The 144,179-nt window shown below is 42.1% G+C and overlaps 1 long non-coding RNA gene across 1 annotated transcript; it reads left to right on the top strand.

Moving 5' to 3' along the window:
• Positions 1-36,320: 36,320 nt before the first annotated feature.
• Positions 36,321-133,898, top strand: LOC141984228 (uncharacterized). The gene is made up of 3 exons (XR_012638696.1): positions 36,321-36,396; positions 132,669-132,735; positions 133,508-133,898. It is a non-coding gene; the product is annotated as an uncharacterized LOC141984228 (long non-coding RNA).
• The last annotated feature ends 10,281 nt before the right edge of the window (positions 133,899-144,179 follow it).

The raw sequence follows: 144,179 nt of genomic DNA, 5'->3' as shown, positions 1-144,179 counted from the left end.
ATGTCCAGATTAGATTTTATCTAAAATTTGTGCAAGAGATGTTTTTGAGGGCAAAAAATAAGAGGCAAAGGTAAGTTAAATCATAGCACACCCATTCCATTTCACCTTTCACATGTGCTAGTTTACTGGAGGCTTTCCTTACAGCAGACTTCACTCAGTCTGAAGGAACTTTGACGTGATGGTTTCATATCTTGAGAATATATGGCAGTACTTATGTGCTCCAATAGTCTAGTGGAGTGATGTATTATTAACTACTCGAGAGAGAGGTAGGAAGGGAGGGAGTAGGTTGGCGTTGTTCCTGCTGAAATACGAGGAGGTAGTTGGCTGCTTATTGTACAACAGTATTTACCATACAGAATGATCTAAAAGTTTATCCAGCCTCAGAAATAGACCCCTGCTATCATCAGATGCTGCACCTTTGTTTACACCTCTGTTTCTTTGCTGACGTCACAGGCCAAAAAGTCTTTGGGCTTAACTCCATTGAAATTGATGGCCCTAAAATTTTTCCCTGAGGTTTTAGATAAGGTGAAGAGATCATGTAGTGGCCTCAGCATGTGCCCCAAAAGCAAGAGACATTTTAAAGTATTGTTTGTTTTCCTATTATCTTAGATCAAATTTAAACTGTAGAGAGGGGATCAAAGAAAAAAGATATGGGGGTTGACAGAGTGCCACCTTTTATTGCTCCAGGGGAAACCCTGTCTGAATCTAAAGTTGCACCTGAATAAAAGCATACAGTGCAGTTCTAGCTGTCCTGAAGAATCTGTAGTGTACCTGGAATCGCCGGCATCTCTTATGAGAATATCATTCAGGAATCCATTTAGTATCCACAGTCAAAGAATAATACTTGACTGTAGGTAACTTGAACCAAAACCAGAGAAGATTCAATTCAACAGCTTCCTTTAATTCTGAGTGTTTCCCTATAGAAAGCACAGACACTACAACCCCGGTTGAAATAATCTCTCTCTGTGTGAAAGGAGCACATGATATGGCAATTGAAATGTAAAGTTTCAGAGCAGCACTGGAAGAGAATTAGTAATCAAGAAGTAATTTTGAAATATGAAAGTAGAGTGGAAAAAGGGTGGCTCTGTGACCTGCAGAAATTATCATGGTGTGTTGCTTCTAAATAATGCTAATGTTAGGTTTTCTGGTGTTTTAAACAATATATGTACTTGCGGGGTTCCCCCCCCCGGGGTTCTTTTCTTTCTTTTTTTTTTTTAATCCTGAAATTTTATATGGACCCTCAGACACTCTGCTGCGGCAGCTTGTCATGCCAGGTCTGGTGGTGTCTTTGGTGATATTGATACTCATCCATGATAGGTTACATAACTACTTCAAGCATAACCCTGGCATGGAGCTATGTGTAAGCCCAGTTACCTCAGGAGTAGCCCTGGGAAGCACTGTGACTCATACACACAACTGAGTCAAAATTTCTTTCATTTCCTTCCTGCTCCATGATGGTAGTAATTTACCTATGACCTAGACCAGCAATAAACTTCTGCTCCCTCCCCCCTGGCAACCTCTGCACTGTCTTGCTTGCTCTGATCAGCAGGTGGAGGGGATGGGTGGCAGTGTGCACACAGAGCCAAGGTTCTGGTGCCTACCCCTTCTCATCCACCTGCTCTGGGGAAAAGAGCAAGGAGATATGAAGCTAGCTTATTCCTGTGTGCCAAAGCCCAAGGTTCAGGTAGTCTTTATGGGGTAAAAAGGGAGTTCTTATACTTTGCCTGTCTGCACAGTAGAGAGAGAATCAAGTCACAATATACACTGATAGGAACTGGACTGAGGAAAATCAAAGACTACATGATTTTTCTTAAATGTATAGTTGTAGTAGAGACTACACAAGCTCTTTCCCTGAAGGGTGTAGTTTTTTGCATTGTTTTTTTCTTTTCTTTTCTTTTCTCTCATTTCATGGTCAGAACCTCAGAGCTACGAACAGCTCAAGAATGGAGATTGTCTGTAACTCTGAAATGCTCGTAACACTGAACGAAACATTTTGGTGGTTCTTTCAAAAGTTTAAAACTGAACATTGACTTACTACAGCTTTGAAACTTTACAATGCAGAAGAAAAATGCTGCTTTTAACCATCTTAATTTAAATGAAACAACAAGCACAGAAACCGTTTCCTTACCTTGGCAAATCTTCTTTTTAAACTTTCCCTTTAATTTTTTAGTAGCTTACATTTAACACAGCAGAACTGTATTTGCCTTTTTTTTTTTTTTTTTTTGCTGCTGCCTAATTGTGTACTTTTGGTTCCAAATGAGGTTGACCATTCAGTTTGTAATTCCGGTGTTCATAACTCTGAGGTTCCACTGTATTGCCGTTTTTTGTGATAACAAATCATCTAAGATTCTACTTTCATGCAACAGTTTTGAAGAAATGTTTTGAAATTTCCTCTTGATTTCAAGCCTGCTTGGGTTTTTTTTTGTTTTGTTTTTTTGTCCCTAGCTACATGCAATATAAAAGGTTTCAGAGTAACAGCCGTGTTAGTCTGTAGAGTAACAGCCGTGTTACTAGGTCTTCTGCAGTTTCCACGATATGCTATGCATCCGATGAAGTGAGCTGTAGCTCACGAAAGCTCATGCTCAAATAAACTGGTTAGTCTCTAAGGTGCCACAAGTACTCCTTTACTTTTATATTGCATAAAGAAAAAAGAAATTAGAACATTGTATGAAAATGCTTTGGCCTTCATTTTTTAAAAGTGATTAGTGCTTTTGGGTGTCTCAGTTCTTGGTTGCCTGACTTGACACTTTAGACCGGGGGATCTGATTCTCAGAAGTGCTGAACAGCCGCTCTTCAAAGCATTTCAAGTCGGGTATCCAAAATCAATAGTCACTTTTGAAAATATAGGCCTCGATCTTTTGTATTGGTAAAATACCAATTTATGCTAACATAACTGAAAAAGGAATGGTCTCTGCAAAGAGGAAACCTGCATTATCGTGTACGTTCAGCCATCAGTAAGAAACAAAATGACTTGACAACAGCAGAAACAAATGGTCCGTGGTTAATTTGATCACTTCCTGTGTTATAAACAAAACAATTATCAAATGATAGAAGTGTTATTCAAATGTGGTGAGGACAGCCCCTAAGCAAAACCAGCAGATACATCTACTGGTAATCCATCTTATTTTGTCAGTCAAATAGTCCAATCTTGCAATTGTTCTGGTCACACCATGAAAATGAATGTCTTCAAAGGCATTTTCACTTGAGCAATGATTGCAGGATTAAATGAGCAGAAATTCAGCTGAAATATACCTTGCAAAACTTCTTAGAACCCTACTTATTCTTTATTAAAAAACAAAAATGAGTTGTAAAACAGATTACATGGCTAACACACATAGATAGCAGATGTTGTCTCTGCTTCGGGCTAAGTAAAGCATAATCATTTCTAAACGTATAAGTACTGGTTATTTAAAAAAAATCTTAGTTTTCAGAAGCTAAATACCTGTTGCTTTATCAGAAGAACAGTTTTCTCTCTGTTAAACAGATAGGACTAAAACAGAATATCAAATCCAAATGTCTTGCTCTCTTGGAGTTTGATATAGTTTGAATCCAAATATACACCTACAAACTTGAAGCTGAGGAAGAAACAAAAAAGTGTGGACATTATTTTATACAGGTGAATGAAGTCCATCAGAAAAAGAACTACACCGAGTCTCTGTCTCTAAAGGGTTTATAGTTTGGACTGGTTCTAGAAGTTGGCAAAGTTTTTGAAATGTTAACTTTTTTTTTCTTCTTTGTTTTTCACTCTTCCCCACTGCTTCTACTACCTTTTATGAACCTTCATGGTTCACCTAGCACTAATTATTTGTAAGAGAATATTTTTTAGATATTTGGATACACAGCCATTCTTTATTACATAGGCACTGATAATAGATTTGTACATTGTCAGAATTTTACTCTTAGATTGGTTGTGGGTATATTAGTTCAAGCTTTTACTATTTGCAGTCCAAAACAATTCCTCTGTACTACTCATGAAATAATCAGGTCAGTAGTTAGTGATATTTTTTCCCAGAAGGCCGAGCTTTGCAACAATATAGTTGCTATGGGAATGTGGCACTTATCCACTTCACTGAATTATTTTATTTATGAGAAGCTTTCAGTAGTAGGCTGGAGGCGTCTTATTCTGATTATCATTTTAAAAACAACATTTTTACAATCCTATTATGCTTTGGAGCTATGAGCATAAAGCTCTACTGGAGATCAGTCATCTTATCTCTAGTTCAAAGGTAAACTTTTCAGGGGAACTCTTATTGACATACACTCCAGAACTTTGGCCTTTATTTCTTTAAAGTTCTTTCCTGGGTATTTGAGTGTTCCTCCACATTAGAACATCCTAGGAAAATCCTGAGATACCGATAATAGTTTTCAGAGTAGCAGCCGTGTTAGTCTGTATTCGCAAAAAGAAAAGGAGTACTTGTGGCACCTTAGAGACTAACCAATATATTTGAGCATAAGCTTTCGTGAGCTACAGCTCACTTCATCGGATGCATTCAGTGGAAAATACAGTGGGGAGATTTATATACATAGAGAACATGAAACAATGGGTGTTACCATACACACTGTAACCAATAATGCTCTCTGCTTTAGAAATTTGGAAAAGCTACAAGTAGCACTCTCTGAGTGATAAGTACTCCTTTCCAGTGTGTAGGCAAGGATGGGAAGAATTGTTTTATATACAAAGACAAAAATTAATTAGAAGCCTCCTGATGCTCTGTCAGTTTGGTGCTGGTATCAGAATGACAGCAGGAGAAACTGATATCATCTCCTTAACCACAGGATAGGGATAGGCAGCAGTAGCATAAGCTTCTTTGCACCAATATTTGACAATCTTGAACTAAAAAGGCAAACTGCAGGGTACTTTAGTCTCTGTGCCTAGTCTTTTGGCACTTTTGTTGTGACTGCTAGCAAGGTGCCATTTGTTTTTATTGGAGCAGAATTTTTAATACTGCTGAATGGTGCTAACCTGACAGCCTGAAATCTTCTGTTTATCCACAGGTCAGATACAGCATGGACAGCTGTAAGTATAAGTCTTCTGACACTGTTCCACACATCTGTTTGCACCCTGGCTAAGAGGATAACTTTGTCTCCATGCTTGTTCTGTCCTTGGGCTCTAAGTGTGCAAGTTTATGCAAAATGTCATGGCACTATTGTCATAGCAACCCCATTCAGCAGAAACTAGACTCTGACCACTAATGTCACATAATACTGATCACTGTCAAACTTGGGGAATTTGACCTGGTAACCTAGAAATGAAAAGTAATGAAAATTATTCAAGTGCTGAGACACTGGTTCCTCTTTAACCAAAAATTTGTTTATTTCATTCTAAAATAGAAGACTGTAATGGATATACTGGCCCTTTTAAAGTAGAAGGGGCCAGAAGACCCCATTCCAGGGAGTTGGAATGAACAAAAGCCCAGGAAATGGCCTGGTAATCAAAGAGAGGAATTAGGAGTTGGATGGGGGGAATTAGAGGTTGAATGGGGAGAAAACCCAAGAACACTGTTCCTTTTTAAGGGCCTGGGTTAAGGGGCCCTGTAGTGAAGAATAAGGCAGGGCTCCCCTCTCTTCCAGCCAATCTGGAGGAGCTCTCTGGAGGAAGGCAGTATATAGTCTGCCTTGTCTCACAGAACAGAGGAGACACTGGCAAGAGAAGAAAGCCAGGGAGAGACAGCTAGGAGAGGCAACTCTGTGAAGAGCAGGCTGTGGCAGGGGAAGAGGTCTGTGTGGATGGCAGAAGAGCCAGAGATAAGCCCCGTGAACCTTTAGATTACAGTGATGGACTTTGTTGGTAGATCTGTTTGAAGACATTAAATTTAAATTAAATTATCCCCCTGGTGGTGGATGGTAGGACTGAAAAGGAGAGTCTGTAGGGGGAGAACAGAGGAAGGCTGCTGCAAAGGCCATAAGGGACTGTTCAAGAAGTGGCAGTTCTGTTACAAAGGCCTACGGTATAATATATGAGACTATAGTACCTAAATTTTAAGTGGTAGTAGTAGGAAGTACTCACAAAAATAGGTCAGCACTTTAACTCCTCAGTAAGCAGTTGCTCAAGTCTTCATTGCAAGGAGTATGTAAAATTGACACTTATACTGCAAGCTCTTTAGAACAGGGATCTTTCCACACGTCTGTAAAATACCTAGCACATTTTTATATACTATGGGCTGGTTTCTGCCACCTTTATTCATGATTGGTAGTATCTTGTTCTGAGAAATCCCATTAAAACAGAATAGTGAAATATCCCATATACACTTGAATACTAAATTCATTTAATAAACTAAATTAATTAATTTGATCTCATAGTGATACTTAGCATTTTAAAGCACTTGGTAGGAGAAATGGGTTGAGGCAGCAGGAATTAAGGGGATACCATAAATGTTGTTCCACCTACATTCTTTGCATCATAATCCACACTGATGTTTTAGGAGTATCCCTGTATCTGCTCCAGAACTTCATGAGTCATAGTTTAAAAAAAACAAAACAAAAAAATCCTCTCCCTCCCCCTCCACTGACGTGAGGAACTACGTAATTTCTGAGCCTTGTAAGTATTTGGGATTGTTCTGTAAAATGGCTCATTCCCATGTGGTACATATTTCTACTCCTTTTTTTGAATGAGTTCCCCTCCACCCCCCTTAACATTTACAGGAACAGGAAACGATGCTGATGTTACTAATCTGGGTTTGGATATTTTTTTCCCCCCAGACAGAACTCCCAACCACGAGAATAAGTACGTCATTTAGCAATTTGATTGCCTTTCCATTTGTGGGGAATTTGAAACCCCAGGAAAAGCTTTACCTTTATGCAAGAGAAGTAACTTCCAGCAGCCTTATAAGGACATGAGTTCTTTCTCTTGAGCAACAAGATTTTTCTGGCATGGAATGTTATTTCTATCTAATGTTAAAATGCTGCACATTCTAATCAAATGACTATTCATTTTTTCACAGTAATTGAGTGACTAGAGTGTCTAGACTGTTCTGATCTAAAAACTTGTAGAAAACGATATAGTTTAACAAAATAGGAATAAAATCAATCTGTAGTTCATCACTACCTCTCTAAAACTCCTAAATGTAACATATCAAGCTGGGCAATTTGTAGGCTGAACTTTAAATGCACTAGATTTTAAAGGTCTCTTTCTAAATCATGCTAGACTTTTAATTATTGAAGTCACAATCATATTGTGTAAACATATTACCTGAGCCATTTGTAATAAATAAAAATACCTTCTCCGCTTAAGATTTGTGCATATTCATTTTGAGTCTTGCTTAAAAACTACCCCTGTGATTCTAACTTAATCACGGTTCATGATTTTTTTAGTCACTTTTTTCCTCCCCCTTCATAATAGTTCATACTGGAATAAGGTATCTTAATTTTTAATCAAACATGTTTGGGATCTGACCATTTCTCTTTTGAAGCAAGTACATCAATGCAAACAAGTAGGGATTGAACGTTCTACAAATATTTCAATTGCCATTTCAGCCTATAATAAAACATCTGTTTAGCAGCATCAGAATAACGGCATTACACTTTTGGGAGGCTTTCATATACTCTCTTCCTTTCCTTCCCCCATCCTCTCTTAATTACTTTTTTGCTCTAAACTCAAGGATTAAAAATTCCACTGAATCATGCCATGCAGGGCAGTGACTCTCTAATCCTGATTCACTGAAGTCCATTTAAAAATTTGTGACTAAGGGCCATATCATACTGTCCACTGCAAGGAACAAAGGATAATGAACTAGCACAAATTCTGGCTATAAGCATGGACCTGGGGGAGTAGCAAAACCGGTGAGGCATTCTTCACTCAAGACAGTAGAAGCCCCTTCAAAAAACCTCACCCTGTAGGTGGGATGCTGTGTGATTTCAGAGAAAGTGCCAAGCAGGTGAGGACAGACAACTGCTGTAAGGGCAGCAGTTTCCAGTGTCGCCAGCCCTCATGCCTTTTATTTGCAAGTCTTCTGATATTTGGTGTCGTGTTTTTCCTTAAAGTCCCAGCTGCTGGAATTATGTTTTGATCTGAGATGCTCTACTTTCACTGAAAACAAATAAAGTTTTTAGCTTTCACGGCTACAGCAAAAGATCTGAAACGTGACCCATAAACACTCCAACACCAGAAGGCAAATAAAAAAAACAAACACCCCAAATTCATTATTTAAAAAAAAAATCCTGTGATATTTGAATATTTGGGGGTGGCCCTACTGGATCATCTATTCTGAAACCAAGAAATTAACCCCTAAATAATCCTTGGAGCAGGAAGTAATGGGCTTCTGGAGCCCGAAGAGCAACGACAGTACATTTCTTCTGAGTGAGGCATGCTATGGCAGGGAACAATATGAAGGGACTGTATGTATGTGTGTGTATATATATGTCTCGACCTATGTAGATTTAATCATGGGTTATGGGACAACTGCATGCAGTTTTTTCAGAAGAAGCCCCATAGCCACTCTATCCAGCTGGAAACTCCTTCTCTAAGAAAAAGAATGCATTGGTAAATTTGTGCTCTTCTGCTCATATTAATAGGGCTTTTAATGGAGTATGAGCTCCTTCAAGCAACAGTGGTGTGTTCATCTGGTGGTGGCCTACTTCAGCTATTTGTCCTAAAAGGGAGCCAAAACCACAAGGCAGTCTCCAGGATAGGTGCACAAAGTTTAACTTATTTAATGAAGAGGGATTTTTCTCCTCCCAGGACATGAGTCAACTCAGTAACCAAACATTTCTTTGGCTTTCAAGTGATGATTTTTAACCAAGTGATCTGATGTAAACAGAACCAGTCTCAAGCCTTTCTAAAATCAGTTCTCCATGGCTAATCCTCATCTCATACCTCTCTTGAAGGAGCCTTGGGGATTCTCACTCTCACAGGATTCGGTACCTAGTCCTACCCGTCACATCAAGGCCTAACAGAATCTCTTCCTCCCCAAATGAATGCAGGGAACAGTTCTGCTTGGTCCCAGACCTCTCACTAACTTTGCATTCTGTTCCCATTCTGGTCCATTAATAAAGCCTAAGAAAATTAGACCCCTCTCTCTTCAACTGCAGTCTCTAAGGAAAAATCGGACCCAGACTGAAATTAGAATTAGGCACCTACAAGATACTGGTGGAGTAAGTTTAGTGAACTGAGTTCACTTTGTCTATATGCTATACAATAAACGGTGCTGGATTAGCCATTGGCTGCATTTCTAAAATCATGACTGGTGTGGAGAAAGTGAATAAGGAAGTGTTATTTACTCCTTCTCATAACACAAGTACTAGGGGTCACCAAATGAAATTAATAGGCAGCAGGGTTAAAACAAACAAAAGGAAGTATTTCTTTACATGACGCATGGTCAACCTGTGGAACTCTTTGCCAGAGGATGTTGTGAAGGCCAAGATCAAGCTGAGCACTTGAAATCATTGCAGGCCTTGAAGGCTAAGGAGCAGGCCATTAGTGAGGACATTTAAAGATATAAATTGAGTGGAAGCAGTCTTGGCGCCTCAAGCATTTTTGTCTCCCTGTTCATCTGGAATCTGGTTACAACTAAGTATTATATAGTAGAGTGGCCTGATTATAAAACATTGTCTTTTTATTTAAGCAGAATTTTTTTATAATCGGTCTTTTGATTCCACTATTGGTGGAGGACAGTACTGTCTACCTGAGCTAATTGCTGCTGTTAGTGTCTGGATGGATGCTAAAATATGTTTGATACCAGCAAACTGCCAACTATAATTTCTTGAGGTTTTCATTGCAATAGTTCCTCTTATCCTGTTATCTCAGGGCTCTATTGGACCTGCGATAACATGAGGGGACTCATAAAAAAAAAATAAAGGGAACTGAACTGGGAATTCACAGTAAAAGCTCGAGCTGTTGCTTTTCCTTTCTAAAAACCTAGGGTTGAGATTTTATGGCTCGTATACAGCTTAATCTTGCATGGGTGGAGAATGCAGAGAAACTCCCCTGCCCCATTGTACAGCCAAACAGAAGGCAGCCATGAACAGGGGTGCTTGTATTCCTGGAGGACAAGAAGGGGCCACACCCCAAACCTGGATGTGGTGCAGGCCAGGGCCCAGCCACTTCTGAATCCACTACTATCTGAAAGCCAGCAATGGGAAGGTTAAGGTGCACCTACACTCCTCCACACACCCCTACAGATGTAGTAGTTGCCACTCCTGTAGGCATTCTGCCTGCCTTAGCACTGAGCAGAATGCCTCAGACAAGTGCTGCTCAGGCAATGCACCAGCATCCCCAACATGGCTTTGCCTGAAAAAGCCACAATCTAGCCTTATCTGTCTTCGCCCTGATCAACCTGAAGACTTCTTATCAGTTTGAGCAGTTCATCAACATACCCCCGCTGTTGCGCAAGAAGAAAAATATCAGAATAAAGCTAGGTATAAGTTCTCATTAATGCAAAAAAAAAAAAAAAAACTGCTGGAGTCTCTGCAAGCTTGTCTGAGATGTACAGTCCTATTTTGATAGTGAGCTGCTCTGTAGTCCGTAGGATTCAGGATGGATGATTATACTGAATAACTGTGAATGCCTTAATCAGCCAGAGACGGCATCAGGCACATAGAAAGAAAACACAAGCATCCCATGAGTTCTAAGGAAACTTGTCAACTACAAGCCAGGAGGTGCTGGAGGGACTCCCTTCCCGCCCTCTATGCTGAGCTACATAAGGGACTGTTTTCAGAGTAACAGCCGTGTTAGTCTGTATTCGTAAAAAGAAAAAAGAAAAGGAGTACTTGTGGCACCTTAGAGACTAACCAGTTTATTTGAGCATGAGCTTTCGTGAGCTACAGCTCACTTCATCGGATGCATAGCATATCGTGGAAACTGCAGAAGACATTATATACACACAGAGACCATGAAACAAAACTTCCTCCCACCCCACTGTCCTGCTGCTAACAGCTTATCTAAAGTGATCATCAAGGAAGGCCATTTCCAGCACAAATCCAGGTATTCTCACCCTTCCCCCCCCCCACACACAGACACACATACAAACTCACTCTCCTGCTGGTAATAGCCCATCCCTCTTTGAAACCTCTCTTTATAATGCGCATGATAATCAAGGTGGGTCATTTCCAGCACTAATCCAGGTTTTCTCACCACCCCCCCCACACACACACCCCTCCAAAAACCACACACACAAACTCACTCTCCTGCTGGCAATAGCTCATCTTACAATGTGCACAGCAATAATCCAAGTTTAACCAGAACGTCTTGGGGGGGGGGGGTTTGTAGGAAAAAAACAAGGGGAGATAGGCTACCTTGCATAATGACTTAGCCACTCCCAGTCTCTATTCAAGCCCAAATTAATAGTATCCAATTTGCAAATGAATTCCAATTCAGCAGTTTCTCGCTGGAGTCTGGATTTGAAGTTTTTTTGCTTTAAGATAGCGACCCTCATGTCTGTGATTGCGTGACCAGAGAGATTGAAGTGTTCTCCGACTGGTTTATGAATGTTATAATTCTTAACATCTGATTTGTGTCCATTTATTCTTTTACGTAGAGACTGTCCAGTTTGACCAATGTACATGGCAGAGGGGCATTGCTGGCACATGATGGCATATATCACATTGGTGGATGTGCAGGTGAACGAGCCTCTGATAGTGTGGCTGATGTTGTTAGGCCCTGTGATGGTGTTCCCTGAATAGATATGTGGGCACAGTTGGCAACGGGCTTTGTTGCAAGGATAGGTTCCTGGGTTAGTGGTTCTGTTGTGTGGTATGTGGTTGTTGGTGAGTATTCGCTTCAGGTTGGGGGGCTGTCTGTAGGCAAGGACTGGCCTTTCTCCCAAGATTTGTGAGAGTGTTGGGTCATCCTTCAGGATAGGTTGTAGATCCTTAATAATGCGTTGGAGGGGTTTTAGTTGGGGGCTGAAGGTGACGGCTAGTGGCGTTCTGTTATTTTCTTTGTTAGGCCTGTCCTGTAGTAGGTGACTTCTGGGAACTCTTCTGGCTCTATCAATCTGTTTCTTCACTTCCGCAGGTGGGTATTGTAGTTGTAAGAATGCTTGATAGAGATCTTGTAGGTGTTTGTCTCTGTCTGAGGGGTTGGAGCAAATGCGGTTGTATCGCAGAGCTTGGCTGTAGGCGATGGATCGTGTGGTGTGGTCAGGGTGAAAGCTGGAGGCATGTAGGTAGGAATAGCGGTCAGTAGGTTTCCGGTATAGGGTGGTGTTGATGTGACCATCGTTTATTAGCACTGTAGTGTCCAGGAAGTGGATCTCATGTGTGGACTGGACCAGGCTGAGGTTGATGGTGGGATGGAAATTGTTGAAATCATGGTGGAATTCCTCAAGGGCTTCTTTTCCATGGGTCCAGATGATGAAGATGTCATCAATATAGCGCAAGTAAAGTAGGGGCGTTAGGGGACGAGAGCTGAGGAAGCGTTGTTCTAAATCAGCCATAAAAATGTTGGCATACTGTGGGGCCATGCGGGTACCCATAGCAGTGCCGCTGATCTGAAGGTATACATTGTCCCCAAATGTAAAATAGTTATGGGTAAGGACAAAGTCACAAAGTTCAGCCACCAGGTTAGCCGTGACATTATCGGGGATAGTGTTCTTGATGGCTTGTAGTCCATCTTTGTGTGGAATGTTGGTGTAGAGGGCTTCTACATCCATAGTGGCCAGGATGGTGTTATCAGGAAGATCACCAATGGATTGTAGTTTCCTCAGGAAGTCAGTGGTGTCTCGAAGGTAGCTGGGAGTGCTGGTAGTGTAGGGCCTGAGGAGTGAGTCTACATAGCCGGACAATCCTGCTGTCAGGGTGCCAATGCCTGAGATGATGGGGCGTCCAGGATTTCCAGGTTTATGGATCTTGGGTAGTAGATAGAATATCCCAGGTCGGGGTTCCAGGGGTGTGTCTGTGCGGATTTGATCTTGTGCTTTTTCAGGAAGTTTCTTGAGCAAATGCTGTAGATGCTTTTGGTAACTCTCAGTGGGATCAGAGGGTAATGGCTTGTAGAAAGTGGTGTTGGAGAGCTGCCAAGCAGCCTCTTGTTCATATTCCGACCTATTCATGATGACAACAGCACCTCCTTTGTCAGCCTTTTTGATTATGATGTCAGAGTTGTTTCTGAGGCTGTGGATGGCATTGTGTTCTGCACAGCTGAGGTTATGGGGCAAGTGATGCTGCTTTTCCACAATTTCAGCCCGTGCACGTCGGCGGAAGCACTCTATGTAGAAGTCCAGTCTGCTGTTTCAACCTTCAGGAGGAGTCCACCTAGAATCCTTCTTTTTGTAATGTTGGTAGGCAGGCCTCTGTGGATCATTATGTTGTTCAGAGGTATTTTGGAAATATTCCTTGAGTCGGAGACGTCGAAAATAGGATTCTAGGTCACCACAGAACTGTATCATGTTCAAGGGGGTGGAGGGGCAGAAGGAGAGACCCCGAGATAGGACAGCTGCTTCTGCTGGGCTGAGAGTATAGTTGGATAGGTTAACAATATTGCTGGGTGGGTTGAGGGGACCATTGCTGTGGCCCCTTGTAGCCTGTAGTAGTTTAGAAAGTTTAGTGTCCTTTTTCTTTTGTAGAGAAGTAAAGTGTGCGTTGTAAATGGCTTGTCTAGTTTTAGTAAAATCCAGCCACGAGGAAGTTTGTGTGGAAGGTTGGTTTTTTATGAGAGTATCCATTTTTGAGAGTTCATTCTTAATCTTTCCCTGTTTGCTGTAGAGGATGTTGATCAGGTGATTCCGCAGTTTCTTTGAGAGCGTGTGGCACAAGCTGTCAGCATAGTCTGTGTGGTATGTAGATTGTAATGGATTTTTTACCTTCAGTCCTTTTGGTACGATGTCCATCTGTTTGCACTTGGAAAGGAAGATGATGTCTGTCTGTATCTGTACAAGTTTTTTCATGCAGTTGATAGATTTCCACTCCATGCGGCTAAATGCAGTGCCTTGCATAATGACAGGTTTCAGAGTAACAGCCGTGTTAGTCTGTATTCGTAAAAAGAAAAAAGAAAAGGAGTACTTGTGGCACCTTAGAGACTAACCAGTTTATTTGAGCATGAGCTTTCGTGAGCTACAGCTCACTTCATCGGATGCATAGCATATCGTGGAAACTGCAGAAGACATTATATACACACAGAGACCATGAAACAAAACTTCCTCCCACCCCACTGTCCTGCTGCTAACAGCTTATCTAAAGTGATCATCAAGGAAGGCCATTTCCAGCACAAATCCAGGTATTCTCACCCTTCCCCCCCCCCCACACAGACACACATACAAACTCACTCTCCTGCTGGTAATAGCCCATCCCTCTTTGAAACCTCTCTTTATAATGCGCATGATAATCAAGGTGGGTCATTTCCAGCACTAATCCAGGTTTTCTCACCACCACCCCCACACACACACCCCTCCAAAAACCACACACACAAACTCACTCTCCTGCTGGCAATAGCTCATCTTAAGGCTATGCATGGTCCTTACGAAGAGAATTCTCCCCCCAGCCATCTCCAGGGTCTGCACAGTGCCATACAGGGGTGATAGAGGAGGGGAGAATCCCTTCAAATAATATGCCTTGCAAATTGCATTGAACTAAAAAAAAAAAAAGGCACAAATGTACTTCTACCCTTCCTCCTTACACCTCCCATCAAGGTTAAAGAGACGGTGTCAAGATAAAAATCACGGGGCAGATCCTCAACTTTTCTGGGCAGTAATATCCTTTTTTCCCTATTGGCTCATACATCTCAAGTGTGCCTCGGTAATAGGGATGTCCTTCAGTTTGGACCAAATTATACCTCTGTACTGTGGAGTCTCTTTTATTACAGTAATTTATTGAGATCAGAATGAAATGCTGATTCATGAAACTTGGGTAATGGAAGAGTTTCCTGTCTTGGTATTTTTCAGCAGGGTTTTTAATCACACATTTTAAAAATGAGGGTCATGCATTTTTGGCCCTTGGCAGGTTGAGAGATGTACTGAACCGTGGTATGTGGAGAGCGTACTGGAACATTAACATTATGTAGATTACACTAGTTTGAAATTCTGATTTTATATCTTATGCAGTATTCAATTCTATATCTCCATGCTGCTGCAGCCTATAACTAGCCGCCTAAAAAGTAACCTATGCCACAGGTATTGTGTTCATACCCTTAACTTCTGTCATTACTGTCAGTATCAGGGTAACTGCACTGGTATTCTCCCTCTGTCGGCTCTTGAGGGCACCCACTTAAGGTTTCTGGTTCCCAGCCATCACTTCTCTTGGGTGGAGACCTGTGTCTCCTTCCCTCTCCCAACCAGGATTTTAAGGCTGCACAGGTCCTTGCCTTACACTGTGATATCCCCAGCAAGCCAGTTTCCCTAAAGACCAGTGTCTGTGCTTTGCTTTCTCTCCAAGAGCTATGAACAGTGTATTGCCAGCAGTTATAAGTTACGACATAGCTCTTTTTAAGCAAGCACATTTATTCTTCAGATAAAAACATTACAAAGAAAACATTAAAAAACAATAAACAGAATTAAACACAAACTAAACATACTAGGAGTCACCTGTCAATCATGGGGGGCCTGAGTAAGCTAAAGTCTTGCCAACCCTTCTGCAAGGCTCTCCTTGGACAGAAGGTCCTGTCCAGTTGCTGGAGCAGAAAGAAGGCCATGTGTCAATTTAAACACGGCCTTTGTATGCCAAAAGCCCTTTCTTTGTCTACTGGTCTCTAGAAGACCCAGTTTGAACCAGTATATGCAAGCCTCCCCAAGGGGTGATATCTCTCTGGAGGTGTTTACAACCTAAGTGATGAACCTTAATCACACACACACACTCACACTCACTCACTCTTTTTGGATCCCTGGAGAAGTTGTGGGTATCTTACCCATTGGAGTCGCACATAATCCCTGGTGCAGTGTATATTAACTGAATACAATATGGTCCCCAAAGATAATGCGTGGGATTGCAAGATCTGTCACAATTACATTTCTGGGTAATAGTCTTCAAAATAAAGAGATGAAATTATTGTCTAAAGAGACAGGAAACAAGACTGCATATATACAGCTGTTACACCACTCCCTCTGAAGCCAATGGCAGAACATCCATTGACTTGAAGGGGAATAGGATTGGGTTTATACAGAGTGAAAAAACAAAACAGAATATGGTTGGTTAGGCCTAGATCATTAGGTACCTAAATACCTTTGAGGATCTGAACCCTTAAATCTAAGGAAATAAGAAGGAAAAAAGGCATGTTTTAGCTTCTGAAGAGATGAAAGTACATTGAACATGAGCCAAATTCTGCTTTCAGTTGAACCTGGAAAAATCTAGGTAGCTGCAGTAGTCTAAGGATTTAGGGCCAAATTTTTAAAAGTATTTAGGCACCAAGGGATGCTGATAGGCACCTAGGCTGGAATCCACAAAGGGGCTTATGTATTGCAACACTTTCAGGCTCCTAGAAAAATCACAGGAACAACAGTACAATCCACAAAGCCTGAGTTAGACACCTAAACTCCCTATACAATGAATGGGGAAAGGTATGTGCTTTAAAATGCAATCCATAAAGCCAGCATGTTAGGCCCCCCGCCTCTGGAGTGCTCTGACCACTGAGTTATAGGATGCTCCCTCAGGCTCTCCTATCTAGGTTGTTCCACGGTGGATAAATAATGAAAGAGTGATTGCCCTGTAATGTGACTTGCTTAAATTCGCCCTTCTCATGATGAAATCCAAACTGTTTTAGTCTCTTAACAAAACTGTTCACCTCCTGGCTAATTACATTAAAATCAAAAGCTGTGAAACAAAATGTTACTGTATTCATTCTCCTGATAGCCATTTAGTCTCTAAAGAAAATGAAACCACAGATGCCTTTGCTCATTACTATACAAAACCTTTGTCAGTTAGAATCCCCTCTAGACCCTCTTGTCTTCCTCCAAATTCTTTGACACTTTCTTCCAAAAAACAAATGGACAAAAATCTTATTTCATTATAGTATTTTCCTATCACAGAAGGCGATATAATACAGGCAATTAAGTCACTAAAATCCAAAAAGCATGAAGTCCATATGGCTTCATTGCTGAATTTTACAAACAATAAGTAAGATTTTTGTTTACAAAATGCTTAGAATAACTTCCAGATTAGAATGCTGTTGTTCAAAAGCCAAACTAACCTAAAAAAAAGTTTTGCTGAAGATGGGTTCACTTTAATTCCCAAAGCTGATCACACTCCCCTCTCTTTTAGTTTGATTTCTTTGATGAATTTTTATCCCAAAAGCCTAAGGCCAGAATCTAAACTTGTGTAAATTGTCATAGCTCAATGGAAGTGAATGGAGCTGTTACAAGTGATACAAAAGCTGAGCATCTGGCCCCTTGGCTCCAGAATCAAAAAGGTCATCCCTCATTTCACAGTATCCACATACGCATTAGATTGGCATGGCACAGACAACACAAGAAAACCGGTCATTTAGGACTAAGTTGTTGCTTATGTACTATTGGGCTTATCTGAGGGTGTGTGGAGAGACCAAACTGCAGCAGAAGTGCCCAGGAGTTATTCTGGCTAACATCTGAAAGAAATTCCTCCTGGTGGCTCCCCAGCAGAAGAAATGGAAATAGTAGCTACATCAGTCTTAAAGAGGTGCAGTATTGTTCCTCCTCTAACTCTGGCCAGCTACATTGGCTGGTGCATAATGATTAGAGGACAGAGCAAATGCCATTCTTATCCTCCTCTTTTCATCTTCCTTTTAGGCCCCTTTTTTAGAGTTACTAGACAGGAGCAGTGTCTCCACTGCTCAATGGGTTCTGGCCAAGACAAGCACAAGAGATGGGAAAGCTCTTTGTATGGTCCCAACCACTCTGTTTTTGCAAGGGGCTGGCCCTTATATTTAAACATAAGTGATTAACCTTAATCACGCCCCCTCCGCCCACACGCGCACACACACTCTTTTTTGATCCCTGGAGAAGTTGTGATTATCCTTCCCATTTGGAGTTGCATATAATCCCTGGCTCAGTGTACATAAACTTAATACAAAGATAATGCATGGATTGCAAGATCTGTCACAATTACATTTCTGGGTAATAGTCTTCAAAATAAAGAGATGAAATTATTGTCTAAAGAGACAGGAAACAAGACTGCATATGTACAGCTGTTACACCACTCCCTCTGAAACCAATGGCAGAACATCCTTTGACTTGAAGGGGAATAGGATTGGGCGCATACAGAGCCACTTATTGTGCCATAAAAGCACACCCTCCCTTGGGCCTCTTCATCAATGTCAAAGTACATTTGATTGGGTGGAATGAGACCTCTTATTCTATAGGTGGATACAACTAACCTCTCTTGAATACATATATGCATTGTAAATGGTGCACTGGTTTTTTTTGCTTGTTTGTTTGTTTTCCCCCTTTCAGAAGCTTTAAAAAGCCATTCATATTACAGATAATCCAAAACCAGAACTGCAGATGGAAATAAAAGGTGATAGTGAAGTTCACACAAATGTAAGTTATTTTCATGGGTGTAAATCCAAGTTATGATTCACTGGCATAGAATATGCAAAATAATTTTGGAGGTGCTGATCACCCTTGGGTCTCATACCCATTTGACATACCTCTGGTACGCATCTACTCAAGTTACAGCCTCCCTTTTTCTAACATTTAGATGACGAAGTGGAGTCAAGTACCTTGAGTGACATTCACCTCAGAGCAGAGGTACGTATTTCAGCCCCACCATAAACATTAAAAAGGGGCTGTGTATGGGGTGAGTGTCATCATTTTTGCACAACTAATGAAGTCCAAATTAGTGCAATTTAGGTTATTTTTCTGCTTTCCCTTATTTTTGGGCTGGTTGATGCATCTATTAAATTTACCCCATTGATAAATGTTTCTTTTTTAACACTAACACTCCCACTTCCATTAACCACCTCTTTGATCTGACAGAAACATTACCTCATGACTAAGTTAACTAGGACAAATGTGAAATACTTTTCCTATTAACTTTCCATAACTGCCCTTTATTATGTACTTAATTTCCCTTTAAACAGATCTCTGTGGTATTAAATATCTGGATGCTCAGAATCTTTCAAATCTCAAAGCAACTCTTCAAAAGAAAAAAAAAGCAGATTCAATTAATGCTAAGGTCAAATAAAGTATTTCTCATTGATCCCTCCTTAATCTGGTCTGGTTAGAAAGAGAGAAGAATCCATGATGATAAATACTGTCCCTCTGGTGGTCTTTAAAATATGAGCAAAATTCAGGCCCCATGTTAATTTTCCTCACAATTGACATACAACTATTGCAGCAAAAGTAGGGCTATTGTGAACCAGTATCCTGGCTTTTAATGACACCTCTGTTCAGATTATTCCTAACAGATATTGGGAGCCAGATAAAGGAGCATACTTGCCAAAATGCCCTGACTGACTCCCTGATATTTAATACTAGCCTGGATTAGCTCATCTGACTGGCAGTACGCACCTACGGAGTTTGTTTCTGAAGGTTTTAGGGAAGTCAACAACTGCTTCTCTTCCTGCCTAGCCATTTTCTGTCAGAATGAGGACTGAATTTTTCAGCATGATAACAATACTTTTTCCTCCCAATTTCTATAAACATATATTGTATTTGTTCAGACAAGCTACAAGCAGCATGAAATGTGGGTATCTTCCAATTATAGGGGAACTTCGCTAGTTCATACAAGAGATTAAGAGACCTGTTGGATATTACTGAATTTTACAAATTAACAAGGAAAGAATTGCAGTAAAATGCAAGAATGTCAAACAATATATGCTTTATTCATCTATTTTAACACTTGTCATTTTAACTTTAATACTTTTAGATTGCTTCCTAACATAATAGGAAATGTATTTTATAAACATAGTTAAGAGATGGCTCTGAACCAAAAGCCTGCATTTGAGCCCTCCGAAACTTTGGGAATGTTTGAAATCCAAACCCAGATGTGGATTCAAATTTTGCTCATGGGAGAATCAAAAACTTGGATCTGACCTTTGGGCTTGAACCCATCTCTAACAATAATGAAGCATTATTAAGATGAGAGCTGGCTATAGCGCTCTGCGATTAAAACTTTGCTAGGAAGCAGGGAGGGGAAGCCAATGTGTGTGTGTGTGAGAATCATCAAGCGAGTGGAATAATCAAGTTATTAAATCTGTTGCATTTATAGAAGAGTGAAGTCTCCTAACATTTCTCACTATCATCTATCATTTAGCCTCATTAAGGAGTTAAGCAGTTTGATTATAATGTGATAGAACTAGTTTCTTTGGGCTTGTTATGCAAAGAAAATTGACTTCACCCTCTTTTCCTTCCCATCCCTCCATAATCTTCCCTTCTCATGTGTACTCACATAGAGACCCAAATCCTCAACTGGTGTCAGTCAATTGGATTCTACTGAAGTCTGTGGAGCTATGCTGATTTACACCAGTTGGTGCTCTGGCTTGGAATATTATTAAGACCTTTATGAAATCAGAGGCTGTTACTGTGTGCTCCCCTCCTCCCCCCTTTTTGTTGTTAAATGCACTTCTGAGACTTGACAAAGATCCCTTTGTTTGGAATGTTTGGCGAAAGCAAGGTGTGAGTATGTTCCCTCAGGCCCCAGAAACCGCAGCTGATAAACCCTCCTAGTGATTAAACAGCACCCACACATTTGCACACACACCACTAGTTGCCTTCCCCAAGGGTCTTTATTATTATTTCTTGCCTTATGCCTCAGGTACAATACAGTCTAGTACCAGATAAAAGGGGCCCTGTTCTCTGGCTCAGCCTTTTATACTGCTTGCTTTCCCCTCCACACTATCCAGGGGGTAAGCTAATTAACTCATTAGCTCATCAAACTCCCTGCAGGTACAAGTGATCCACTCTAACCTTCCAAACCCAAACGGACTACCTAATTCCCTCTGATTCTAATTAACCCAATGCTCTGCATGTTCTAAGTGGCCAGGGTGCTGGTTCCCAAAAGGGCCTCTATAGCTGCTAACAGTACACTAGCACACAAGCTATCCATTTTAATTGCTATCTGGATCACTTGTTGCAGCTATTCCACTGTGGATAAATAATGAAAGGGTGATTAGAGCAAAGGTACTGGACTAGAGATTTCCAACACCTCCCAGGGGATGTCCTAACCACCAGACTACAGCATCTCAGTCTTGTCACTTCACTATTTAGTTATCCACAGAGAAACAGCTTCAACAGGAGACACTGAGGGAACCCTATGTCAAATTAGTCGGCAGCTCAGTGCTCCTGAGATGGATGAGATGCTTGTTCAAGTGTTTTATCTCCCTCAGGCAGAGGGAGGAAACTGGGCCGGGGTCTCCCACGTCCCAGGTAAGTGCTCTCGCCATTAGGCTAAAAATTATAAAATGGGCACCACCATCTAATCCTCTGGCTGGATTTTTAATGGGACAGAATTCAGTAGGCAGTCTGTAAGCACATCTGCCACACATGACTTAGGCAGCTAAAAACCTGTCTTCTTCCAGTTCGTGTATAGCTCTTGAGTAAGACAGGAGATAGGCACCTGGATGCATAGAGGAAGGCAGCAATGCACATGCCCAGAAACAGAAACCTACGCAACTTTTACCCTGAAAACCTAGACACCGAGTGAGTTAGGCACCCACAGAGTTCAGCAGGATTTCTGTGGCTCACAGTGGAACCAAAACTGGGACCTGAGGCATATAACCTCAAGACTTAGGCACCTAAGACTGGGGTTTAGGTGCTTAAATAGCTGTATGGATCTGGGCTCTAGAACTTAAAGATTAACTTTCTCAGATTCTGATTCTTTTGATAAGTCAAAAGATTGCCTGATTTACAAAAAGGGCACATTTCTGAATTTAGAAAAATTCACAAAGACTTTTAACTCTGATGCCTTCATGACATCTTATCTTCTTGAAGGTTGAATTATCATCTGATTATTTATGGCTAGGGGTTCTAGTTTTGATAAAAAGATAAAACACATTGATCATACATTTTCATGATTTTTTTTTTAATTTAAAATAAGCCCCAGGGGAGAAAACAGAAATGATCAAGTTTCCTTTAAAGGAAATGTCAGTTGCATTTATTGTATGCAGGGTTCTAGAAAATTACAGCCTCTATCACTTTTTGTTCATGCTCTCCACAGTTCATTCCTTAGTGGCACATAGCGGTAGGATTGTGTGAGGTTTATTTTCATAGGCTGCTGTACACAATGTGGGAACACAGGTTGCAAACAATTAATGTGACTGTTTAAAAGAGCATTTATAAATCATACGTGTTTGTTAGTGCTAATGAAATAACTGATTTCTGCCAAAAATTATGCAGTCAAATTCAAATAAACAGATATAAGCTGAATATTTTTTGGAAGATACAAGGCAATGAAGTAGGTAAAAATAAACATTAATAATAGAAACCAAAACCCAGACCCCTACTAGGTCAGTGAGAGCTGTGGGAGTTCAAGCACTGTTTAAAAAGTTTGAAAATTTGGCCCGAGAGTATGCTATATTTTATGTTTGTACAACACTAATAAAACTGGTTGTCAGCAAATACAAACTTTAAGCTGTATATATTTTTATCTGCAGCCTTCCTTTCCACGTGTAACTCGCATTGGCTTCAAAAGGAGTAACAGATCTGGCCCCGTCTGAGTGAAAATATACTGGTTGGGGAAAACATATTGTTTTAAACATTGTATTGTTGTAAAAAATGTGCATAAGTTTCTTTGTTTAAAGTATGGAATAATAGTCTGAGTCCTCTGTGTATTCATTTTCAGCAGTGTAGGAATTAATATGCAAAATGTTAAACCACTTTTTTAAAAAAATTCCATTACTTCTAGAGTACTCAACTCAACAGAGTGCCCTCGCACAAACAGTATGTGATAAATTTCCAAAGTGGTGCTTAGGAATTACTGCACATACACATGCCAGCAAGCTCTGAGGTGGCACCAAGCGTTCTGTCTGTCATGTATCTGGCTGCCTTGTTCTTGTTCGCATGCTCAGAGTCTAACTCAGGGGTGGGCAAACTTTTTGGCCCAAGGGCCACATCAGGGTTGCAAAACTGTATGGAGGGCCGGGTAGGGAAGGCTGTGCCTCCCCAAACACCCTAGGCCCTCAGAACTCCTGACCCATCCAACCCCCCCCGCTCCTTGTCCCCTGACTGCCCCCTCCTGGGACCCCACCCCTGAGCCAACCCCCCTGCTCCCTGTCCCCTGACTGCCCCGCCCCCTATCCACCTTCCCGCCCCCGACAGGCCCCCCAGGACTCCCACGCTGGATGTGGCCCGCGGGCTATAGTTTGTCCACCTCCGGTCTAACTGATCACCATATGTGGGGTTGGGAAGAACTTTCCCCCCAGGTCAGATGACCTTGGGGTTTTTTCACCTTCCTCTGAAGTGTGTGGGTGTGATTTCCATGCCAGGAGTATCTGGTTATATCTCATTTAATTAATTCCCTGCCATTGCAGGGGCTTTGAGCATTAGTGCGCCTCAGTTTCTCTTATTCTCTGCCTGTGACACATAATAGTCTAGTCTAGTCTCTTGTGGGCTGTAATACTCTGGTCTAATTTTGGTTATTGAGTTTAGTGCTGGGAGGTGTTGGTGGCATGTGATATAGAGGAGGTCAGACTAGATGATCTGATGGTCCCTGCTGGCCTTAACCTCTGACACTAAATGCTTGCATGTTACAATGGGATTTGCTCACGCATTTTTCTGAGAATCATTTTGAAAACATACTCCAGTAAGCTGGTATTTGTGTGACTTTAGGACACATGCCATGTATCCTGCCACCTCACAGAGAACAGTCAATTTTTGTTAAATGTTTATCCTGCAGCAGGCTGGAGGAAGCAGTGGTCATTGGGAGAAAGGATGCAGTTTAAGAGAGAATTTTTTGTTTATAAAAATGAGCCAGAAGAAAATGGGCCTCAGTAACAAGTAAGAAAACAATTCAACCCATTTGTGAATGAAATTGTAATCCTAGACTGGCTTGTGTATGCACATTTGTTTCAGTGGCTCAGTGTTACCGCTGTAGCAACAATGTGAAGTGATGGACGTGCATAAAGTTACCATGTGCATCAGAGTGTGGTGAGGGGTTAATTTCTGGCTCTGCCACTGACCTGCTGAGTAATGCTGAGCAAGTCATTTTCTCTGCATATGCCTCAATTTTCATCTCTGTAAAATGGCAATAATTATTATCCTTAGAACACGAGATGAAAAATTTGCTCTACCAGTATTATTACATTAAATATCTGCCATGACCCATTTTTCTAACATTAACTTCCATACCGTGTAGCCATCTCAGTGACAATATGATACTGTCACAGGGTAGATGATCTCTGTGGACAGACTGGGCTCAGCTCCCCTGGGCTGGAGCAGGAGAACTAATCCAGCTAAGCAGAGAGGGTTGGGTTTACCTGGGCCTATAAAGGGCTGCTAGTAGGCAGGTGGGAAGGAAGGACTGAGACAGGCTAAGGCCATATTTAGGTCAGTAGAGGCCATACTGGAGTAGAGCTAATTCCTGTGGTGGGTCCCTGGAGCAAGGGGGTAAGGGGCTTAGAGAAGCACCCCATAGGTGTGGCTCCAACAGTGGAGCCGAGCTGGAGGAGATAAGGAAGCTGCCAGGAGCTGGAGAGCCAGAGATACTGGGGAGGGGTGGCTTTGAAGCTTGGGGGGCCAGATATTGTTTTAAGATTGCCTTCTGTTTGTTGGTTGACCTTTGTTATAAAAGAATAAACCTCCTGGACTGGGACTGGAACTTGGCATGGCAGGGCATGCTTGGAGACTGGGTGCAGTGGTGCCTCTCCCTCAGATGACACACACCAAACACTTTTATGCTCATGTGTACTTACAAAAAATAAATGGCTTGAAAATATTTCAATAATAATGGGAATTGTTTTATAATAATACCTCTATAATAGAAATGGATCTATATCATAAGCATAAGGAATAAGTAGATCTATATAAACATACATTCATCTTCTACTATAAACGTATTTCGCCTGGGCCAAATTCTAATAGCTACTGAATTCAATGGAAATTACAGATCATCAGCACTCACTACAATAACCCCAATGTACAAATAATAATGCTCTGCCCTTACACTATATCGCTGCATTCATCCCAGAATCTTAGAGATTTACAGTTATTCACTCTAATAACAGCACGCTGAGTGCTAGTGCCAGGAACAGAACCCAAAGTCTTGACTCCTAGTCGTAGGCTCTAACCATTAGACCCAAGATTCCCTTTTCTTAATAAGTTTTGAACATAGAATGATGAAGAAAAGAAAATTAAAATAAGAGTTTAAAGTAGAGTAGCTCTACAAATAATAAGAAGCAATGAATGATGAAAATTCTTGCTTAGTCTTACATATTTTATTTCTTTTCCTGTACAGAATTTTTACAAGTAGGAAGCAGAATCAGTTTTACTGTGGGCATAATTCTATGAGTCACAGTCCTAGCAAATGCACAAGCCTTCTTCACTTGGAGCTGTTGGCTGTGCAGCTGGTAGCTGTTGACACAAAGATATTTTCCCCAGAAGAGGAAGCAGCTGATTTACCTGTCTCCAGGAATTATCAACTTATCAGGTGGGATTTTTTTTAAACAGTCATTTGGTGATTCTCTTTTCTTATCTAATTCCCATGTAGGTTTTAAAACTGGAAAATTACCTGTCTCTAGAGCTAGCAGCTAATCGGAAGGGATTTTTTTTAACATTCATCTGGTAATTCTCTTCCTTCAGCAAATTCCCACATGAGCTTTAAAGTTCGAAAATTCTCTAGAATGTTATATAGATGGATGGGCTCAGTGCAGAAAAAACAATGGCACGTTTAAATACCTACCAGTACGTGGGGAAAAAAAAGACTTTTTTTACTTCTATTTTATGAGTGATTGTTTTAGAAGGTCAACACATAAATCTGTGCTACCTTTTTACTACTGTTCCTGAGGCCTTTGGGAAGGTGGTGACTGGCAGCAACGATAAATGTTAAAGACGTCCATTCTTCTCTTCAGTCTCATGCATAGTGCGGGGATATTAGACTCCTTAGGAAATATTCATGAAATGACAACATAGTCTGCAATGTGCTGCATCTCTATTTTATTCCATTGGCATAGTAGATAGAGCTCCTTAAATGTGTCCTTCACCTCAAACAACCTCATGAGAGATGGGTATGAATTGGAACATAGGAACCAAATCACTCTGAACTTTGAGGGATCCCAAATCAGGATGATAAGTTAGTAGATTTGCTCTGTCTCTAATCATTAGTTCTTTATTTTACAAATTGTTTGGCTTTTTTACAAAAGGACCGTTTAAATAAAATACAACACATGTCTGCAGATCGGTAATGGTGAAACTTTGTGGAGATCTTGGGTGAGGTTTGCAAAAGCAATCAGCATTTGTTTAGTGCTACTCCCATAGAAGTCAATGGTAAAACTCCTGTTGACTTCAACAGGCTGAGAACTCTTGAAAATGCCATTATGTACTTACTCTAATTTTACATGGCTACATACAGACAGACACTGGGGGAACAGTGTAAGCTGGGGTAAAATCCCTTAAAATCAATGAAGTCTGTATTTACTTGCTAGGGCTATATTTGGCCCACTGTCCCTTCACTAGATCACACACATGCAGAATTTACAAATGGAGAAGAAGTCCTGTTACTATAGGTCATCCAATCCTGGAATAGAATTTAGAGCCTTAAGCCATGTCCACATTACAAACTGTGGTCAATGTATGTTACGTTGGCATGTAGCCACCAAAATTTATATATTGCTTGAGCATGTGCTTGCGTCAATGCTGCATGTACTTACCAGAAGTGCTTGTGTTGAAGTAAAGTGCAGTGCACCATGGGTAGATATCTGTGTGCCATGTGCCACTATCAGGCACAATGCCTCTTGGGAAACTTTCACTATGTGCTCTGGGATAGAAATGACTCACTCAGGGATCTTTGGGAGTTAGGGTCAAGTATGGAACTTTCTCCATTCCATAATGCCATCCATATCCCATAATTTTTTTGCCTTTTAAAAAAAAATCCCACAAACCCATATAGCCCTTTTTGGTGTTTATCTCTAACAAATACATGGGAGCCCACAGAGCTCTGCACTATTCTCATGAATGTGGAAAATACATCTCCTGTATTTGCAGACCCAAAGGAAGTACCGCAACAATGGGGCACATGATGATTTCTTCAAGGACAGTTTCCTGGGGGGGCGTAGCAAAAAACATATTCAGGGTGGTTGGTGGTGGCTGTGGAACAACTGCAGATGATGGAGTGCTACTTCTGGTGCAAGTGCTTGAGGAACCAACTAGGGACCATTCTCCTCTTGACCTGCTGCTCACAAACAGGGAAGAATTGGTAGGGGAAGTAGAAGTGGGTGGCAACCTGGGCAGCGGGGACCATGAGATGGTTGAGTTCAGGATCATGACAAAAGGAAGAAAGGAGAGCAGCAGAATAAGGACCCTGGACTTCAGAAAAGCAGACTTTGACTCCCTCAGGGAACTGATGGGCAGGATCTCCTGGGAGGCTAATATGAGGGGGAAAGGAGTCCAGGAGAGCTGGCTGTATTTTAAAGAAGCCTTATTGAGGGCACAGGAACATACCATCCCAAGGTGCAGAAAGAACAGCAAATATGGCAGGCGACCAGCTTGGCTTAACAGAGAAATCTTTGGTGAGCTTAAACACAAAAAGGAAGCTCACAAGAAGTGGAAACTTTGACAGATGCCTAGGGAGGAGTATAAAAATATTGCTCTAGCATGCAGGGTGTAATCAGGAAGGCCAAAGCACAACTGGAATTTCAGCTAGCAAGGGATGTGAAGGGTAACAAGAAGGGTTTCTACAGGTATATTAGCAACAAGAAGAAGGTCAGGGAAAGTGTGTGACCCTTACTGAATGGGGGAGGCAATCAAGTGACAGATGATGTGGAAAAAGCTGAAGTACTCAATCCTTTTTTTGCCTCAGTCTTCACAGACAAGGTCAGCTCCCAGACTGCTGCACTGGGCAACACAGTATGGGGAGGAGGTGAGCAGCCCTAAGTGGTGAAATAATGGGTTAAGCACTATTTAGAAAAGCTGGACATGCACAAGTCCATGGGTCCGGATCTAATGCATCTGATGGTGCTGAGGGAATTGGCGGATATGATTGCAGAGCCATTGGCCATTATCTTTGAAAACTCATGACGATAGGGGGAGATCCTGGACAATTGGAAAAAGGCAAATATAGTGCCTATTTTTAAAAAAGGGAAGAAGGAGAATCTGGGGAACTACAGACCAGTCAGCCTCACCTCACTCCCTGGAAAAATCATGGAGCAGGTCTGGGCTTATTTAGTCTTCAGAAGAGAAGAGCGAGGGGGATTTGATAGCAGCCTTCAACCACCTGAAGGGGGTTCCAAAAAGGACGTAGCTAGGCTGTTCTCAGTGGTGGCAGATGACAGAACAAGAAGCAATGGTCTCCAGTTACAGAGGGGGAGGTCTAGGTTGGATATTAGGAAAAACTATTTCACTAGGAGGGTGGTAAAGCACTGGAATGGGTTACCAAGGGAGGTAGTGGAATCTCCATCCTTAGAGGTTTTTAAAGCCCGGCTTGACAAAGCCCTGGCTGGGATGATTTAGTTGGGGTTAGTCCTGCTTTGAGCAGGGGGTTGGACTAGATGACCTCCTGAGGTCTCTTCCAACCCTAATCTTCTATGATTCTGGGCCTGGGCATGAGCACTGAATGGTTGGATCATATCATAATACAGGTTTGGGGCAATGAGCAGTGGCTGCAGAACTCGAATGCGAAAGGCCACATTCCTGAGTCTTTGTGCTGAGCTTGCCCCAGCCTTTCAGCACAGGCACACCAGGATGAGAGCTATATTGACAGTGGAGAAGTGAGTGGCAATCACACTCTGGAATCTTGCAATGCCAGATTGCTAACAATCAGTGGGAAATTATTTTGCATTTGAAAATCCACAGTGGGGACCATTGTCATGCAAATGTGCAGGCCATTAGTCATCTCCTGCTTGCGGGACTGTGACTCTCAGGGATGTGCAGGACATAGTGGGTGGCTATGCAGCAATGGAGTTCCTAAACTGAATGGATCATTACAATCCTAAACTGTGGCGACAGATGGCACGCATATCCCTATTTTGGCAGTAGTGCACCTTTCCACGGAGTATATCAGCAGAGAGGGCTACTTTTCTAAGGCTGTGCAAGCATTGCTGGATCACTGGGGAAGGTGCCTGACACTCGCCTTTTTAAGAACACAGTACTGTTCATAAAGCTGCAAGCAAGAACATTATTTCCCAGACAACACATTACCATTGGTGATACTGAAATGCCAATAGTGATTCTGGGGGATTCAACCTGCCCCTGTCTCCCCGGCTCAGGATGCCATACACTGGCTATCCTGACAGTACCAAGGAAAGGTTCAGCTACCAGCTCAACAACTGCAGAATGTGCCTTTGGTGGATTGAAGGGGCACTGGCTTTTTTTAATCACTAGATTGGATCTCAGTGAGAAAAATATCTCAATGGTTATAGCTGCCTGTTGTGTCCTGCATAATATCTGTGAGGCAAATAGGGAAAAGCTGCCACCAGGGTGGAGGTGGGGCAGCAGTCTGCTGACACTTAACAGCCAGACAAATGGATCATTACAAGAGCCCAGTACTGAGCTATGTGGTTGAGGGAGGATTTGAAAGAGCAGCTTAATGTTCAGCCACAGTAGGGCTCTGTGCTGGACAGTTCTTCGAGCCTGGAGCTTTGAGTGCTGGTAAGAACTGTGTACTGCTGGCTGTATATTTTTAAATCTGCAAAGTACTCCACTTAGGAAGGAACAATCAATTGGACACACACAAAATGAGAAATGACTGCCTAGGAAGGAGTACTGTGGAGAGGGATCTGGGGCCTATAGTGGCTCACAAGCTAAATATGAGTCAGCAGTGTAACACTTGCAAGAAAGCAAACAGCCATTCTGGGATGTATCAGCAGGAGTGTTGTAAGCAAGACACGAGAAGCAATTCTTCCACTCTACTCCATGCCAATAAGGCCTCAGCTAGAGTGTTGTGTCCAGTTCATATTTCAGAAAATATGTTGACACATTGGAGAAAGTCCAGAGAAGAGCAACAAAAATGATTAAAGATTTAGAAAACATGACCTATCAGGAAAGACTGAAAAACTTGGTTTTAGTTTGGAGAAGAGAAGACTGAGGGGGGACATGATAACAGTTTTCAAGTTCATAAAAGGTTGTTACCAGGAGGGTGAAAAAATGTTCTCTTTAACCTCTGAGGATAGGACAAGAAGCAGTGGGCTTAAATTGCAGTAAGAGAAGTTTAGGTTGGACATGAGGGAGGTTGTGGGATGTGTCATTGGAGATTTTTAAGAAGGGGTTAGACAAACACCTGTCAGGAATGGTCTAGCTGCTATTACTTAGTTGTGCCTTGAGTGCAGGGGACTGAACTAGATGCCTATTGAGATCCCTTCCAGTCCTACACTTCTATGATTCTATGACTGTGTTTTCCATAAACTCTGAATTATGTGCTGCTTGGTGTGCATTTGCAAGTACTATGTTCTCTGACTACCACTATGCATTCTGCAATATTTCTGGGGAACTAATAAAGACAATTTCATTATCCAAAAATAGAACTTTGAGTGGGAGGAAAAAAGCACATGGACGATGTTGTATAAATTTATAACAGAACTTAATGGGGTGAAAAATTAAAATTAGAAAGAAAGTAAGCATTTATGTCCATTTGAGTACACAGATATAATTGTTGTGGCTTCATATACTCTGACCTGTGAGAACCATGGTTGATGTATGTGAAGCTGAGGATTTCCTTGCTGTCGTCCAGAGTGGAGTGATAGGGATACTGATGCCACATGGTATGGTATGTTAGAGGGGTGCAGGAAGAGATGACCATGGAGTTCTCCAAGGACTACGACAAGTGGAGGTCAACCAAGGTCTGTAGCATTTGGATCTTCTGCCTGAGAAGATCCATTATGTCCTGGAGTATTTCTCTCTCCTTGTGTTGCTGGGACTCCTGGGTCTTTTTCTTGTCCTCGGTCTTTCTCCATGCTGATGGTCATATTGGCCCTCCGGTGGTCTGATTGTTCAGGTCTGAGGCAGCATGGCTTGCAGGATCTCACAGACATGTCTTCCCTCGTCCTCTTCTTTCTCCTCCTCCTCAGGGTCATGCCTTCTGTGGGTGTGGTGGTGGCACCCCGCAAGGCTAGCATGCCAAAAGCTGCTGATAAAAACAGACAGATGTACCATTGGACTTACAGTCACAAAGGAAAGGGAAAGATAGGTTTCAAAACTCCCTTTCCTTATTTCCATAAACACTTTAAATAAGAAACGCTTATTGACACTTCAGCTTTGGAGAGCTATGGCACAGCACTGCTCTCCAGCCCTGGTCATCAGAGAAGAAGCAAGGGGGACATGTAGGGTCATGTGCTCTCCCCACCCCCAGATTTGCTGTGCTTGGCTTGTACAAAGCATGCTCACATGGACTGAACATGCCCAGTAACACTGCTAAAGCTGACTGCCCCCACTATCGCTGGCACAGGTCATATTTGCTGGTCATGATGAGTATGGTCCACTAGAGATGAGAGGGGGAAGAATTTTCTTTTGAACAAAGCTATAAAATTAGGGTCTATATTCCATGGATATGAGCATTGGGGAATGGCACTGAATATTAGCATTAATTTCCGCAGGTGGTGATGATTTATCTGATAGCTCACTTCTGAGGGTCACAAAAGGCACAAAACCCACTGCTCCTACTGACATTCCAGTACTACCTGGGCCCATATGTCGCTATTCTGTTTACTGCCATGGTGCCAGCCAAACTCATCACAGAATGGCATGGGAAAAGTGTCTTGCCGTGGAGGAAGAAATAAGGCAGTCATCCCTTGAAACCTTCAGGAGAAGATTGCAGAGTATGAAAGTTTCATCAAGATTCACAGATTAAAAGGGACATCCCGCTCATGTTCCTGTACATGATATGGATTGTCTACAGAGCTGGCTTATACACACCAGATGTGTTGATCATAAGATCCTTTAATGCTCTGCCTGGTATGGCCGAGGTCCATTACACACAGTGAACAGTATAATATAGTTTAGCATTCCATTACATCTCCCCCGTAAATTCCACATTCCTGCTATTTACAATATTACACTATCACGCTGTCTTTCAAATTTAGTACGTATCAATCTGTTACGTGTCTCTGAATCATACTGGTTTTCTAATTACATGACCCAACATGTAACAGCTTGGTCATCTGCCTGTCCGTTAGTTGCAATGACTGGTGTCATAAATATAAAGGGAAGGGTAAACACCTTTAAATCCCTCCTGGCCAGAGGAAAACCCCTTTCACCTGGAAAGTGTTAAGAAGCTAGGATAACCTCGCTGGCACCTGACCAAAATGACCAATGAGGAGACAAGATACTTTCAAAGCTGGGGAGAGGTGGAGAGAAACAAAGGTTCTCTCTGTCTGTGTCTTGCTTTTGCCGGGACCAGAGCAGGAATGCAGGTCAGAACTCCTGTAAAGGGCTAATAAGCAATGTAGTTAGATATGCGTTAGATTCTGTTTTGTTTAAATGGCTGATAAAATAAGTTGTGCTGAATGGAATGTAGATTCCTGTTTTTGTGTCTTTTTGTAACTTAAGGTTTTGCCTAGAGGGATTCTCTATGTTTTGAATCTGATTACCCTGTAAGGTATTTACCAACCTGATTTTACAGAGGTGATTCTTTTACTTTTTCTTCAATTAAAATTCTTCTTTTAAGAACCTGATTGCTTTTTCATTGTTCTTAAGATCCAAGGGTTTGGGTCTGTGTTCACCTATGCAAATTGGTGAGGATTTTTATCAAGCCTTCCCCAGGAAAGGGAGTGTAGGGTTTGGGAGGATTTTTTTTGGGGGGGGAAAGACGTTTCCAAGCGGGCTCTTTCCCTGTTATATATTTGTTAGATGCTTGGTGGTGGCAGCAATAAAGTCCAAGGGCAAAAGGTAAAATAGTTTGTACCTTGGGAAGTTTTAACCTAAGCTGGTAAAAATAAGCTTAGAGGGTTTTTCATGCAGGTCCCCACATCTGTACCCTAGAGTTCAGAGTGGGGAAGGAACCTTGACAACTGGTGGGGTCAGTTGGAATCTTTGAGTCACTGTCATCACCTTATTTTACATCTGTCAACTGTAGAGTTTGCTCTGTTGATTGTTCTTCCTGAAGAATGAACTGTAGATGTCGACAGTTTCTGTTGAGCTCTCCACTGTCAGTCTCAGCACCCAAATCATGTGAGATTGAATTCTTTTTCTTCATAACAGCTGGAGTTGTCCGTCCTTCTCCATCCAATTTGACATGAACGTGGTCACCAGTTCTAGACTTGGCAGTTCTCTAACTGAGTGTCTGTTGTAAAAGTGTTCATAAGCTCTTTTAGCCTTTTTATCCTATTTGGCTACTCTCTTCATGTCTGGCCACCATGGAAATAGGTTCTTTTCCAAAGATGGACAGTAGTTCTGAGTTGTCTTCCCATGAGAAGTTGTGCTGGACTGTATCCAGTAGCGCCATTGGTGTTGATCTGTAACACAGAAGAGCAGGAGTAGGATTTCGTGGTTGTCTGTACAGCTCTCTCAGCCTCTTCATTTGCTTGTGAGTAATGTGGAATGACTTAAATTTTGCTGCAGTGAATTGTGGTCTGTTGTCTGTCCCTAGTTCTTCTGGAATACCGAAGTGAACAAAAGTGCACTTCAGTTTCTTGAGAAATTTTTGAAAGCATAACCTCCCAAAGGGTGTGATAAACATAGTCTGTTTAGCACTTCCTTTGACTAAAGGCGTTTTCCAGAATCTGCTTGAGGCATCCAGGCTTTCATGTGGAACTGCAGCTGATCTCTGTTGGATGCAGGCACATGCATACACTGTGCAAACTCATAGATATCCATGTTTTTACAGTGAGTCCATAGCTGTGCCTGCAGATTTACTTCTTCCCATAGGCCCAATATTTTGTCTGCTCCGGACAGGAGCACCTCTAGTGCGTGGAGCTGGCGTGTTCAGTTAAGCACAACAAGGGTGAGCTGCTAGGTGTGCTTTCCAAGATGGGTAATCAAGAAAAGGCATTTCAAAAACATGTGTGGGGTTTTAAAGGGTGGGATGGCTTCCAGTCTCTGTGACCCCTGGGCAGTGATGTTTAAAATTGTGACCAGAGTGGACACTGTCTCAGGGAATGGGGATAAATGGCTCTAGTTCTGTCCCATCTCTAATTTAATGCAACTTTCCTCTAAAGGGTCAATACTTTGGAGATGAAAAAAAGAGATGAATCATGGCTACATCCCTTCTGCCTGCCTGAAAGTTTGAAATGGAAACAAAAGAAAGCTGATGAACAAGGAAGATATACACCACCAAGCTGTATTTGTGTGACCATGGACTTCCAGTACATATAGAAGATCTATTGCCTCTGTTTGATCAGTGGGTTTCTTTTCCCCCTTTCATGAATAGAGGTCTTTTTTGGTTTGGTTTTTTAAAATATCATGAAAGATATAATACAGAAATCAGAGTTAAATATTTAATAATACTTTGTATTGTTCCACGTAAGGATCTCAAAGCACTGTACAAACATGAGTTGTCTGATCCTGAACCCATCAGAGTCAATGGGAATTTTCCCAGGGGTGCAAAATCAGGCCCTCAGTCTCTCAAACTGTCTTGAGAACTAAAGTAGCATTACACCTGTTTTTACTCATGTGTCAACTGAGGCAAAGAGAAGGTAAAGGATTGGGATCCAACTCCCATTAAAGTCAATCTTTGTACTGAATTTACGGATAGTTGCATCAGGCTATAAATGACTTGTCTGTGGCAACGATGTGGGCAGGTTACACAGGCAGAAATAGTATCTCTGTGCTCTAACCACTCAAAAAACAAACGAAAACATTAAAAGCATCCTTTGTTTTAACTGAATCCTTGTCTGCAGCTGGATTATTAAATGATTCCATGCCCTTGGTTTTATATATCAATAACACACCATTTAAAATCTGAGGAGATGGAAGAGAAATAATTATTTTTATGTCTCATTTATATACTCTGTTGTTACAAATGTAAGATTTAGGGGCAAAATCTGCTCTTTGTTACTCAGGTGTAAACCAGGAGTTACTCCATTGAGATTGATGGATTTCATTCTGGATTTGTACCATGGTATCAGAGCAAAATTTGTCTCAATGTAGAAAATAAAATCCAATAATTTTATCTAAATGGATACGATGCAATGCTCAGCATCTTATTAGCAGTTTAATGATGTGCCGAAGGTTTGGAATAAAGGCTAAACTGTTATTAGTGACTCCCATTTGGCTGTAATGTGGTAGCATTAAAATTATTTTGGTCCCCATGCCTTTTTATCTGCATATATTTTATAAAGGACATTATTTAGTGAGAAGGATAATGTAGTGTTTGCTTTTGACAGTCAAAGTGCGCCACGTTTTTGATTCCAGCTCTCAGTTCCAATGAACTGCTGGAGGCAATACACATATAAGATGGAAAATATCTCCTTCAAAAAGATTCAGAAATTATTTTGATACATCTGCGCTTCCTCACTTGCCTTGACAGTTTTATTTCATCCTAGTGCCACTGGCTACTGTTGTCTTTGATTCTGTCTCTCTATGCTTAATTCATTGTACTGCAGCAAAATATTTAAAAACAAATCCATAACTGTGTAACATTTTCCTAAGGAAGAAGACAAATCAAGAAGCAAAGGTGGTGTGTTTAGTGGCAGCTGCAACTCGGTGGCTATAGGGCTTTGGTTTTGGGTTCCTGGTGGGTCCAGTCCGTGTGATAATTCAGATTTAAGCATCAGAAGTTCTGGGAGATGGTGACACAAAAGCCTCAAAGAAAGATACTCTGACATAAGGTTAAGCAGATTAGGCAGTGAGCGGATATATACTCAGCAGAAGAAAAATAGCAAGATGCTCCAGGACTACACATGTGATGGGTGTTCGATCTATGGCACCAGAGCTGCAGAGTGGCTTTTGATGAATCCAGGTACTTGTTCAGAGCTCTTCTCACTGATCACACACCACACTCCCATTGTCCAGCACATGCATGATAGAGTGGGAAGTGATGAGTGAATGGTTCAGAGCTGCCAGATTGTCTCTGTCCCTTAAAACAGTCATGAATAGGTGTAATGGTAGGGTGCGGGGATGAGTGAAGATGGAAAACAGCATTTCAACTATTAGCAGCAGTAGAAGAGGTCAGGTTCAGTATATCTACAGTTACTACTGGGATCCCTTTCCAAATAAATAAAGTACTTGAAACCTTATTGGTCAGAAGATAAACCCTGTTTAGCCTCCCTTCTAGTGGCAAGAAGGAAAAGGTGGAGATGAGAGCTTGACAGGTGAAACACAAAAACAGTGGTGCCTTTTAAAAACCAGGGGCGGCAGAATGGGGGGAGGAGCAGTGGGGGCTAGTGCCCTCACATTGTAAATATTGTGGGGGCTGATATATGTTTCTACTCCCACAGTGTCTTCTACCCCCACAATATCTTGTGGCGATGACAGCAGGACCTAAAGGAGGGACTGGAGTGGCCGCCATGGCAACAGGATCGGGCTGGCTGCTAGGGAGCAGGTTGGAACAACTCTCCTCTTCCCATCTTCTTTCGCTTGGTTGGCTGTAGCGGCCATGCTGGCCAGGGCTGGCATGCAGGGACCACGCAGGGGTGGCATAGTGTATGCCCCCCAGCCAGCCAGGAGAGGCAGCCACTCATGTGACTCCCCAGCCCAGTCCCACCTTCTAGCCACCGTGGGTCCTGGCAGAGATGCCTGGCCCGGGGGGGGAGGGGGGGCAGGAGCATGCGAGCTAGCTACCAGGGTGGGGGAGGGGGAGGGGGCACTGGTGCACAGGTAGCTACTGGGAGTTGGGGGAGGGGAGAGCACAGGGCTCCTCCAACCATAGAGGAAATGCCTAACAATGGCCATAGGAACTGCTGGGATGCCCTTTCCCAGCCTGGAACTGGCTTTCCCCACACCGACTCTCAGTAGTTCCCCTCATTGCCCCTCCTAAGCTTCTCCCCCCTTCACTGTGGACTTCTGCCCCCCAATATCCATTAACAACTATGTCTCTGTGTGGAGGTAGCAGCCATTTTGTGCCTGTTGTGGTGATACGCACCTGGTGCTTTGTATTATGGAGATGTTACTGCACTCGTGTCGCTGCTTTCTGAAACGAATGCCATTTAGATTGAAAGTTTACAGTTGCTCTTTGTGTCTGGGAAAACTTGGCAGGCAGGAAACGAGAAATGCCATCGTAGTACAAAAAGATATGTTTTTGTTTTCTGTGCATTGGAGCTTTTAATGTAAGACATATGCCTGCTTCTGCTCGGGTAGTGAAGGGATTCAAGATGAAGGATTTTTGACATATGTACTCAGCTTGCTCTCTGTCATATGGAGATTTTATGTCTTCTTTTCCTTAATCTGAAATAAAAGTAATTTGGAGTGAAATTATGTTTTGCTCTTTGTGCATAGCCAGAAAACCAGGAAAAGGGAGAGATATTTTACTGAATAAAATCACAGACAGCCACAAAATAATCATGCTGCAAGGTCCTGTCATTTTGATGTTTGTACTATGGCAATGATTGCGTCAATGTGTGATGACAAATCATGTTACCTCTTTGTGCTTCGGTTTCCCCATCTAAATAGAGAGAATAAAAACACTTACTGTACCTGCCTCACAGGAGTGGGAGAAGGGTTGGTATAAGAGCTGAAAATTAATTGGGACTAGATTGTGCAATCCTCCCTCACACCGATGAGCAGAAGTCACTGAGTGTATGCACTCACCAGATGTCCTCAATGTTTTATAAATCATTTTGGCCATGAAGAGTACTGTGAAGTGGCAAGTACTGTAATTAGTAAACACTACATCAAACAATGGCCCTGTCGGTGCACCTGTCAATTTTGTTATTGCAGCAATCTCTGGATTGGCTCCAGTGCATTGGTTGCACAGTTCTCAACCAGGGCCAGCTCTAGGCACCAGCAAAGCAAGCGCGTGCGTGGGGCGGCACATTTCAAGGGGCGGCATTCTGGCCAGCCCTGTTCTCAACACAAAAGGATGCCTATAAAGGCACTTCAAAATGAGCATAGTTTTTAATTGTAGGTAGTGGTGGGTGAGTTCCTTTTTATTGCAGTTCTATAAAAAAACCAGCTTAGAATTTTAAAGCCAACTGATCCTGTTACAGGGAATTCAGCAAAAGGAAGCTGCCTTCATCACTGCATAGTAGAGGGACTATTTAGCTTCTAGACTGGTAATAAGATAGTCTCAGCATCACATTTAGTTCTTGTTAATGTTTTTGAACCCAAAAGGTTCAAAAAAGACCTAGATAAATTCATGGAGGCTAGGTCCATCAATGGCTATTAGCCAGGATGGGCAGGGATGATTTCCCTAGCCTCTGCTTGCCAGAAGCTGGGAACGGCTGACAGGGGATGGATCACTTGGTGATTATCTGTTCTGTTTATTCCCTTTGGAGCAGCTGGCACTGGCCACTGTCGAAAGACTGGATACTGGGCTAGATAGACCTTTGGTCTGACCAGTATGGCTGTTCTGATGTTCTTATGCTGCTACTTCTGATGCCTGAAAACACCCAAATTTCTCTTATTAAGATACTCTCTTGCCTCAAATCCTGGCATCTAAAGAGCCAATCAACCTTATTAAACCTGAGGAAATACTGATGCATAAGTTGAAGAAATACTGCTGGTTACTGTCTTGTAGCAGAGTATGTAAACGGAACATTTCAGAGATGATATATAGTAAGTTTGGAGCATATCAATCTTGTCTGTAACTAACATCAGCACAAAGGATCTCCAGATAAGCACTCAGACTTTTTCTACTAGGGAAAGTCTGTCGTGATTTCAAGAACATTTTATTACACTATCGCACCAACTGTGTTCTGTACATGATGGCAGCACTGACTGTACAGAAATCGTTTGTGCACTGCTTTAAAGTGTGTTTCAGTTACTTCTGCATTATCGATGGAATAGGGGGTAGTGCTATCCTTTATCCTCGTGCAGAAATAAACTACTGGAAGGATGCTGTTGAGAGCATCAACAAATAGCTGCAGCATAAACCTGTAGCATTCTCCTCCTCCCGCCTCACCAGGCCAGCCAAGGCAGAAGGAGTGACACCCATTTTTTTTTAAATCTTGGTCTATTATTAATATATGTGCCTGTTATACACCATAGATATATGTATATGGTAAATTGCCAGTTAAGGACATTTCAAATGGTTGTCTCTATGTAAATAAACACAGAACCTATGATGACATTTTTACATTCACTTTTCAGATTAGAAGGGCACTGTCACTAGTGAGTGAGGCCTTTAGAGGCTGCTCAGGACAAGTCCCCACCCATGCCTGAATTTCCCCCCGATCATGTGACACGGAATAGTCATGTGACAGCGGGACTACAAAGTGTTCTCTTCTTCTCATCGTAAGAGAGACCCAAGGCAAACAGTTTTCTTCTGTTGGCTAAAGGAAGAAAGGAGCCCGGAAAGGGACTGTGAGCAGAATATTGGAAAGGGGCCACAGAAAGACCAGCAGCATAGTCCTAGGGAAAGACAGTGATACGCAGAAGCAGGAAATGGCACTGTCTATAATGGATCAGGACACTTGGAGTCAGGTGTGGACTGACATGGGACTGGAGTTTGGAATCTAGGGAGTGCCTGCTCTCCTCTGTGGTGCCATCTAGAGCAGTGATGTGGAATTCCTGCAACAAGAGGAAGGACTGAAAATGAAGCTGTGGCCCAGTGTGAATAAACATAGGTTTGATTCTTGATGTAAGGGGAGAAGGAAATCCCTGCAAAGAAGTGAAAGTGTGTTGTGTCTTGTTTTGTACTCTGTTCGACCTGGAAGGGCAGGATTCCTGAAGTGAAACTGAGGCATGGTGAGGAAAGTAAAACTCTGTTGTTTCTAGATTCCTGAGCTGGAAGGTGCACCCTGATAGTCACTTTAGCTAATTGTTTCCCTTAGAAGCTTATAAAGACTCACTATTCCTTAGTCTCCCAAATCTGTCAGTACACATATAGCTGTATCATGGGCTAAAGAAGGCAATGAGACTGGCAGATGTGAATAATCTGGAGGGAGAAATATTTTACTTTAATTAATTTTCTTGTCTGCCAGTCTGGCCCAACTGCAAATTTTCTGAGCATTGTATTTATTCAAAACTGAATCACTGTCTGGGATAGTTTGATAATTGCTTTTATATGTTCTGCTATATGTGTTAATTTTTTTAAAAGCTATTCAGTCTCTAACTTCTTTACCAGTAGGTCACAGCTTTAGGATCAACCCACTTTAGCACAAATCTAAAGTATCAGGCCTTAGCCTCAAGCTGAAGCGTGATTGTTTTATTTCTTGTGCTCCCTCTGGCAGTTCTATTTATATTGACCTGATTGAATCATCACAAGAAGGGGTGAAAACATTGCTAGAAAGAGTAGCGATGGAAGCAGAGAAGTTAGGTCTAAAGATATCACTGAAAAAGACAAAGACCATGATAACAACTAACTCTGTTGAAAAGGTAAAGATATCTCTATCCAAATCTGAGGTGGTATTAGAGTGCACTTCAAATACTTGGGTAGCATGACAACAAAAAATGCTAAACATCACTTAGAGATCTGACGTAGAATCGGACTCGCAATTACCACTGTAGCCACTCTCAGCCACATATGGAGAAGCAAATGTATGATCATTAAGTATAAACTGACATTGCTGCAGTCTCATCTTCAACATCTTGCTAAATGCATGTGAAGCACGGACATTAAAGAAACAATTCAATGCTTTTGAATTGAAATATTACAGGTGATTGCTGCATGTTAGTTATACCTGTTCCATATGACTAAGGAGGAGGTAAACTGCCTGAAGATACAGCATAACGGGAGTGATATCTGATATGATCAAGATGATAAGAGGAATAAAACTTGAATTTGTGGGACAAGTAGGTTGTATGAGTGGAGGACAATTGCTAAAGCAAATTTTGACAGGGCTGGTGCCAGGTGCCAGGGAGCACCCATGGAGAGTGTGGTTTGATGATGTGGATGACTGGATAGGTTGCTGTATGGCACACTTCTCAAGGCTATGTGAAAATCATGAAATGTGAAGAAAGATAACTTGTCAGTAACTCCCATGTGGTATGTTTACTGTTCATTGTGATGTGAATCTATGGGGCTTTGCACTATGGGCGGATGTATGTATGTAATGTGACTAGAGGGAGCATGTACCCTCTCTGTACCATCTCCAAAATTAGATTAACAATTTCTTAGCTCAAAGGGTGATGTGTAGTTTAAATATGGTTTGCAAAGTGCTTTGAGATTCACCGATGAAAGACTCTGTAGACGTTCTAAAGAGTTTATTTTTTTTTTACTTTTCTGTGATGGAAAGACTGCTTACTCATGATGGAGGAGAAAAGACTTACGGTTATTGTTAGATATAGGGCACTAGATGGTTTCTTTTTTGTTTCATTGGTTTAGACTTCATATGGCACTATAACGGGGCGCATGCCGTGCCCCTCCAGTTCGGTCCTTCTCCCCCTCTTCTCAGAGACACTTCAGGCTGGTGTAACACCCGTGTTCTTTATTTGTGATCAAGTCCCCACCACCAGTTTCCAACTATATACAAACTTTTTACAACAGCTTGGCCTACCACAGGCCTGGCCAGCAGCAGACAAGCAGACTCCCCACTCCCTCTGAGTCAAGTCTTGTCTCGTCGACTCCTACCCCTTTGTTCTCACTTCCTCCCAGACTCATAGCTCCTGCTAACGAGACTGGCAGGTGTGGTCAGTTACCAGGCAAGCATCAGGCTATCTACCCAGCCCCAATCCAATCCCCTTGATTGGGGCTGGAGTGGCAGGAGCTGATTAAGGCCTCTCTAGCAGTACCCTGCCACAGGTGCTTAATAATGTGTAGCAGATGTGAAAGAAACATTGACTACCCTAGTCATTTCTCAGAAGAAAAACTCTAGCCATTTTCCTTTGCCCAGTTGTCTGAAAGTTTAAAAGGTCAAAAGCTCATCTCACTATGAGTAAACTGAAAATGAAATAATGCATTTGAACATAAAGTTGGAAATGAAGGGCTCTTCTGAGTTGGTATTTGCAGATGTCTTGCTTGCTGAAAAATAACGTGGGCCCTGGTCTTGCAATGAACTCCAAACAGCTGGGTCCCTGTGTCTGTGAGGAGTTTTTACAGGGTTGTGACCACAGTTTGAATCAATGGCAGCGTGGGAACTGTTCTAAAGAGGGGAAATCTCCACTCTACTCCTGGGGGAATTCTGTGCCAAAAAATTTAAAAATTCTGAGCACAATATTTTAAAATTCTGCAAATTTTTGCATATTTAATTTGTCAAAATAGTGCAATATAATCACTCTGGTTTCAATTATTTCTGTAATTTATTTAAACTACAATACAATGGATGGAGAATGGGAGGAGGGAACATTGGAGGAAATACCCAACCCCCCCTTGCCTAACAATAATCTAGCTAGATTTGATTCTTTATTTCTAGTTATTAGTCAACAAATATATGCAGCCTCATGCTCAGTGTTACATCGTAGGCAAGTGAGGGTGGGGGAATCAAACTCACCATTTATACTGGCTACTGACCATCTCCAGAGAGGTCAGTAGCAAACAGTTCATGGAGCACATTGTAATAGTCAATTTTTTCAGTCCAAAAATTTAGACCAGTTCTAATCTCTAAAGCACCATAAGCATTTATAAGGCCATACTATCCTTTATACCATTCTGGAAATGTAAGGAGCCTTAAAATGTTTACACCTATTTTTTACTCCTGTGGGATTTCACATAGACAATGGGAACAATTCACTAAGCAGACAGGCCGCTACATTCTGCTCTGACTGAAGGGACAGAGCCTGCCCCACACCTACCTCCTCAGAAACACCCCCCACCCCAGCCCCTCCACACCGAGTGTGCTGCAATAGCAAGTGAGAGGGACAGAGCATCTCTCTCTCTCTCTCTCACACACATGCATGACTTCCACCCTGTAGCGGTGATTTACGTCTCTACTGGCTGCCTCCGGTGCCCAAACCAACCTGCCTGTGTTGCTGGGGAGGGGCGCAGGACTGCTTTTGTGCCTTCCTTTGCTTCCTCATCAGAAGTCATTTTTCTGTGGGGAAGCAAAGAAATCTGGGGGGGGACATGAATTCTGCACAATTGCAGTGATGCAGAATTCCCCCAAGAGTAACTCTCAAGTAACTCCCTCGGATAGACAGTCAGATAAATGCGAATCGGCTTCTAATCTATCTCCTCTTAGCCAGACAGAGAGTTTTCACAGCATCGTATTTTTAAAGATGGTAGAAGAGAAATAAAAAGTTGGTATGTGTTGAAAAATGGGCAAAGATCCAGAAGGAAGTTGCACAAATATAAAAAAGTACAGTATGTTTATATTGTGGGTCAGATTCTTGCCTGGTGTAAACTGATAAATCACCACTGAAGTAAAGGGAGCTGTACCAATTTACACTAGCTGTGAATCCCACCCTATAAAATGAGGCTCATTAGTTAGGAGTAGAATATAGTGTCATTTACTGCTTGCAATGAAAACAAATTGGTAGCCCAGGAAATTCTTGTCTGTGAAAGCAGTCAAATGCAAACAAATTCAACCTGTTCTGACATATTAGGATGAAGCTGAGCAGCTGGAATGATGAAAGGAAAATAAAGACTGTTTATAAAAGGTGTATACACAGTGGGAGAACTTAAGCAGTGAAATGCTGCTTAGATCTTTCTGGCTTCCAGATTTTGCACACAGGAATTTTAAAAGAATTGGCCAAGGAGCTCTCTGAACCATTCATAGTCACTTTTAACAAACAGAATTATGCTTCTGTCTGCCACTTTAATCTAGCAGACAGAAGCATAATGAGATCCAATGGCTAGAAGATGAAACTAGCCAATTTCAGCCTAGAAATAAAGCTCATGTAATTGAAACTGAGGGTAATTAACCTTTGGAACAATTTAACAACGGATATGATGGATTCTTTGTCACTTGTAGTCTTCAGATGATGACTGAGTATCTTTCTAAAATAGAGATGCTCTAGCTCAACCAGAAGTTATGAGCTTGGTGCAAGAATCACTTGGCTTGTGTTGTACAGGAGGAAAGACTAGATGGTCACAATGGGCCTTAAAACCTATGACTATTTATTTGGAATTTGTTATTCAAATTGTGTGATTTGGTTACCAAAGTCACTTGGTATTGTTTCTACTCTCTGACGGATTGACCACCACTTTTATAGATTCTAGCACAAATGTGTTCTTGAATGAACAAGAATATGTAGACATGAATCTTCTTATTCACATATAAATGTTCTAGTTCATTCAAGAACATTAATACATGAATAAGAGGATTCACCTTAATAGTAGCTTCTTCTGTGTGTTTGAACCTCACCTGCCCAACCGTTTGTAAGCAGAAAATGACAGCTGTTTATGAATATTATCTAATCAAAATGATTGGTTGTATCCCCATGAACATTTGCTGGGTGTTTTGTGCTATGTTGTCCCATTCTAGTTTGTAACACCTTGGCAATTAAAAAAAACAAACCTAAACGAAAACCAACACAAAACAAATCAATCCCTCCCCAAGGCTTTTACCCAGGGAAATAGGATTTAAAATAGAAAATATTCTGAGTTATGCCAGGGGGAAATAGAACTCTAGATGACTGAAGTATTCACAGTTTTTTTGGACTCCTTTGATCTATGGAGTTCCTCCAATCCTTCTCCTTCTTCCCCTCTTCCCCCCCACAATGGTTACTTTAGAAATCTGGATGAAGGATGGCATAGGCTATTCTAACTGTTCCTTTCTAGCTCAGAAAGAAATGACATCCCAGATTGGTTTGATTATCAAGGGGAACCTAGTTCGGTTGTAGCCAGATCTTGTGACCCCTACACCATTCATTTACTTCACCTCAGGCTGCCTCAGGGCTTTCAGCTTCAATAAAGCCTGGAGGGAGAGGGAGTTTAATAAGACATTAGAGTTTAGGTGACGCCAGATTTTCTGGAGTTCAATTTCATCCAGACGTGAATGACACTGATCTGTTTGGGGAGGAGGTATGTTCAAAGCTCCCTGAGCCAATGGCTCATAGAGCTGTTGGAGAGTAGCAATTCCTTAGACCTCCCAATCCTCAACAGGGGGTTGCTGCAGGGAGCTAATGAGACCTGAAGTTCTGTATTATCCTGTATACTTATCCCGAGGTTTATGTCACGCTGCCTGTAGTGGTTCATGACTGAGAGTACCTACCTCAGGGCCGACTGTCAAAAAAGCAGGGCAGAGGCCCCAGACTGGCTGTACATTCTATAATTAGATTTCAAAAACCCAGGAACACATGTGAACTCCTGAAGCACTATAACAGTCTTACCATGGAGTCACAGGCTGTCCTGTTGGGCATTCCAGTCTATCTTGCTACCCAAGCAAGCTGTGATACTTAGTGATACTTGATTGCTGTACACCAAAGATCACAAAAGATTCAGGTAGCTCCCAGTCCAAAGAGACCAGTTACTTATCCTAGGTCAGTTTGTACCTCAGATCTCACACGAAAGACAACACTTGTAGCCAATCTGATAGGAAACTAACTAAGGATTTATTAACTAGGAAAAAAGAAATGAGAGAGTTATTTACAGACTAAAGCAGGAAATATATATACACGAGTTACAGTCTATGGTTCCAAAAGGTGACAGAATTGTAGTGATCTTTCAGCACTAAATATCTTTTAGGGCTAACCTAGATTGACCCTGGGGACCTGTTTGCAGCTCCAGTCCGGTGAGAGTTCAAGCAGCCAAAGAGATCAAAATTTTTCTTGTCAGATATTTTTATTTCTTTTATCCAGAATTCAAGCTGATTAGATGAGCCGTTTTGCAGATAGCCTCTTCGTGGATATGAAGTTTACAATTAACTAAGTCTTTGTATTGTGATGTCCCACAATGGCCCATTCAGATTTGATAGCCTTCTTAATGAGCAGGAGATGATCCCTCCTGCCTGTGTTCACATTTTTTACAGTCATAAGGCAAAAACTGAAATATTACTTTAGAGCATGTGGTAAAGGTATTATAAGTGATATTACTGCATGTAGCAGTTGACACACATTGTCATAAGTTCAATACCCATCTTAACCATACTACCATGCAGGGGAAACTGACTGGTGTATATGAACACACAACTTTTTTCCTTCATGGTCAGACACAGAAATGTGTGACAAATCATGGCATGCTTACTTACCTCTCCTGTACTTCAGTGCTTCCCCAGGCACATTTGCAAATAATCTTGTGTATGAAACCCACTACTCAGTGTGAGCCAGTGTATCAAAATCTGATCCTTCATTTTTCATACAATTTTAGGTCCTGAGTTTAAAAAAAGTTACTAGCCTGCATATCCTTATTCCTGCATGGAGTCATACTGAAGTCCATGGAAAAGTAAAGATAAGTCATGTAGAAACTGTTTGCAAGATTGGACCATTTGTTGGTCTTACCATATTAAGCATGAACATAAAATATGATTTTTTACCTCTGAGGAGAATAAACACCCAAATGATTTGCATCACTGACTTCTTGTTTGTCTGAAGCAGGGATGGGAAAACGGTCAGTATCTGGATTTTGAATCCTTCCAACAAAATAACTAACTGAACCTCCACCTGCAACCTAGATTAAATAGCCATTACCATTTTAGTAAATGGCCACGAGCTTATCCATGAGAGATATTTCCCTTCTAAATGGCACCATTGTCTTCTTTAATAAGAAGGTCCCCCTTTTCAGTGAAAAGAATGCTAAACACGGCCTTATTGTCACTGATTCATTTGTGACTGCTGAAAAAATTCTTGCTGTAGCTCATGAACGATTATGCTCAAATAAATTTGTTAGTCTCTAAGGTGCCACAAGTACTCCTTTTCTTTTTGCGGATACAGACTAACATGGCTGCTACTCTGTCCCCTGGGAATGTAACTCTTGCTGTACCACAGTGTTTTTAAAAGTAGATGTGAAGCCAGGGTTTTCTGATCACTTGTAGTTACTAAGTCTCCCATAGCATTTTTGCAAAAATAGTGGAGAGAGTTTGCTAACCCCAGCATCTTGGCCAAATTCCAACTAGCGTAAGTGCTTGGCCTAACTAAATCCCTCCTGCATTTTAATTGAATAAAATATTATCCTTCACTTCTTGTCAAAAGCCTTGACCCTTCTGTTAAGGGGCTTATTCCTTTACCCACTTACTTCCCTGGTCCTTCTCCCATGAACAGAGAGCAAAAATACCCAAAGTCCAAAGGTGCAAACAATTCTATGTTTATTGGGGTGAACTTTCAGCAAGCATGATTCCAGTTTCCTTCTTTAGTGTCCCCCCTTCCCAGCTCTGACACCGCAGAGCCTTACCTGTGTCCCTGTTCCCATTCCCCCACTTAGCAAAACATGATTCCAATTTCCCCACCCTCATTCCCCCTCCCCCACCTCGCTTATTTCCTGATTGACTGCAGACTATATAGTAAAACTTGAGTTCTGCTTAGCTATACCTTAACCAATCATTTTCCTGAAATTTAACTAACCAATCCTAACATATTGTAACATGATTATTTAACCAATTATATCCCACCATCTTAATTAGTTTACACCCAGCAAAATTAATTATACAGCAGACAGAAACAATCACAGAACCAGACAGAGATTATACAGACAAACAATAGGGAAATGAGGACTACAATGGTAGAACAACACAGAAATGAGGATTTCACATTCCAGCTATTGATAAGTGAGTTCTTGCCAGACAGGATGCTATCAAACTAAGTTTTCTTTTACATTTTCTAGGCACTTCCCTTTCTCTGGAGGTGATAGGCATTATCAGGATAGGACTGTATTCCTAACAGCCCAATAGCACCTTCTTTCAATGTGACTAGTTTGGAATGTAAGGATGTGACCGTTCGCTTCCCAGCTTATGGCTGCCTCTGCTGCTCAGCCAAAGGCCTTAGCCTAAGAACAGGGCCTCAGACTGTCACAGTAAGAGAAGGCCCTTACACCGGCAGACAGTGATTTTGACTCTCTCTTTTATACCTCTATAACTAGCTAAGTGATAAGAAAACACCTAAATTCTTAGAGTATAGGCCTTTACAGACAGGCCTGAATATCTATATCCTAACACCTTCAATGAGCTCCATGCAGAGGTCTGCCTGTGTGGACTTCACTGAAAGATCAGGGCCTACCTCTGTAGCTAAGTGCTACAGCTATTGTTTAAAGATTCTAGATGTGGCTGTATTTCATGGTGCCTGAAGGTAGGTATTTAGCAATCCATGAGTTAAAGTGCATTGAGATCTTTCAGAATACAAGGTGTCATATAAATTATTTTTATTAAAGTAAAAATACTCATAAAAAAGTGGAGCATTGAGAGGCCGCTTCAGTTGTCATAGCTCACCTGAAGTCAATAGAGCTATGACAATTTACTCCAGCTGAGGATCCAGGTGAGCGTGTTTCCTGGTTGATGCAGGCAATTGGCGTAGATGTCCATAGTCCCTTTCTAATTCTGTGATTCATACAAAAAACCGTGAACCTGAGCTTGCTTATGCTGAAGTCAATGTGAAAACTTCTACTGACTTCAGTGGAAGTGGGATTAGGCCCTGTGAGGAACTGCTGATTCTTTGATCCTTCAAAGAAAGTATTGTCTAGTGGATACAGCAAGGGACAGCTGCAAAGAAACTCAGGTTCTGTTCCTGATTTCACTACTGAATTACTTCATGACCTTGAGCAAGTCCTTTCATTCCTTTGTGCCTCAGTTTTCCAGTAAGTAACAGATGATAATGCTTACAAACTCTTTTTGTGATGATTAATTAACAAATATTTTTAAAGCACTCTGTATCCTCAAAAGACAGAGCACAACATTGTTATTAATGTCTCTTGTTAGTACAGATCTGGTTCAGATTGGAACCAGTAATTAGGGTTAGGTCAGTGATCACTCAGTGTTTATGGTGCTTACAAGAGAGCTGGTTTATTCTGTGTTGGATCCTAAATGGCTTTGCATAACAACAGCTTTACAATTCCCTGCCTAGCCTGTCTGTAGGAAAGCCCAGCTGTTAAAGGCACAGTCCCCAATAGCACCATAAACAAGGAGTGAACGTCTCTCTATTCCATTACCAGTTCCATGAGCCCATCCGTTTTTCTATTCCAAATGCTAAAGGTGGGCATAAATTGTTTGGCACCGCGTCTGCCATTGTGAAAATGATTGGAGAGAAGGGGGCTGGCAGTGGGAAGTTCTCTTGTTCAAATTGCTGAATCACTCAGCACAACATTGTACATTCTTTAAAACCTGCATGGCCGGTAAATCATTCTGCAACTCCAGCATTACTTAAATTAACAAATGAGTTTTATCAGGCCATTAATCGAGGCTTTTAAAAAATTTATACAGCTGCTGTAGATTTTGTGTAAAGCATTCGATATGCTTGATCATTCTACATTGATTTTAAAATTCAGAAGCACTGGTCAGAGTTTAACATCACCTCGTTGCTTTAAATCTCCTTTAATTTAATGGACTTAATTTGCTTTAACAGTTGCATGTTCAATGTGAGAATTTAAGAACTGGAGAAAAAATGGAGAAAGCAACAAAATTATAGAAGACTTTGGGGAAAATAAGGTCTATGGTATGGGGAAAGATTAAGAGAAGTGGGCCGTAGTCAGTCTAGAGAAAAGAAGACTGAGGTGAAACATAAGGGAGAGATTTTCCAAGCATGAATGGCATTTAGGTCCCTATCTGCCATTTGAGTCTTTGAAAATCTTCCCCAAGGTCTATAAGGTCTTGATCCTGCTTCCACTGAAGTCAGTGCTAAAACTGCAAGATCAAGCCCTAAATGTACAAAGGAAAGGGATCTTATAAAGATGACACAGAGAGCAATTATTCCAACAACACAAAATGTGAATTAATGGGCTTAAGCTGGGGGTGGGGGGAGGAAAAGTTGAGACAAACATTAACTTCTCAGAGGGGTCAGGCAACTAGACAAGCTGCCTAAGAAATGATGGAATTGCCATCACTAGAAGCATTCAAGGATACACTCGACACCTGTCTATAAGACACAGAACAATGGAATCAATCATGTTATAATGCAAAGTTTTCTGCCATTAATCTTCTCTTCCTGCCCAGATCTTTCTTCTGAAAGACCAGGATGGCCTTTGTAGATAATATGATTTACCTTTGTATTGCCATCCATCATACTCTCTTGTATGCAGATACTATTTTATGGTATTAGGGCCTTTAAAGTATGCAGTAAATGACAAAAAAAATTTCAGTTGATTTTAACTGGCTGCATTGATGTTTCACATGGAGGAGTTGATAAAAAGGGTATCACATTAAAAAAGTAATGATAGCAGTGTGGCTATCAATCAAAATGGAATCGCTCCAAATTAGCATCTCTTCACATTCCATCTTTCCGTATTTCATTCTTTGGTAGGACTATACTTGGAGAAGTATCATCTCATTAGATCCTGTGCTTGATATCACTGTTGAAGTATCGGGGCCTCTTACTCTTATATATGGATGGGATGAAAGTAGTGCAAATCTGGTCAGTACATGGCTACCTCCTTGTTATGGAGTCTGTAACAACCTGGCCCAGTACCCCCCTGTACAGTTACCAGTCTGTTGTGAGTGGACCCAGTCACTGGGTCCCATGGGCTTCCAAGCCAAATACATCTGGGGACAGTCTAGCCACTGTTTCTAGCTCTGGGTCTACAGGGCATGCTCTCAGTGGCAGCCTGGTTCCTCATTGGTTATGCTGCCAGGAAGAAAGGTGAGGTGCCAGGGAATAGTGCAAAGTGGCTGGACTTCTGTGCAGATGCTCTGATCTAGACTTGGATGTTCCTATAGGTAAGAACTTGGGAACATAAGAATGGCTATACTGGTCAGACCAAAGGTCCATCTAGCCCAGTATCCTGTCTTCCGACAGTGGCCAATGCCAGATGACTCAGAGGGAATGAACAGAGCAGTCTCCAGGCATCTTTGTGGTAGTTGAGCCACAATCTCTGCAACTTCCCAAACTTACAACCCTTTCTTCCACTCAAGAGAATAAGGTCTTGAATTCCATGCACATTTAAATTCCTCTTTCAGCTGTTTTTTTTCCCATGGGAGGAAAGAATGCAGCTCTTAATTTCTGTGGTCCAGTTTCTGACACTCATATTTGAGGAAATAGCAACTTACTCCAAATCAAGAGTACCCCATTCCCACCAATGGGACCACTTATTGAGTAAAGCACTATCCACCATCAGGAAAGGCATCAGAATCTGTCCTTAAGATAACACACATATGATGATGGGGCATTTTAAAGAGATTAAAAAATTTTTTTTTTATGTGTAAGGAAAGCTATAGTGATCATAGTGATTTATGCTAATGATTCTCCATTAAGACCTGGGAAATTAGATGCAGTTTCTAATTCTCTTTTCCATTTTGTTTTACAATGTCAGTCTAGTGAACAGCTTGATAGATGCATTCAATCATCATATTTTATGCAAAAGCTATTTCTAGAAATGGGCCAGAATAAAAACTGAGGATCGGAACAATCCTAAACACACTTTCACTTTCTTTGAAACCTTGCAATGGTTAGGATGGAAATCTAACCATTGCAATTTAACTTTATATTTAATACTGGACCACACCAAAACCCCAGATCACAACACCTGTAATGTAGATGAGGAGGTATAGATCTCCATACTGTGCATTTCCAATATTTCTCTCTTTCTTAACAGGTCCCTAGTTAAATTTCCAGGCTGTCAAAAGTTTGGGTTTTTTGTTTTCATTTTTACTGAAATGCTCTTTTAAGGTTATTTCCAAAATGATTAGTGACATACCTAATCAACCTAAATTCCAGCTTAATGATGCCGTATACCAGGGAATAATCATAAAATGATCTGTTTTCATTACTGACCTTTTGGTACTTTCCCCTGTCTGTAGCCCTAATCTTTTCACTTGTCATTCATAAAGAGTGAAATTCATTTCTATGCAGAATAAATGCAGAATGGCTGTGCACAACTAAGTCCTATTTCACCTCCAAAACAGGGTTTAAGTGATGCATAGACTTTGTACTGGCCCTTTTTACAGGGATGAATTTCACTATAATTGAATGTAGCTCTTGATCTTGTGGGTCTTACAGTGGCAAACTCACATTTAATACAGTGGGAGCTTATTCTCCAAGGACTGCCTGATCAAGCTTGTAGTAATACTTACTGGGTGAGGTACATTTCATTGTGTGCAAATTTTGAATGACACTTGCAAAAACTTTCATGGAACTTGACTGGCAGCTTTCTTGGAGCTGAGATTTGGGAACAGCAGTTTGTGGGTTAAGTCTTCCTCTCAGCACCAGGCTGGAGATGTTGCAGGGAACATCTCCAGTGACCTGGGGTGGTTCATTTCCCTGGTAGGTTGCAGAGTGGCAGTGGATCATCTCTGTGGCTGCTAGCCCACACAGAAACTTCAAGGTTTCACACCGTTCCTCTGCTTCACAGGGGACATAGGCCAGTCAATCCAAAAACCTTGCCCCTCATAGCCCCCATGTCTACCTCAAGTCTCAATGTGTGGTGATATGCAGAAATTCCCTGCTGACTTAACAGACTCCATAGCTCAGGGGTTTCAGACCTCCTCATAGCATCTCAAAGTCCTGCCCTCCCCATCAATGCAGTAGAACTGCAATGGTTCTGCTGTATTTGGAGTTCTATACAGCCACGAAGAAGGACTTAGGATTTGTTCCTGGGTGAGAATATAGACTAGCTCAGGAAAGGCAAGGAAAATATACTTGACAGGAAAAGGTCAATTGCTCAAAGGAAATATTTCTGCAGTGCACTTAGCTAGGGGACAATTGTGTTTTATATATTGCCTTATAGGCAAATGTGGCAACAATTATGGACTCAGCCATAGCTCCCACACAGCCTTGAACTCTGGAGTCTGCTTTTAATACATGAAGACATTCAGTTCAGGGCACTAGGTGCTCTCTTCTAAAATTGCCATGGATTGTTTAAAATCCACCAAGAGAGCCAGTGACAGGTATAAGAACGTTGGTTTAATGTCTCATACAATGCTTCTTACAGAGCAGCACGCTTTTCAACCTCCCCTTATTACTGAACTCAAATGTCAACACTGGGTATGAGCCCATAGGTAGCCCAGGTGTAAGTGTGCTACCAACTGACTGAAACTGTTAATAAGCTTTTTAGCTTTTACAAATTCCGTGTTTTTCATTTTTCCTTGAACAGTGCAATAGATATTGTGTGTGTGTGTGTGTGTGTGTGTGTAAGTATGTGTGTATGAAATATATCACACACACAGAAAACTAGGTTAAAAGAGCATTATCAAAGTTGCAAAATCAAGCATTCAATAATAAATGCCAGAATTAAGGTTGCCTGTGCAACCTTAACTCTGCTCGCATGTGTGCAAATATTATGATACAGGTTTCAGAGTGGAAGCCGTGTTAGTCTGCATCAGCAAAAAGAACGAGGAGTATGTGTGTGTTTGAGTTGGTATGGCAACACCCATTTTTTCATGTGTATATATACCTTCCTACTGTATTTTCCACTGCATGCATCTGATGAAGTGGGTTTTAGCCCACGAAAGATTATGCTCAAATAAATTTGTTAGTCTCTAAGAAGAAAAGGAGGACTTGTGGCACCTTAGAGACTAACCAATTTATTTGAGCATGAGCTTTCGTGAGCTACAGCTCACTTCATCGGATGCATACTGTGGAAATTGCAGAAGACATTATATACACAGACACCATGGAACAATACCTCCTCCCACCCCACTCTCCTGCTGGTAATAGCTTATCTAAAGTGATCATCAAGTTGGGCCATTTCCAGCACAAATCCAGGTTTTCTCACCCTCCGCCCCCCCACAGACAAACTCACTCTCTTGCTGGTAATAGCCCATCCAAAGTGACCACTCTCTTCACAATGTGTATGATAATCAAGGTGGGCCATTTCCTGCACAAATCCAGGTTCTCTCACCCCCTCACCCCCCTCCAAAAACCACACACACAAACTCACTCTCCTGCTGGTAATAGCCTATCCAAAGTGACCGCTCTCCTTACAACCTGCATGAAAATCAAGGTGGGCCATTTCCAGCACAAATACAGGTTTTCTCGCTCCCCCACCCCCATACACACACAATCTCACTCTCCTGCTGGCAATAGCTCATCCAAACTGACCACTCTCCCCACAATGTGCATGACAATCAAGGTGGGCCACTTCCAGCATAAATCCAAGTTTAACCAGAACGTCTGGGGGCGGGGGGGAAACAAGGGGAAATAGGCTACCTTGCATAATGACTTAGCCACTCCCAGTCTCTATTTAAGCCCAAAATTAATAGTATCCAATTTGCAAATGAATTCCAATTCAGCAGTTTCTCGCTGGACTCTGGATTTGAAGTTTTTTTGTTGTAAGATAGCGACCTTCATGTCTCTGATTGCGTGACCAGAGAGATTGAAGTGTTCTCCGACTGGTTTATGAATGTTATAATTCTTGACATCTGATTTGTGTCCATTTATTCTTTTACGTAGAGACTGTCCAGTTTGACCAATGTACATGGCAGAGGGGCATTGCTGGCACATGATGGCATATATCACATTGGTGGATGTGCAGGTGAACGAGCCTCTGATAGTGTGGCTGATGTTATTAGGCCCTGTGATGGTGTCCCCTGAATAGATATGTGGGCACAGTTGGCAACGGGCTTTGTTGCAAGGATAGGTTCCTGGGTTAGTGGTTCTGTTATGTGGTTGTTGGTGAGTATTTGCTTCAGGTTGGGGGGCTGTCTGTAGGCAAGGACTGGCCTGTCTCCCAAGATTTGTGAGAGTGTTGGGTCATCCTTCAGGATAGGTTGTAGATCCTTAATAATGCGTTGGAGGGGTTTTAGTTGGGGGCTGAAGGTGACGGCTAGTGGCGTTCTGTTATTTTCTTTGTTAGGCCTGTCCTGTAGTAGGTGACTTCTGGGAACTCTTCTGGCTCTATCAATCTGTTTCTTCACTTCCGCAGGTGGGTATTGTAGTTGTAAGAATGCTTGATAGAGATCTTGTAGGTGTTTGTCTCTGTCTGAGGGGTTGGAGCAAATGCGGTTGTATCGCAGAGCTTGGCTGTAGACGATGGATCGTGTGGTGTGGTCAGGGTGAAAGCTGGAGGCATGTAGGTAGGAATAGCGGTCAGTAGGTTTCCGGTAGAAGGTGGTGTTGATGTGACCATCGTTTATTAGCACTGTAGTGTCCAGGAAGTGGATCTCTTGTGTGGACTGGACCAGGCTGAGGTTGATGGTGGGATGGAAATTGTTGAAATCATGGTGGAATTCCTCAAGGGCTTCTTTTCCATGGGTCCAGATGATGAAGATGTCATCAATATAGCGCAAGTAGAGTAGGGGCGTTAGGGGACGAGAGCTGAGGAAGCGTTGTTCTAAATCAGCCATAAAAATGTTGGCATACTGTGGGGCCATGCGGGTACCCATAGCAGTGCCGCTGATCTGAAGGTATACATTTGGGGACAATGTATGTTAAACTTGGATTTATGCTGGAAGTGGCCCACCTTGATTGTCATGCACATTGTGGGGAGAGTGGTCAGTTTGGATGAGCTATTGCCAGCAGGAGAGTGAGTTTGTGTGTGTGGGGGGGTGGGGGAGTGAGAGAACCTGGATTTGTGCAGGAAATGGCCCACCTTGATTATCATACACATTGTGAAGAGACTGGTCACTTTGGATGGGCTATTACCAGCAAGAGAGTGAGTTTGTCTGTGGGGGGGCGGAGGGTGAGAAAACCTGGATTTGTGCTGGAAATGGCCCAACTTGATGATCACTTTAGATAAGCTATTACCAGCAGGAGAGTGGGGTGGGAGGAGGTATTGTTCCATGGTGTCTGTGTATATAATGTCTTCTGCAATTTCCACAGTATGCATCCGATGAAGTGAGCTGTAGCTCACGAAAGCTCATGCTCAAATAAATTGGTTAGTCTCTAAGGTGCCACAAGTCCTCCTTTTCTTTTTGCGAATACAGACTAACACGGCTGTTACTCTGAAATTAGTCTCTAAGGTGCCACAAGTACTTCTCGTTCTTTTTATTATGATAAAGTTTCAGTTGCATGTTCATGTACTGTTGTTTTTTCCACAAGATGTGGCTCTTGCCCCCTCTGCATTTGAACCAAGCAGCTTCCTTCTCCACACTGCTCAGACCCAAAAGGGAGGACACTGAGGGCACAGGAAGACAGCCTCCCTGCTCGCAGTTCAGATACTTGGACCTGGACATAGCACATGGCCTGTAGCAGTCCAGAGCTGTAATTGCAGAGAAAGTCCTGCTTCACCACAGCTGGAGCATGCTCAGTGTGGACAGAATCTTTTGGGGAATCAAGCTGTTTAACTCTAGCAGGTCACTACTGAGCATGTGCAAACTGCATTTTTTCAAAGGCTTATAATTTGGGCGGATTTTCACAGAGACAGCAAAAGCACATCACAGATACCACTCCCAAGAAATAGGTTGCTAAAAGCTTTCAAATAAAAGGTTGTCAGAATTTTTTAACATGGACAAACCAATTTATTTTTCCCTAACCTCATTACTAAAAACAATGTTGGTTGAATTTTTTGAAGTAAATGTAGCCTGAGGCAGACACACAATATGGAAAATTTCAGCCTGAATAGTTAAAGTTTAATAAATTTATAAGCAACTGAAAACAGGGTTTTATAATGGTAAGTGTTTTGCAATCTTAATAACAGGTGGTGCTACCATTTCTGCTGATAATATACACATATAAATGATGAAATTTTCAACATATTTTTGCATCACAAAATGCCTTTATTTTTAAAAATCAAACTATTCATGATCAACACTTGACATTGAAATTTTCCATTTTTTGCAAAATTTTCTCAATATTTTTAATTACAATTTTATCAAAATAGTTTTTCAACATCATTGTTGATTTTTTTCACTTATTGAAATCCTGGTTTTCAGTAAAAAACCCCAGATTTTGATAAACTAGAGATTTATTTAAAAAAAAAGAAAGAAAATGAGTCCTTTTTGAACCCTGCAAAGTGCTAACAATTTCAATATATTTTCATGAATTTTTATTTCTTGTTTTTTTTTAAACCTGCTTTGTCTCTCTCTCTCTCACACTCATACACACACACACACACACACACACACAGAGAGAAAGAGAGAGGAACAACAATAATAGAGTGAGATCTTAGAAAAAAGCCCTATATAAAACTTGGGCCTAGTCATAGTTACATATAAGTAATCCTATCAGGTAACTATAATATGGGATGAAATTTCACACACAGTCTCAACCATTGCTCTTGAATGGTTCAGAGAATACATTAGTTTAACTCATTATTATTATCCACAGTTGCCATTTGTGACTGCCATTTTATTTTTATTGCAGTCTGTTGTGCAAAATCTCTCTCCCTGTTTAACAAAAGAAAAATGTTCATCTTTAATCTGAGAAACTTTACACAGGGACAGCATTTATGAACAGTCACCATGTGTTTATGACTCTTTCATTAACCTGTAGCCCTCTAATTCCTGCTTCCTGCATATTCTTTCTTTAAAATATATTTTTATGTGAATTGAGTGCTTATGAAAGGTGCTGGGCCATCAGACTGGAGTCCTCTATCCACAGAACTAGTATAAGATAGGCAGCCGCGCAAGGTCACCTAACATTACCTTGCCCATGTGCCTCTTAATGACACTTAGGGGACCATCTCCAATGATAAAAGGGTAGTTAACTCTCCATGACCCATTCATTCCTTGGTCTCCCTGCTGAGATTGCGAACACTTGTGTCAATTTGTGACATGCATAACTGTTCACTGTAAAATCTGTACAGGACTTGAGTGTGCAACACTTACACTGAGGCCATGCCTACACTACAGGGATTATAGTAACAGAGCTATGGTGCCATCCCTATGCCAGTATAACCCTGTGGTGCAGAGGTTCTCAAACTGTGCTCCGCGAGCTCTATTCAGGTGGTCTGCAGATAGTTCCCTCTAAGGTGCGCGCCTGGGCGGCCGCACGCAAGAGAATGAAGGGCCATCCACCTCATTAATGGAGCTGCTCAGGCGTGGCTCCACTAATTAGGTGCCTGGACCCTGGAGAAGACGCACATGTAAGGTGAGGTGGTGGCCTTGGGGCGAATAGGGAGTAGGTGGGAGGGGGCACTGGGGTGAGAAGAGGGGGTGGGGGGAATGTGGGACATGTAGGGCTGCAGCGATCAGAGAAAGAGGTGACTTTCCCCAGCTCCAGGGCTGCGACTGCCGGGAGAGATGGCACTCCTTCCCAGCCCCAGCTCTGTGGCTGCTGTGGTGGGGGAGAGACCCCCCTCCTTCCCAGCCCCAGCTCGGGGGCTGCAGCAGTGAAGGAGAGAGGGAGAGATCCCCCCCTCCTTCTCTGCCCCATCTCGGAGGCTGTTGCGGCAGGGGAGAGAGGGCACTCCCATTGCATTAAAAGGTAAGACTACTGATATTAAAATATGAGTTGTGTGTTTTTATTTGTAGAACAAAAAATGTTAATTATTATTTTTTAATTTATATAGCGTTTTTATCCAAAGTGCTTTACAATAGTTAGCTAGCAGTACAAACAACATTTGGAAAGATCATTAAGTGGTCTGCCAAGACCCTCACCAATTTTCAAGTGGTCCGCAAAAAATAAATAAATTGAGAACCACTGCTGTAGTGTAGATTCAGACTGCAGCGGTGGAAGTGGCTTTTCCATTCCTGTAGGAACTCCATGTCCCCGAGGAATGGTAGCTAGGTCAACAGAAGCATTCTTCCATTGACCTAGCTGCCTCTACATTGGGGTTACGGGATTAGATCAGCACAGTTATGGCACTCGGGGATGTAGATTTTTAATATCCCTGAGTGCCATAGCTATGTCAACCTAAGTTTTAAGTGTAGACCAGGCTGGAGTACTACTTATGTGAGCAGTCCCAACTGAAGTCATTGGGACTACTCCCAGGGGTAAATGCTAAAGTTGCAGAATCTGGCTCAGAGTTATGTCAGTATGGAATAGTAACCCTTGGTCAATAACAGTGTAATAATGCTCATGTCCTCTAATGTAGGTCTAAGCCAAGGTATACCTACTGGAAATTACATTGATTTGATTTTCTACCCTGTGATAAATATAACATACACATACACACAGGTCTGTTGAAAATGATACAACCCGTTTACCAATTCTCACTGAACTGAAGGAGTTTCATAATTCAGTTACCTCTCTGCTTACATACAGTAAATTATTTGACAGATACCTAATGGGGAGGAAGAACACGTTGTCATATATTTAATAATGCAGCCCACAGAAAAATATATACAAGAATGGAAAATATAGATTTTGGCTGGTTTAGACCCAGAGAATTCTGGGTTCTTTTGTTTTGCTTTTGATTTTTTGGAGGGGAGGAGTGGGACTAGGGAAGAACTTTCCTGACTTTTCCCAATTAAAAAAAATCATCTTATAATAGTAACACGCAACAGTAAGTTCCCAGTATAGTGGCAAATTGCACTGGGGCTGAAGAAAAGCCTATTTTTTTTTTGCGCCTATGCCATCTGTCTCGCAGAGTGTGCTGTGCGCGTCGTGGAAGGCAATTTTGGTGTTGATTTGCTAAATTGTTCATAATAAGTGTTCTTAAATGCTCGATTATATACTGAGTTTCTGATTTATGAAACACGTGGCTGATGGCTAGGAGATTTATGATTCATATCCATTATTTATGCATCTAGTGGTGACTGATTTATTAATCAAGAGAGTGATTTCCCAGTCAGGGAACTGCTTTGTGAAGAAGACTGATTTATAAGTGTAGGAAATGCTGGATAGTTCATGTGCCTGATTTATAAGTTGTATCACTCACTTATAAGTCAAGCAGCTGGTTTGAAAGTCACTACTTTGTACTTTGGATATAAATACACGTTTTATTAATAAAAATGGACTGATTTATATGGCTGATTTGTAATTCCTGACTTTAAATTTTTAGCTGAAGGTCATGATCTAAAACCCTTTAGTTCTAAAACATGTTATTTCCCAGATTTTGTAATCACAGTTTAGTTTATGGATATTATTTTACATTCTTTTCGCTCCATGTTCTTACCAAGATTAATTCCTTTCTTTCTTTGTCCTTTTAGCGTCTTGCCAAATGCTGTATTAGGTTGTTTTTCTGTCACCTCACACCTTCTCTTCTAGTGATGTTTTATGCCATCACAAACTCCAATAATTTTTGACCTCTGCTGTTGTCTGGATGCCACATCAGGAGCAGCTAGTGCTTTTTGCTAGTAGCCGCATACAAATTGCCACAGCAAACAAACTAATGAACGGATACAAATCATAGCCAAGGTTGATGACACTCCATAAATCTGTTAACTGAAGTTTGGGAACTTGGATTTGAAGCCAAGAATTTATGGATGTTAAACTATCACTTAAGTCAAGTGGATTCATACCTCTATACACTTAAGGAATGAACACACCTGATTCAGTGCCATTAAAACCAATGCCAGCCTTCCCATTGTCTTAAATGAGCATTGGATCAGGCCCCAAAAATACATTTGAGTCTGTCTACTTGGTTTCTTCTCTCCCCCCCCCCCCCCAGATCTTCAGTAGATAAAAGGTGGAACATTAATTTATTTTTTCTTACATGTGGCAAGTAAAAAAAAAATCAATGTACATTTTTTTCCTGAAAACTAAATTCCTGGACAAAGAAAGAAAAATTCTCAGGCCATTTCATAGCACTTGGTAGAAGTGGTCACATTATTAACTGCAAACAATCGATCTGACAAATTTAATCTCTTTTTCTCTTTGCAGATCAAAAATTTTACAAATATTGGTAATTTGAAATTGGTCATCAGATAATTGACATGAACAAATGTTTGCCTATGTTTGTGAGCTGTTTGTAGTGAACATTCAAACTATTGTTTGATATTTATAATTCACGTGTTACTGGCTACTTTCTTATGTGCTTGATTGATGGTATAATATTTATAAACTACGCTCTCTCAAACAAAATTATCGATTGAATTGAATTTTGGTTATGTGCAGAAAATTCACCTTCTGCAAACATTCATATGAGCAAATCTTCATGCTCCTTAATTCTGAACAGTGAACAAAAATGGTGCAGACATGACTTGAATCTGAATGTGACTGAGAATTTGCACATTTTATTATTCTTAATACTACAGTAGCAGGTGGAGGCTCCCAGCTGAGGTTTGGCCCCTCTGTCCTAAGGAACTGCTGCGTGAGAGACCATCCCTGAGCTGAAGGCTTTACAATCTAGACAAGACAGACAATTGTGGGAGGGGAAATAGATGTAATGACTTGCCCAAGGTTATAGAGCAGATCAGTGGCAGAGACAGGAATAGGACTCAAGTTTCCTGACTCCCTGTCCAGTGCCATATCCACTAGATATGTTGCAGCCACAATGTTTATAAAAAAAGCCTGTTATTCTTTCTGCTGTGGTCACTTCACTTTTAACAGCACGAGTGACAGTGCACTACAACAAATAAGCCACACAGTGTGCAGAAATCCAGGTATGATGTCACAGTATGAAGATTCAACATCAACCTGTATGCAAACATTCCTCCTGAAGAGCCTGATTGAAAGCCCACTGAAGTCAATGGAAAGGCTCCCATTGAATTTGAAGCATTTTGGAATATATTTACTTCTTGTAATACTAATGACCATTTAGATTTTTAAAATGTCAGGGGCTGTTCTTTAAAGGACCAATGCCTTTTTTTAAATTAAAAATAATTTTTAAAGAGTTTGGTCATTTTTTTTCTTGGTTTACCCTCTTAGGAGCTCTAAATCCATTCCGCTCTCCTACTGCAAAAATCATTATGTTAACTGTTTGATTTCCATAGTGCCTTTTGCAAGTATCAAGGTGATACAAACTCTGGCCTAAGTCTAAACTGTCTGGTCAGGAGATCCATGTTTTTTTTTTTTTGTTTCTTTGTTTGTTTTGTTTTTTGTTTTTTGGAAAATACAGTTTCTGCAAAATCAACTTTTTCAATAGAAAAATTTGATTTTTGCCAAAATTTTTCAATTTTCTGTTAAGAAAATTGAAACAATATTTCATTTCAGGTCTGGCCTACCCTAAGTGAAACATTTTGATTTGTCAAACCAAACCAAACCATTTCATTTCAGTTCCGTTTGACATGAATCAGGATCTACCTGAGTTGCTGCAGTACCTCGTAGAAGTTGGGGTTTAAGTGTGTCCTGGCGCCCATTCTCCTGTATGGGCTGGTGTCAGAGGGAGAGTCCCTTTTCCAACCTCACTGATCACAACCACTCCCAGTCTTCTTAACCTCCACCAGCTTTATTATATTTAGAATAAATAGCCAACTTCCCCATTTTCTTCTGGGGAAGAGGTAGGTGCTGCTACAGCAAGTCCTGCTTACTTCTGCCTTCCTTCAGGCTCCCTCCCACCACATCCTTCCTGTTTGCTTATCTAGTCTTAGTTGCTGGGGACACCTCCAACCAATTAGCTCCTCCAGCTGTATCTCTACTTGGTCTCCTATGCCAAGTGCCTGCCTTTCAGTCAGACTCGATTAATATGAACTGGTAGAGTGACAGGGTGCTGAGTTAGCTCCTGAGTCAGCACACCTTGTTACAGCTCAGCTCCCTGACTGGACTACATCTTCCATGATGCCCTGCACACTCGCCTCTTTTTGAACCACCCCAGTGCCTCCTGACCAAGACACGTCATGTGAGATGTAGTCTGTCCAGGGTTCCTGGCCATAGAGAAGACTGGTTCATGTGCCACTGAACTACATGAGGGACCACAGCAGCTTAGGCAGATACAATTCTATGTTGAACTTAATCAAAACAAAGCATCTCGATATGGTTTGACAAACAGAAACAAAATGCTTTGATTCAGGAATATCAAAATGTTTCATTTCAACATTTCCAAATCAAAATTTTCCAAACTTTTTGTCCTGTTTTTAAAATTTTGATATTTTAACTTTTCATCTTGATTTGGGACAAAAACAGATGTCAAAATATTGGATTTTCCCACTGGACAGAAATTTCAATTTTCTATCAGTATTACCTCATTCCTATATTGGAGCTCTGTGTAGGCATAAAGATCTGGTTACATGGATCCAGAGCCTATGTGATAAATCCTAAAGGCCTGAGGCCTGGCCTACACTGAAAAGTTAAATAGGCATAACTACATTAGTAAGAAAAAGTAACGCACCCCCTGGCCTGACATAGCTACATAACCCCCTGAGTAGAAGCAGCTCTGTCAACAGAAAGGGGCTTCCATCAACATAGCTAATTTCATTCGAGCAGGTATTTTCCTACCCTGACAGAAAAAACCCTTCTCGTGGTGCAGGCAGTGTCTTCACAACAAGGCTATGGTGGCCTAACTATGCTGGTATAGTCTCCATAATGTGCATATACCCTCAGTCAGCTCTCCCATTGCGTTCCTTCACTCCCAGAATTTAAATTCAAGGTGCAATAGACCAGATTTTCAGTTGGTGTAAACAGATATAGTCAATGAAGCTACATGCCCCTTTACGGAATTGATAATGCTGTTTTCATGAATTCATATGACCACTCTGTTCATTTGTAAATGGCTTTTTTATTTTAAAAAAACGTTAAGTATTTCTAGAAGTACTTCTAGTAATGCAGATGGCTGTCTTACACCCTTTATCTAAGAGGCTAAGGATAGTTCAGTTTCTCCCTCATTAGCCTATGAACTTGTCCATGATTTACATGTTCTTCTTCATGTTTGTGATTCTAGCATTCCACACAATTACTTTCTCTCATATGGGCCAGTTGTTTATAATGAAATTAACAAGAAACATAACTGGACATGAGTTACTCAACTATTTTTTCCCCCCCTAACACTCACTAGAGATCTTTGGGAAACAGCTGCACTTGGCAAGCCATGAACTCATAAATTCACATTAGAAGTCCTATTTACAGAAGTGACTAAGGCATGAGTGTAAAACTGTGTTTGTATGATATGTCATCAAGGAATAGTCTCATTGTATAATGACTTCTTTCCTTCACAGGGGAATCAGAAACATTAGGGGTATTAACTGAGGTAGTATCAGAGGCTAAAATAAGGAAAAAACAAGTTAAAAATTACTTAGACAAGTTAGATGTCTTCAGGTCACCAGGACCATGATGAAATACATCCTAGAATACTAAAGGAGCTGACTGAGGAAATATCTGAACCATTAGTGATTATCTTCAAAAAACCATGGAAGATGGGAGGGATTTCAGAGGACTGGAAGAGGGCAGATATAGTGCCAACCTATAAAACGGGGAATAAGGACAACCCAGGGAATTACAGACCAGTCAGTGTAACTTCAGTACCTGGCAAGATAATGGAGCAAATAATTAAGCAATCAATTTGCAAACATTTAGAAAATATTAAGGTAATAAGTGACAATCAGCATGGATTTGTCAAGAACAAATTGTGTCAAACCAACCTAATAGCTTTCTTTGACAGAGTAACAAGCCTTGTGGATGGGGGGAAGCAGTAGATGTGGTATATCTTGAGTTTAGTAAAGCTTTTGATACTGTCTTACATGACCTTCTCATAAACAAACTAGGGAAATACAGATGCAGCTACTGTAAGGTGGTGCATAATTGGTTGGAAAACCGTTCCCAGAGAGTAGTTATTAGTGGTTCAGTCAAGGTGGAAGGGCATATCACGTGAGGTCCTGCAGGGCTTGGTCCAGGGTCTGGTTCTGTTCAATATCTTCATCAACAATTTAGATAATGGCATAGACAGTACACTTATAAAGTTTGTGGATGATAGCAAGCTGGGAGGGGTTGCAAGTGCTTTGGAGGATAGGATTAAAATTCAAAATGATCTGGACAAACTGGAGAAATGGTCTGAAGTAAATAGGATGAAGTTCAATAAGGACAAATGCAAAGTACTCCACTTAGGAAGGAACAATCAGTTGCACACACAGAAAATGGGAAATGACTGCCTAGGAAGGAGTACTGCAGAAAGGGATCTGGGGGTCATAGTGGATCACAAGCTAAATGAGAGTCAACAGTGTAACGCTGTTGCAAAAAAAGCAAACATCATTCTGGGATGTATTAGTAGGAGTGTTGTAAGCAAGACAGAAGAAGTAATTCTGCTTTACTCCACACTGTTAAGGTCTCAGCTGGAGTATTGTGTCCAGTTCTGTATGCCACATTTCAGGAAAGATGTAGATAAATGGAGAAAGTCCAGAGGAGAGCAACAAAAATGATTAAAGGTCTAGAAAACATGACCTATGAGGAAAGATTGAAAACATTAGGTTTGTTTAGTTTGGAGAAGAGAAGACTGAGAGGGGACATAACAATTTTCAAGTACATAAAAGGTTGTTAAAGGAGGAGGAAGAAAAATTGTTTTTCTTAACCTCTGAGGATAGGACAAGAAGCAATGGGTTTAAATTGCAGCAAGGGAGGTTTAGGTTGGACATTAGGAAAAACTTTCCAACTGTCAGGGTAGTTAAACAATGGAATAAATTGCCTAGGGAGGTTGTGGAATCTCCATCATTGGAGGTTTTTAAGAGCAGGTTAGACAAACACCTGAGGTTTGTCTTGAGGTTCCTTCCAGTCCTACTAGTCTATGATTTCTATGATTCTATTATTTCTATGAATTATTAGTGTTGCATGAAGATTTAGGCAGGCAATTCATGTTAAAATCAGTGGGAGTTCTACAATTAAGGTAAATCACAAAGCCACATTTTGAAAATGGTGAGGTTGGTATAGCTGCTTTGGTGCTGATAAACATACCAGTTTCTGTACATGGTACAGAACTACTGGAGTAGCACAAAGCAACAGGATGGGAGCCAGGATGTGACCCTGTGTGCATAGCCTCTTTCATTTGACTCTTCCATTTCCCGTCTCAGCTTGACCCAACAATTGTAATGCAGCTGAATTGTTTGCGTGAATTTGTTTTATCCAAACTGTTTTACCCATTCCTTCTTTAAGCATTCCTCTTTCTTTTAATGCCACACCGAGGGGGAGACAACAGGGCACACAGCATTCATAAAGCATATCACAGTTATTAAGTTTCAAGTACCAAGCTCTGCAATAGCTACAAGGAAGTGCACACTACTGAGCGTGTGTAATGACTGACCGAGCTTAACTGACATGGTTATTGGAGTACAATATTGTAAAGCTGCGTATGATTCCAAATTGCTTTCCAGCAAAGCTGAGCCTGAAATAATGTTGAAATATTGTATACCCATAGCCTATGCATGTTGAGTGGCATCGGAAGCATGTTTATGAATATCTAGTGCAGGGTTAATGTTAAAGCCTTCTAGAGAAATTCAGTGACTATAGCAGCTACATTGCTATTTTAGCTAAGAATGAAGATAAATCTGAAAACAATATTAACTGATGAAGGAATTCCATGTGCAATAATTTATCATTTTGCCATGAACAATACCCAATTATTTCTGTTGGAGAATATTCTAATTAGTGAGATGCAGATGAATTCTTTGGGTGACTCCAAGAGCTTCTCCTTTGGTTAGTCGGGCTTGTTCAGAAATGTCTCTTATTAACTTGTTCATTGAAAAGTAACAGGATGCCAGAAGCACATGCATGGATAGGGATAAAGAAGTGGTGGCACAAGTTAATATCACACTTCCTTTTTGTGGTTATGACCCATCCTTGTGGAGATAGTATCACAACCCAGTGGTTTGTTCCTGCTTGAAGCCAATGAGAGTTTTAGTATTGACTTCACTGGGAGCAGGACGAACCCTTTAAGTAGCTCCTGCCAACATCAAATGTTGTTATAACTGAAGTTGTCTCAGTCATTCAATTTGAATTGGAAATTCCTTAGTTTCTTAAGTTTTAAGGCCAAGCTATGCACCTAACAGCAGTGTGGATGTTAATATAAAACTCACCCTGACCATATTTTTAATGTATAGTTTGCCCATTTGTCCAGGACATTTGACGATTATAGTGTGGTCTGTTGTGGGGGACCACGTGCTGAGACAAGTCACCAGATCGGCTAGGCTGAGAGCTTACTAACATGGCTCTAGCCTGGTGTCTTGTGATCCCTAGTCCCTGTAGGATTCCTTGATGAGGGGAGGGGTTAACTCAGGGAGAAGAAGGGTTTAGAAAGCCAGCTCCCAACTGACCAGAGTAGTTAGCAACCAGGAGAGTTTAGAGATGGAGTGTGAAAGGCAGATACACCTAACAAACGTACTCTAAAATTAGGCCAATAACCTGCTCCCTACCCCAAAAAACCAACCAACCAAAAAAACCCTGCAAGAGTAAAAATAATGCATGCAGAAGTCCAGCAGCAGAGTAAAGGCTGTCCAGTTTATTACACTGAATGCAGCATGTACAATTACTTGTCTTGTGGTATATGTGTGCAAGCAGCTCATGGCTCTCAGAGACACAGTATGGGCTCTTAATGCCAGAGTGGCTGAAGTGGAGGAGCTAAGGGAAACAGAGAGGCATATAGGGGAGATTTTCAGGGATACAACAGAGCAGTTACCACCCCCCAATCTGACAGATTTTGTGTTGTTAAGGAGGTTGAAAGTTTAAGAACATAAGAATGGCCATACTGGGTCAGACCAAAGGTCCATCCAGCCCAGTATCCTGTCTACCGACAGTGGTCAATGCCAGGTGCCCCAGAGGGAGTGAACCTAACAGGTAATGATCAAGTGATCTCTCTCCTGCCATCCATCTCCACCCTCTGACAAACAAAGGCTAGGGGCACCATTCCTTACCCATGCTGGCTAATAGCCATTAATGGACATAACCTCCATGAATTTATCCAGTTCTCTTTTAAACCCTGTTATAGTCCTAGCCTTCACAACCTCCTCAGGCAAGGAGTTCCACAGGTTGACTGTGCACTGAGTGAAGAAGAACTTCCTTTTATTTGTTTTAAACCTGCTACTCATTAATTTCATTTGGTGGCCCCTAGTTCTTATATTATGGGAACAAGTAAATAACTTTTTCTTATTCACTTTCTCCACAGCACTCATGATTTTATATACCTCTATCGTATCCCCCCTTAGTCTCCTCTTTTCCAAGCTGAAAAGTCCTAGCCTCTTTAATCTGTCCTCATATGGGACCCGTTCCAGCCCCCTAAACATTTTAGTTGCTCTTTTCTGAACCTTTTCTAATGCCAGTATATCTTTTTTGAGATGAGGGGACCACATCTGTACTCAGTATTCAAGATGTGGGCCTACCATGGATTTATATAAGGGCAATAAGATATTCTCCGTCTTATCTTCTATCCCTTTTTTAATGATTCTTAACATCCCGTTTGCTTTTTTGACTGCTGCTGCACACTGCATGGACGTCTTCAGAGAACTATCCACGATGACTCTAAGATCTTTCTCCGGATTATTTGTAGCTAAATTAGCCCCCATCATATTGTATGTATAGTTGGGGTTATTTTTTCCAATGTGCATTACTTTACATTTATCCACATTAAATTTCATTTGCCATTTTGTTGCCCAGTCCCTTAGTTTTGTGAGATCTTTTTGAAGTTCTTCACAGTCTGCTTTGGTCTTAACTATCTTGAACAGTTTAGTATCATCTGCAAACTTTGCCACCTCACTGTTTACCCCTTTCTCCGATCATTTATGAATAAGTTGAATAGGATTTGTCCTAGGACTGACTCTTGGGGAACACCACTAGTTACCCCTCTCCATTCTGAAAATTTACCATTTATTCCTACCCTTTGTTCCCTGTCTTTTAACCAGTTCTCAATCCATGAAAGGATCTTCCCTCTTATCCCATGACAACTTAATTTACATAAGAGCCTTTGGTGAGGGACCTTGCCAAAGGCTTTCTGGATATCTAAGTACACTATGTCCACTGGATCCCCTTTGTCCACATGTTTGTTGACCCACTCAGAGAACTCTAATAGATCAGTAAGACATGATCTCCCTTTACAGAAACCTTGTTGACTTTTGCGCAACAATTTATGTTCTTTTATATGTCTGACAATTTTATTCTTTACTATTGTTTCAACTAATTTGCCCAGTACTGACGTTAGACTTACCGGTCTGTAATTGCCAGGATCACCTCTAGAGCCCTTCTTAAATATTGGCGTTATAGTAGCTATCTTCCAGTCATTGGATACAGGAGCTGATTTAAAGGACAGGTTACAAACCATAGTTAATCGTTGTTCAATTTCACATTTGAGTTCTTTCAGAACTCTTGGGTGAATGCCATCTGGTCCCGGTGACTTGTTACTGTTAAGTTTCTCAATTAATTCCAAAACCTCCTCTAGTGACACTGCAATCTGTGACAATTCCTCAGATTTGTCACCTAGAAAAGACGGCTCAGGTTTGAGAATCTCCCTAACATCCTCAGCTGTGAAGACTGAAGCAAAGAATTCATTTAGTTTCTCCGTGATGATGTTATCGTCTTTAAGTGCTCCTTTTGTGTCTCGATCATCCAGGCGCCGCCCTGGTTGTTTAGCAGGCTTCCTGCTTCTGATGTACTTAAAAAACATTTTGTTATTACCTTTTGAGTTTTTGGCTAGCTGTTTTTCAAACTCCTTTTTGGCTTTTCTTATTATATTTTTACATTTAATTTGGCAGTGTTTATGCTCCTTTCTATTTACCTCACTAGGATTTGACTTCCACTTTTTAAAAGATGCTTTTTATCTCTTACTGCTCCTTTTACATGGTTGTTAAGCCACGGTGGCTCTTTTTTTAGTTCTTTTACTGTGTTTTTTAATTTGGGGTATACATTTAAGTTGAGTCTCTATTATGGTGTCTTTGAAAAGTGTCCATGCAGCTTGCAGGGATTTCACTCTAGTCACTGTACCTTTTAATTTCTGTTTAACTAACCTCCTCATTTTTGCATAGTTCCCCTTTCTGAAATTAAGTGCCACAGTGTTGGGCTGTTGTGGTGTTCTTCCCACTACAGGAATGTTAAAAGTTTATTATATTATGGTCACTATTTCCCAGCGGTCCTGTTATAGTTACCTCTTGGACCAGATCCTGTGCGCCACTCAGGACTAGATTGAGAATTGCCTCTCCCCTTGTGGGTTCCTGTACCAGCTGCTCCAAGAAGCAGTCATTTAAAGTATAGGGAAATTTTGTTTCTGCATTTCATCCTGAGGTGACGTGTCCCCAATCAATATGGGGATAATTGAAATCCCCCACTATTATTGAGTTTTTTATTTTGAAAGCCTCTCTAATCTCCCTTAGCATTTCATCGTCACTATCACTGTCCTGATCAGGTGGTTGATAATAGATCCCTACTGTTATATTCTTATTAGAGCATGGAATTACTATCTATAGAGATTCTGTGGAATATGTGGATTCATTTAAGATTTTTATTTCATTTGATTATACATTTTCTTTCACATATAGTGCCACTCCCTCCCCTTCCTTCCCCCCCACCCCCACACGACCTGTTCTGCCCTTCTGATATATTTTGTACCCCGGAATGATTGTGTCCCATTGATTGTCCTCACTCCACCAGTTTCTGTGATGCCTAGTATATCAATATCCTCCACACGATCCATTGTCTACAGCCAAGGTCTACGATACAACCGCATTTGCTCCAACCCCTCGGACAGAGACAAACACCTACAAGCTCTCTATCAAGCATTCTTACAACTACAATACCCACCTGCTGAAGTGAAGAAACAGATTGACAGAGCCAGAAGAGTACCCAGACGTTACCTACTACAGGACAGGCCCAACAAAGAAAATAACAGAACGCCACTAGCCATCACCTTCAGCCCGCAACTAAAACCTCTCCAACGCATCATCAAGGATCTACAACCTATCCTGAAGGACGACCCATCACTCTCACAGATCTTGGGAGACAGGCCAGTCCTTGCCTACAGACAGCCCCCCAACCTGAAGCAAATACTCACCAGCAACCACACACCACACAACAGAACCACTAACCCAGGAACCTGTCCTTGCAACAAAGCCTGTTGCCAACTGTGTCCACATATCTATTCAGGGGACACCATCATAGGGCCTAATCACATAAGCCACACTATCAGAGGCTCGTTCACCTGCACATCTACCAATGTGATATATGCCACCATGTGCCAGCAATGCCCCTCTGCCATGTACATTGGCTGAACTGGACAGTCTCTATGTAAAAGAATAAATGGACACAAATCAGACATCAAGAATTATAGCATTCAAAAACCAGTCGGAGAACACATCAATCTGTTTGGTCACTCACTTACAGACCTAAAAGTGGCAATTCTTCAACAAAAAAACTTCAAAAACAGACTCCAACGAGAGACTGCTGAATTGGAATTAATTTGCAAACTTGATACAATTAACTTAGACTTGAATAAAGACTGGGAGTGGATGGGTCATTACACAAAATAAAACTATTTCCCCATGTTTATTTCCCCCTTCACCCCCCCACCCCGCTGTTCCTCAGGCGTTCTTGTCAACTGCTGGAAATGGCCCACCTTGATTATCACTACAAAAGGTTCCCCCCCACCCCGCTCTCCTGCTGGTAATAGCTCACCTTACCTGATCACTCTCGTTACAGTGTGTATGGTAACACCCATTGTTTCATGTTCTCTGTGTATATAAAGCTCTCCACTGTATTTTCCACTGAATGCATCCGATGAAGTGAGCTGTAGCTCACGAAAGTTTATGCTCAAATAAATTTATTAGTCTCTAAGGTGCCACAAGTCCTCCTTCTCTTTTTACAAGAACCTGGGATCGCCTGGTTAAATTAAAATCAGCAGGTTTAAAACAAACAGAAGGACTATTTCTTCACACAACCACACAGTCAACCTGTTTAACTTGTTGCCATGGGATGTTGTGAAGGTCAAAAATATAACTCAGTTCAAAAAAGAATTTGATGAGTTCATGGAGGATATGCCTGTGACATTGGCAGACCAGGTGCCAGCTCATTCCAAAGCCCCTGGGCCTCACTGAACATTGACAAATGCACTGCTGGAAACAAGTCTGACTCACTTGTGTGTTGGCACTGTTAAAACAGATGTTAAAAATGTGTTTAGTGTTTGGACTTTATTAAATGCTTGTAAATTGACGCATGCATTAATCTCACTTGTTATATTTATATCCTATATTATGAGGTAATATTTAAATATTTGCTCTGTAACTAAAAGTGTTTGCTATGAAACTAGAAATCCCCACAGTCAGGAGAGAAGCATTTCCAAGTGTGACATACTAGTGTCCTCTCCTGCCCAACAAAAGAAGGCATCTACAGACATCAGACAAGCCATTGTGGAACATCAGAGGACAAAAGACTCTGATTGCTCCCTTCACACCCATGAAGAGGAGATATGCACAAACACTCGTCCCATCAGTTTAAACTCTGGGGAAAGGAAATAAAAATGACTGACCAGAAGGAACTTTATCTTTATCTAAAGTACAATTGACGTGGGATACGTGACTGGTCCTTTAGGACTTGGAGTAACCTGGAGGATATTATTGTGATTTTTTGGTGTAAGGAACCATCTGTCACTAGGTCCATCAATGGCCATTAGCCAAGATGATCAGAGGTACAGCCCCATGCTCTTGGTGTCCCTAAATCTCCCACTGCGGGAAGCTGGGACTGGACAACAATTGATGAATCACTCAGAATTGCCATGTTCTGTTCATTCCCTCTGAAGTAGCTGGCACTGGCCACTGTCAGAAGTTATATTCTTATGTATATTTCTGATCCAAGAAAAAAGACATCATAAACCTGATTACAGGAGTGGAGCTTCCATTGAGTCATCTTTCTTCAAGGAGTGTATCCAGATATGCTTTATAAAGGTCTCTGCAGCCCTCCCTTCAAATCATAAGCGAATATATAAAATTTGATGAAAAATACAGGGATAATCAATTATTATTTATTTGTGTTATCTTAGTGCCTCGAAGCACCAGGCATGGACCCCGTTGTGCTAGGTGCTGTACAACATGTGCATACAAACACTAAAGTCATGTCTGTGTTCCCAAAGAGGCTGCACATTCCTTTTAGGGCAGTGCTGTACTTGCCTGAATAAGTGATACAAATAGTCAATATTGCCTCCAAATAGGCCAGCCTCCTCTGAAGCTTGGCTAGCTTTGTGTACTCTGCTCCATTGGATAAGAATAACCTCCATTCTCCAACAGAAGGCTTGGTCTCATTTTCTCAGTGTCTCAGTGATATTTTTAGATGCCATTTTCATCCAAATGTTGTGCCCGATCCTTCTCTGATCGAATTTAATGGGCTTTCTGCCACAGACTTCAGTGGGAGGATGGGGAACTTTATTTACACAGGAATTTCTAGATATCCCTTTGGTGTCTTTTCATACATACTGTTCTGGAGAATGCTCCATGTTTCTCTTTCCAATATTAGGCTCAGTAAAAATCATTGGTCTTGCATTATATATTTTGCCATTTGACCTGACTGATGCCTATAATAAAAGTCAGCTCAGAAGATGGGTCCTGGTTTGTAAAAGCACTACAAACTGTAGAATCATAGAATCATAGAAGATTAGGGTTGGAAGAGACCTCAGGAGGTCATCTAGTCCAACCCCCTGTGCAAAGCAGGAGCAACCTCAACTAAATCATCCCAGCCAGGGCTTTGTCAAGCTGGGCCTTAAAAACCTCTAAGGATGGAGATTCCACCACCTCCCTTGGTAACTCCACACTGAGCTTCACTTTTCTGCCCACAAGTGCATACTGGTGGATAGCTGTGGGAGGTACTTTAGGTACAGAGATAGTCAGGAGTGCAAGAGTAATGTATGAGTGTGTGTTTCCTTTGGTTCCAGTCTGGCAAAGCACAAGTCTAACATTAATTATATGAGGAGTCTCATTGAACTCAGTGCGACTGTTTGCACATGTTTAATGTTCAGAACATGTGTAGGGAATTTGAGGAGCAGGAAGAGTAATTGTTAACTAAGCTCCAAATTGTTCTCAGTTGAAGCAGCACACGTCCAGAAGCGCACCACTAGAGTTGATGGAGCGCCTCTGAATTTGTACAGGAGTAACCGAGCTGAACTTGAGCCTGCTGTCTGACATTCCAAAGCTGGTGATGTTTTTATCGCATGTTGAACATTTTGTGATTCATAATTGACCTTAAACATGTCACCTTGTGTGTATGCCAAAAGCTGATAGTTCAATCTCGAGAGCTCCTAAGCAGGCTAAAAAGGGCAGGTGGGTTGATTGCTAGCTGCACGTGTGTTTAGATTGGTGACCAAAGAAGCATCTGGGGAGCAAATTGTCATGGAGCTAAATCTACAGTTTTGTGGAACTAATTTATATCTCTTTAAACTGGGTCAAATTAATGCAAAATCCCAGAATAACCCTCAAGAATGATCATCATTAATTGTAATGACACTAATGTTAACAATAGAGCACTGCACGCAGCATTTATAGCAGAGTCAGGGTTTGCTAACCTAATTATTAAATATTCCATTCCTTTAACATCTTAATCTTAATTAGCCCCTATCACAATGGATGAATGTGCACTAAAAATCACATGGAATTAATTGCGATAAAAGGCATCCTTAAGGAAAAAGAAAAGGGGTGATTTCTAAATCCAACCACCTGAAAAATTAAGATGACTATTTTTTTTTCTGTCAGCCACAGGTATAAATAATGGGCCTCCTTCTCCACTCACTTATACCAGTGTAATATCATTGTAACTCCATTATTTTCAGAGGAGTTGCTCCTGATTTACACAAGCGTAGGTCAGAGGAGAATTAGGCCTATTCTAAACTGCTGCCTCCCCACTCATTTGAGCAACATATAGTATCAGCTTGTGATACAGCTTGTTGTTTTCTTGTCTTTGTGGAACTGACACTGACATTCTGTTCTTAATTCATTATGATGTGCCTTGGTATTGCAGCATTCATGGGATTTGACATCTGGTACTGATCTCAAACACCCACACAGTGAGATGAATTAAGAATGGAGTCATGGCATTCTCACTCTTTACTACAAATTCACATTCTTTGCTTGGGTTGTGTCACTGCATGAATGTGATTTGTATGTTCATTTCTTTTGTTAGCTTAACCATATTATTTTTGAATACAAAAACTGAGGATGAAATATCGCTGGTAGTTTTAGAAATAGTTTATTTAAATACAGATTGAAAAATTGACCCAAAAGATTGTAAATGCTCCTATGGAGCTGTAATAGCTTCTCATCTATCTACTTTATACATCTTTAATGTGCCCATCCTGGTAGTTCCAGGTACAGAAATGAGTCACCTAAGACTGTGACAATATAAGACCTTATTTCTTCATTTCCACCCCTGTAAACTTGGAATTTTCTTGTCATCATCATGTGTCCATGAGGAAAGATACTGGATTTTTCTGTAGTCCTCATTCTTAGGAAATGACTTTTGCAAACTGCGTCTTGCGTTGCATTCCTCAAGGGGTCAGGCATTCTCATCTCTTTAGATAAGGATTTCCACAGCTGGGTGCCCTGACTTCTGACCTTGAAGGGTGGAGCTGCCTCAAATACCTGGTCATGTTGGCTACCTCTGCACCCCAGATGCTTATGTGTCTTAATGGGGGCAAGGATTGTCACTTGCTGATCTAGTCCAGTCCCTCCATTGGCTATGTGTCCAGAGCTCATAGGCAACTGCATGGTGAGAGTTGGGCATTGCAGTCCTAATCCAAATACTGAGGACCTGCATCGTACCTCAATTGCATTTTGTGTAGACATTTATGCCTGTCAAAATGGGTGGAAAAAGCTACCATTCTGGTTTGGTAGCATTTGGCACTTACTGTAAAAAACACACAAGGTGGTGAAGAATCAGGTCCTTAAAGCAAATATATCACCAAAACTGGAACATTTATTTGGATGTGAGATGCTGCCAGAGGAGTTTTGTCTGAGTATGGAAGGGCTATAGCACTTGGACCTTACTGTGTGGTAAACACATCAAGTATTGCTTCTGAATGTTTCTGGATTTTCACATCAACACGTCTTCCCTCAGACATTTGGGGTCAGGTTTTTCAAAAGCATTTGGCATTACATTTTCAAAAGTTCACAGTCATAAGTGAAGCCAGATTTTCAAAAGAACTCAGCACCCTGCAAGCTTTTGAAAATTTAGCCCTGTTTGTGGGTGCTGAGCCCTTCTGACGGGGTGGGATATAACCTATGAACCACCTTGAGTTTGAGGGATGTGGTGAACTGAAAGTACTTTAAGGCTCAGTCTTGAATTGAGAATCGTGCAATCACACCACCCTCGGAGGAAGTGTGGGAGGCATTCTGCCAAGAGAGGTAGTATGCCTCACACTGCTCCATGATGCACAACGGGAGCAAGCCCACTGCTATTTCCTCTGTGACCTTGGGCAAGTCACTTTCTTTCTCCCATCCTTGGTATGTTTGGCTTAGTTAGATTGTAACTCTTCAGGCTAGGGACTTTCTCTAGGTGTATGCATAGGCACTGACTCTGTGGGTGCTCCGGGGCTGGAGCACCCATGGGGAAAAATTAGTGGGTGCTCTGCACCCATCGGCAACCAAGCTTCCCTCACCCTACACCCCACCTCTTCCTCCTCCTCCCCTGAGCGCGCCGCATCCCTGCTCCTCCACCTACCTCCCAGCATTTCCTGCCGGCCTATGGGTGTATGTACAGTGCCTACCATAATGGAGCCCTGATATCAGTTGGGACCTTAAAGTGTTACTGTGATGTTGCACTCCATATGCTTATGAATGTGAATATGATGTAACTGGAATATGCTTTATGCAAAAGGTCTCTTGTAAGGTATTATTACAAAGCTTACAATCTACTGAGTGTGTTCATCCTATTTGTATGTATGTATCATACTTGTATCTGAAGCTAGAAATATGAAGTATAACTCTGAGGTCCTATTGTAATTATGCAAAGTGTGGGCCATTAAGGGTGCTTCAGAATCAGTGACTTGTAAATGGCTCTGTTTACTTCCAACCTTCCTGGGTACATGTGGGCCAGCCCTGGAAGAATGAAGGCTGGGGTCTCACAGGACATGTGAACATGTCACCTGATACTGGAATCCATCTTAAACCTGGTGCTTTTCCATTTAGAAGGAGGGGTGGGGACCCAGAAAGACAAAAGGTTCCCGCCTTGTGCCAAAGCTATAAAAGAGGGTGGAACAGAACAAAGGTGGGTGCCAGTCATGAGAAAACCCCTAGTTTCCACCTAAGATGGCTGCTGGAACTAACAAGGACTGTACCGGGGAAAGGATTGGGCCCAGACTGGAAAGAAGTCTAGTCTGTGAAAGAAGCTTATTGGAACATCTCTGAGGGTGAGATTTTACTTGTAATCAGTTTCTTAATGTATTAGGCTTAGACTTGCATATTTTTGCTTTGTTTTGCTTGGTGACTTACTTTGTTCTGTCTGTTGTTACTTGCAACCACTTAAATCCTACTTTTTATTCTTAATAAAATCACTTTTGTTTATTATTGAACCCAGAGTAAGTGATTAATACCTGGGGGAGCAAACAGCTGTGCATATCTCTCTATCAGTGATATAGAGGGTGAACAATTTATGAGTTTACCCCATCTAAGCTTTATACAGAGTAAAACAGATTTATGTGGGGTTTGGATCCCACTGGGAGCTGGGTATCTGAGTGCTGGAGATAGGTGATCTGCTGAGCAGTTTTTGGTTAAAGTTTGCAGCTTTGGGGGAGTGGACCAGACCTGGGTCTGTGTTGCAGCAGGCTAGCGTGTCTGGCTCAACAAGGCAGGGTTCTGGAGTCCCAAGCTGGCAGAGAAAACGGGCTCAGAGGTAATCTCAGCACGTCGGGTGGCAGTCCCAACGGGGTCTCTGTGACCAAACCCATCACAGTTACCATAATACAAATATTTATAATCCTGAAAACAGTTTAATCTGAGTTTCCATTGCTATGTATGATGATTAACACTTTAACATATACTTCTAAATGACTTTACGATCTTTGTGTTAGTGAAATGTATAGTGTGTTTCTGTGTATGTCAAGGATTGTTTCAAAACCTGTTCCCATAATGAACTGTATATATTGGATCATGAACCTACTGAAACAACTATTTCTGTTGATTTGGGAATTCTAATAACTCCTGGTTTCCTCATAATTTTTGGCATCATATTTTAACTGCAGCAAATGAAATATATTTACTGATTTTCCAATTAACTCCTAAGCCTGCTAAAGTGAAATATATTTGTATATATTTTTAACCAAATAGCTTTGAGTTTTTAACTAGGCTTTTAGCTTTCAGGGTATTAAGAGCATGAAAACATTTAAAGAAGCATGTGCTTATCTACAAGAATGTAGGGAGAAAGGTTTGCACACTGTTCATAGATTCCAACGCCAGAAGGGACCATTGTGATCATCTAGTCCGACCTCCTGTGTAACACAGGCCATAGAACTTCTCCAAAATGTCTCATAGAGCATGTATCTTGGCCTTTTTAAATAGGAAAGATATAATCACGTGACTTTAGAAGCCAGGGTCTTAGACACGAGCTTACAGTGCCTTAATTGGGTCTTGTAAAGAGATGCAAAGGCTGATTACAAAAGGCTGATTTTCAAATTTATCTTTTAAATATTTTTGTAGTTGAACCAGGTGGCTGGGTGCAGAACCAATTCCCACAGCTGATTCAGCCATTTTTGTGATTTCAGCCTCTGAGGCTGATTTTGTTCAGTTTTCAAAGGGACAATCATTCCTGCCTCTTTTTATTAAAATCTTGTTTTACATATATTATTTTTGGAAATTGTGATGGGCATTAGCTCTTGACTGGTCTGATGCCCCCACCCTCAGTTGCTTGTCCTGTGGTCTCACTCTGTGGACTCAGGTCACTCCCTCTTTTTGATGTGGTCTTCCAGTCAGGTCACTATAGTCCTTGATTTCAGAGTATCAAATTCCACTGGACAGATTGTCCCAGCCAGGCAGTCTTCTGATCTACTGCCCAGTCTGTGCCACTTTCCCAATGTTGTGCTCAAAGTGGGAGAAATGTTTCTTATTTGTCTCCATGGAGTATTATTCTTGGTGAGCCCAGTCCTGCCCTTCATACACCAAGCTGATTTTCTAGGCTCCATCTTTATGCTGAAACAACATACCACTTTTCTCCTGCTGCTGCCACCCAAACCTAGAAAAAGCAATGATTGACAAATAGACTAAAGCATATTAAGCAGAGAATAACCTCCTGTGATGGTGCAGATTTATTAGAACTTTCATCTCTGCCTCTTTAATTACCTTTGTGGTCAGTAAACCTGCTTAGCTAAATCTTGAAAACAATGTAGAGAGGTAAATAGTGGGGTCCCTCAGGGATCTGTAGTGGGACCAATATTGTTCAACGTATTCATAAATGATTTGGAAAAAGGGGAAAATTGTGAGGAGGCAACATTTGCGGATGACACAAAAGTACTCAAGATAGAAACGTCTAAAGCAGACTGCAAAGAGTCACAAAGGGATCTCACAAAACTGGGTAACTGGGCAACAAAATGGCAGATGAAATTGAATGTTGTTAAGTGTAAAGTAATGCACATTGGAAAATGTAATCCCATACATACAAAATGCAGGAGTCTAAATGAACTTTTTCCACTCAAGAAAAAGATCTTGAAGTCATTGTGGATTGTTCTCTGAAAACATCCACCCAATGTGCAGCAGCAGTTGAAAAAGCTAACAGGATGATAGGCGCCATTGGGAAAGGGATTGATAATAAGATAGTACATATCATAATGCTACTATATAAATCCATGGTACACCCACACCTTGAATACTGCATGCCGTTTTGGTTGTCCTGTCTCAAAAGAGATATATTCGAACTGGAAAAGGCACAGAGAAGAGCAACAAAATGGATTTGGAATATGGAACAGCTTCCATATGAGGAGAGATTTAAAAGACTGGAACTTGGACAAGAGACGGCTAAGGGGGAATATGATAAAAGTCTATAAAATCATGAGTGGTGTGGAGAAAGTGAATAAAAAAGTGTTATTTACCCCTTCACATAGTACAAGAACAAGGGGTCACCCAGTGAAATTAATAGGCAGCAGGTTTAAAATAAACAAAAGGAAGTATTTCTCACAATGCACAGTCAACCTATTGATCTCATTGCCAGGAGATGCTGTAAAGGCAAAACTATATCTGGGTTCAAAAAATAATTAGACAAGTTCATGGAGGCTCAATCACAAGTTCCATCACAAAGCACAAACAGTCAAATGTGTAGTCAGAGTGACTAATTTGTGAACAACCCATAGGCTGAAATAAGTCCTCATGAAGTGTTCAGCAAATAATGATGAATAATGAATACAACTGTAAACAATCAACCCACAAAGGGAAAACAAGGTTAAATTGAGTTGAAATCTCTTCACAAAGACTCTCCACCACTTAAATCTTCAAAACAGGGTTTCTGTGGGTCTTAAGTGAGGCCTTCTGCTCAGGGGGATATTTCACTCTGAATGACTTATTCCCTACAAATACTTTAGCTTGTTTTAGGATCTCAAGATTTAGCTAATTGTGAGATCATTTTTTGATATATAACAACTTTGCTATGGGTGAAATTTGCCCAAATGTAGAGGCCTAGCAGAAAGGCTAGGGATCACTTAAGTAGTGCTGGCTGAGAATTTTTTTCAATGAAACAGATTTTCCATCAAAAATGCCAATTTATTGAAACTGAAACTTTTTGCAAATCAGGGTTGGTTTCAGTGAATCTCCTGATTCAAAGTGTTGGAAAAAGGGATTGAAATTATTAAAACAAAATGTGTAAACATTTTTTAAATGAAAATTTCCAGTTTTCTGATTTGAAATGACTTTTTGGTTTGAAGTTTAAGCTAATTAGAATCAGGAATTTTTATTTAAGAAAAAAGTTCAAAATCAAAACTAAACACTTCAAAATTTTTGAAACAACATGTTTCAATTGAAATGAATTGAATAATGTTTCAGTTTTTTGGTTTGTGAATACTTTTTGTCATTTTGACTTTTCATCCTAATTTGAGATGGGAAACAACTTTGAAATCTGGAAAATATTTGAGGGATGAGAAACCTGTGACTACCACTCCCTATTCTCCCCCACGGCTCTCCACTTTAACTCACAGGGGTCAGTTTTACTGTATACAAGGGCTTGTCTGCACCTGTAGAACAGCTATTCAGGAACTTACAAAATGTGTTAAGCTAAACAGGAACAAGATACACTTACTCCAGAATAAGAGTGTGCACATATGAAGTTATTCAGGAATGCCTGTTTTTGAATAGCTCCTAAGCACAAAGCTCACTGTAATCAGAACTGCAATTAGCACATTCCACTGAAACATTTAGAGACTTTTATTCTTTTTGACTCTAAAGAGTTTTCTGATAAACGTATTCTTCCTCTTCTGATGTTTAAAAAGCCATGTGCTTTAATCTATGAAGGGGCAGAATTTCCCTCTACATCAGCAGAGATGTTACGTGACCTGGCTTTCCCTTTTTGTACCATCGGTACATTTTTCTTTTAAATCACTTAAAGTAGAACACCTAGTTTTCCTGTAGTGCTAGCATGTATAAATAAAACAATTGCAAATATTTCATAATGTACATTATCCTTTCCACACTAAAAAAACAGGATTTATTCTTTGATCACTGGTTTTTAAATGTGTCTTCAAAGATTGTATGCAGTGTAGTAGTAGTTGCGTCAGCCCCAAAATATTAGAGAGACAAGGTGGGTAAGGTGATGCATTCTGTGTCCAGTTTAACCTTGTGGAACCAGCTTATTGATTTTTATAGCATTGGACTCACTTAGTCCATGACTGAATATAAGCCTATATGTGAACCAGAATTTATGGAAGATCATCTCTGATAAAGTCTTAATTGTTTCTCTTCTGCAGTGCATCTCAAAACACATCCCTTTGCAGTATGCAAGCAGAGCACATTGAAATGCCTTAGATTTTCAAATGTTTCACCATTCCCTTTATTCTCTGCCCTGTAGTGTCAAACTAGTTACAGCAAATATTGATACACAATCCTGTTACAGTAGGACACATGAGAGAAATTGAATGAGTATTCAACACACTGGTACACAAAGTATTTGGCTATTATGGTGTATGTAATATAAACAATTAAGCATTTTTTCTTTTAAATATTTAATATTCATGCAGTCAGAGTAAAAAAAAAAAAAAGACCCTTCTGCTGGAAACAATCTTCCTATATCCACATGGGACTGATGACAACTCAGTCAACTCATCTGTTAAACCCCACATTTTAATATCTTGGATAATACCAGAAATTGCTGTCTGATAATAGTTAGGTAGAGGACTAGTGGGGATAGCTCATTCTTAGTGAAAAATGGATTCATGTTTTAGCTTTCTCCACCACCCTCCTTCTGTTGTTTAGAATGTGAGCTGAGATGGTATTTTATTATGCAGTGGGGAAAGTGCCTACTACATTGTACAAACTTCCATAATCAAATAATAAATAATAAAAAGAGCAGAAAGCGGAATACGTGGTGATGTGAGTTACTTTGGGAAATTGCTGGAGGCAGGTAAAGCATGCTTATACTTATATGATGGGAGTACAAAACTACCTGCTGGCTAGGACTCCCTGGAATAATATTACTTAGCACATGTACTTACCTTTACAAAGTGTGATTCACAATGTAAGTACCATTATGCCTGTTTTACACATAGGGAAACAAGAACACAGAGATGAAGTGGCTTGCCTCAGGGCACTGAGCAAGACAGTAGCAGAGTTGAGAATAGAACCCAGCTGTCTTAACTCACTATCTGGTGCTCTCTCTCTCTCTGGTGCACTGCCTTATCTCCAGTGAGACTCTTCAGCTGTTCTCTGTTATTGCTCAACTACTTAACACATGGTCATTAGGGAACTTTAATGGCCAGCAGTGATTTTTCCTCCTGTAAAAAGACCTAGATAAGATGCCATCCCTGCCAAGACAAGCTCAAAGGCAGACCCACCACCCAAGGAGACCTAGAGGACAAATACAACTTAAAGGGTTTTTTGTTTTTTTAGTGAGTCAGTACTAGAATAATGTAGACGTGGATTAGAGTTCATGGGCCTTTCTGAAGAAATGGAGGAAGATATTTAATTTTCTTGGGAACTATGAGTCAGATCCAAGAGGGCAATATGGGTCTTCTTGAGAATTCCTCCATATAAACTGGATTTCCTGTTCTTTATCTATCTGCTTTAACCTTTGGACAGGAAGTTCCAAACAGGCAACTATCTATATAATATGTTTTTAAACAAACAAAAACTCCTTTAAATGCTTCTGATCACCCTAATCAGTGCATATGACCTTGTACATTTTCTGATACCCAAGAAAGGCACAAGGTAATATCTTTTATTGGATTCAGCTGCTGTTGAAAGAGACAAACTTTTGAACATCACAGAGCTGAATAAGTTTGAAACCTTAAGAACAAGTGGCCCAGCAAATCTAGCCCTCAGAGGATCCCCCTTATATAGGGGCATCATTGGGTTGCACAGAGTATTCAGAGAAGGTGCCATGGCCAGGACTATGCAGTTAGCAGTGTGTATGATAGAACACCCTGAAGGCTGCTCTAATCTGCTCTTAGGGAAACCACCCTGTGATATAATGGCCCTAGGAGCAGGGGAATGCAAATGGCTTCTTTGCTGTGCCAAATTTTCCTGGGCTACAGCTGAGGATCTGGCTAGCAGGAATTATCAGTAGACTGCAGTATCTTCATAACAATTTTAAGAGGTTATAAGTCAGGGATCAGCAACCTTTGGCACGCAGCCCATCAGGGAAATCCTCTGGCGGGCCAGGATGGTTTGTTTACCTGCAGCATTCACGGGTTCAGCGGATTGCAGCTCCCATTGGCCGTGGTTCGCTGTTCCAGGCCAATGGGAGCTGCGGGAAGCGGCATGGGCCAAAGGATGTGCTGGCTGCCACTTTCCACAGTCTGCATTGGCCTGGAACAGTGAACCACGGCCAGTGGAAGCTGCAATTGGCCGAACTTGGGGATGCTGCAGATAAACAAACCATTCCGGCGGCCAGTGGATTTCCCTGATGGGCTGTGTGCCAAAGGTTGCTGATCTCTGTTATAAATAAAGAGTAGGAATATTATTCATTAACAGATGAAAAGCCAAAACAAATCAACCTATTGTTAATCCACCTCAGATAAATCTGCCCCAGGGATTCTGTAGACCCCAGTTTTTACAAGTAAAATATTATTTTACTTCAGTTAGCCTTGGGTCCAGTCTGAAGTATTAAAAAAAAGAGAGAGCGCGCGAGAGAGAATTTGGAAAGGTGCTTTGCATTATTTTTAGTGCAATCATAGGATGAAATCAGCTGTGGGTCCTATACCTTTGCTTTAAAGTTTAAACTGGCAACCCTGCTGATGTCTTGCCTCACAGAATCTGGACTAACTAAGATTGCAGAAAGCCAGTCAGATCAGATTTGAGCACTGCTAGTCAGCGAGCTTTTCAGACAAAGGTCTGAAAAGCTCGCTGTGTTCTTCAACACACATCCACCCACATTTTAGTACATCTCTAGAACACTACGAACATTTAAAATCCTTACTTCTGGGGTTCCTTGGATCATTCGCTCCTTGAGCTGCTTCACACAGAGATATTATCTGATTAAATTATTATTCTACTCCCACATGCCATGGGTTCCAGTGGAGCATCAGACATAATGGTGTATAGAAACAGAAAATAAACTCAGTTTCCATGAGACGGGATCCAGATGCTGTAACGTGAAACCTTACTGCAGAAGCTTACATGGCAATATTTTCATTGATAATTAAGAGCAGGAACAATTTCTCAGTTTGAAACGCTTATGAACTTTGTAGCTTCTGTAGGCCAGGATAACTGCACACACCAGGGGCTTCTTGCATCCCTTCATTTTTACTCCCCCCTCCTCCGACACACACTCTCCCTCTATTTCAGGGAGTCCCTGCAACCCCTCAAATCCTTCCATACCAGGAACTCTGTTTCCCATTCTATACCATCATCTCCTATTCTCTCCCTCCACCTCTTGCCAGTGGCTCTTCATTCCCTCTTTTTCCTCCCTTCTCCATCGTGGTAAGGTCTTTGTGTGCTACCCGTTCCCCCCTTCTCCCCACACCAAGGCCCCTCATGACCCCACTTCCAAGGCTGGGGCTTTGTGGGTGCCTCTGTTCCTTCCCACTATTTTCATTTTTTCCCTTTCTGTCTTGCAGATAAGTCATTCAGGGTGTTGACATTTTTAACTGTATTCGGAGGATGGGGAGAGCTGGAAGTTATTTAGGGCTGCCATCAACCAGTTGTTTGCAGAAGGGTGGCAGAAGCTGCTGGATCTGCTAACCAGATGGCCGGGGCTCTGTGTAATCCTCTTTTCTTCTTTTTTTTTATTTTTTTTTTTTATTTTTTTTTTTTCAATTTTTGCCAAAATTGCAAGCGTTCCTCCCATTGCCCTGAGACAGAGAAATGCCGTCAAGTTGTAAGACCTTGCTTCGCTCAGCCAAAAAAATTGGGGCAGCCCCGCCACTAAGCTGGCATGGAAAACATTCATACTGAAACCTCATGCTCACATCAAGGATGAAATGATTCCACCTTAGCCTCATTCTGAGCCTGCTTTTTTTTTTTCTTGGGCGGGGGTGTGTTCTTTTTTTTTCTTTTTTTTTTTTAATTGAGACTGTGCTAGTGTGACTGCGTGTGAGAGAAGAACAAATTAAATAAAATGGACTGACCTCACTTTTTAGGGGAGCAAAAAGTCTTTCTCTAGAATTTCTCATTTCCTCCTTTTGTTCACCTCATTCTTAAGGCTGCATGTTCAAACAGGTCTCCCTCTAGCTGAGAGGCCTAGACATGGATTTCTCCAGAATGATTATGCTTCCTTTGGAACTTACCTGTACCTCTCTCCCCTGGAGAGCAGGGAAGGGGCACTCAAAAGCAAAGGAAGCCAAATAAAAAGAACATCAATGGTATTTATTTAAATCTCATGTGTTTTGTGTGTGGCCTGACACATTTTTGAATGATTGGGGTTGGCAACTGTGACAGGGTTGGGACAGATGGCTACAGGAGAGTAATAGAAGGCAGATATATTAGCCCCAGGCTAAGCAGGTCCCTTTTCCCTGGGTAAGGTAACAGGGAAGGTTTCAGAACAATCAGGAACCTTGTGGAGACAATTAAGACAGACAGGCTGATTAGAACACCTGCAGCCAATCAAGAAGCTGCTAGAATCAATTAAGGCAGGCTAATCAGGGCAACTGGGTTTTTTAAAAGGAGCTCACTTCAGTTTGTGGTGTGCGGGTGAGGAGTTGGGAGCAAGAGGCACTAGGAGCTGAGAGTGAGAATGTGGACTGTTGGAGGACTGAGGAGTACAAGCATTATCAGACACCAGGAGGAAGGTCCTATGGTGAGGATAAAGAAGGTGTTGGGAGGAGGCCATGGGGAAGTAGCCCAGGGAGTTGTAGCTGTCACACAGCTGTTCCAGGAGGCACTAGACAGCTGCATTCCACAGGGCCCTGGGCTGGAACCCGGAGTAGGGGGTGGGCCTGGGTTCCCTCCAAATCCTCCTAACTCCTGGTCAGACACAGGAGGAGTCAACCTGGACTGTGGGTTCAGAAAAACGGCCAAGCTGAGGGCTGCCGTGAAGCTCCAAGGTGAGCAAATCTGCCAATAAGCGCAAGACCCACCAAGGCAGAGCAGGAACTTTGTCACACAACACTGAAGTTGCCTTGCAGCAACATGAACAAACTAGATTTCACCTGAATCCAAGGGTTTCCTCCCTCCTGCCCTGTATAGGAGGTTTCCTATTTAAGGCACACATCAATAACGTCCCAGATTCTCTCTCTATCTGTTCCTGTAACAGGCTCCATTCTGGCAGAAGGAGGCCAGCTAAACTGAACAGTTGAATCCCAGGCTGCAGGACAGCAGGATGATGTCTCTTGTTCAGCTTCTGTATGATTTAACAATAAACATTCTCTTAATCTCAACAGACTGGAGTGTTCTTGAGACAAATCTCCGCAAATGGAAAGAACTGCTAGCTTTGCACTGTTTGTGCAGAACTGCTGCTGCCATGGTGTTTCCCTTCCCACTACATTGGCTGTCAGAGCACTGTAAAACTGTACCAGCTGTTGGGAAAATGGCAATTTTCCATAGTTTAGTGCTCCTCCTGCCAATAGGTAGTAGTTTGTATGAGAAACGGTTAGGAAATTCTCCTATTACCACCTGTGGATCTTGACATGCTGTAGGTTTCACTGCTATCCTTTGGATCAAATCCTCATCCTATTGAAGCCAATGGCAAAGATCCCACTGATTTTAGTGGAAACAAGATTTGGCTATAAGCATCTGCTCCTGATTTATACCATCATGACATCAGAACTCCTTCTACTCTCCAGGAGTTAACATCTTGTAGATATGAGGAGAAGCCAGCCCCAGGTCTCTCATTCTTCCTTCAGCCGGAGTGCTGGGTGGAGCTGGTGATCTGCTGCAAAAAGAGCAGGTGTTATTCATTGTTTCTATTTTGATGGTGCCTAGAGGTCCCAGTCAGGCATAAGAGTCCCACTGCACTTTGCCCTGCAGGGCTCGGAATATACTGCTGTTTAATTGCAGTGTAGATATGGAGGCTTTGGCTAGAGCCTGGGCTCTAGGACCCTGGAAGGAGTGAGGGGTCCCAGAGCTGGGGCTGCAGCCCATGCCCAAATGTCTACATACACCAAAATAAAACAGCCCCAAAATAAAACTTAGCCCGAGCCCTGCGAGGCCAAGTCAGCTGGCATGGGCCAGTCATGGGTGTCATTGCAGTGCAGGCATACACTTAGAGGGAGTTTTGTGTGGCTTAGAGCTTTGCATTTCCCCAATCATTTAATATTTTTTTCCTTTGCCCGTTTATATTTTATTCTCTAGGATTTTGTCTCTTTGCTTTAGTGTCATTTGCAGGGACAGATTAAAGCCGGATACTTAAATGCCTGCAATTGTGGCCTTCAGTCAGACATAGGCCAGATGGCACCATGAGTCAGAGGCAAAGTCACAGCCACCAGTACAGTGTACAGCTAAATTTTCCTCCCGGGCTGGCTCTCTTGGGAGGAAGATCAAGGACTTAGGAGCAGAAAGTTCACTCCCACTGTGTGTGTTTGTTTTGTTCATCCTGTCTGACTTCTAGGCTAAGTTCTTTGGAATAAGGACTGTATGTGACTGCACAGCACCTAGAACAGTGAAGGTCTGATCCTTGATTGGAGTACCTAGGCTACAAATAATAATCTAGAGGAAGAGTCTCCATGTGGCCTTATCAGAAAGATTATTGGGGGTAACCAAATGAGGGAAAATGGAGAGGCTCTTAGGAGTTGTGGGAAAGGGGGGAAAAATCCAGATGGGAGGCTGAGCACTTCACCAATTGAAAATTTTCACCCCGACAGGTTTTCCTTGCTGAATTCTAGTATCCAGGCCATGAGGCTGCTAGAGTGAGTGAGCGTCTATAATTTTTCCTCTAGAGTCTAGCTGGTGGGGGAGGGCGTTTTGATAGATTGGGTGCCTTTTTTTACCCTAATACACTTGCAGTGAGCTCAGGCAGTGATGGTCCACTCTTGTCTTTCTCAGCAAGCAGAGGAAAACTCTATTCTTCATATTTACAATGAAGCACTAAATGTATCAACCTGAAAATAAACTACTAAGCAGTTTCCACTTACAGTCTACAAACTTTTCTGATGATTTTCCCCCCTCCCTCTAATGCCTTTGTGGCCTTTGTGTCCCTCCTCCTCCTTTCCACCTCTCATGGGAGTGTGCAAGCTGTTGATCAGGAACTTAAAATTCAGATTAAGCCCACTGGTTCAGAAAGTCAAATTTGTCCTTTGATTCTTCTCCAGCTTTTGCCAAGTAGTGGAAAATTGCTTTTTGAGTATGGAAAAGATTCAGAGCTACAAGTGTGTGTGTGTGTGCACGCACTTATTGGAGGGACGCTGGGGATAGTGGAGGTGCTGGCTATTTTGCTGTTATAGTTTTATTTGAACAGCTTTATTTTATGCTTCTAGCCTTGAAGAGTTCACTAGACAGACACTAGCCAAAAGCAGCTGAATGAACCCACTGGGTATGACTGATAATGTGCTGGCTTGCGTGCAAAGCATGTGTCACTGCAGACTTCTGAGGGATGGAATGTCACACTTGCTAGTAAGGTTCTTTCGAGTGGTTGTCCTGCAATGGATATTATAGCTAGTGGTGATGGGAAGGGAACTTGTGTGTTTTCATGCTGAAGGTCCTGGCTCCTTTCCCCCACTCTCATATGTACATGGTTTAGTTGACTACAGTACCTGAGACATGTGGCAATGGATTAATCCCAAACAACGAGTCCCAAAAGAAATCCTTATCCTCTGTTTTGCCTCCCATCCCTGAACTGGATCTTGGAGGAAAACCCTTCTCCAAGTGTGTATTGAAACAGTGTGGCAATTTCAAGGGGACACAATGCTGTTTGTTGTGTCATCTTTCAGATGTGATTTTAAACCTGAGGTCCTGAGCTCCTGTGATCACTAAAGGTTCCATGGCAATTTATGCAAGAGAGAAATAGAAACCTTGATGTCCTGGCCGAATACAACTGTTTCCATACTGGGTGTGGTGACCTCCCTAAACTGACTATCAAAAATTCTTTTTGCACTCTTAATTGAATATTTCTGCTCTCTTAATTGAAGATTTTTTCTTTACTACCTGCCCTAAACTGTGTTGAAATATTTCTGTGAGCTGTGGAAGATCCACTGCCTTCCACACCAGAAGAGGCTGCATTTCAGTGATGGCTCCTTTCAGGGATCCTTTAGGATGTAAGTTGCTATATAAACATTCAGTATCCATTAAATGTGGCCTAAATCTTGGGGCCGTGTGGATTTACAGATACATAGGTTTTCTTGGTTAACTTGACTGTTTGCATTACTTTAAATTTAGTTTTATTAAAACCTCAAAGAAAAGAATATTCCTGCCATCCTAGTCCTCCTGTAGAACCCCCAAAAGTACTCACAAGGGCTGCTTCGTGACAAAGGAAATCTATTTATAAACCTGTGGAACAGAGGGCCCTACTGATTTACAGCCAACTTGGATTTGTGAAATACAGATTGTGCCAAACTAACTCAAGGACCTTTTTCAGTATAGTAACTGTCTAGGGGGAATAAGGAAACTGTGTGGACAGAAAGGCCCCTGATGGCATAAACAGTTCAGAGAGTCTGGAGAAGAGTTGTCCGGATAATATAATGTGGATATTAAACAAACAAAGCAACCTGGCAGTCCATCTAGCAAGCAATGAGTTAGTGGCATTGTATTAGAATAAAGGCAGGAGTTATCAACTGAGGTCCCATAGGCACTGATGTTTAACATATTCATTATTGATGTAGAGGAAAGTTAAAGAGACAAAATGGCCTGATGATGCAAAGCTAGGACTTATAGCAAACACACACACAGTTGATTTGTTGGACCAGTGGGAGATGAGGTTTAATGTACAGTGTAAGATTATTCACTTTGGATAAGATGCACCCCTTTGCAGAGGTCTATAGCAGATATAATCCCCTAAGGGGGACATAAGGAGCACACAGACCTTGTGCAGGCTCCATGCATGGGGTGAAAGTCACATTTAAGGAAGATTAATACAGATTTTACATGGCATTGAGTTAAATTAGAAGTAAAAAGGGGCAACTGTTGCTCAAACTGAATGAATTATCAGTTCAATGACTGCAAAAAGAAGGCCAATTCCATTCTAGGGGTGCAAATACAGAGCACTTTCTCTTTGGGCAAGGACGTTATATTGCCACTTTTCACTGCATTGTGAAAGACCACATTTATTATACCCCACATAGTTTGGATCTTCACACTCTGAAAAGAAATTCCAAATGAACCAGAGAGAGGGTTAAAAGAAAGGTAACTAAAATGATATAAGGTAAGTCAAGAGCATGACCTGGGAGGGAGATAATTCCCACTGCTTTCCAGGGTCTAAAAAAGGAACAAGAGACTGAAGCTGGGATAAAAACCCCCAAACATACATGTCCCTAAGCAGCACCCTCAATGTCAGCCTTGGCTTAGAGACAAGGGAAGGCATTCAGCCATGGCAGTTCACACTGCCCTCTCATCCTCACGGTGATCCTCCGAGGTCAAGATTGAAATGCGTTTGTGGCAGGGGGATGCTTGCCCTGCGTACCCTATGATGTACAGTGGCTGGCCAGGGGATAGATAGATTACATTGGTCTCCGGGCCATCAGTCGGATATCTTTCCTAAGCAATACATGCACACAAAAATTGAAAGTAATAAAAGATCTATTTAAGGTTGGATATTAGGGTAAAAGTTTAGTGACCCTAGGAGAATGGGGAAGTGTACTTACTAAGGTCTACAGTCATCACTAGATATCTGTAAGAAATAGATAGGAATAGCTAATAGAATAAGTAAGGTGTTCTATTAGATAACCCAAGAGCTCACTTCCAATCCTGCTATGATTCTATGAAGACTTCAGTCATGATAGCCAGAGCAAGGCAGCAGGGTGGGGAAGGTAGTTGACTTATTTGTAGTTTTATTGTGCAAGTTGCTCTGTGGTGGGTGAGGAGAGGTGGGGAGCCAGATCTGTGTCAAAGACGTGGCTAGAACTCAAAATATGAACAAAAGTATAACAGGGGTATAACCATCTGCAATTGCAGATATGTGGCAATTTATTTGAACTATTACTCATATTTTTTAAAGTTTTAGGCATCAGAATTACAAGCATCTACATTACAAGCACTCCGCATACTGAGGCAGTGAGCCATAGAGATATTTTAAGAATGATCTAGGTTAAGATTTCCAGAGCTGCATAAGAGATTTGGAAACCCAATTCCTATTAAAATTAATGGAAATTGGGCATCCAATTCCCCTTAGATGTCTTTAGAAATCTGTCTTATTTTTTTTCTCCCTAGCTTTTCCTCTTATGTGTAGTATGCACCTTTAAGGATTGTTGCATACTAGGATAAAGTCACACTGTTGGGATTCTGACAGCCATTTTACAAATATATATGGGTACCTTAATTTTTGAGCCTTTGTTTGCTGAGTTTTCTGTGAAAATAGCAGTATATTTGTATTCACATTTGCATTCAAATGTTAATAGATTTGCAATGAACATGTCATTCTTCCTACCTACTAAACAGAAGGGAAAGAGTACTATGGGCAGAATTTTCCAATGTGGATCTCTACATTAGATGCCCAGTTTCACATTTAGGGAATGCAGTAAGTGCCTCAATGTGCATTTTAAATTCCTCAGTGCCTATTTGGTGTAATGCCCTGGCTCCTGTATCTGTATTACTGCTGCCCTCTACTTTTTGAAACCCCTGTACTGATTTGAGTGATCAGATATGGAACTGGATGTCCAAGTTTGAAAACGGGGCTCAATGGGCCAAACTCTGCCCTAACTTTCATCCTGCACAACTCCACTGCTTTGAGTAATCACTGGAGGTGCATAGGGCATATGTCAGGGGAGAATCTGTCCCACTGTGCTGGGAAGGCCTGGTTTTATTAAATAACTACAGGTGGGCCTGAGGTGCAAAGCTTTGATTCAGATCTGAACTGGCTTGGGGTGTTTGCTGGGGATTTGGTTTGGGCCATTATAGAGTTAAATGCCAGCTACAAAGTCTGTGGCTGTTCAGAATGGAGACTGTGATACAGTCATAGCTACACTAAACAGAGGGGGAAGGCTCAGCAGAAGCCCATTGTTAATTGCTGGTTGTTTAGGTTCACCAGCCTTTTCTTCGGTTTAGCTTTCCAGGAACATACAAGTACAAGCAAATAGTGTGTGTGTGTAAAACACACTGAGATCTATAGTTTCTGTGGGCCCTAATTATATGTTATAAATAGGGTGTAGCCCTCCTCTGGCTCCTGGTAAGTTATTGGTATGGTCTTGTTGTCCCACAGCTTGTGTACTGTAGACTGCTGCAAGCAGAGATGTAAGCCAGACTCACATCATGTGGCCTCCAACAAAGGGCAACTCAGACAGACAAATAAAGGCTGTTTTTAAAGTTGTTTTGAAATGGGCTGGTCTTGTTTTCGTTTCCTAAAAAATATTGTATCTGTAGATAATTAACTCTCTGAAAGAGACAGTTGTTATTGAACAGCTTAAAGGCACATTCCACCCTCAGGCTAGGTCTGACATGGGGTTTTCTGAAGGCCATCATAGCCTTTATTTTTAATTTATGTAATAGGTTCCCAAAGGTTCATGCACTGCCAGGAAATTGGAGGCAATTTCTCTCTTGAATGGGCAACTTCCACAAAAGTTAGTGCATACATGCTAGGATTATTAAGACTAGGGTTATCCACCCCTAAAACAGAAAAAGATTACTCAGTATTCCTGGGCTGAATGTTGAGTTAGGGGAGGAAGGGGAATCTGGGTTCTCTTGAAAAGATCATTTAAGGGGGACCTATGAACTTGCCTGATTGACAACAGTGCTGGCAAATTACCTAGAGCACCAGCAGCACCATCTAATAGGTATAGATAGATAGAATGGCAGATGCAATCTGGTTAATAGGAAGTATGAACCACAAAACTACAGGTCTCAGCATGCAAGCTGGAGCACTGTATGATGGGACATGTGATCTCTGAAGGCATCGCCTCTGTACTGAGAAGAAGAGCAACCATGGAATGAATCTAAAATCACATGGCCTGCATTTAGCCTGTGGGATTCGCTGTGATTCTACTGCATTAAAAGCTGCTGACAGCTGTTGCCCTGAGGGAGGGCCTCACCTGTATATGGATATGGATCAGACTTTAAATAGCTATTAAAACAAAACAAAAAACTTGCTTTAAGAAGTAAAAGGCACTGATCAGACAGAGCAAAGCTAACCTCCAGCTATGTCAGCAGAAGGGTTCATATTTGAAAGGTGAACTGGAAGGGTTTAAAAAGAAAAGTTTATGGGTCTGCATTATTAATGTGATACATTTGGGGATTTTAAAAGGATGAAAAAGACAGTTTGAAAATTATTAAAAGCTCTTCACAAGCAGAGCTTAGCAGTAGAGACAGATTGTATGCTGGTTGGGGCAGGGACTATCTTTTTGTTCTGTGTTTTACGGCGCCTAGCACAATGGGGTCCTGGTCCATGACTGGGGCTCCGGGTGCCATGATAATATATAAAATCATCATTAACAACAACAACAACAATAATAATAGAGATAAGCAGTAGGTCCTGGAAAAAGCCCTGTTAGGTCAGAAATCCATAGGGGCTGGATAGAAAGACTGTGGTAACCAGAGGCAGCAATGCAATGAGAAGAATTTAGGAGACCTGGATTTGCTCATATTTTGGCTACTGTCCTGTCTGTAAAAACAACGAGGAGTCCTTGTGGCACCTTAGAGACTAATGAATGTATTATGCCCAAATAAATTGGTTAGTCTCGGGGCCGGCTCTACCATTTTTGCCGCCCCAAGCAGGACGTCTGAAGGCAGAAGCTGCTGCTGAATTGCCGCCGCGGCAGCCAGAAGAGTAGAGCTGCCGCCAAATTGCTGCCACGGCACAGCCTGCAGAGTGGAGCCGCTGCCGATTTGCCGCTGCGCCACAGCCTACAGAGTTAAGCTGCCGCCCTGACGGCACACGGACTGCCATCCCTTTCACAGTGCCGCCCCAAGCACCTGCTTGGAACGCTGGTGCCTCGAGCCAGCCCTGGTTAGTCTCTAAGGTGCCACAAGGACTCCTCATGGTTTTTGCTGATACAGACTAACAGGGCTACCACTCTGAAACCTGTCCTGTTTGTGAATTGCAGCCTGTGTACATTAGGGAATAATCTTACGTGCAAGGTTCTATCCTATGTCATCTAACTTCTCCTAATTCCAGACATTCTGTGGCCAATGTAAATACATATTTGTGCTCCTGCAGGAAGAACTGTCCCCTCCCCTTTGCCTTCTTATTCCCATACTGCTTAGTCATACAGTACAGTATGTCCCTTCTCAGTGGGTGGCAGACAGCTAGCTGCCCTTTCTCCCCTTTCATCTTTGTGAAAGCAAAATCAGACATGCTGAAATACTGATATTACCTTATTGGGGAGGTCTGAAAGAGAAAGTACAGGGCACCCTGAGCAGTGTAGTGCAAGGACCCAGCTGGTGACTTTTCCTGGGAAGGACAGACTTGAAAAGGAGGCAGTTTGTGTGCAACTCCGGCCACATTAAAAGTCTTTAGAAAGTCATAAGCCTTCTCTTCACTGCTCCTGGATTGGCTCTCTGCATTTGTGGCAAAACCCACTCAGTAAGGCAGGAAAGCTATATCACAGTCTTTGAATAATAAGCGCTTCATGTTAGTATCTGCATTTTCTCAGAAATGCTCTGATACTAGGAAGTCAACTCAGCACTTACAGCCATAAAACTCAAAAAGCAGTTATCTCCCGTGTGTGTAGTTTAAAAAAAAATAGATGGCAAAGCTTTTAATTATAAGGAGGGGAAGAAAGTAGCCATAAAAGTGTTTAAAGCATATACACAACTGGCAGGCATGCACATGACTTCTGCTAAGCACAGGCAGAATATTTTCATGCCATGCTTCCTCTGGCAGGGCTTCGTGACAGCCTCTCTGGGTGTGTGAATGATTGTCCTATCATTAAGCATAATTGTGTGTTCTGGTTGAGGTAATGATGCCTGTAAGTAGGGTTGGAAGGATTCGATTTTTATTGGTAAATGTCAGTAAATGTTTTCATGTGCACACACAAACCGACGAAACAATACTTCCACTGACGATGGCCTACATTTAGAGATGGGCAAAGTAAGAAAAGTGCTGCTTGAGAAGGTATTTGTTTGACTTAAGGATATTTGCTTTGTATATTTTGACACGTGCTGCTGACCATTTGTGTTGTAATGGTTGTAAGTAAAGCTTTAACTTTTTGAAACTCAGCATCTACATTAAATAATTATTGTCTGAGTTCCCTATTGTCCGAACATCATAACTTCCCACAGCTGTGGGAAAAAAAACAGCAAAACAATCTAAATTGAATACAAATGCATAAAAATAAACATCAGTATTATCCACCAAAATTACAGATTTTTGTTTTAATCTACAAGATGTCAGCCTCACCACTTCTTTAATAGAGTCCTTTTCTTGGGCCAGATCCTCAGCTGATACAAATCATTTTAGCTTCAGCTGAGCATCTGGCCTGTGTTACATTTTTTAACATAAATCAAAGAAAATTAAAAGCTAGCTGGAGCCGGTGGCATTAATTTCTTGATGTGAATTGCCATGTTGCCCTCACTTCTAATTTTTCTCCAGTCTTATTTCATTTGATGTTAGTGGATGTTGCTTAGTACAATCCCACATGTACCCCACAGGACTTAAGGCTATGCATTCAGAAGAAGTCTTGTATGTATTTTAGTTAATATTTGTGTTGTGGCAGCTCCTTGAGGTCCCAATCTGGAACTGGGGACCCAATGTGCGGTATGCATGTATAACAAACAGATGGGCCCTGCCCTAAAGAGCATGCAATCTAAGAAATACCACAAAAACAATGCAAGTTAATATCACTGTGCCTAGTGATACAGTGGTACAAATGTGGCAGAGAGCTATTTAGTGAGTTACTATTCTAGCTACTTGATTATACCTGATTGGAAATTACCACATATTTGTCACTGGAATTCAGTGTGTGAAATTCACCCATGTTCAGAGATCTATTTATCACTTAAGTCTCACTTAAACTCAATTTTTGAAGGGCTTAGAAGGGACTTAACTGGTGCAAGTATCCTTGGGCTGTCCCTCTGAACAGGGGTAATTTCTCCCCACCTATGTAACATTATTACAATAATGCATGAACATGCAGTGGATAAGTAGTAGTACTTAGCACTTTCCAAACATAAATCTCAAAGCACGGGGTGGCAGCGGCAGGGGGGAGGTAAGTACCATTGACCTTATCTTGCAGGTAAAGGGTGAAATCCTGGCCCCATTGAAGTCAAGGGCAAAACTCTTGTTGGCTTCAGTGTGACCTGGATTTCACATGGAGGCTTCAAGGTTCAGAGAAATGACCTGCCAAAGAACACATAGCAAGTCAATAGCAAAACCAGGGATAGAACCATGTTTCTTGATTTCCAATCCAGTGTTTTCCCTAGCGGGAGACTAACTGCTTTTCCCCCTCATTAGGGCAGCATTTGGATGCCTGAATTTGGATGTTTGATGGAAGTGAGATCATATTACATGAATAATTTCCTGGAGCAGTTGTGGTTTTCAAATGTGGGCAAAATCTGCTCTCTCTCTTCTTGTGACCTATACCCTGGAATAGCAATGCATTCTGGCCAGGTATGAGCAGTTTCAGCTCTGCTGCAGTGCGATGAAAGGAAAGAGATGCAGGACTGGAGTATCTGAGTCTCATTTCTGCTAACTTGCTGGGTGATGGAAGAATCACATGCACTGCTACAGGCTGGGACCAGACTGGCTAAGCGGCAGTTCTGCAGAAAGGGACCTGGGGATTACAGTGGATGAGAAGCTGGATATGAGTCAGCAGTGTGCCCTTGTTGCCAAGAAGGCTAACGGCATATTGGGCAGCATTAGTAGGAGCATTGCCAGCAGATCGAGGGAAGTGATTATTCCCCTCTATTTTGGCACCGGTGAGGCCACATCTGGAGTATTACATCCAGTTTTGGGAACCCCACTACAGAAAGGATGTGGACAAATTGGAGAGAGTCCAGCGGAGGGCAACGAAAATGATCAGGGGATTGGGGCACATGACTTATGAGGAGAGGCTGAGGGAACTGGGATTGTTTAGTCTGCAGAAGAGAAGGGTGACAGGGGATTTGATAGCAGCCTTCAACTACCTGAAGGGGGATTCCAAAGAGGATGTAGATCGACTGTTCTCAGTGGTGGCAGATGACAGAACAAGGAGCTATGATCTCAAGTTGCAGTGGGGGAGGTCTAGGCTGGATATTACGAAACACTATTTCACTAGGAGGGTGGTGAAGCACTGGAATGGGTTACCTAGGGAGGTGGTGGAATCTCCATCCTTAGAGGTTTTTAAGGCCTGGCTTGACAAAGCCCTGGCTGTGATGATTTAGTTGGTGCTGGTCCTGCTTTGAGCAGGGGGTTGGACTAGATGACCTCCTGAGGTCTCTTCCAACTCTGATATTCTATCATTCTATGTTTCAGAGTAACAGCCGTGTTAGTCTGTATTCGCAAAAAGAAAAGGAGTACTTGTGGCACCTTAGAGATTAACCAATTTATTTGAGCATAAGCTTTCATGAGCTACAGCTCAGGAGTCATTCTATGACTATGTTTAAGTCACTTAACTTCTCTGCACTTCAGTTTCCTGATAATGTAGTATGGGGATAGTAATGCTCACCTCTCTGAAATGTCTGAGAGTGCTCTCATGCAAATCAGTGTCACCAAGTGAACAGAGCACTGGCGTGGTACTCAGGATGCCTGGGTTCTGTTCCTGGCTCTGTCACTGGTCTGCTGGGTGACCCTGGGCAGGTCAAATCTCCCTGTGTCGTTTCTCCATCTGTAAAATGGAGATAATGAAACTGATTGCACTTGAAAAGTGCTTTGAGATCTACTGATGAAAAGCCATGGATAAGAGCTAGGGATTATTGTTATTATAAAAATAAGTGCAGATGACCACTTGGAATCAAAATTATCCACTGTTGGTTGATGTTGTGTGGAGCTAGGCATTTTGTGTGTGCTTTAGCACTCTGAGTGATCTGCTTAACTGTTTCCCTTCTGCCTATTGCACCAGATATGTGGGGCAAAACGCAGCTTCTTATTCTCCCCTATATACCCTTCCATAGTCTGCCTTGGCTGAAGCCCCATGCATTGTCACTTTGCGGAACACATTGGAGGTATTCCTCTGAAATAGACAGGACATGATGCTGTCTAGCTGAGATGATCTATTAGAACAACTCTACTAGAACTTTTATGACTCAGTGAAATGTCTATTTTAAAGGTAAAATGGCATCCAGGCCCTGGTACAGAAAAAGAAGCTGTTTTCCAAGTTGAGAACATTTAAATTCTTTATCTTTAGAACTGATTGAATACTTTTTAAAATGCATAATTTACAAAAAACAAATTGCTCCTTGCAGTATATGCATATGCATCACAATGAGTTGCCCACACTGTTGAGGGTCGAAAACATACGCAGGATCTGTCTCTGCTTGGTACAGAGACAGATTCAAAATGACTGGGTTAAAAGGATGATTATATTTTTCCCCCTGTACATTTTGGTTAAAATGACAGTGTCTTCCTTCTGCTTTTTATCATGTGAAAGATGTCACGCAGGAGAATGGCCCCGTGAGAACCTTGTGCTATGCAGGAAAAAGAAGAGGCTAAGTGTCAATGATACAATACAGATGCAGACATCAAATGACAGTACTTTTTTGCCGGGGGGTGGGGGGGGAGGAAATATATTTGCTGCATTGGGAGCAGGCAGTTCTCCATGTAAACCAGCAGTTGTGTAGGCAGGATGTCGATGGGGTGCTTATAACTTGAGGATGATATTCTTAAAGCTTCCAAAGGGAAATGGAAGCCCCATTTCCATGGAAATGAAAGGCAATGGAAACTGAACATTCATGTTGCCTAGATGGCTTTGAAAATACAGCCTGGCCTTTTAAGGTGGCTTGCTAATTGGAGCTGATTATGTTGAATTGTACTGCTATGTATTCACTATGCTGGAGTGTAATTGTGATGTATTTTTAAGATGTGATGGGTGCTGTGATGGTGCACGACTCACCACTGCAGCACCTTCTGCTGGCTGTCTAGGGAATTAGCACTGCACCCTCTTTTGGTGGTGTCTTGCCCACTGTCACCTCTGTTCCTGGACCCACATCACTCCCAGGACCACAGCGTCCTCTTCAGTGATGCTGCTTTCCAACTGTGTCACACTCTGTGTTCACCCCCTGTCGCGGGGACCTGCAGTCCACAGTCTAGCCACTTCCTTCAGTAGCTCCAGCACCCTCTTTACCCTGGCATCAGGGCCTCAGTCTGGAGATCCCTACAGCCTGCCCAGGGAATATCCTTCCACACAGACTCTTTGTCTCCTGGTTCTCCGCTGGAAATGTTTTTTCAAGAGGGGGGCTGAAACTATAAAAAGGAGGAGCAAACACGCCAAGGCACGCCCACCTCATTCTCCACACCTGAGAAGACAACAGAAACAGCTGTTGGACTCTGGGGGAGGGATCCTGACCTGAAAATTTGGTCAGTAATCTGCTAGAGCATGTGGTGAGAAAGTTTGCTTTGTAACTAAAATAGTTTAAGTAGATGCTAGTAAGCATTTTATCTTTATTTTTCTATTATCCATTTCTGACTCTTATGTCTCATTATTTGTATTCACTTAAAATTTCTCTCTTTGTAGTTAATAAACTTGTTTTACTGTTTTATCTAATCCAGTGTGTTTAAATTGGAATTTCTGGATAACCCTATTTAAAATAATAAAATGGCATATTGTTCCCTTAAAGGAATAATGGACTTAATGTATTTGGACTGTCTAGGAGAGGGCTGGGCAGTGCAAAACATACATTTCTGGTGGAAGATCGGGGGTGTGTTGGGGACACCCTGAAGTATAACCAAGGCTGGTGAGAGCCAGGCAGGCTGCAATTAGACACAGACACTCAGGATATGGCTTGCATGCTGGAAAGCTGTTTGTGAGCGGCTCAGGTGGAAGCTACTATAGCAAGGCAGTGTAAAGCACCCCAGGTTGCAGGGCAGGGGCGACACAGCCCTCCCATTAGTTTGGATTGTGCCCTGGTATGTCACAACTTATTTATTATTTGTATTGCAGTATGCCCAGGAGCCCCAGTCATGGGCCAGGGACCCATTGTGCCAGGAGCTGTTCAAACACAGAACAAAAAGACAGTCCCTGCCCCAGACTGCTTACAATCTAAGGGCTTGTTTACACGAACAATTAGACTGCGGCAGGCTGGGGTGAAAATCTACCCCGCGCTAGCCTGCTGCAGTCTAACTGTGTACACCCTACTGATGGGCATCCACAGTTCATTATTTGCCCCCTTTGAAAGAGGACTTGATCAAAGTGCCCTAATGAGCTGTTAGCATGCATCAGCAGGGTGCAAATGGACAGTTAGACCACAGCAGGCTAGCAGGGGGCTAGACTTTTACCCCAGCTTGCAGCAGTCTATTTGTTCGTGTTCACAAGCCTTAAGTAAATAAACTGGAGAGACTAGGGGGTCTGATTCTCCACAGCCTTGCATAGCCATTCACACATGTGCAAAGCAGATGTAACATGCTACCATTGCTGCAAGTAACTAGGGAAAAGATTGGAATTCTCTAGTATTTTTACCACCACTTCGGTGTCAATGACATTACAAAGTTCAATGTAATGAAGAATCAGACCCAACCAATGTACTGAGTTTACAACTGCTTGAAATACAGTGGGAGATTGTGTAGCTAATGGGTGACTTCAGTGGAATCAAGGGTAACTCCAGGAATGCTACCAAACCATATTATCCAGTTATATCATTGAACACTTGTTACCACTGAAGCTAAACCACCGTGGCTTGTGATTTTTATCAGCTGTCATGTATTAGGCCTGGTTAAACTTTATTAGTCTTTGGATGGAAGACCACCAAGGAAAACCCATGATGCACGAAATGGTGGGTGTCTCAGTGGATAGCACCCTTCCTCTTCTGAGTCAGTCCTGAACCAATGCCCTAACATGGACCTAGAAGTTTCTATGCCCTCTTTAACATAACCCGCACAGGCTGGCCCCAGCCTAGAAGCTGCTCAAGCCCATATCACTGGCATCCCTAAGGGACTTTTATGATAGTGGAGGATTAGTGCTGTGGAGCAAAACTTCTTCCAGCTCAGTGTGCCCCAACCATTCCCCAACACATAACTATGGCAGAGGTGGCGAGGATGGGTGACACAGGGGCAGCTTCCCCCAACTTTATACCAGTAGAGAGTTTCCCCCCAAGTAGAGGAGTTCTTCACCAGCTATTCTACACCCAGAATCAGGACCCCTGGGCTACTACTAAGCCATCCCCCTCCAGCATTATTACAGTTGATAAAAGGAGATTTGTACATGGAATTTGCCAGCAGATAATTCACTCACACTACTGGCTAAATGTGTCATCTTAGCAGCAATGTAGTGGCTCATGCTTCTTTGAGAAACTGCTCTATGTTTTTGAAGCACAGAGGCCTGAGGCTCAAATGGAAACAAGGGAGAGGAGAATGGGCACTGAAGGAAATAGATTTTCCCTTAAAAAAAAAAAAAAGGTAATTAGGATAGACAGAGGGCCCTTGTTAACTGTTTACTATTCAAACACTGTTTGTGCAGATGTGTGATATAATGGTTTTTCAAGGTAAATATCAATTTTTAATACATTTTGCAGGGGGTCCTAGCCTGTGGAAATGGTTAGTGTACAGTGTGGCATTAATTTGTGTGCTTCTGATTTTAGTACACGTACTCTGGTTTTTGTAAGGGAATAGGCAATGGCATTGCTTGCACTTCTGAGACCAGCCCTTCTGTAGCTTTGTCCCTTGCCCTTTTCTAGAGCATATAGTGCAGTCAGAGGGGTTAATTGGGGTGGGAATAATTTGTTCACAGTAGTAGTCTAAGGATTATTCACCATGCACAATTCTCTCCTTCTTATAGTACAGTCACCCTTAGTTTAGCATGCCTAGTTAAAAAGGATCTGACCATCAGTCCAAAACAAATAGAACCTCAATCATTTTCCTGTAATGTACTGAATGTGTAGTTATTATTAGTGCAGATAGTATTTTGTAGCTCATGATCCAGTAAAAATGTTCATTAAATAGAAGATCTGTGAGTGCACATTTTAGAAGTATTAATAATATTGCCAATCCTACATTTGTACAGTCTATAGCAGTGTTTTTACTTAGCCTATGGAAGTCCCTATCATTATCTGCCTCCCTACCTATGCATTTCTACTGTGCTCATTAGCATAGTGTATGTCCACAGTATAAACGGATGGATGGATAGATTGATAGACGTGAAAAAGCTAAACCAATGGATACATTATACAAAAAATTAAAAATACATCCAAGATGATTTCATAGGCTAAAAAAGGCATACTTGTACCAAACTATGGCCTGAAGACCAAATGCAGTCTATCGAGTCAAACTGAGTGTGCTGGTTGAAGATCCGCTGCATGCTTATAGTGCTAGTGAGCTTATATGACAAGCAATTCCCATTGTCTATCAAAGAAGCTACAAATATACTAGTGAATAGAGGCAATGGGAAGTCAGGACTCATGGGTTCCATTTCCAGCTATGCTATTGACTCAGTGTATGGTCTCAGTGAAATAGTAACATCAATATTTTTTAAAGTGTCCATTAGTTTTGAGTAACTCAGACTTTTTTGTGTGTGTGCCTAGCTTTTGAGACACCTTAGATTTTCAGAAGTGCTGAGCACCCACAGTTGCACTGATTTCAGCTGAGGATTGGAATTGAAGGTGCTCAGCTCCTCTGAAAATGAGGCCTAAGGTCGCTCAAATTGGGAACCCAAAAGCCAAAGGTTCCGATTATTAATGGACTCTTTGAAAAAGAAAAGGAGTACTTGTGGCACCTTAGAGACTAACCAATTTATTTGAGCATAAGCTTTCGTGAGCTACAGCTCACTTCATCGGATGAAAACATTTGAAAAAGGTTGTCCTTAACCTTTATGCCTCAGTTTCTATCTCTGTATAGTAGCTACAGTAATAGGTTACTGCTTGGAACAGGTGTTGTGAGACATTAATAAATGTGAATGTTTTGCAGTCCTTGGATTCAGGAACTGCCAGGTAAAATTCAAGGCACAGTTTACACTCTGCAAAGCCTTTGATAGTCTGTTTCTAAGAGGACTCCCTCCCTGCCCCACATTGGAATCTCTGATTGTCTCTCCCAATGGTGTAGCTTATCAGAGCTGTTAGCAGGACATTTCCCATTATTAGTTCTCACCTTTTTGTATCTCCCCCCGCCCCCCCACATTTGTAATTCATTTGAATTTGAGCGCTCTTAGAACACATTGTAAAACGCTGATGCTCTTTGTTCAGGATTTCCATTAAGTGTCCCACAGAATCTTTATCATTTGTGTCACTAACTAGGCCCCTTGCCTCTGATTGTTGTAGGGGATCATGAAGTATTCTATTCTGGTTCGATTCACATAGCTTCACATATGAACTCCAGATTTGGGTAATATGGTTGTTTTGAACATTTTCTATCCCTATGTAAAGTGCAGCCAGATGCTGCAGTGAAGGGTGCCTTGTAAATGCATGTAATAATAAAAGTGCAGTGTATTACATGATGGTTGTGTCATCTGTTTTTTTTTTAATTCATTTAAGAATATTTTAAGCATGGCCTTCAGGCACTTGGCTAGTAGCTAGTTTGGACCGCTGTATTTCTATATTTGGGACTTGATCCCAAAGCCTGTTGAAGTCAACAGACTCCCGTTGACTTCAGTGAACTTAGATTACATCTTGGGACACTCATGGTCTGATTCTAATCTCACTCCAATACTACACTGGTAGAACTCCATTGATTTCAGTGGCTTCTCTTAATTTATAATTGAGATCAAAATCAGGCCTCCGCCAAGATCTAAATTATTTTTTATTTCTACTACTGGGGCATAGCTGGAGTCTTACACATAATCACTATCTTCCTGCACTGGTGAGTATGAAGGCAAGTAGAACCAGAGAAACAGGATGCATGGACAGTACAGTGATATATTTAGCAAGTGTTTGCACCAGCTAAGGTGTCAGCTTTCAGGCAGGTTGTAATTTTTTTTTAAGCTGCATTGGCAAAACCCTGTGTTTTGAGTCATTCTGCTGTTTATCACCACATCAGATCAAAGCATAAAGAACTGGGTTTATGTTCCCTCAGACCAGATTGATGCTGACACACAGCTGTCCTGTCCTCCTCCCCAACACATCAGGACTGAATGTTTTACAGATTGTAAGCATAGCACTGAGTGGGTCCTGAAATAAAACATCTATTGCCGTGTGTGTGTGTGTGTGTGTGTGTGTGTGTGTGTTTAAAGAAACCGTCAACCTTAGTTTGTTTATTTATATTTTCTTCTGCAGTAAGGAGGGGAGAAAATCATGCATACATCTGTTTGCAATCACAGTTTTTAAGAGCCTAAAAATAAAATAACCCCACATGAAAAGCTTGTTTGTGGGCACTTTGAAACTAGGGATAATGTGTGCTTCAGAATCCAGTTTATTTTAAAAAATAAGTAAATATATAGAATTAACAAGTCCCAATTGAGTGACTTACCACTTAAAAAATATTTTAAGTCTGCTGCCCAAACACAAATATTTTCTAACAAAGTAAGAACACTGGTATTTAAACTCCATTTGTAAACTTTTTTTTTTGTTTCATGTCTTGTCCTGCACCAACCCAGGCAAGATATGGATGTGAGAAATCACTGAGCTCTGATATGACTAAGCTAGAACAGTTCAGCAAGTTATCAGGTATTGTAAAGGGGTTTACAAACCCCACACTATACCATGGTAAGGCATAGAGCAGTACTGGGTTAGTGAGGTGTGACAGACTGTACCCCATATCCACCATTTTTACAAGACTACGATAAATTTTGTACAAAGTATGTCTTGTGAGGTGGTATTTGAAAACGCATAATCTGCTGAACATTATTGTCCTGGTAAAATGTGTGGCAACATTCTATGTAATGCTATAAGATTCTGCTGTATAACATTGCTGTAACACGTTCCAGAGTTAGAAAAGCAGGCCTAAACCAGTTCTTCAGAGACAAAAAACACACTGATTCCCCTAACAGGTATCAGTATAATCAGATGGACTGTCATAAACTATCACCTGGCTAAGTGGTCATTCTTTGGCAGGTAGAAGGGTGTAAGCTAGAACTTTACATATTGGCAAAGACACATCTTGGGGTTTCTGTGTAAACAGGCTGGCTGACTCCTGAAATGCATCTGGAGATAATCCTCAAAGATGGGAGAAGGGTATAAGAATGAGAAGCAGAGGCTCCCAAATCACCTCTCTCCCCTCATCTCTACTCATGGCAGCTACAATGTTTGAAAGATAAAGGAAGTATCATTTAACCATGGGGGAAGTCCTGACTGAAGCAATCCAGCCAGACTGCTGTAAGCTTTTGGTAAGGAAAACCCTTTTTTGCTTTTAAGTTCACCTAGCTTGTTAAGTTAGGTATTAGTTTGCGATTTATCTTTTTATTTTCTTTGTAACCAGTTTTGACTTCTATGCCTCATTACTAGTAATCACTTAAAATCTATCTTTCTATACTTACACTGATTTAGAAAAAACAAATGTATTATGTTTGGTTTGAAGTGTTTGGGAACCTCCAGCTGAGATAACAGGGTCTGTGCCTATCATTTTCCATTGATGAAATGATGGACTTTCTATGAGCTTGTATTGTCCAGGAGGCTGCTGGGCAGTGCAAGATGCACATTTCTGGGGGAAGGTCTGGGACTAGGAATTTGCTGGTGTTTCCCTGTATGTAATTCATGAATGGCTGGCCAGAGTGGGAGTGATTTTGCATGCTAGACGCTGAGTGCGAACTGGCCAAGAGTGGTTGCTCTCATAGCAAGGCAGTGTAAAAGGCACCCTAGGCTGGAGTATTGAGGGGACACAGCTGTTTAGGAGTCCAGATTGTATCCTGCAGAATGTCACAGGAGGCCCCACCCTGTAGCAGCTGCAGGGCATGCTCTAGGTAGAAGCTTAGTTTAAAAGGGCACTGGTAGCATGGGAAGGAGCTACAGGCTCCATCAGAAAGTGAAACTGAGGCCTAGAGCAGTGAGCGAAGTGAGTACAGTATTGTTAATGTTACTCTGGAAGCACTGATACAGATTCCTTCCCTTTCATTGGGAGTTGGGAACTCACAAGGGAGTGTGAAAAATAGGACATTGTCCCGCTGGCTGACTAAGCGGCTATTCCTAGGTCTGGGGCCGTGCCCCAAATGGAGGAGCCACAGCCTGGTTAGAAGCAAGCCAGTGGGGAATATAACTTGGGGTGAACCAATGAATGTTCCGGACACTGTGATGCCCCTCTTGGGCCTTGGTTTGGGAGGGACCAGTGGAGTGGGTGGGCCTGGGTTCCCCTTCTTTGCTCTCTTACACCTGCACCATGAGAGAACCCTAAGGGGAGGGAAAGGGACACAGGAGAATTGAGGCCTGCAGCATGTGTCCTGGCCAGAGTTCCCTGTAGTCTGAGCAGGCTGCCTGACCACCAGGCTCGACTGCCCCATGACAGCTGTCAATACATTTTTTGCATACAAGGTGAAAGAGCCCATGCAAGACAATCCACACCACAGCACCCTGCAATGGGGCTGCTTTTTGGCACCCCTAGAGTAGCTACATAGCAGGGTGTGTGTGTGTGTGTCTCTCTCTCTCTCTTCCCTTAACCTAATCACTGCAGTTTCTTGTTTGTTTGAAACCTTGTCTCACTAGCTCAGGATAGTTTCTTCCCTCTCTAGCCATTCAGCTAGGCATAAGGTTAAATGACTCATGACTTCCTGGAAATTCTCTTTTGTTTGTTTTAGACAGAAATATTCAGGAAGTTTCTCCTCCATGCCAGCTCTGCTACTTTGGCACCGCATTGTCCTCAACACTTGAGTCACATGCATGCACGCTGCACAGTTTCTTTAACACAAATTAAATTGTTTCCTGTCCAATGCTAACTATAGGGCTGGCTATTTCCATATATGCCAGGCAGGTATTCTTTGAAGATCACTCACACCTGGATTAGTGATGAAATATCTCCTTACCTGATCTGGAAATGAATATGACAGCTACCATTTCTGGCTGAGTGTACAGCCTTCAGATGAACATGTTTCGTGCTCATCCTTAGGCTATATCCTTAGGCTATAGGTACTGAAAATCATCTGTTAGGACAACTTTTTCACATTAGCAGCTATGATTACTCTACATAGTGGGTTTCCTTTCACTTTAATTCTCAATGAGGTCTGGGTGAATGATCCATAAGAATAAATTTATTCAATGTACTTGGTGCTTTTTTGCTCTGTGTGAAGTGGTGAGACTGCATTATCTCTGAAATGAGTTTTGTGGTCATTCACTCTTCTTAATTTGGTAATTTAAAGCACATGAGATTGTTTCCCTTCCTTGACTGGGTATAGCTATAACTTCTTAAATGGGAGAATGGCACATCCTCTTGCTAATCTACAAATATACTCCTTTTACATGACTTCAGTACTTGTACAACAAAGCAGAGAGCATATCAGTATTTCGGTGAACAAAAACCAGTCATCTCTATGTTCCTGGAAAAACAGGTACAGGGGGTAGAAATAAGACCAGACCAAATCATGAGTAAGAATTCACAGACATGTTTGTAAATATGATTTTTCCCATTACGCCAACTCTAGAAGGATTTATGCACTTTAAAATAGAACAACTGTAATGAAACAGAAATGTAAACGCTCAGAAACATTGTTGATAGAATATTCTTCTGTAGCTTAGCTCTCACAAACAGTTTACCAGGCTTTTAGCTGAATCAGCGTTTTATTTCTCTTTATATGACTGTGATTAAGAAAGAGGAATCATCTGGTACATCACTTGATTCATAGGCTAGGATTCCCAGACATGCCTTTGATTTGCAACATATGAGTACTACTAGCAAAAGGCCTGTTTTTTTTTAAATAATAACTTTCTTGTTGTGCTTCCATCTAATGTAAAACGAATGCATTACAATGTGTCCTGAAATATGTCTCAGTTCTTTGACAGAGGTTCTGTGAATTATTCTTTACAATAATTCATCTCAATGTGACATCTGTGTTTGTATGTGAATTTAGTGCCCAAGAAATGTGCCAGATTGATCAACTCAGCACCAGCCAAAGTAGGGTAAACTTCCCTCTGCCATTGTGCATCAGGCCCTGGCCTACAGGGTCCCCCATTAGAGATAAGGGAGTAGTTCAATCTATGTAATTCAAATGTGCCCATTAATGCCTGTTGTGACATAGACACTTGTCTAGTTCCTCATGGACCACTCATTTCATATAGACCATCAGGTGGAGATAACTTTTGCTACCAGCCAGGGCTGGACTCAAACCACTGACCTTGAGTGGAAAGGCTTGTATGTCATACTCACAACAACATAAAGTGAAGATCATGATATTTTTAGCAGGGTGTGGATTGGTTTATAGCCACCTAACTGTGGTACTAGAAAAGAGCAATAAGTATACAGCACTGCGATGCTTTGATATCTTAAAACAATTAGTACTGTTGCTTTACTTTTCTTTTTTTGTTTTGATTGTTTTAATTTGTCAGGAGGGGTTAAGATGTCATCAGACTAGCTTCTCTTTTTTAGGTGATGCATTGGGCCAGATTCTGGTGCTCTCACCGTGCAGTAATGCTAGAAAGGATATTGGAATCTGGCCCTAAATACTTATTAGCGAAGAAATTCTTCTGCTCTTTGCTTTCATTCCTTAGGAGTGCCTTCACATTCACCCTGTAAGTCTCATGCTGTCACTGCTGCTGTAGTATATGTGAGGGTGCTTCCTTTTGCTTTGGCTTTTTGGCACAGATCTTATTTCATGCTTTGCTTTCAAGGCAGCTGAGTTGATTAACAAGGGAAGGAGCAGCTTTCAATAATCTACCTGGGCTTTTCAACTAGTAAACACTTGCTGGCCTACTCTTCTGTAACTAACACGTTTTGATTCATTCCTCCACTCACAGGGATTTCATCGTCCTCACTTAGTATTGGACATTTAACAGTTTAATTAAACTCCCCCTAAGGAGAGAGAGAACCAACTAAAACGGATTTTCCTCCTAAATAAAAATGTCATTTTAGCTGGAATAAGCCCTTGCCATGATCCAGCAACCATTACTCCCTAACACTGCTACTGAAGAGTGAGAAGTAGAGATGATACGGGCATCAGGGTTATGAGCGAGATCAGCTCGTTTCCCTTGCTGAATTGATGTCATTGTCTAAAATCCGGAGCTGGCACTGCATTCCTTGCAGTGCTTGAGGTTTGGGAAAAGAGAAACTGATGGAGTTGTGGTGGCCTGACAGTTAAACCTCTCAGTTTACCTTTAAAATCAATGTATTGGTACATGTAAAGTTTCTACAATGTTCTGTTAATCTTGTGTGCTGCCAAACATTTCAGTTTTGTTCTTATTTTACTCACTTCATTCATATCACAGTAACACCTAGTCATGGATCAGGACCCCATTGTACAAACACAGAACAAAAGATGGTCTCTACTGGAACTACAAAGGCTCTCTTTTGCTGGAAAATGCTGATTTGTCAAAACTGAAACTTGTCAAGGGAAAGGGTCAGTTTTGATGAAACTTTTGTCAGGAAGGCTTCTCAGGTCCAGGATGGAATTTCTGGTGGGAGACGCACCTTTCCTTCTCTACCTGATTCAGAGCAGGGATTTAACACCACGTCTTCCCCCATCCCAGATGAGTGCCCTCATCTCCAGGTTATAGGCTATTTTGGAGTAACTCTCTCTCTCACGCTTTATCTGTTGAAGCTGTTCAGCTATGTATACATTTAATATTCATTGGGCTTGAGAGGGAGACTCTATAGCCTAGTGGTGAGGCACTCGCATGGGATGTGAGTGCTCAGGTTCCAGTCCCTATTCAAATGAATATTTATTTATACAAAGTGGAATGGCTCCAACTGGCCAGATTGAGAATAGCCACTAGCCTGGGGTTTAGGGCACTCAAACAGCATGTGGGAAACCTAGATTCAAATCCCTGCTTGCACTCTCTAGCTTTTCGTGAGAAATGACAAAAGGTCTTTGTTTCATCCCTATGCAAGACAAAACACTTGTTGAAATCTCATACTTTTGTGAATTGGGAAAACCATTTCCTGCCCAGTTCTCCAAAGAACTTACGATCTAATGTTTTACTTTCTGAACTGGCTTTCTTATCAACTCTACTAATTCTTTTTAGAGTGGCATTGTACTGTGCTTTTTAAAGGCTGTCATACCGCTCTCGCCATCTACTATCTGAGCACCTTCCAGTAGCGCTTAAAGCACCAAGACTAACATCTTAGTCTTGAATGGCCTTGACACAAATGCCATACAGTTCACGTCTCGTCAAAACAAATTTTGGCTAACTGTAATATCACTTTACAACATCCTCCCACCATTCTACTCAGTGAGCAAAACTAGCCTTTGTTTTTAACTATGTGATTCACCCCTCTCCTGCCCTCCCGCCCAGCTCTAAAAAACACAGGATATTTTAAGAATGCGAGGAATAAGGGTGCGTGACTCAATTTATGAATTTTGCTGTCTTCTTTTTTCCCTCCTCACATTCTGACACCACAAGGTGTTACTAGTTCCTGAGCAAACAGCTAAATTAAATTAATATCCATATTTATTTACAGTTCCTACGGGGTGGGAGTAATGCTATGACAGGAAGTGTAAACTGGCAGTAAGCCAAAATGCCTTAAAGAACAAAGTCTTCCAGAGAGAGTGTTCACCCAAGACTCTTTAGGCCAGTAATTCTCAAACTTTTGTACTGGTGACCCCTTTCACATAGCAAGCCTCTGAATGTGACCCCCCCCATAAATTAAAAACATTTTTTAATATATTTAACACCATTATAAATGCTGGATGCAAAGCAGGGTTTAGGGTGGAGGCTGACAGCTTGCAACCCCCTGAGGAGTCCTGACCCCCAGTTTGAGAACCCCTGCTTTAGGCATGAGTTTGAGTTTAACAGTTTATAATATTAGCACCACCTACAGGATTTTGCAAGAAGAGGAAAAGGGTTCTTATGTTACCATAAAATCCAGACCCTTCGAATGTGGTATGACATTTTGATTTCTCCAAAGCTCTTGGAATAATCTGTTTCCTATTACTCTCAGTTCACTCCTCCACATCCTTGAGTGAGCCATTCTTATAGGGCAAGTCCATAGCTCCCTAATTGCTTTCAGGGCAGGATCGTTGCCTCATTAATCCAATCTCTTGACCTGTGTGGGTAGCTACATATTTGAGAGCTACATAGGGAGTTAACTGTTTGCTGGACCTCTGACCCTATGCATAGGAACTTTTAGTTGTGTTCTTTAAGTTTTAAGTCTGAGCATGTGTGATGTGAATTGAAGCATCAAAAACGTAGAATAGTCAGATACACATCAACATAACAGTGTTTAGGCTGATGCACGTATTCAATGTATGGACTGAGAAAAATGACATTATTTTACGCATTGTATTTGCATTACTTGCACAGGTGTTTTGCACATCTTATTCCTTTTTACTAAAATGTACTTACATGAACATTAAGAGAAATGCATGCAGTCACATGGGGAACATGCTGTTAATGTAATAAGCAGACATTTGGCAAGTCACTTACTCATATATGTCTCAGATGTCTTGCACTAAGAGACTCCATCATTTTAGCCCCAAAGCTAACAACCTTCCATGCATCCTTGCTTTTGTTAAATTATTTACCTCACAAAAGGAAATCATGAAACTGAGTCTATATAAATTACACTAAAGGAATGTGGCCTGTAGCATTTTTAATTTCTTACATGATTTTGTATTATTTCCCCTCCAACCCAACCCAGCTGGGCATTAGAGAGGGATGGCCACTCAGTTCACTGCACAGTGAATATAACTGTTCCCCTTTAAAAGTCTGGGTCCTGCAAAGGTGCTGAGTATTCCAGTCCTGAGCCAGAAAAGCACTTAAGTACGTGCTAAGTCCCATTGAGGTCAATAGGACTTAAGCATGTGCTTAAGTGTTTTTCTGGCTCCGGGGCAGAGAGTTCAGGACCTTTGCAGGATTCAGACTTGCGTAAAGTCTCTAAGTATCATTTGGCTGCTATCTCCCTAGCAATAACCAACAAGAAACAAACATGAATGTTGTATTACTCTGAGAGTTGTTAATGAAAGGTTCACATCATTGTGATTCAAGGACTTGCATGCATATATGACAACCTTTTACTGCGTGGAGAAAGGTCAGCTCTCATATGTGTATTAATTCCCTCTCCAGGCTGGAGGAGGCAGCTGTATGGTCTGCTCTAAATAGCCTCTATATACATCTTAAACGTTGGCTAACCAATGAGTCTGTGAGCTCTTGTATTGCTTTTCCAGGAGTGTGTGAATAGGGACTGCAGAGTTTCTACATTGAGGTAGTGCTCCTTGAAGGCTTTCACTAAATTACATCCATTTTCATGGTGTGTGCGGGAAGAGAATCTCCCACCATGAGCTCTTGGAACTGGCAGTTCTATTCAGCAGCACTTTCCAGATGGCAGGGCCAGTAATGAGACTGTTAGAACATTCTCAATTTAGTAACAGGAAGACAGCGTAAAAGTTAGAGGCACTCAGGGAAGAACTACAGGGTAGGAAGGCAGCTGTTTCCAGCACCTCTTCCACAGCTCAGCAGCTGCTGCTCCAGCAGCTCTTCATGACCAACTATGCTGCTTTCAAGAGTGTGTGGTGCTTTGATGTTGCTTGTTATTATTAGAATTGGGAGCACTGGCTGTTGGGAGTCTGAAAGGACAGGAAACAGGAAGGGGGGGGGGAGGAGTTGAAGAGGCTAAGGGAGAACTACTGAGGGTGCAACAGCAGCTTGGAAAAGAGGTTTCCACTTTAAAAAATAAAGTCCTGTTGAAGTTTGTTAGTACCTTTGCTGGCTACTACAACTTTTTGGTGACGAGGATGGATCTTCTGCCTCTGAACCCACCTGCACCTCTTCTACAAAGCCCAGGTAAGCCTCCAATTGCTTTTATTGCCTGGATCCATATGTTTGAGACTTATCTGCTTTCAATCAGTGCTACAGAGATTTCTGAAGAAAGAAAGCATGCTTTGCTAATCCACTGCCTTGGAGCAGAAGGGCAGTGTATATTTTACACTTTTCCCCTTGCAGACGATAAATATGAGACTGCACTCACTGCAGTAAAGAACGTTTTTGTACCAAAAGTGAATGTAGTAGCTAATCACGACAGATTTCGCCAGCATGAGCAGAAACCAGGGGAGACTATAATGCAGTCTATGGCTTTTCTGAAGAGTCTGGTTGTAACTTGTGACTTTGGGAATATGGCAGATGAGATGATTAGAGACCAGCTCATTGAGAAAACAACCATGCTTCGTGTAAGAGAATGTTTACTTCTAGAACCACAATTTACACTAGAAAAAGCAATAACCATTGCTACTCAGATTGAGTCAGCTACAGCTGAAGCCAAAATAACGAGCATGGATACAGGAGGCACAGTCCAGGCTGTGACTCCTTTGCAGAAAAGTTCACTATCACTGCAGACAAACAATTACAAGAGGAAAACTAATGAAAAACCACCAAATCAGCAAATTCAAAATACAGTAAAAGCATGCTTTTGCTGTGGATCCCCACAACACCTTGCAGCTACACAGGATGCTTGGCAAAAGTAGCTCAGGGCAATCATTGCAAAAAGATTGGGCATTTTGCTAAAGTATGTCACAGCAGCCAGTTCAATCAACAGGTGCATACAGTTACAATACCAGGTGTTACTGTGCTGAGCATGGACAAAATCAGTACTGCACATATTCCAGAACAAATAAAGTGCACAGTAAACATTTCCGCCATACCCTCAGGCAAATCACACTCTATTCAGCTAATGTTGGACACTGGCTCAGCAGTATCTATACTACCTGATTCCATCTATTTGCATTATTTTAAAGATGTTCCTCTTACTGAACCCAAGCTTCACTTGGTGTGCTATTTGAAAAATCATATTCCAGGACATGGCTGCCTGCCAGCAATAGTTACTTTTGGTGATTGCTGTGTAACTGCAGAGTTCTACGTTGTCCACAAAGGCACTCCTATCCTTGACTGAGATTTATTGGCTGCTTTAAATCTCAGGGTAGTTAATGGACAAATTGATCTTCCTCAGCAAAACACTCTTGCAGTACACACACCAGTTTCAGCTGGGACCCAACACCAGGCTAAGGAGAAACTCGACTGTGCTTATGGGTTTCTGCATAAAGTTAAAATGCAGAATAATGTGATGCCTGTATGACAGAAATTACTGCGCTTACCATTTTCAGTCAGGGAAGCTGTTTCAGAGGAACTTAGAAAACTTGTTCAAGAGGACATTATTGAAGAGATTAACTCCTCAGAGTGGGTTTCACCTATAGTAGTAACGCAGAAGAAGGGTGGAGGCATTCGCCTTTGTGTGGACTTAAAGGAGCCAAATAAAGCTATTGTGATTGACAGCCATCCTCTTCCTCACATAGAAAAAGTATTTACAGAACTCTGTGGAGCAAAGATGTTTTCTACTCTTGATTTGCAGAGCACATACCACCAGGTTATGTTGCATGAAGATAGCAGAGACCTCACAGCATTTATTACACATGAGGGACTATTCCGCTTTAAATGTGTTCCATACGTCTCGCATCAGCCCCAAGTGCCTTCCAAAAAATGATGTAATTGATTCTGAAGAATCAACATGGAGTTCAGTGCTATTTGGATGATATTATCATGTTTGGAAATACTTCGGAGGAACATGAGAATAACCTGCAGTCTGTACTAAACGCATCAGCAAAGCAGGCCTCAAGCTCAATAGGTCCAAATGCAAATTTAGACAAACTGAACTCTCCTTTCTGGAGCATACGATTTCACAGGCTGGACTAAAACCTGATCCGGCTCATATCCTGGCAATTTCAAATGCTCCTCCTCCAACAGATTTGCAAACCTTATGTTCCTTCTTGGGTCTTACCTCCTGGTATGCAAAATTCATTCCCAATTATGCTTCTGTCATTGAACTGTTATAAGAATTACTACGGGGAAGTTCAACCTTAGTGTGGACAATAGATGCACAAGCTAGTTTTGAAACGGTGAAAGACGTGATTGTACATAGTCCAGTACTTGCACTATTGAGTCCTGCATTGCCCACAATTGTAACTACTGGTGCTTCTGATTATGAATTTGGGGCTGTCCTCACAGAACTTCATGAGGACAACACAGAGAGGACTGTTGCATTTGCTTCAAGGACACTAAGTAATGCTGAGAGAAAATATTCTACAGTCGAAAAAGAAGCACTTGCTTGTGTCTGGGCTACTGAAAAATGGAGAACTTACCTGTGAGGCCGCACGTTCAAGTTGCGCACAGACCACAGCCCTTTGACGACATTGCTCACCATGAAAGGACTGGGAAGAGCAGGATACCGTATTGCTAGATGGTCTGCAAGACTACTCTCTTTCAATTATGAACTGGAATATAAGCCTGGAAACCAAAATGTGGTCGCTGATTGCCTTTCTCGCCTGCCTTCGCCTTCATCAGATGGTCCACCGGAGGATGAGGATGTAGTAGTTGCGCTTATTACAAGCACTCTCACTGCAGTTACAAGAGAATAATTTCAAGCTGCTTGTTCAGCGTGTCCAATTCAACAAAAACTACAGGAATTTCTGTCAAAGAGATGGCCCAGTCACCCGAAAAACCTTGACCCAGTTTTGCTGCCTTATTTTAGAGTTCGGGATGAACTTTCTTTGCTCGATGATTGTGTGCTATGAGGTATACACCAGCTACTTGTGCCAGAAGAATTACAGTCAAAACTCATACACCTGGCACATGATACTCATCAAGGAATTGTCAGAACCAAACAACGACTCTGTGATCTGTATTGGTGGCCAGGGATGGACTCTCAAACTGAAGCACTCATAAAATCTTGTGTCACTTGCCAAATGCATGATAAGACAGCAGTGACATGTATCCCTCCATAACAGCCCATTCCTCCTCCTCAATCTGCATGGGAAAAAGTGGTGATTGACATTGTAGGACCCTTTGATATTGCTCCAACTGACTGTCGTTATGTCATCACCTGAATAGAGTATTTCAGTAAATGGCCTGAGGTAGTATTTGCATCGCAAATCTCTTCTGCTAACAGTAATTAAGTTCCTCTCTTCAGTTTTTAGCAGGGAAGGTAACCCCAAAGAACTGGTTTCAGATAATGGTAGTCAATTTACTTCCCTGGAGTTTGAAACTTTTCTAGCAGAGAGGAACATTTTACACAGAAGGTCATCCCTATACTACCCTCAAGCCAATGGGGAAATTGAATGGCTTAACAGAAATTTGAAAGAGAGTTTGCAAACAGCTAAACTGGAAGGGTGATTGTGGATAACCTTCACTACTGACTTCTTGCAAGCATACCGGGCTACACCACATGCCACAACGCAAAGATCACCCAGAGTTACTGCATGGGAAACAGATGAATACTAAACTGAACATTGCTGGATTGTTAAAGGCACGACCTGAGGCCCCAACCGAGGATGATGTGAGAAAAACAGTTGAACAGAACCAAGCAAAGAATAAGGCTTTCACAGACAAGTGGCAGGGTGCTAAGGAACCAGAGTTTCAGTGTGGTTCCTTCGCTAGAATACGAAATCCTGGAATTTTACGCAAAGGGGACCATAAATTCACAGCTTCTCTTAAAATCATAGAGAAGAAGGGACCTTACACCTGTTGACTTTCTGATGGGCGGGTATGGAATGCTTCTTATCTTGCATCTGCCTATGCACCAAGAGGAGATTATGCCAACACCCAGTCTGCACTGGATGACTTCACCGTAGTATCAACACAACAAGACATTGCACTGGAACCGGGGTTTGAGAGACGGCCTGTCAGACCCAGACGACCACCTGTCTGGACTAGAGACTATGTTATCTACAGTGTTTTTAGTGTAATATTTCTGTCAACAGTATAGTGCTTTGTTTCCTATTTGTTCCTGTTGTTAGAACAACAATGTTTATTGTAATTGGGAGAGTTTCTTAAGAGAGGAGGGAATGTGGTGTTTAGATGTTGCTTGTAATTATTAGAATTGGGAGCACTGGCTGTTGGGAGTCTGAAAGGACAGGAAACAGGAAGGAGGGGGAGGAGTTGAAGAGGTTGAGGGAGAACTACTGAGGGTGCAATAAATAAATTTTATTTATTAAAAAATAAAGTCCTGTTGAAGTTTGTTAGTACCTTGCCTGGCTACTACAACAGAGAGTTAGCCATCCTCTTGACCTAGTCCTCCTAAGTGCCTCCTTTAACTTTCTTTACAGCAGAATTGTGGAAGCTGAAAACTGTGTGTGTGGGGAGGGGCAGGCCAGAGGAGACAGCAAGACTAAAATAGGTGGAGGGGAGATCATACTGCAGTATTAAAATAGAGAAATAAAACTACCCCATTTCATGTGTTTAATACATACTTCCTATCAGCCCTGGGAACAATATTGATACTAAGTGCACTATCTATCTACAGTAGAATTCAAAGGCACCATTTACCACGGGAGATCATCAAAAGTTGTTTCGCTGGGAGTTATAAGCATGTTTTCCAGATGAGACATAAAGCTGTTACCACAAAATAACCGGAGTTTTCAGGAGACCATCCTAAAATTCCAGAGAGACCATGTTAAGGAAGGTTTTTTTAACTAGAATTTCAGGCAAATGCAGACAAAAAAACCAGCAAAACAATTAGGGCTGCAGTGACAAACATCCAAAAGATCACACAACTCTTGGCTATTTGGCAGTGTCCCACAAGAGTATTTAGCTCTATTTTTTTCATAATCTCTTATCTGTTGAGCTCCCAAGCCACTCAAGCCAGTTAGACTGGACAGTATCAGAATTAATCCAGCCATATCCTCTGAGTACTCTGTAGTTCATGGAAGCTAGGTTTAAAGTTGGCATATTTATCCATAACACAGCATGAGTTAAAAGTCATAATACAGGGGTGGGCAAAATTTTTGGCCTGAGGGCCACATCAGGGTTCCGAAACTGCATGGAGGGTTGGGTAGGGAAGGCTGTGCCTCTCCAAACAGCCTGGCCCCACCCGCTATCCTCCCCCTCCCACTTCCCGCCCCCTGATTGCCTCCCTTAGAACCCCCTGACTCCTCCAACCTCTGCCCCCCTCTTGTCCCCTGACCGCCCCCTCCAGGGACCCCCCGCCCCAACCGCCCCCCCGGAACCCCATCCCCTATCCAACCACCCCTGGTCCCTGTCCCCTGACTGCCCCGACCCCTATCCACACCCTGACAGGCTCCCCGGGACTCCTACGCCTATCCAACCCCCCCCATTCCACATCCCCTCACCGCCCCCCCAAGAACCTCTGCCCCATCCACCGGCCCCCCTTCCCCTGACTGCACCCCAGACTCCCAGCCTCTTATCCAACCCTTGCGCTCCCCGCCCCCTTACCATGCTGCTCAGAGCAGCAGGATAGGCAGCCGCACCACTCGGCTGGAGCCTGCCACGCCGCTGTGCTGCCAGGCAGGAGCTCGCAGCCCTGCTGCCCAGAGCGCTGCAGCACAGGGAGCTGAGGCTGCGGGGAAGGGGGGACAGCAAGCGAGGGGTGTGGGGCTAGCCTCCCCAACTGGGAGCTCAAGGGCCGGGCAGGACAGTCCCGCAGGCCATATGTGGCCCACGGGCCATAGTTTGCCCACATCTGTCATAATATTTAAAGCTGAGCAAAGTTTTGAATTTGGATTATTTTATAAATAACATGTAAACTCATTTCCCCGTCCTTTGGTTGGATGGAGCTCTCATTTCCACCAGTTTGACAGCATTGTGACTCCACAGATTTCAGTGGAGTTACTCCTTAAATTGCTTCAGAGTGAGATGAGAATCAGGCTCTGTGGGTGAGGTTCAATGGTAGACACAACAACCCACGTGCTATTTTTAAATAATGGCTATATACATAGCTTTCTATGGCGCTGTGTGCCGTCATTAATAAATTCTTTAGCCCTTATCAACTGGCATTATGGGTCTGCAGACTTAAAGGGTCATTTGAAATAACTGTAATTCATTTTTTCTCATTATGATGGCTTCTAAAAACCATGTTGTGCCTATTGGAGCTGTTCTTTTAACTTTATTTTAAGGAGGTGGGTTTTTTTCTGGTGTGTAGCTCTAGTACAAGTGACCTGTAAGTGTAACTGTAGACTGTTCTATGAGAAGGGATACAGAGCATTATTTTTGACAGGTTGGGGAGTAGGAGGCACTATGAAATCCATTTGTTGGATGTTCTCCGCTCTTCTCTCAACTGTCCTTAATTTATAAAAGATGGCCCCAATTTTAAAGATGGCCCCAACTGTGAAGCTCTCTGACACAACCACCTCAGGAAACTCCTCAAAACAACTGAGTCGTTTAGATTCTAACTTTACTAAAACAATTCTTTCCTAGGCAGACCCCAGGGGAGAAATCCTACTTACTTTACTCACACCAATAATCTCACTGAAGTCAACTCAGATAAGCAAGGCAAAAATAAAATAAAATAAAATAAAATTGGACCCCTGGCCTGGAAAATTTCAGGCCAAAAGGTGAAAGTTGTGAGAGACTTAAAACAAGGGCTCAGAATGGAAACAATGTCAGTATTAATGTAAATTATAGTATCTTCATCTGTAATAATACTTAGAACTTACATAGCACTTTTCATGTTCAAAGCACTCAACATGAAGGAGTTGGCGGATGTGATTGCAGAGCCATTGGCCATTATCTTTGAAAACTCATGGCGATCGGGGGAAGTCCCGGATGACTGGAAAAAGGCTAATGTAGTGCCCATCTTTAAAAAAGGGAAGAAGGAGGATCCTGGGAACTACAGGCCAGTCAGCCTCACCTCAGTCCCTGGAAAAATCATGGAGCAGGTCCTCAAGGAATCAATTCTGAAGCACTTAGAGGAGAGGAAAGTGATCAGGAACAGTCAGCATGGATTCACCAAGGACAAGTCATGCCTGACTAATCTAATTGCCTTCTGTGACGAGATAACTGGTTCTGTGGATGAAGAGAAAGCAGTGGACGTGTTGTTCCTTGACTTCAGCAAAGCTTTTGACACTGTCTCCCACAGTATTCTTGCCAGCAAGTTAAAGAAGTATGGGCTGGATGAATGGACTATAAGGTGGATAGAAAGCTGGCTAGATTGTCGGGCTCAACGGGTAGTGATGAATGGCTCCATGTCTAGTTGGCAGCCGGTATCAAGTGGAGTGCCCCAAGGGTCGGTCCTGGGGCTGGTTTTGTTCAATATCTTCATAAATGATCTGGAGGATGGTGTGGATTGCATCCTCAGCAAATTTGCAGATGACACTAAACTGGGAGGAGAGGTAGATACGCTGGAGGGCAGGGATAGGATACAGAGGGACCTAGACAAATTGGAGGATTGGGCCAAAAGAAATCTGATGAGGTTCAACAAGGACAAGTGCAGAGTCCTGCACTTAGGACGGAAGAATACAATGCACCGCTACAGACTAGGGACCGAATGGCTCGGCAGCAGTTCTGCAGAAAAGGACCTAGGGGTTACAGTGGACGAGAAGCTGAATATGAGTCAACAGTGTGCCCTTGTTGCCAAGAAGGCCAATGGAATTTTGGGATGTATATGTAGTGGCATTGCCAGCAGATCGAGGGACGTGATCGTTCCCCTCTATTCGACACTGGTGAGGCCTCATCTGGAGTACTGTGTCCAGTTTTGGGCCCCACACTACAAGAAGGATGTGGAAAAATTGGAAAACGTCCAGCGGAGGGCAACAAAAATGATTAGGGGACTGGAACACATGAGTTATTAGGAGAGGCTGAGGGAACTGGGGATGTTTAGTCTACGGAAGAGGAGAATGAGGGGGGATTTGATAGCTGCTTTCAACTACCTGAAAGGGGGTTCCAAAGAGGATGGCTCTAGACTGTTCTCAGTGGTAGCAGATGACAGAACAAGGAGTAATGGTCTCAAGTTGCAGTGGGGGAGATTTAGGTTGGATATTAGGAAAAACTTTTTCACTAGGAGGGTGGTGAAACACTGGAATGCGTTACCTAGAGAGGTGGTGGAATCTCCTTCCTTAGAAGTTTTTACGGTCAGGCTTGAGAAAGCCCTGGCTGGGATGATTTAATTGGGGATCGGTCCTGCTTTGAGCAGGGGTTTGGACGAGATGACCTCCTGAGGTCCCTTCCAACCCTGATATTCTATGATTCTATGATTCTATGTTCTCCACAATTGCCACATGACTATGCTAGGGATATTGCAAGAGAGGTATGATGAAAGGTAATGTAAATCTGGATGAATTCTAGAGCTGATTGGAAATTTTCCAGTGGAAGTTTGTCAGTAAATGCAATTTAATCAGAATCAGAACTTTCCACAGGGATGTGTCATTTTCAAACCTGGGTAAATGGGCAACAAAATGGCAGATAGAAAAGGAGTACTTGTGGCACCTTAGAGAAGTACTCCTTTTCTTTTTGCGGATATAGACTAACACGGCTGCTACTCTGAAAAATGGCAGATGAAATTCAATGTTGATAAATGCAAAGTAATGGACATTGAAAAACATCCCAACTATATGTACAAAATGATAGGGTCTAAATTAGCTATTACCTCTCAAGAAAGAGATCTTGGAGTCACCATGGATATTCTTTGAAAACATCTGCTCAATGTGCAGCAGCAGTCAAAAGAGCTAACAGAATGTTAGGAACCATTAAGAAAGAGAGAGATAATAAGACAAAAAATAACATAATGCCACTATATAAATCCATGGTATTCCCACATTTGAATGCTGCATGCAGTTCTGGTCCGCCCCATCTCAAAAAAGAGATATTAGAACTGAGAAAGGTACAGAGAAGGGCAATAAAATGATGGTTGTTAGCTAAGATGGTCAGGGATGCAACCCCCTGCATCGGGTGTCCCTAAATCTCCAACTGCTAGAAGCTGGGACTGGATGACAGGGATAATTGGTCTGTTCTGTTCATTCCCCCTGAAGCATCTGGCAGTGGCCAGTATCAGAGACAGGATACTGGGCCAGATGGACCATTGGTCTAACCAATATGGCCATTCATATGTTCAACTAAACTTTGTTTTTTTAAAAAAGTGTTTTGATAAATAGGAAATGTTGTTTTTGTTATTCCCCAGTGGTATAAAAGGGAAAGAAAAATGGTTTATTTTTAAAGAGCGCAAGAGAGAGAGAAAATTCCCAACATGCTTAAAAAAACAAAGCAAAACAACTCCCCTCCACACACACACACGCACACACCCCCACACACCCACCCAGATCTGAACAAAACTGAAATGATTCATATTTGAATCTTTTCATGGAAAAAATGATCATCTAATACAGTACTTAGTAGTAATAATTAGTGAACTTCAGATGGTTTGGAGTCTTGAGTTTTCTTCTGTTAAGTTTGTGTGCAAAACTGAAATTAATAGATTTTTGGTGTAAACTATGCAAAAAATTGTGTCTTTTTCAAACTAGGCAGTTTCATCCAAATTCTGCTTTCAGTTTTTCAGTCTTGAAACTCAAGAGAGCAAACCCACATGAAATGATGTGAACAGAGTAAAGGTTTGTATAGCCCCACCTGAAAACAGAAATGCTAAGATACACTCAGTTCCTCTACTAGGCGAGGAGCAGACTTCATCAATTTGGTTGACTTAATGTACCTCACCACACACACTTAAATCATATATCATTTGAAAGCTTATTTTGCCTACTTTAAGATGAAGCTGGAGCTGTCAAGTGGTGCCATTACCATAGAAATGGGGATAAACAATGACATCATCAACAAGTTAAAATGACCACTTTGAAGTATTTGCATTTGTTTGTTAGTTTAATGACTGTATAATTTCAAGACCTAACATTGGATTTCATTGTGACCTCAAAATATCACAACACTCTAAAGGGTAAAACAAAATCTAATAATACATTTGTACAAGTATCATTGAAATGTAATGGTGCTGGTGACATTTCTAGTAAATATTATCATCATCTTGTTCATCATTATGTTCTCTGTTGAGGGTGCATGGTTTACTGTAGTCTTCATTGGCTTGGCATTTACACAGTTCTGTGCAGGTAAGATTGTTCTTAATACAGACACAGTTGATTGTGCAGCAGCCCCAACTGGCATAGGCACAAATAAGGCCTTTTAGAAGCTTAGATGCCACTGAGCCCTTCAAGAATGCAGGAATTAGTTCTTCATTCACATTTTTCCATTCATTTGCAATGGTGTTCCAATATCTGGTTTATCTTTGTGCGAACACATCCAAAACTTTGTGTAACAAGATGCTCTTTTGGCATGGTCTTCAAAACTGTCCTCATGTGGTAGGAGTTTGGGCTGTGACTTGTCCTTTTTGATGGCTAGACTGAGGTGCAAGCAATTCAGGTCTCTGTGGTCTCTTTTTCTTTTGCTGGTCATGCAGCACTGCCAGCAACTTCCTTTCTGTAGAAATTGCAGCTTGTCTGTCACTCTCTCCAATTTGGCAAGATTTCTGAGGTGGTAAACTCCCTTTGTTTTGACAACATTAAAACAGATTTCCTCCCACCCCCATACTAAACAGGGATGAGACAGAATCATATCTGTTAATGCATATAGAGCAGGAAGTCAGGAGTGAATGCGTCACAAATTGCATGCATGGGTATGAAGTGATGCTTGTCAGTTGTGCTGATAATGGTACCTGTTTCAATCCACCTTATCTTTGTGTTCCATTTTTGGAATGTAGTGAACAGCAAGGACCAAAACATCTGTGTCAGACTTAAATACTATGGTTCCTTTGATGCACAGAGATCCAAAAGCATCCTTATGTCCACTTCCTCTTGAGTATTGTTCAAGTCTTGGACTTCAGCACCTCTAATGATGATGGACTTTGCTACTTCACCATTGGAAAAGCCTCCAGCAGGAAGAAATGTTAGTGATAGGTGTGCTTCTACATGCTCGGGTGCATTTTGAACCATACATTCACAAAGGAATTTTACAAGTGACTGCTTGCTGGATGCAATGTTTAGAAACATTTTCCATGGAGGCACAGGCCATCCACCAGTCACCTGGTATTTCTTTCCAACTATAGATCCTGTCCAGTGCAGTTTTTCTTCAGTTTTCATAGAGTTACTGTTGTCATAGCTGTCAAATACTTCAATTAGCTTTGTCAAATCCTTTTAGGACCTGCCTCAAGTACTCAGCAGCCAATTAATCAAGTGTGTGGAATTTCTCTCCAGCCGTCATTTATACAACAGCCGTGGCATCTCTGATGTAGGCTGTGCTTTCTTTGTTGCATGCTCTTAATTCATGAATTCTTTCAGCTTGAGCTTCCAGCTGATGCCCCAATTCAGTTTCTGTTCTTCTAATTTCTCCATTAGTTGCCATTGAAACACCATCTCTGCATCTTGCTAAGGACAGGGTTCAGCGGAAAACAATTTCTGAATGGATAGCCCCAATTTCTGGATGGATAGCTACTGTGATTGTTCCTCCCTTGCCAGACTTAAATTTGGTCTTCTTGTTCCTTGTCAGCAAATGTTCTGATGCCAGATTTCTTCACCTGGGCTGAAGAAACTGTGTGTCCTATTGAATCAAGTGCACCTCTCACAAATCTCTCCATTTGTTCTTCACCAACATCTGTTATTTTCAGTAGAGATTCTTGCACATGTGATGTTATATGCAGTCCAGTAGATATGTTGATAAGCACCTTTGGATGTGATTCGGGGTCAAATGAGTTTGTCATAGTGTTGGTGACATGACTGGTAAGAGCTGTAACATGCTTTTCATCTCACTTCAGTGCAGAGTCTGTGGACTGTCTTCACTACTCCTTGTTAGGCCACTTCTTTCTCTCATTACTTCTGCATTTTCACTCAGGACATGTCTTGTGAGGGTCCATCTGACAAGGGTTGGCTTCTTTCCTGTCAGTCCTCCTGTCCCACTGCTGCCTTTTGAGCCTTTGTGACAGAGTCCTGGTAGCTAGCAGGTGAGCCAGTACTCTGATCACTCTGGCATTAATTGGTTCTCCCAGAGGGTCTGATTGAGTTATAGAATGTAATGAGCTAATCAGGGCTGGCAGGCCAGTGAACTAAAGGATTAATTTACCCATCAGCTGAGGGCTGATGAAAAGGTACAGGAAGACTGTTCAGGGAGAGAGAGGAGTGGGGCTGACTGAGCCCAGACTTAGAGCTCAAGGAAGGCAGACCTCTTCTCCTCTTGCACCCTGGGGAAAGGGCTGATGGTACAAGGGACATTGTAAATAGTATTGCCACACAAAACTGTAAAGGTGTTGGTGGAGGGAATTTAAATAAACTGTGCAGTGTGTGTATGTGATATTGCACTCCATATGTTTATGGAAATATGCTTATGAATATGAATATGATGTTTCTGGAATATGCTTTATGCAAAAGGTCTCTTGAAAGGTATCATTACAAAGCTTATAATCTACTGAGTGTGTTCATTCTATTTGTATGAATGTATCATTCTTGTATCTGAAGCATTACTCTGAAGTCCTATTGTAACTATGCAAAGCATGGGCCATTAATGGTGGCTTAGAATCTTGATGGCTCCCATTAACTAGGACAATTGGTTGTAAATGGCTGTTTACTTGTAAGCCTTCCTATATATGTGGGTGCCAGCCAGTGAGTAATGAAGTCTCACAGGACATGTGAACATGTTACATGGTACTGGAATCCATCTTAAACCTGGTGCTTTTCCATTTAGAAGGAAGGGTGGGAACCCAGAAAGACAGACAAAGGATTCCCGCCTTGTGCCAAAGCTATAAAAGGTGGTGGAACAGAACAAAGGGGGCTGCCAGTCATGAGAAATCTCCTAGTTACCACCTGAGCTGAAACTAACAAGAACTGTACCAGGGGAAAGGATTGGGCCCAGACTAGGAAGGAGTCTAGTTTGTGAAAGAAGCTTATTGGAACATCTCTAAGGGTGAGATTTTACCTGTAATCAGTTTCTTAATGTATTAGGCTTAGACTTGTGTGGTTTCATTTTATTTTGCTTGGTAACTTACTTTGTTCTGTCTGTTACTACTTGAAACCACTTAAATTCTACTTTTCATACTTAATAAAATCACTTTTGTTTATTAATTAACCCAGAGTAAGTGATTAATGCCTGGGGGAGCAAACAGCTGTGCATATCTCTCTATCAGTGATATAGAGGGCGGACAATTTAAGAGTTTACCCTGTATAAGCTTTATTCAGAATAAAACGGATTTATGTGAGGTTTGGATCTCATTGGGAGCTGGGTGTCTGGGTGCTGGAGATAGGTGACTTGCTGAGCAGTTTTTGGTTAAAGTCTTCAGTTTTGGGGGCGTGGACCATACCTGGGTCTGTGTTGCAGCAGACTAGCATGTCTGGCTCAACAAGGCAAGGTTCTGGAGTCCCAAACTGGCAGGGAAAACGGGCTCAGAGGTAGTTTCAGCACATCAGGTGACAGTCCCAAGGGGGTCTTTGTGACCGAACCCATCACAGGGTACTTAATTGGTGGAGTATGAGCAGTTTTTGTAAGGCTAGTGGGGAAGAGTGGAGCACACACTGCTACCATCTTTAACAGTTTTCTCTGTTCCCACATCACTCCAAATTCCATTGAAAGAACCAGGAGTCTGATGCACAGCAAATTCCCCAGATTCAAAGGCACTGTGTATTTCTTCATGGAGATTTAACACATCAGGAATGTAGATGGGTATCTACTTGGTGTAGCTGGGCCTGTTTGCAGCAAAGAAATATGGAAACATGGCATGCTGTGTATATGTATGTGAAGTTTCTAATCACCTTCTTGGCTTGTCTGGACATTTAGAAGTAGCATCTGCCTATCCTGGAAAAAACAATCCCAGAACTTGAATGTAGGAGACTGGGCATCCCCCATGTCAGAACTTCCTCCAGAAGTGGTAGCATATGCTGAGTTACAGCATCTTCAGGCTCTTTAATGACATGTTGTAAGGACTCAGTGTCTTCAGACTCAAACACCTTTTGCGTGTCAGCCACCATTTGCCAAACAAATGCTAGAACTACATGAGTACCCCCCATCTGCTTAAACCACTTAACAAATGAATAATGTTTCAGAGCACTCAGGCCACATCAAGCATGGTTGAATAGCTTACCAGAAAGCATTTGCTCTTCATTACAAGCTGCATACACATCAGAATCAATAAAGTCTAGCAATCCTGGGTCTCCCCAAAATTTCCCAGTGCATTCAGTAAAACAGCACAGGGTGTGAAAACCACTCAGGTGAATCATATTGGTATCAAGTTAATTTGAGAGAGTCCATTTCCTTGCTGAGCAACAGCATTCAGCTGCTGAGGTCTGAACGGCATGCTGCTGTCCTAGAGCTGCTGACATTTCCTTAATTTTAGCATTGTCCTATAGACAGTGGCCATGACAGCTAGTTTGGAATCCACAATAGGTGCACATGCAACTGCTGTGTAGTTTCTCTTCTTTGTTGTAAGCTTGTGGTTGAAACTACTCCAAACTGGAATAACCTGAGTATGACCAATATCAGCATCATTTGACAGTGGTAGAATATTCCGAGGTGGTAGTCTTTAAAAGACACTAGGACAGATCTTGGACATTGTTCATTTGCAGGTGACAAGAGTTGTGAGTGAGCTGGTTCTGGATGTGTTCTGGTTTTTCAAATGCTGTACAATGCATAAGAGATTTTGATTGCTGGGGGAGAGTAAGTGACTTTTCTTTCTCATGCTTCTATGATATTTCTTGTGATCCTGAACTATCTGCATACTGTTCTTGAAATACCACTTTTGCCGTTGAATGGAAGGTATTCTTTCCATCAGTGGTCTCTAGATTGATAGAGACATAATCATCTCCTTCATGGATGAGATTACCAGCATGCAGTGGTACAATTCCATTTGGAATGAACACACCTCCCTGGAGTCTTTCTACTTCAGTGTTTGCAGCACTAGTGATAAACTGCCTCAGCTCATCAAAATTGATGTACAATCCATGAAGGTGTAGCATGTCAATTAAATTACAAGACTCAAACTCCTGGTAGTGTTGTGCAGTAAAGCTTACATGCAATTGCGTGATAATTTTGGCACTATTAAACTTCACAACTGAAAGGCACCTTCATTGAATATCTTCTGAAGGATGATATTCATTGCTGGCTGAATTAATGCCTCTTTATCTATAAGATAAAAAACAAACTCCGGCACCAACTGGGGCACAAAAGTAGCTGATCTCTGTAAACTACAATCTCCTAGCTTTGGATAATATTTGGAGGCTTTCATTTTGGCTATTACCAATCGAAAGATTCAAGTGGCATTATACAAAACCACTTGTTCATTTGAAAGCTGTTCATCAGGCTCACTCACTAGAAGAATGTCCACAAAACATTTGGCAGATACCAAAGGCCAAGGGTCAAGCCAGAGGTCAGAGGCCAGGGCTGAAGCCAGGACTGATAACTGATGGTTGGAAGCAAGGTGTAAGGGTGGGATTTGGAGGAGAGGCAAGGATAAAGCATGGAGCAGGAGCACAGTGGGAACAGGAGCAAAAGCAGGGATGAGACAGGAGTGGAGCAGAAATCAGGAACATGGCTGGGTGCATGGAATGAAATTGCATGGAATGAAATTGCATAATGTTTTTATAATCTTGCCTGTAATTTGCTACTGGGATACCTTGCCGTTTCTACAGTTCAGGGAAGTAGGGCTTTAGATCTTTGCAGCAGCTAGGACAGAAGAGCCGCCTTGTTGAATATAAGATCATTGTCTCTCTCTCTTCAATCAGCTGATAAAGTGCAATGTCACAAGGTTGATTGTATTGTTGCAGAGTAACTGGATGGTTTTGCTTTAGGATTTGTTTTACTCACATAGGTAGAAATGCAGTGCTGAGTGAAAAACTGCATCCTTAGCAATCAAGTCTTCCACAGATATTCTGTGCAACATGTCATCATCTCCTCTTTGAGCTGCTGCTTCTCTTAGTTTGGTAGGTCTTGCAAATGTTTCTATTTTATGAAGTTTCTTGTCTTTCTTGTATGTTTTTTCTCAATCAAACAATGCAACAGGACCAATCGCTGAAGATGTTCTTGCTCTTGTGGTTATAGGTGAACATAATGTTCTCTGATCAGATTCAGAGTCTCTTTTCTTTCCTGGATTAAATGCTATTCCGACATGTGCCAAATTCAACTTGATTGTGTATTTCTGAGAGCAATGCCTGTGATAGAGTATTGGTGGCACATCATCTAAACTAGGAAACTCATCCAGTAGCCACCAATTATAGTTAATCTCTCCTGGCTTCTGCTGCCAGCTTCACAGCCTTGTGTCCTGGTAGCGTTTGACAGTTTTTCATTCTTTTGATTTTCTTGGCAAATAAGACATTTTTGAGTTTGTGGGGAGTCTTTTTCTCTTTGATGTAAGCTTTAAGAGGCTTTTACCTCCATGTCTTAATGCACTTTCACTTCTCTGTAGAGGTAAAATTTCCAGAGTATATTGTTAGGATTACCACTACACTACCAGATATAAATTAGAGCTATACGTTTGTAGGATTCATACAAGGTTTATGCGCTTGGCAACATTCAGGGCACACCCGGAGTGTTGTGCTGGACCTGTGCACACACAGCTCCTCTCAAGGGCATCAACCTTGGAATCTTGCCCAGATGACATGAACCGTGGGAAGCCTCTCAGGACTTGGCTCAAGGCCCGAGGGCAAGGAATGCGGTAGATAGAAATTGGTAAATAAGAATGTTAAACAAAGCCAGTGTATTCCTTTTATCTGTTGGAGAATGTAATGCGCGGGGGGGGAGAGAGAGAATAAAGGGGAAGGTGGAAAGCTGACAGGCAGAAGCCTGTTAGCAGAGACCAGCTGCTTGCTTGCTAAAAGCTGTGTTCTGTCTTGTCATTGAACCGCCACAACTGGCGCCCAAATGAGGGGGCCCTCAGCACTCACCTCGCCCGGCAAGGGTTTCAGACGCGTCACTCATCCGCTTCGCGGATCCCGGTGAGTATTTTTCATTGTGGTAAGTATGGGAAGCTCCCTCTCTGCTTTGCAAGTGCAACACCGCAATGAGCTACAGTATTTGCTGCGTAAGGCTCAGCATGACTGCCCCACTCGAGAACTCACTCTCCTGCTACAGGAGATGAGTGCCCAATGCCCGTGATACCCTGAAGCCGGAACCCTTAAGCTAGCGGACTGGGAGCGGTTGGGCCAGACATTGCACAAAGAGCCTCGGGCGCCAGTGCAGGCTTTACATGCCTGGCACCTCTGCCGTGACGCGATACAGCGTGTCACCTCGGACAGACCCTCTCATGCGAGGCTGGTAATTTCGCCACGCCCGTCGGCTCCTGCAGCTCTCCCCCCTCCTACCGATGCAACACAGTGTGTCGCCTCAGAAAGGCCCTCTCCCGCGCCAACAGGGGGGATGCTGATCCCGCCACCCCCGTCCGCTCCTGTAACCATCCCTCCCCCTGCTTCGCCCCCAGTGCCTCTATTACCACCGCCTCCCTGGCCTTCCCCACCGGAGTTGGTGTGTGATTACCATCCCCCCGTGGGGCCCCATGCTCCGGGGCCCCCCGGGGGGTCGTCTGCGTCTGCTCAGGGGCTTTCGCTGGTGCAACAAATGGTTCACGCAGCGAAGACTCGCTCAGATCTTACAGCAGAGGAGCTGGCTGATCTGGTCTCAGTTTGTCCGGTGACCTGGCAGGATGATGGCCAGGGCAACCAGGTTGCAAACTGGGTCAGTTTGCCCTACTCGGTGATCCGGGAGGTAAAGAAAGCGATTCGCGAGTTCGGCCTGACTAGCACGTATGTACGTGGTCTCATTGAAGGGCTAGGTAGTGGGTACACCCTGATCCCTGAAGACTGGAAGGCGCTGTTGCGCATGATGCTGACACCTAGTCAGTATGTTATTTGGCTTAGTGAGTATCGGCAGATGGTGGAACGCCAAGCCCAGGTATATAGAGAGCAAGGTATCATTTATGAGCAGTTGGCAGGGGAGGGCCAGTTTGCTACTGTTCAGCTGCAGTCTCAACTCCCTCAGGCCGTCTTCCCCGTGATTTCCACCTGCGCCCAGCATGCTTTCCGGAAGGTCCCGGATTCAGGCAAGCCTACCAAAAGCTTTGCCAGTATCCGTCAGGGTGCATCAGAGTCCTTTATGGATTTTACCAACAGATTGCAGGAGGCAATCCTCCGACAGGTGGATAGCCCTGCAGCAGCTCAGGAGATCCTGTTAAAAATGGCGGTTGAAAATGCGAACGAGGATTGCTGCCGTGCTCTCCAGGCTGCACAAGCCTCTGGAATTCTAGAGCTGTCGGACATGCTGCGGGCGTGCCAAAACATCGGAACCCAAGCACATAAAGCTGGGGTTCTGGCCGCCGCCCTGCGGAAAAGCAGGAAGAAGGGGAAGCGTTGTTACCGCTGTGGTAAGGAGGGTCACTTTCAGCGGGAGTGCCACTCATCGACGGCACCCGCCTGCCCCTCAAAGAAGTGCCCCAAGTGTCGGAAGGGCTATCACTGGGCTAATCAGTGTCGTAGCGGGTCGGGAAACCGCACGACGGGTCCCCCCCGAACCCAGGGCCAAACGGGGGTGTTTCCCACTCAGACAACTGTTCCTCTGCCTTAATATCCATAGACTCCATGAGGGCGGCGACTGCCGGAAGTGCAGGGCTTGATTTGATTATGCAGGAGGACGCTGATTTTCAGTTGCCGGGGGAGGTCTGCGCCATACCTACGCAGGTGACGGGACCTCTCCCTGACGGATTTGTGGCTCTGGTTCTCCCTCGCTCACACGCTGGGAAACAGGGTTTTTTTGTCATCCCAGGGGTCATTGACGCCGATTACACCGGCGTTATTAAGGTTCAGGTGTGGACCCATCTTCCGCAGTCGCTCCCGCATGGAGGGTCAATTGCGCAATTGATTTTAGTCCCCTATCAGGTGCCAGCCGCAGAGGATCGAGCCCAGGGCGGAGGCGGCTTTGGATCAACGCTGTCTCAGTTGCCGTCTCACAACACGTCCTCTCCACTTGTTGCTCTAACAATGTCGGTCCGCCCCTCGAAACCTCAGTTAACACTTCTCTTAAATAATGTTCCTTTTACAGGGCTGGTGGACACTGGAGCTGACGTTACGGTGATTCGTGATCCGGAGTGGCCGGTCGGTTGGCCAACAGTTCCTTCTAAAGAGTTGTGGGGGATCGGGGGTAGCAAACCCGGGCGCCAAAGTTTGTCTTGGGTCACGGTCTCTAAACCAGGAGGCTGTGCCCTTGCTACAATCCGCCCTTTTGTACTCCCTGTCCACCTCAATATTTGGGGCCGTGATTTACTTACAAAGCTGGACACCATCCTCGATATTAATATATAATGGCCAAAAATCCTCCCTCACCCACCTTGCCATCCGCATTACCATTGGTATGGCAATCCTTAGAGCCCGTATGGATTGACCAGTGGCCCCTCCCTCTAGAAAAGCTGAAAGCGCTTCATTCACTTGTACAACAATATTTGCATGCACAGCACTTGGAGAAATTACTAGTCCTTGGAACTAGCTGCTGTTATTTTGGCCTTTCAATTTTTTGCTGATTGTCCCTTTAATTTGATTGTGGACACGCATTATGTTTATCAGGTAATTGATCATTTACCCCTTGCCCTCATTACCCCTCAGGTCGATGCGGACCTCCTTTGCCTGTTTCTGTCCTTACAGTATCTCCTCACCACTCATAATTCCCCTTATTTTGTTGCTTATATTCGCAGTCATACCCCTCTGCCTGGGCTACTCACTGAAGGCAATGTGCGCGCCGATCGCGCGTTATGTGATCAGGTAAATTCCCTTTTTTCTGACCCCATTGAAAGCCATGCCTTTTTTCATCAGTCTGCCTCTGTTTTGGCCCGACAGTTTCATATTCCTGCTGATCATGCACGTTCTATTGTTCGTTCCTGCCCCCACTGTGCTGCTGCTGCCCCTACCTTTTCTTATGCCGTTAACCCCAGAGGTACCGCAGCGAATCAGCTGTGGCAAATGGATGTCACTCACGTGCCACAATTCCGCCCCTATTCGTTTTTACATGTTTTCATTGATACCTATTTGGGATTCCTTTGGGCGACCCCACAGCGTGGGGTAGCCACTCCCAAAGTTATTCACCATTTGCTAGCCTGTTTTGCTGTTATGGGTCACCCGAGCCAGATAAAAACGGATAATGCCCCAGCCTATTGCTCCACAGCCCTCTCCACCTTTTGTGCCCAATGGGACGTCTGTCTCAAACACGGGATCCCTTATAATTCCACAGGCCAAGCCATTGTTGGATGTGCAAACCGCACGCTAAAAACCTTGCTTGACAAACAATTAAAACAAGGGGAGCTGCGTCTCCGAACCTTAGGAGACATTCAGCAACAAATGCATATTCTTTTGTTTACTTTAAATAATTTAATGCTGAACGCAGATCAGCAGACCCCCGCGGATCGGCATTTTCACAAATCCGAGGTACTGGAAAGACCGTGTGTCTATTACCGTCAGCTGCCCGATCCGCAGTGGCTGGGCCCAGTACCTCTAATCACTTGGGGTCGGGGATATGCTGCTGTGTCTCTCCCTGCAGGACCGTTGTGGGTTCTGGCCCGGTGTGTGCGACCAGCACTGAAACAGCATGGCGTGGCACCAGGGGCTGTTGAACCCCATACTGGCGTTTCAGCTGACCTTGGAGGAGAACGCGGTGCCTCCCAGGTCGACAACGACGGGACGGAGACGGAGGAGACGTAGCGTCCCAAGCCAGCCCGTGACATGGGGAGCAGTAAAAGCATTGGTCGCCGCGGCTCAACGAAGACTGGCAGCAAACCAACAGCCAGAGACTCTTGAGACTTTGTTTGTGGCAATTCTCGCCCAAATTACTGCTAATTCTGTACTGATTGTATGCCTTTTGTGCCTGCTATTTCCTGGAGGGGTTGATTCGGGAGCGCTTCCTCCGTTACGGGCCCGAATGACATATAACCTATGGGAAAGATTGGCTTCAATAGCAAATGTTACCCACTTTTGTTTATTTGATTTTGTAGCAGCTGAAGAATTGTTAGGTACGTGCCTTATTCCAGGATGTCATCACCCTGAGGAAACTGGGAATGAGATGATGCTCGCCGCTTACTTGAACCTCTCTTCCCAGTACTCTAGCATGGCTAATTGGGGCCCGGCCAATTACACTTTACCTTCTTAAGCTTATTTTTTGCTGTTGCTGTGTGCAATGTATTTCCTTTTTGTTAAGGCTTTGTTGAGACCCGCCCTGGCAGGCTCCACGAGTTATGACCTTGTCTGTCCGGGAGTTAATTGGCTTGCAAATGCAAATTGATGGCTACCATGAGATGGCCGAGCACAAATAAACAAAAAAGGAGGGGATATAGGATTCATACAAGGTTTATGCACTTGGCAACATTCAGGGCACACCTGGAGTGTTGTGCTGGACCTGTGCACACACAGCTCCTCTCAAGGGCATCAACCTTGGAATCTCGCCCAGATGACATGAACTATGGGAAGCCTCTCAGGACTGGGCTCAAGGCCCAAGAGCAAGGAATGCGGTAGATAGAAATTGGTAAATAAGAATGTTAAACAAAGCCAGTGTATTCCTTTTATCTGTTGGAGAATGTAATGCGCGGGGGGAGAGAGAGAATAAAGGGGAAGGTGGAAAGCTGACAGGCAGAAGCCTGTTAGCAGAGACCAGCCGCTTGCTTGCTAAAAGCTGTGTTCTGTCTTGTCATCGAACCGCCACATACGTTAGTATCAAAATTGTCATTTTTGTTTAAGGAGCACTTTGACTGAAGCCTAATTTGAAGATGTGTATTGTTATATCTAACAGTAATACTGACCTCTGCATAAGAATCAATGAATTAAAACGATAGCTTTAAAATATTCTAGAAACTAGTTCTGCATGCATAGGCAATTACAAATTAAAACCTTCTATCAGGTAGACTAGATGCTACATTGTATGTAGAAAAGTTTATAAATGGAGCAGCATTAGATTAGTAATTCACATACATTTATATCTACCCACTATGCAGTACAAGCTATGGGCATGCAATCTACTGGCACACAATCTTCACTGTGAGACTGATCTGGACAGCAAATTTCAACTGAAGATATAGAAAACTGCTATAATCACTTGTGAGATACTTTGACAATTAAGAATGTGTGATGTGAAAACATTTCATGTTAGTATATTGCAAAGTGTTGATAGTCACCATTTTTGCCAAATGCAAAATAGCTTAATCATTTCTGGAAAAATAATACTTGTCCATGCAAAACCAATAAAAATCTTTTAATACATTGTTGTTTGGCAGCTTTGATCAATAAACATCATGTTATGGTGCTGAAATTAACAAACAGTAAAAACTGTAGTCACAACCATGTTGCACTGTGTCTGGAACTGTTGAAAAAATGACACTTTCTCATTTTGGTACCATGGGTTCACCTTCCCTATAGGCTTACAACATCAGTTGATAGCTCCACATCACATCACTCTAAACTTACATAAAATAAGTTTTCAAATGATATATGATGTGGGTGTGTGTAGGGTGGGTACATAAAACTCCAAAAATATGGCCCATTTTGGAAAATTGCCACCCACCTATATTCAGAAAGTATAAAAACAAAGGGGAAATGCTGTTTTCAGTGGAAAACAGCTTTATTCAGCTTAGTATAACAACAACACAACTAGGAAAATACCATAAATGGGAAATAATCTTAATTTAGGATAAAGAACGTTAATAGGGAAAGTAAATTAAAGCAACTGTAAATAAGCGGAAGCTTAAGCCTTAGGTTAAGGATTTTCTCCATCTGGTAGATTTGTGTGGGAAGGGCAAGTGAAAAGTAATAACCTATAGAGAGCTCTAAAGTTTCCATGGAAAGAAATTCTCCAAGGCACCTCCTTGGTGCTAAAGACTCCAGTCCTCTGGCATCCTTATCTATTCTGGACAATCCATGTCAAGTTTGATTATCTTTGCCAATGGTGGGCGAGTAACTGAAAGGAAAGTATAAAATAGTAAGAATGGTGGCCTCCATGGCCTGATATTCAGGATTATTTATAATAAATCATCATCAGCTCCATGAGAAGAAGTCCAGGGGACCTGTGCTCTCTAATGAACAGACTCTCCTGATATATCAGAGGAGCAACATACTGCAGCTGTTGTAACTACTATCCCAGGACAGGGAATCAGGATAGGCCACTTGGAGTGTGGTTAATAAAAGAGCTAGTTCAATATTTCCATTTGTAATCTGTGAAATGGCATTGTGTGGGGGCATTATGGGATTGGTCTGAACTGAAATTCACAAGATTTGATTGACAGGACATTGCCTGGTCTATTCAAGGTCCTTTCTCTTACAAAAACTATTATAGTCCTTACTGCTCATTCATTTATTTATAAGAAATATAAGGCCAAATTGTTAAAAAGAGGTCTTAGACCCATGCGCAGAAGTGATACTTTCATGGCCAGTTATCATAGCTGCATACGCGAATTGTATAACTAAGTGTCCAATAGCTGGTTAGATACCTAAGTAACTATTTGCATGTTCAATTGTCATCTTTTCAGATCGTATGATAGTGTTGTGTAGTAATTCATAATATGTATTTGGATAGGACTTCATCCTGCAAGATGCTGAGCACAGTAGCCCTAATCCATCAGAACATTTAAGCACATGCTAAACACTACACACCAGAGTAACCTCATAGACATTAAAAATTGGAAGTTCGTTCCCATTGAGGAAAATAGAAAGGAACATAAACTCTGTCAAGTCAAATGTAAAAGTCTAATTAAGCAGGCTAAAAATAAATTTGAAGAACAACTAGCCAAAGACTCAAAAAACAACAGCAATTTTTTAAAAGTACATCAGAAGCAGGAAGCCTGCCAAACAGTGAGTGGGGCCACTGAATGATTGAGGTGCCAAAGAAGCACTCCCGAGAGATAAGGCCATTGCAGAGAAGATAAATGAATTCTTTGCGTCAGTCTTCACTGCAGAGGATGTGAAGGAGATTCCTACACCTCAGCCATTCTTTTTAGGTGACAAATCTGAGGAATTGTCCTAGATTAGGTGTCAGGAGAGGAGGTTTTGGAACAAATTGATACATTAAACAGTAATAAGTCACCAGTACCAGATGGTATTCACCCAAGAGTTCTGAACTCAAATATGAAATTGCAGAACTACTAACTGTGGTATGTAAGCTATCATTTAAATCGGCTTCTTTACCAGATGACTGGAGGATAGCTAATGTGATGCCAATTTTTAAAAAAAGTCTCCAGAAGCTATCCTGTCAATTACAGACCTGTAAGACTAACTTCAGTCCCAGGCAAATTGATTGACAGTATAGTAAAGAATAGAATTATCAAAATAGAATTAACATGATTTGTTGGGGAAGAGCCAACAGAACTTTTGTAAAGCGAAATCATGCCTTGCCAATCTATGGAATCCATCTATTCCTTGAGGGGGTCAACAAACATGTGGACCAGGGTGATCCAGGGGCTATAGTGTACTTGGACTTTCAGAAAGTCTTTGACAAGGTCCCTCACCAAAAGCCCTGAAGCAAAGTGAGAAGTCATGGGGTAAGAGGGAAGGTCCTCTCATGTAACCAGTTAAAAGACAGGAAACAAAAGGTAGGAATAAACTATCATTTTTCAGATGGCGTTTACAAATGGGGCAGCATTACATTAGTAATTCACATACATTTATATCTACCCACTGTGCAGTACAAGCTATGGGCACACAGTCTACTGCTACTGGCACACAATCTTCAATGTGAGACTGATCTGGACAGCAAATTTCAATTGAAAATATAGAAAACTGTTATCATTTGTGAGATACTTTGACAATTAAGAATATGCAATGTGAAAACATTTCATGTTAGTATATTGAAAAATGTTGATAGTCATCATTTTTGCCAGATGATGATCATTTGCTAAACAGCTTAATCATTTCTGAAAGAAACCAAAAACTTGCTCATGCAAAACCTTTAAAAAATCTTTTAATACATTGTTGTTTGGCAGCTTTGATCAATAAACACCACATTATGGTGTTGAAATTAACTTAAACTGTAGTCATAACCATGTTGCAGTGTTTCTGGAACTGTTGAAAAAAATGTCACTTTCTCATTTTGGGTACTATTGTTTCACCTTGCCCACAGGCTTACAACATGACTTGATAGCTCCACATCATAGGGAAAGAAGGTGTCCCCTAGGGATCTGTACTGGGAACAGTGCTGTTTAACACGTTCATAAATGATCTGGAAAAAGGGCTAAACAGTGAGGTGGCAAAACTTGCAATTGATACAAATTACTCAAGATGGTGAAGTCCAAAGCAGACAGTGAAGAGTTAAAAAGGGCTCTCACAAAACAGGGTAACAAAATGGCAGATGAAATTCAGTGTTGATAAATGCAGAAGTAATGCGCACTGGAAAACACAATCACAACTATCCATACAAAATGATGGGGTCTAAATTAGCTGTTCCAACTCAAGAAAGAGATCTTGGAGTCACTGTGGATAGTTCTGGGAAAAATATCTGCTCAATGTGGAGCAGCAGCCCAAAAAGCTAACAGAATGTTAGGAACGATTAGGGAGGAATAGATAATAAGATAGAAAATATCATAATGCCACTGTGTAAATCCATGGTACGTGTGCAGTTCTGGTCACCCCATCTCAAAAATATATATATTAGAATTGGAAAAGGAGAGAAGGGCCAAAAAAAAAAAAAGAAAGAAAGAAGAAGAGACAAGGGGAATGGAACACCTTCCATATGAAGAGAGATAAAAAAGACTGGGACTTTTCATTTTGGAAAAGAGACGACTAAGAGGGGATGTGATAGAGGCCTTGACTGGTGTGGAGAAAGTGAATCGGGAAGTGTTATTTATTCTATCACACAACAAAAGAACCAGGGGTCATGCAATGAACTTAAAAGGCAGCAAACAAACAGACAAACAGAAGAAAGTACTTCTTCACACAACCCTCAGTCAACTCTGTGGACCTCTGTGCCAGGGGATGTTGTGAAGGCCAAACTATATTGTGCTTCAAAAAGAATTAGATAAATACATGGTGGGTAGGTCCATCAATGGCTATTAGCCAAGATGGTCAGGGATGCAACCCCATGCCTTGGATGTCCCTAGCCTCTGATTGCCAGAAACTGTGGCTGGATGACAGGGGATGGATCGCTCAATAATTGCCCTGTTCTGTTCATTCCCTGGTATTGGCCACTGCGGGAAGACAGGATACTGGGCTAGAGGGACCTTTGGTCCTATCTAGTATGGCCGTTCTTATGTTTTTACATAGTAGTAACAAGATTGGGCTCAGCATTTTGCAAGATGGAGACCATTATTTACAATATACAGCTATAGTAATTGTGCATGCAAATGTAGCTGTAAAGTGGACCTCTGTTCTAGTGTCTAACCAGTATGTAGGTTTTGGGTCAAGAGCCTGGATTAATAATATCTTTTGCACCTATTAACACCATATCTCTTCTATCCCTTTAACATTCTCCCTCTTGTTTATCAGACAGGAACCCTTCACCATTATCATGTGTTACAAAAGCCTATCGGGAGGTTTGAAATAAGGCTGAGGTTACCCACAAAAGAACCTTGTGTGTATATTTGTCCCATCAGCTAGAAGTTATGGAGGAAGAAACAAGAGTGAGCAGCACTCAGGGCAGATAAGGTAAAGTGGCTTGTGGTATAGCTGCAAAGAAAAACATCAGGGACACAGCATTTCCAGACACCCTGTACATTGTCAAACTAGGGTGCATGTTTCCATTTCCAAAGTTAGGCAGCCATACTCTCTGCAAATATCTAGTAATAAAAAAATAAGAATTATGCTCTGTAACCACTAACTACACTATTTAATATTTACAACTCTAAACTGGCAACAGTTTTACATATAAATTAGGAGTTGTCTGTCAACAGTCAATGTTCAGTAATGGTGAATACCAATTAGGTCTAATGCATGCAAATTAAATGGATCTTCCTAAAATTAGTCTTAACATTCTTCCCAGCTTTTCCTTGTCATTCCCTCCCAGCTGCCAGCTGGAGTGGTGCAGACTGCTCTGCAAAAGATCCAATGTGTGGCACGCACTTTTATTTTTCCCTTCCCCTTGGGAACATTACCAAGAGTTTGCCAAGGGTGTTGGATAAGGAAGTGAGGTGGGGAGAGAGTGAAATGGCATGGCAATGGGGCAGGAATCATACAAGAGTTGGCTGAATGAGATCACGTGCTGACTGTGAAAGGGATATTTGACCTTATGAAAATACAAGTCACCTAGCAAGAAAGTGGAAATGTGGTGTAAGAAGTTCCACGGGGAAAAGAGAAGCACTATTAAAGAGCAACAACAACAACAACAAACTGAGATCCCTGGGCAACAATGTGGCAAAGAGAACAGAGGACAGATGGGTTCTGCCTATCCACAGAAAGCCCATGCGGTAAGGATAAGAAGAAAGGACACTGGGATCGTTTCCTGTATTTGGCTGGAAGACCACCTGAGACAGTGACTTCCACTGGCCAATGCAAGTGCATGTGTGCATGCGCACACAATGTCCCAGAGCCTGCCTCGCTCTCCATGGACACAGATGGCCCTATCCATGCAGAGTCACTGTTCTCTTGCAAATCAGAGTAGGGTGGAGGGGAGCTGGGATGCCAGAACTTAGATGTATGGGGCGTTGCACCATTCCTCCCTTTGTCTGGCAGAGTCCAGCTCCATGGGAGATTCCTGCTCAGACGTGCACAGCCTCTCAGAGGGTGGAAATGGAGCTGGCAAGCGTGACACTACTGCGTTTGAAACCATCTGTTTCTGTGGCTTAAGCTGCCATGTTGGATGTGGTCACTGCCTCTGCTTCCCCCCTCACTGGTATATTCAGTTAAAACAAAGCCCATCCCTCCTGGAGATTGTCCCAGAGTGCAACTGTTCACCAGCCTGGACTGGTCATTTCACTCCCACGGTCTTCCCAAGGTTCTGTAGCAAAGTCAACAGAAAAAAAATGATATAAAAAGTAAATGATTCCTTCCCTGAAGTTCCCCACAGCAGGCCAGTGTTAATGTTCCCAAGCCCCCTATTTCTCCAGGGGCTTCTTAAGCAGGCTGGGCAGGTTTCCAACCACTCCTCCTCCTCCTTCAGTGGAGAAACCCAGAAGCCATTCCTTCTCCCTCCAGGTATGTCTCTCTTGTTGCCAAGGGAGACCCACAATAGATTGTACCTTTCCCCTGGTCTCACTCTTACTGGGAGAATGGGAGCTCTTGTATTCCTGCCCCCAGTTCCTAGTCAGCATTGCTCCTTAGCCTACAACTCCCTTCAGGCCCGGGAACTGCCATTGCCATGTAGGCTGAAATCAGAAAGAGGGTAGGGCTGGACTTTGAACTTGTCTTAAAGGGACCAATCTACCCTGTGTCACCAACCATTGATCCAACAAGGGGATCAAGGCCCCCCATGGGTTGCAGAGGCTACTAAAGCCATAGGGCTGGAGTCGCAGCCAGGAAGCCTCTCTGGCTGATGGGTCTGGTGTGAGCTGATTTCTGAGGAACCCTGGCGCCCATTTTTTCTCTTCAGACTGGGCTCTGGGAACAGATGTAAAGATTTTCTTCTGTTCCTTTCAGTTTCCCAGCTGTGCTCTGGATTTACAGTTGCCAATGTTGTCAAAGTCAATACAGTTAAAAATGGCAAAAATATCAGTTTGAGCCTTGATAACTTCCCCCCAACTTCCCACCCCATGTGAAATCAAACACAGACTACAGTCTGCAAGGCCATCCATTACTATTGATCTATATAACTTGGCTCTGAATCAAACCATCAAAGGAAGAATGGACAAAAGTGCAGGTCCTGATTCCTTACATGGAGGAACTTTTTATGCTGAGATAATGTGAAACATTTAAAAGTCTGTCTGAAAAATGTAAGATGCTGTTTCATTTCTTTTGAACCCATAACAGTCACATAGTACACAATTGGCTCGCCTGTGGATGAAGCCCCTGCATTTCATGAGAGCAGCTCTCATTTCTATTTTGGGATCTACTGTGCCTTTGAGGCACTGGCCCACACTGGGGGTGGCACAGAGTCACACCACCTCAGCAGGATCTCTAGTAGGCATTGTACCAAGCAAAAGGTTGGGTTCCCTAAGGAGAAGAGGCTGAGGTTTATTCATCCCTAGTGACAATAAATACAGCATTAACCATTTCCCAGCTTTTACATAGAAGCAGCTAGCACAGGATGTATCTCTCAGCGATGAATTAGTAGCTCAAATTTCCTGTAGGCACACTGAGCTAAATCTGTGGGTCCACCAAGCTACATGCAGTGCCAGAACCAGGGTGCATAGGAGGGATGCAGGGAGAGAAAGATGTCTCTAAGACACCTTTCCACTCCCCAGTTCCTGGACAGAGTGGAGGTTAAATCAGCCCCAGCATAATTAAAAGCAGTCTTTAGGATTCTCTAAATTATTATGCTAGGTAGAATAATACTCCAAGGGCCATTCCCCCAGTAGGGGATTTCTGGAATGTTTCCTGCTCTGACTTTATGCTCCCTTCTGCTCCCGGCCTACCGAGGATTGCTCCCGACACATAAACGGGGGTGGGGGGCTGTAGAGCTGACTTAATTGGCTTTAATGCACATGGGGATCGTTTTGTGTCAGAAGAAAACCAGCTCTTGTGTCAGAGCAGCTTTGTGTTACAGTACCACAAAGGCAAAGGAGCTGGAGGCCAGGATCTGGACCAATCTGTGCATGTATCATCTATAGTTCTGTGAGCTAAGTTGTTAAATCTTTAATCAGTCCTTGCTCAAGCAAAACTGCCACTGAAATGAATGGGAATTTCATTGGAGTGAGGTGGGAAAAGACTTAAGTTCCCCCCTTCTCCAATATTTATAAGATACAATAACTAAAAAAGGGGCAACAGTTTCTGTATGTCTGGTCCTCCTTCTCTTAAAGATCCAGCATTTAAAGCTTACTTGATGTCTTACCTTGCTCCTTTTCAATCCTTTTGGCTGCCTTTAAAGCTACTTTTTCAAGATCTCTTGAATCGTGCTACTTAGCGTGCGCTGGAAGGACTCAGGATTCAGCCTATTGGTTCACGCTGCACTAATCCTGTTTCTGAAGGTTTCAGTTAACAGTGGTCTGAATTGCTTTTTATTCGGGATCATTTCAAAAACTTCTGCAAAGTCATGCAGCCTTGAGAATCCATTTAGTTTCTAGCCATGGTTATAGAAGTACTTACATAGCTTTAAAACAAACAAGTGGGATACCCTTCCTTTCTGAGCTCGATCAGATCAAAGAGCCACTGACACTTATCACTGTAAAAACCCACATGAATTATCAAAATGTGGCTTGTTCTAAAGATCTGGTTTGATAGTAAACTTTGCTAAAAAGAGGCTCAGGCATACGCCACATTTTGTTATATTAAAAAGGTTGCTCAGCAGCTGCATTTCCATGCACTGACCCCTAAATACTCTGTAGGGCTCCATCTGCTTCCTGCTGTGACAACATAACATCATTTGTGAGAGCGGGGAGAGTAGCGTATACATACCTGCCAACATTTGAAAGCTATTAACAGAGACATCTGGGGAGATAAATAGGAACACATTTTGTAACTCAATTCAAATACATTAGATTAAGATCCTTTTTTTTTTTTTAAGCTTGGAAAAATGCTAAGCATTAGTAGAGACTTTCCTTCGCAAATAAGTAGTAGGCATGCTTGTGTTCTATATGACCTTGTATATGTCATTATATTATGTAAGCATATACTTGCCAGTTCGTTTTAAAGGTGGAGGGTGCTCCTGGTGAGCAATTACAAGACGAGCTTGGTTAAGTTTGGTCAGACATCATCTTTGCTCCTCTGGTAAAGAAAAGATAAAACATAAAAGACTCAGGCTCTCATTCTGTTACAAACTAGTAGCTGCAATGTGATATAAGAAAGCTCATTACAAATCTTTCTGTGGTTAGGATAAAAGAAAAGGGAAAAACAATCTGTCTATATTCTTATGGGGTTATGCTAAAAAGGGTGTTTGGGGAAAGATGGAAAAATAATACTTTGGGGTCTACAATATTTTCTTATACTAAGCTCTCAAGCTGAAAGGTTAAAAGAAACACTGATGAATAATTTCAGTCCAAAATGTAGGCTTTGTAAAACAATAGATAAATAAAATACAATAAAAAGTTTTACCAATTCTAACAAATAGACCCGTACAATTAAAATCAAAGAAACAGTTGTATGTGGATTTACATTTATGCCTGTAGCAGCCCCAATCCTGAAAATACTTTAAGCATATCAGTCCTTGGGGC

Source organism: Natator depressus, chromosome 1 (genome assembly GCF_965152275.1).
Source record: "Natator depressus isolate rNatDep1 chromosome 1, rNatDep2.hap1, whole genome shotgun sequence".
Lineage (NCBI taxonomy): Eukaryota > Metazoa > Chordata > Testudines > Cheloniidae > Natator > Natator depressus.
The sequence above is the reverse complement of the archived record's forward strand: the minus strand, read 5'-3'. Positions and strand labels throughout refer to the sequence as shown.